At 42.8% G+C, this 144,179-nt stretch overlaps 5 protein-coding genes across 12 annotated transcripts in view; 3 read left to right on the top strand and 2 right to left on the bottom strand.

Annotated features, from left to right (window-relative positions):
- Positions 1 to 43,373, top strand: part of ralgapa2 (Ral GTPase activating protein catalytic subunit alpha 2) — a 252,180-nt gene extending 208,807 nt beyond the window's left edge. For 2 of the 4 annotated variants that reach the window (XM_084045660.1, XM_084045658.1), the window contains 2 exons: positions 5,777 to 5,901; positions 20,846 to 22,240. In XM_084045660.1, coding sequence (XP_083901786.1) covers positions 5,777 to 5,901; positions 20,846 to 21,006 — 286 coding nt within the window. In that variant the 3' untranslated portion in view covers positions 21,007 to 22,240. Of the gene's footprint in view, positions 1 to 5,776; positions 5,902 to 14,082; positions 14,128 to 20,845; positions 22,241 to 43,332 lie in introns of those variants that run through there. The other 2 variants (XR_014599889.1, XM_084045659.1) reach the window with 2 other exon arrangements.
- insm1b (insulinoma-associated 1b) lies at positions 33,995 to 35,849 on the bottom strand. The gene has a single exon (XM_084045682.1). It carries the CDS (start codon positions 35,681 to 35,683, stop codon positions 34,037 to 34,039), a length of 1,647 nt encoding a protein of 548 aa, XP_083901808.1. The 5' UTR covers positions 35,684 to 35,849; the 3' UTR covers positions 33,995 to 34,036.
- A 22,937-nt stretch (positions 43,374 to 66,310) lies between the features above and the next one.
- Positions 66,311 to 69,838, bottom strand: LOC311036121 (kazal-type serine protease inhibitor domain-containing protein 1-like; the record flags this gene model as incomplete). The annotated part of the gene is made up of 5 exons (XM_084044645.1): positions 66,311 to 66,411; positions 66,998 to 67,145; positions 67,740 to 67,900; positions 68,526 to 68,703; positions 69,527 to 69,838. 5 exons carry the CDS (start codon positions 69,836 to 69,838, stop codon positions 66,311 to 66,313), a joined length of 900 nt encoding a protein of 299 aa, XP_083900771.1.
- Positions 69,839 to 73,961: 4,123 nt separating this feature from the next.
- gale (UDP-galactose-4-epimerase) lies at positions 73,962 to 87,105 on the top strand. Of its 3 annotated transcripts, none has more exons than XM_084045690.1 (11): positions 73,962 to 74,153; positions 76,803 to 76,954; positions 77,876 to 77,988; positions 79,105 to 79,218; positions 80,236 to 80,412; positions 81,330 to 81,443; positions 82,304 to 82,370; positions 82,533 to 82,618; positions 83,391 to 83,468; positions 84,172 to 84,286; positions 86,689 to 87,105. In XM_084045690.1, the coding sequence occupies exons 2-11, from the start codon at positions 76,828 to 76,830 to the stop codon at positions 86,751 to 86,753; spliced, it is 1,056 nt and encodes a 351-aa protein (XP_083901816.1). In that variant the 5' UTR covers positions 73,962 to 74,153; positions 76,803 to 76,827; the 3' UTR covers positions 86,754 to 87,105. The 3 variants fall into 3 exon arrangements, with proteins under 3 accessions (XP_083901816.1, XP_083901815.1, XP_083901814.1); XM_084045689.1 differs by having other exon boundaries at positions 73,962 to 74,157; positions 77,873 to 77,988; XM_084045688.1 differs by having other exon boundaries at positions 73,963 to 74,153; positions 77,873 to 77,988.
- Positions 87,106 to 88,472: 1,367 nt separating this feature from the next.
- zbtb8a (zinc finger and BTB domain containing 8A) lies at positions 88,473 to 109,680 on the top strand. 3 transcript variants are annotated; one of them, XR_014599890.1, is made up of 7 exons: positions 88,473 to 88,623; positions 91,129 to 91,465; positions 94,070 to 94,320; positions 95,919 to 96,277; positions 99,190 to 99,356; positions 106,650 to 107,039; positions 108,050 to 109,680. XR_014599890.1 is itself a non-coding variant. In XM_084045684.1 (6 exons), exons 1-6 carry the CDS (start codon positions 88,568 to 88,570, stop codon positions 106,986 to 106,988), a joined length of 1,497 nt encoding a protein of 498 aa, XP_083901810.1. In that variant the 5' UTR covers positions 88,473 to 88,567; the 3' UTR covers positions 106,989 to 109,680. The 3 variants fall into 3 exon arrangements, 2 of the variants coding, with proteins under 2 accessions (XP_083901810.1, XP_083901809.1); XM_084045684.1 differs by having other exon boundaries at positions 95,931 to 96,277; positions 106,650 to 109,680; XM_084045683.1 differs by having other exon boundaries at positions 106,650 to 109,680.
- The last annotated feature ends 34,499 nt before the right edge of the window (positions 109,681 to 144,179 follow it).

The raw sequence follows: 144,179 nt of genomic DNA, 5'->3' as shown, positions 1-144,179 counted from the left end.
GTATATAATATTTATTTATTGTTGCGCCTCAAGTCTCTCTCTCTCTCTCTCTCTCTCTCTCTCTCTCTCTCTTGTTATTCTCCTAACGGTGGACACACTCCATAGACATTATATTGGCGCTCGTCTCGTCTCCTCTAATGGGAATGCAGCCGCGCGGAACGCTGGGGGGGGGGGGGGGGGGGGAGGGGGCTGATGTCTTTAGGAAATTCCCAAAGTGGTGCAACATGCTCTCTTTCCTCCCACACGCTGTCGTTCCGTTACTCGATCGCCCGTTCACTTTGAGCCATAAATGACAGTTATGACACGGATGACTTGGGTTGCGTCGCATCTCAGAGAACATCGATCCGCGCGCGTGCGTGTGTGCGTGCGTGCGTGCGTGCGTGCGTGCGTGCGTGCGTGTGTGTGCGTGTGTGTGTGTGCGCACAGCACACGTAGTTTCCTGTTTTGTGCCTTATCACGGCGAGTTAACTGGAGAATTGTTAATGATGATGACAGGCCGTCTCATTGGACAGACACACTGTGACAGTGCTGACAGTCATTATTAACACACATTGAATTCCACATACACAGCACATGAATGCTTCTCAGCCACTTAAAGGGATAGTTCACCCCCAAAATGACTATTTTCTTATCGATTAGTCACCCCATGGAGACTTGAATTCATGGATATTTTTTAGTTTTTGTCGCATTCCTAAGCCAATAATTTAATGACCAGGGTACCGGTTGGCAGCGGTTCCGGTATATAGGAGACACAAATGAGGCTCTTTGTGTCTCCTACCGGAACTGCTGCCGGTCATCAAATTATTGGCTCAGGAATGCAACAAAAACTAAAAAATATCCATGAAAAATAAGTCATATTGGGGGTGAGTTATCCCTTTAAGTCCTAGCTACTTTAGACTTTACCGTGTAACACAGAAATAGAAGATATACAACCACAACGTGTCACGTCTCAGGATTGCACATCTGCTATTTTTGCTATTTTTACACATTTGGGAAACCTTTTTTCTTTTTCAATTTTTAATGTTCTTTTTTTGTTTGAGCCTGTAATGTCATGCCCCAAAAACAGAGACTCCAGGTTGAAAGTGGTCAGACATAAAAACGTGTGGTTTTATCTTTTCAGAGATATTTTTGTGTGTGATTTTAGCTAGGGCAAAGGCAGCCAGCGTGGAGCATATATATGTATGTATGTATGTAATACATACATACATACATACATACACACCCGGTGACACTGGCCTGGTTTTGACCAGAGCATACATACACATACACATATGTACTGTATCTATGCTCTGGTCAAAACCAGGTGACCAGTGTCACCGGGTTCAATATATCCATGACATGGAGGTAGTCTCAGCGTTCATTGTTGTGGACGTACGTGTCCCCTGATTAGGTTACTGTGTGCAGGCCAGGCAGCATCCACTGTGTGCCTCCATATGCACAGGAACAAGCTGTGCCCATGCCTTAGTAATTAGACACAAACACAGAGAGAGAGAGAGAGAGAGAGAGACTAGATCGCCCCCCGCCATGCATTAGCTCTGATTTCTGTGCAGCAATTTTTTCCGACAGATAACATCGTGCTTTTACTTTCTAAGTGACCTTATTATGACTCCTCCTCTCACTTATCTACAAAATACCTTTTATTACTGTCCTCTCCTGTCCTCTCCTCCCCTGCCTTCTCTTCTCCTCTCCTCTCCTGTCTGTCTTCTCTCTGTTCTTGTCGTCTTTGTTAACAGCTTTTGCTTCCTCTTCCTGCCCCCCTCTCTCGTACGTTCCATCTCTCTCTCTCTCTCTCTCTCTCTCTCTCTCTCTCTCTCTCTGGGATACGGGTGGCAGGAGGAAGTGGTGGAGGAGAGACGTGTGGCAGAGAGAAAGAGAGAGAGAGAGAGAGAGAGAGAGCCACTGCTCCAGCTGGAGTCAATATTTGCTTTAGGAATCTCAATAACAGGCTGCAGTCATCTGCATCTCTGATAATGGACCACCATATGGCTCTGTTGACCCATGAGGTGGCCTCTCTCTCTCTCTCTCTCTCTGTCTCTCACTCTCCCTCTCTCTCTCTGTATGTCTCTCTCTCCCCCTCTCTCTGTCTGTGTCTCTCTCTTTCTCTCTGTCTGTCTCTCTCTCTCTCTCTGTATGTCTGTCAGTCTCTTTCTCTCCCTCCCCCTCTCTCCGACTCTCTATCACTCTCTCTGTTGCGCTCTTATTCCTCACTATTATTTTTTTCCCTCTCTGTTTCTGCATCCCTCGTTCAACCCGTCACACATTCCGCTGTGTCCTTCCTTTAACTTCTCTCGCCTCCCCTACTTTAATCCTCTCCCTTTATCTCTCATCTTGGCACTCTATCTCTTCATTCCAGTATACCCCCCCCCCCTGCTCAATCTCTGTGTGTGTCTCTCTCTCTCCTCTCTCTCTCTCTCTCTCTCTCTCTCTCTCTCTCTCTCTCTCTCTCTCTCTCTCTCTCTCTCTCTCTCTCTCTCTCTCTCTCTCTCACTCTTCCACTCTCCCTGCATGTCATCCATATAAACCCTGGGTATGACCCGCCACACAGAGCTTTGACCCTGGTTGCCATGGCAGCGGAGCGCGGGATGCCCCTGTCTAGTCATTGTGTGCCAGCCTTTTTTACAGTGGTGGAAAGTATCTAAGTGCATTTACTGTACCTGGGTACCATTTTGAGGTATTTTTGAGTGGTGCCAACCACTCCTACATTTGACTCTGTCCGTGTGTCCGTATGTCCGTCCGTCCGTATGTCCGTCCGTATGTTTGAGCACGGCTGATTGGTCAACAACATATTGTTGCTGATTGCAACACAAGGATGCAACCAGTTACACTTTCAAAGGCACCACTCTCTTCACACTAGGTGTGATTTTTTACTTTACTTATTACTTTCCCACCCGCGGAAAATAGCAGGTCAAATTTTACTACTTGACATATTCTGTTGATACGATATAGTAAAGTAATCGGCTGATAATGAAAGATTTTCACATCGGCTTGCTTTCTGTGAGCAACAGAACAGTGGCACACTTTTACTTCTGCTCGTCCTTGTTGCCGGGCATCAGACGAGCCTGTCGCCTCACTCCTCTCCTCCCCTCCTCCTACAGTGTTGATTTTGACAGCAAATTTTGATTTAGTTTTAGTCGTAGCCTTTTGAATAAAATTCCATTTAGTTTTAGTCATATTTTAGTCATCTGAAAAGTTTCCGTTTTTTGTCTAGTTTTAGTCGACTAAATTAACAGTTGATTTAGTCGACTAAAATGTATTTTGGCGGGTGCCTTGATGGCGGCGTAATAGCAGATTTTACGCTTGGTCGCGCTCTGAAAATAGCCGACCTACAAGCTCACAACGCGTCGCAGCGCGACGCGTTGTGAGCTTGTAGATCTGCTATTTTCAGAGCGCAACACCCGAGCGCAACCAAACATAAAATGACTTGTTTTTATTTGTTGACGAAATTGTCAATATATTTAGTCTTAGTTTTAGTCATCATAGCTTAGTTTTTATTTGTTTTTTATTTAGTTTTTCGTCCGTGAAAAAAGGTAGTTGACGAACATTTTTCGTCATCCTACGAGATCAACACTCCCGCCCTTCTTCCATCCCTCCCGTTGTCGTCCCCTGTCCATCTCTCTCTCTCTCTCTCTCTCTCTGTGTGTGTGATCAGCAGCTTGCCCATGGCACCCCCTGGCATGTCCGCCTGGGCCCCCACCCGCCCCCCCGCCCCCCCCCCAAAGGCTCAGGTGCCCGTCACCCCTGCTTCTCCACGGCTCCCTTTTATAGCCATTCGTCACGGCTTTTCCTTGGACCCCTGCTGTGGCGGCATGTGCCCAGATCAGCCCCCCCCCCCCCCCCCCCACCCCCTCACCCTCACCCCCCCCAGGCCCCCCCGTTCTGCCAGCGCTCCGGTCCTATCTGTCTAACCCAGACCCAGAGTGGCTTTGCACTCCCCAGTCCAGCCTATCTCAGGCCTCAGCCTGGTGTTCCACTCTTGGCCTTAGCAACAGCCCCGGCTAATGAGATGCATGGGGGGGGGACGGGGGGGGACGCTGTGTCTGCAGGGGACAGAGATGTGTGTGTGTGTGTGTGTGTGTGTGTGTGTGTGTGTGTGTGAGGTTGCATGTGTTTGTCAGGCTATTTGTCAGGTGTCGTCGTCCATCAATAAGTAAGGCAGGGCTGGGAATGGAATGGTGCTGATGCCCTGGGCATCGTTTGCCCCGGTGCATTCTGGGTGTCCAGTCCGTGTCCAAAGCACCCCCACGCGGCGAGCGGGGCCGCCACCATTACGCCGTCAAATCGATCCTTTTTGATTCAGCCTCATACCTCACCCAGCGTATACCGGCTCTGTTCCCATAAAGCAAACTTAGCATGGTAATAATATGAGAACAGCTGTGTTCTAACGCAGCCTGGCAGCCATTTCAAATGCGTGTGTGTGTGTGTGTGTGTGTGTGTTTGTGTGTGTGTGTGTGTGTGTGTTTGTGTGTGTGTGTGAGAGAGAGAGAGAGAGACAGACACGTTCCTTATTTCCGAATCCGTGTGATTCTCCATTTCAGATCTGTCTATCAGTCCGTCCTGCCATGTCGTCTCTCCGGGCGTCCCGGTCATTGCTTGTCACTCTGAATTTCAAATGGGCTCCAATTTCCCCCCTGATGGCATGGAGGAGAAGTGGCAGGCAGCGTGTGTGTGTGTGTGTGTGGGTGGGGGGGGGGGGGGGGGTTCTGTCAGAGAGGAGAGGGCGATAGATTCTGGCATCTGCTTTAACATTCAGGGTTGTGTGAGGCTGAGGATGATTGCTCCATCCTTGTTTCCACTGGCTGGCTGGGTTTGTTTATGATGCTGGGTTCATGGTGGCTCACTGTGAACTGGTCCACTGTGAACTGGTCCACTGTGAACCAGTGGCGTCCCCAAGAATTACATTTAGGGCAGGCGAGCCGTTTTCAAGATGTTTTGGCCATTATCTCTGCAACGGAAGGTCCAATCAGCTCAGTTCAAAGCTTGTTGGATGCGTGACTTTGAGGACATTAAGCACGCTATGACAAATTCGGGCTATTTGGGTTTTCTAGGGGAGGCGAGATCTTAGTTGGGCAGGCGACCGCCTGCCCTGCCTCTACAGTGGGTGCGCCACTGCTGTGAACTGGTCCACTGTGAACTGGTCCACTGTGTGAACTGGCCCACTGTGTTAACTGGTCCACTGTGAACTGGCCCACTGTGTGAACTGGTCACGCACATGTGTTAGCGTGAGCAGAAACCTCTCGTCACTAGTGGTGGGAGAAGTACTCGGCTGGTTTACTTTAGTAAGAGTAAGCGATACCACAATGTAGAAATACTCTGTTACCAGTTACCAGTTAAAGTCCCACGGGACTGGGGCTGATTTTAATTACTTTTGTGTGCGTAGCTTAACATATTATAATAGATCTGAATGTATCAGTTAATGTATGTTTTGGTCATCTAAATCTGCAAAGTGGCTAAATTCATCAGAGCCTGTGTGTGTGTGTGTGTGTGTGTGTGTGTGTGTGTGTGTGTGTGTGTGTGTGTGTGTGTGTGTGTGTGTGTGTGTGTGTGTGTGTGTGTGTGTGTGTGTCTGTGAATGGATTTGATCCTAATCTGATGATTATTTGATGCTAATCATGTTGTGTTAACACCGTCCATCTCTGCTCATTAGGATTATTCCTTTTTTGGTCATGTGATGTTATCTGTCTGTCATCGTATGTGTGTGTGTCTCTCTCGCTCTGTCTGTCTGCCCGCCCGCCCGCTCAATTGATTCCATTTATCTTCCTTAACCGTGACCAATCAGCTACGAGGAGCGGGCGCTCTACCTGGAGGCCATCGTTCAGAACCACCGGGAGGTGATGACGTTTGAGGACTTTGCGTCCCAGGTCTTCTCCCCGTCGCCCAGCTTCTACCCCATGAGTGGGACAGGTGAGATGTTCTCCTGCTCTCCGCCCGTCTCTTTGTATCAGCATCAGCACCATTCATTATGATGATTTCCTCCACCTCTCTGTCTCATCGTCATCCTCCTCTTCTCTTCTCCACCTCGCTCTCTTTCTCAGCCCAACTGTATGGCTCTCTTCCCAACCCGATCTCACACAACACGGCCAAATAGCACGGATTTACATTCCGTACATAGACGCCTAGAAAAGCCCGAAAAGCCGTGCATAGTAGCTGTGAATCCGAGCGAACTGGAGCCACGTAAGGCACCACCGAGCGAGCTAAAGCGAGCGAGTTACCGTGCCGATCGTTGCGACCAGGGGCGTCACGGCCATTCACTGTGCGTACGACGCGACACCCTCACTCTCACAGATCCGTGATTTCATACCCCCCACTTTTTTTTTTTATAATAAATCGGTAAAATCAGGCCAAAATAAGAATTAAATAACCTAACCCTAACCCTAAAACCGAAATAAAGTAACCAAAACACGAAAAAACTAAATCCGCCCAAAAAACGCAACATTTTGAAAATACAGAATTTGTTTACATTTGACAGTTACAAATGTTTTTCACGCTTTTTCAAAAATAGCAGATATACAAGCTCATAGCGCGGCACTCGGTGCCGCGCTATGAGCTTGTAGATCTGCTATTTTTGAATAGCCAAAGTGTAAAGTAAGGGGTATAGTCCACCGAAAGTCCACCCCCCCCCCCACCTTCTGAGAGCCTGTGACGTCCCTGGTTGCGACGTTCGCTTGAGCCTACTCAGCGCCGTCCGAGTTATGTACCGATGGGCACAGAATGGTAAATCATGTTGTGGGGACTGCTCTGCTTCCGGGTTGCAACCCATGTTATTTCACCGTGGGATTCACAGCTCCTATGCACAGCTTTTCTGGGGTTTTCTAGTCGTCTATTTAAGGAATCGTCAATCCGTGCTATTTCACCGTGTTGTGTGAGATCAGGCAGGAAGGGTATCTCAGAACCTTCCATAACTTGAAACTTTTCCAAGTTCTGAGATGTTTTTTGTTTTGTTTACTTCTCAATTATAACCAGAACTACCCCTGAAGGGGAGTACGTCATAAAACAAAAATGTCATAAATCTATAAGATCACATGCGTCGCATTCATCTGCTATTTTCTCTTCTCCTCCACCACTTATTTCTCTCTCTGTCTCTCTCTCTCTGTCTCTCTCTCTGTCTGTATGTCTCTCTCTCTGTCTTTCTCTCTCTCTCTCGTCCTGAGCACATGCTCACTGATGAATATCAAACGACAAGCCGAGCTTCAAAACCCTTCGCCCCTTCGCTCCTTGTTTCAAGCAACCTGCATCTTTTCCATGCAATTACTCTCCTATGAATATAAGCAGCCTTGTTAAATGAAGGTCACTGTGTGTGTGTGTGTGTGTGTGTGTGTGTGTGTGTGTGTGTGTGTGTGTGTGTGTGTGTGTGTGTGTGTGTGTGTGTGTGTGTGTGTGTGTGTGTGTGTGTGTGTGTGTGTGTGTGTGTGTGTGCGTGCGTGCGTGCGTGCGTGCGTGCGTGCGTGCGTGCGCGTGTGTGTGTGTGTGTGTGTGTGTGTGTGTGTGTGTGTGTGTGTGTGCGCGTGTGTGTGTGTGTGTGTGTGTGTGCGTGTGTGTGCGCGTGTGTGTGTGCGTGTGTGTGTGCGTGTGTTCATGATACTCGTCCACCCCACTCTTCAGAGATCCAGCGTCCGCTAACTAACAGCAGCATGTAGCTTCCCAGCGTGTCACTTTAACCAGAGGGGAGAGAGGACAACACGTCTTATCTCTTCGCTCCTACAAGCCCTGATCGATCTGCAGCCGTTGAGCTGCAGATCAATACAGGATTGCACTTTTCCACTCCGTTTGAACTGAAAACACATTCTATTGTGACAGAAGGAAGCCTTAGATATCTTGTCAACGTTCACGTCTTTCAAAGTGCGCGTGTGTGTGTGTGCAATATGTGTGTGTTTGTGTGTGTGTACCTGTATTACGATACCTGTGAGGGACAAATGTAACCACATGTATAGTAGAATTTGAGAAATAGATGTTGCGAGAACCGTTTTGCTCAGGGAATTGGTTGTTTTATGGTGAAAAAAATGTTTTTTTAGGCTTATGGTTATCAAAAGATTCAGGATATGGTTACAGTTAGAAATAGGATTAGACAATTAGAGGTTCAGTTTAAGGGTTAGGGGTTAGAGTTCTACTGTACTTAGTTGCGTGCCGGTATCATGCAACAAAAAATGCTAATCTACAACAAGCTCACAGCGCTTGGCCCTGCAACGTGTAAGCTTGTAAATCAGCTAATTTCGGCGTCAGGATTAGGGTTTAAAAGAATTGCAAAAATGTGAACCAATGGTTCACATTTTGTTACCTAATTTTACCTATTTTGTAAAGCGTGCTCTGAAATGTTTATAGACTTTTTGACAGTGCATGAGGGCATGTGATAATTAAGTGTGAATGATGACGCCGTGTGTACCCACCTGCACATTGTGTGTGCGTTGCTGTTAACGTGTGTGTTTGCTGAGCCTCCCATGCCTTCTCAGAAGGCAGGTGTGATATGGAGGCTGTTGCCTCGCCGACAGGAAGGCGTCCTGCAGAGCCGCAACGCCTGATTAGGGCTGTCACCACATTTTACATGACGATTAATTGTCACACAAATAGTTGCGATTTAACGATTTGATCGTGTTTTTGTCGTTGAACGCAACATATGAATAAAAATTACATTTCTGTTTGGCTTTTAGGCTTTGAAGTCGCACAGGGCAGATTATGAGAAATAACCTAAATATACAAAGAAATTACTGACATGTTTGATAACTGTACACTTTATAATAAAACATTAATAGTGGAAATAGCCGATTTACTAGCTCACAAGTTGTTAGCTTGTAGATCTGCTATTTCCACTATTTTTGATACTTCCTAGTATAACGGTGTCACTTGCCGAAAATAACTGATCTTAAAGATAGCATTGTTGTGTCGCAATCATAAATGGATCCCCTAAAAATGTGTCATTTGTTTTTTTTTGTGACAAAACACAGTAGTTTCTTGCGCCCTGCTATCTCCGAATTATTTAGAGTGTTTAGATATTTAAAAAAAGTTAAAGCCCTTACATTCAAAGTGTTTGTACAGTAATAGGGGTCTCTCCGCCTGTTTAGTAAACAGAAACTACATTTTCAGGTCAGGATACCAATTTTGTCCAATCTAGCGGACTCATTACATGAGTAATGTCATAGAGTAGACGGATGTAAAACAGAAAAATACCAAAAATCGCGATACTGCTCCTTCTTTAAAAAAAAGCTCTCAACAGATTGTCCACACACACAGTTCTCATCATCCACAGCAGTGGTTCTCAACCAGTGGTCCGCGGACCACCAGTGGTTCTTGAGGGGGTTCTCAGGTGGTCCCCAGCTAAATGATGGAGGGTTGGTAACCAAATGGACCCTTATATATCTTTAACTCTTGAGAGTGTAAAATGAGACTCAAATGGACCCGTAAGGGTCCATTTGAGTCTCATTTTACACTCTCAAGAGTTAAATTATTGTTAAACATCGGCATGACTTAATTTACAAGAAGTACACAATTAGAGAATGTAGAAGAATTGTTATTTTGATCAACGTTTGCCTGTTGTCTCTTAACCCATTAAGACCTGGAACGCATCGGTGTCACTTTAGATTTCTTTGGCTATTCAAAAATAGCAGATATACAAGCGGTGCCGCGCTATGAGCTTGTAGATCTGCTATTTTTGAAAAATCGTGAAAAAATATTTTTTAATTTTTTTTTTTGATTTTTTTTGGGGGGATTTAGAAAACTTTTTTAGAATCGGTCTCAGGTCTTAATGGGCTAATGGTACAATACATCAACACAGCATGCAATTGTGGGCAAAATCGTATCCAACGTTAACAAAACATTCCAAGTTTTGGGTTCTGAGAGGCTAAATCTCATCAAACGGTGGATCCGTGGCTCAAACGCCGAATAAATAATGGACCTAGATATGAAAAGTGTTGAAAACCACCGATCTATCTACAGCACTGAAACGGATGCGCGCGTGTAGGGGAGAACATAAAGGAGATGAGGGCAGGCGGGGGGAGGGGAGGGGAGGGGGCAAGGATAGAATCCATCCATAGGAGAGGGGTGGAGGGTTGAGAGAGAGTGAGGTATATAGGAAGAGAGAGTGTGAAGAAAGAGCTGGTAATTATCCGACCGCCCTGTCGTTCAAGTCTGTTAGCTGATGATGTGAGGCTTTTTTTCCCAGAGACGTCGGGGCTCTTTTGTAGCCGGGCAGAGAGAGGGGTGAGAGAGGTTAGACCGGCTTGAGAATAGAGTCATTTTTCTTTGCCACTAAATGAGGGATTTGTTTCGCGGGGGGGTGGGGGTGGAGGGGGGGGGGGTGGGGTGGAGAGACAGTAATGTAATGAAGTAATGTCGCACCTCTTCAACCCCTGCGGAAACTCACTCTGAATGGCAATTTGTACATCCACCGGAATATGCCTGCTTAAATAGATTAACAAATTAATGTGCGTACTGTGTGTGTGTGTGTGTGTGTGTGTGTGTGTGTGTGTGTGTGTAATGTGTCTGTGTTTCATTCTGAACATTATCTGTCTGTCAGCCACATTTGGGCCTGAACATTTCAGTAATGCAGTTCAGCAATTTCACATATATCACCTTCACCTGGCAATCTTCTACACCAGGGATAGGTTTTAACACACACATACAGGCATTCACACAAACACACGCGCACACACACACAGGCATGCACACACACACACGCATGCATTCACACAAACACACGCGCACACACACACAGGCATGCACACACACACACGCATGCATTCACACAAACACACGCACACACACACACACACATGCATTCACACAAACACACACACGCACTGTTACCGCTGCTAAAAAAAAATCTTTGTTGTTTTTCACACAGTCTTGTCCATTTTTGTCGTCTGTATTTACAGCGGTTCTGCAGGTATAATATAATATCATTTTGACATGTTCTTGTTCAACAGATGTAGCTGGTGGTGACCCAATTGAAGTCTTTGACTGTGTTTTCACAATTAGAGTATATATATACTGTAAACGCAGTAGATATGAAGGAATGTCATCCGTGTCACTCCTGTGTTTCATAACACTAGCTTTTTCCATCGTTTGCCAACAATGTGGCTGTCTGTGGTGTCTGGCTTTAAAACACTGTCCCTCATTCTCACCCCTGTGTGTGTGTGTGTGTGTGTGTGTGTGTGTGTGTGTGTGTGTGTGTGTGTGTGTGTGTGTGTGTGTGTGTGTGTGTCCTAATCTGATGATTATTTGATGCTAATCATATTGTGTTAACCCATTCAATCCGGGAACGCATCTGTGTCACTTTCACTATAAGCATTATTTTACACTTAAGCTATTAAAAAATAGCAGATCTACAAGCTCATAGCGCGGCACCGAGTGCCGCTCTATGAGCTTGTAGATCAGCTATTTTTTTTAAAGTTGTGTGTGTGTGTGTGTGTGTGTGTGTGTGTGTGTGTGTGTGTGTGTGTGTGTGTGTGTGTGTGTGTGTGTGTGTGTGTGTGTGTGTGTGTGTGTGTGTGTGTGTGTGTCGCGAGTGCGTATGCCAGTTTATCCACCCCGACCTTTCCATCTTGTATGTCTTGTTGAGTCGCTGCTTCTTGCCCACCATTGCAGTCACTAACATATCATCCATGCTCCATGCCACAGCCTGCAGGCGTTGGCCTGGGATGCAGTGTGACTTCCAGGGATTCCCCTGGGCCAAGCTGGACTGTAAGACTCTCTCTCTGCCTGCTTTCCTTCCACACGCTTTAGGCATGACGCCCGCCCCCCCCCGCCCCCCGCTACCATCCATCCATCCACCAGCTCCCTGTCAATGTACACCAGTGTTCATTTTGACAGCAGGTTTAGTTTTAGTCATAGACTTTTGAATACAATTATTAATATTATTATTTTTTTTCTCATCTGAAATGTTTTACTTTGAGTCTAGTTTTAGTCGACTAAAATGTATTTTGGCGGGCCTTGACGGCCTCGTAATGCCTGATTTATGCAGTACTTTGGCTGATCTACAAGCTTGTAGATCTGCCATTTTTGGGCCACCAAACATAAAATGACTTGTCTTAGTTCTACTGGATCATCTTTTCCACTAGTCCCTCCCTAACAATTTAGTTTAGTTTCTATTTGTCGACAAAATTGACAATATATTTAGTCATCCGAGCTTAGTTTTTAGTTTGTTTTTAATTGGTTTTCGTCAGTGAAAAAAGGTAGTCGACGAACCTTTTTCGTCATAGTTCTAGTCGACGAAATTAACACTGATGTACACTGATGTACTAATAGCTGCACTGGGGTGCGCTTGATTTTAGCTCTCCAGGTTTTTGTGGGGGGAAAGAAAAAAGTCTAAAGCGCACCTGCTGCTGTCTGTGTTGTGAAAGTGTTTAACCCAGCTTGTCAGCTCATCCCAATAATGACCTTTGAACCCTGACCTGGCTGCTCAGTGTCCTATCACAGCTTCATCCATTATGAATGCAACCTCACTCTAAGCTCTGCAACCTCACTCTGTAAGCTCTGCAACCTCACTCCATGCTGTGCAAGGCTCACTCCATGCTGGGCAACCTCACTCCATGCTAAGCAAGGCTCACTCCATAAGCAAGGTTCACTCCATGCTAAGCAAGGCTCACTCCACAGTCTGCAATGTCACATCTAAGCTCTGCAACCTCACTCTAAGCTCTGCAACCTCACTGTAAGCTCTGCAACCTCACTGTAAGCTCTGCAACCTCACTACATCCTCTGCAACCTCACTGTAAGCTGTGCAACCTCACTACATCCTCTGCAACCTCACTGTAAGCTCTGCAACCTCACTACACCCTCTGCAACCTCACTCTAAGCTCTGCAACCTCACTCTTTTTTTTTATTGGTCATTGTTCATAAACTAAACGTATGCTATCCAGGTACATCTGTGAACCTTCTGCCACCTCTGTGGGGGGGGTAATTTTAAACTATTATTTCTCAAAACGTATTATGTGAAACCAATTCCTGTTGGTCAGAGGTCTTCAGCAAGGTGACGGTCTCTGCAGAAGCAGCATTAAAACACTGAAGAGCTCCCCACACCCGCTAGAGACATATCCCCCAAAAGCTTGAAGTCTTATGCTGTGTTGTTTAGCCTACCGGTGACATGAAGCTACAAACAGACTTGTTGTTACGTGGCGCTTTAAGTTAAGATGACTATATGTTTATTTATTTTTTTCAGCACTCCAATTATGAGATGAAGTCCAATCATATGTTGTTGTTTTTCACCATTGCAATTCAATTTCAATTTCAATTCCATTCAAATGGCTTTATTGGCATGAGAAAACATACGTTTACATTGTCAAAGCAAAAATACAATCAAAATAATGTATGTACAATTAAAAGGGAATAGAAAGGATGTGTACACAGAGCTGTTACATTGCAACTGAGGGAAATATAACGTACAAAACCATACTGTACGAATTGTGCATTTGCTGTCGGAAATAGTTAGCATATATATCCACATATATATATTGCCCTCTCCCGAGTGAGGCTTATAACAAAGACCACGTCATGGGAGTGGCTGTTTTGTGGCTTCGTTACAGGTAGTCTGAACACAAGCATTACTTTGAGCCCATCCATCAGTGCTGTCTCAAACAAACCCCTTTCTGTTAAGTCATCCTCAACCATCTCCTCACTGTCTAAACCGGTGTCACCTGAAACTGTCCCGATTGACGTGAAATATACGTGAAACACGGGACAGATTGATCGGGTGCCACCGAGTCAGCAGGGACATTGCGGAAGTGTCTCATTTACCTACCTAATCATATGTGTGTGTGACTGTATTTTTAACCATTTGTGTCTTGCATCCCTTCCAGTGACCACCACTAACTACTTTGCCACACAAGCTGTCTGAAAAAAAAAAAACTCCCAGCTCACTGACGTTTACAGCAGTGTTGTGTCGTGTTGCGGAGCCGCTGCTGTGTGTGGTGTGTGTGTGTGTGTGTGTGTGTGTGTGTGTGTGTGTGTGTGTGTGTGTGTGTGTGTGTGTGTGTGTGTGTGTGTGTGTGTGTGTGTGTGTGTGTGTGTGTGTGTGTGTGTGTGTGTGTGTGTGTGTGTGTGTGTGTGTGTGACCCTTCTCTTACACGATGCTCTACTCTGTTTTTTTTCCTTTTTTAGATTAACAAAAATATCTTAAAGGTCCAATAAGGGTATTTGATGAAGGTAAGCCCCTCGATCAGTCGGTTCCGATCGGAAAGCTTGCCGTTTGCCGGCGGTCTCTCCTTTTCTACTGTTATACCTGTTACCTTTCTCACTCGTTCACACTCACCTTGGCTGGTTTCTTCCACACATGCCACCCCCCCTACCACCCTCCCCCCTACCCTCCCCCATCCCCCCCTTTCTGTTGGTTGGATACTAACCAAAGCTTTTATTTACCCAGAGCTGTGACAAAGGGAATGGAGGCTCTTGCTGGTTAACCCATTTAGACCGGGAACGCATCCGTGTGTCATTTTATAAGATTTATTTGGGCTATTCAAAAATAGCAGATCTACAAGCTCATAGCGCGGCACAGAGTGCCGCGCTATGAGCTTGTAGATCTGCTATTTTGAATATATATCTGCTATCTTTGAATATATATATATATATATCTATTGTTTTAAAGCAAACGTTTGTAACTCAAATCTTTGCTTCTGGGGGGGTCCCTGGAACAACATATTTTGAGATTGGGGTCCACGGGCAAATGCATATAATTTTGGGGGTCCTTGAAATGGATAAAGTTTGAGGACCACTGATATTATAGCAACATAAGTTTTTTTTTCAAAAAAAACTGTTGTTTAGAAGATATTTGTAGAATCCCCCAGAAGCAAAGATTAGAGTGACAAATGTTCGCTTTAAAAAATATATATATTCAAAGATTTGCACACATTTTCACGATTTTTCAGAAAAATAGCAGATATACAAGCTCATAGCGCGGCACTCGGTGCTGCGCTATGAGCTTGTAGATCTGCTATTTTTTGAAAGCTTGTAGATCTGTTATTATTGAATAGCCCGATTTATTTTTTAAATGACACACAGATGCGTTCCCGGTCTTAATGGGTTAATTGAGAGTGATGCACGGCGGTGGACAATTAACACCCGACTACGTAGCAGCATGAACAATACAGCTACACCCCCACCCTTACCCCACCCCCCCACCCCCTGCGCGCTCCTCGCTTCTGCATGTGGTTCGCCTTTATCTCCTCCCTCCTCCTCCTCCTCTCCCATCGTTTCCTCCTGTCTGTCTGTCTGTCAGAGAGGAGAGGAGAGGGAGAGAGGAGCGTGGCTGTTTGCCCGGGGCACAACTCTCTGAGACTCAACACCTGCCTCACTGCCTGGAAGACGCCTTTGTCGTTTAAAAAGCCTTGTTTGAACTGTGCTGCTGCTGCAGGGCACCAATGGGGGGGGGGGGGCGGGGGGGGGGCATTTAAAGAGACTCCCCCTTTGTTTACCATGCTCTCTGTCTGTCTGTCTCTGTGTGTGTGTGTGTGTGTGTGTGTGTGTGTGTGTGTGTGTCTCTGTCTGTGCGCCTGTCTGTCTGTCTGTCTGTCTGTCTGTCTGTCTGTCTGTCTGTCGGTCTCTCTCTCTATGTGTGTGTCTGTGTGTCTCTCTCTCTGTGTCTGTCTCTCTCTGTGTCGGTCTCTGTCTGTCTGTCTGTCTGTCTGTCTGTCTGTCTGTCTGTCTGTCTGTCTGTCTGTCTGTCTCTGTGTGTGTGTGTGTGAGTGAGTGAGTGAGTGTGTGTGTGTGTGTGTGTGTGTGTGTGTGTGTGTGTGTGTGTGTGTGTGTGTGTGTCTCTCTCTCTCTCTCTCTCTCTCTCTCTCTCTCTCTCTCTCTGTCTCTCTGTCTCTGTCTGTCTGTCTCTCTGTGTGTGTGTCTCTGTCTGTCTGTCTGTCTGTCTGTCTGTCTGTCTGTGTCTCTCTTTCTCGTCTGTCTCTCTCGCTTTGTCTGTCTGTCTGTCTGTCTGTCTGTCTGTCTGTCTGTCTGTCTGTCTGTCTCTCTCTCTCTGTCTGTGTCTGTCTCTGTCTCTCTTTGTGTACGTGTGTGTGTCTCTGTCTCTCTGTCTCTCTCTCGCTCTCTCTGACTCTTTCTGTGTGTGTGTGTGTGTGTGTGTGTGTGTGTGTGTGTGTGTGTGTGTGTGTGTGTGTGTGTCTGTCTGTCTCTCTCTCTCTCTCTCTCTCTCTCTCTCTCTCTCTGGAATGAGCCTGGCCACAATGCATTGTGGGCTGTGTGTGTGCAGAGCAGGAAACAACAGGTCGGTGATGAGGAGGATAATGATGATGCATTAGTCTCACCATTTATTTATTTATTTATTATTTTATCTGTCAAACCCACCAACTTCCTGTCAGAGTCCTTCTGAACACAGACACCAGACTAGAACTGTGGAACATGCTGCAAACCTCAGTACAGTACACTTAGTGTAGGAGAGGAGTCCTCTCTGTGTGTGTGTGTGTGTGTGTGTGTGTGTGTGTGTGTGTGTGTGTGTGTGTGTGTGTGTGTGTGTGTGTGTGTGTGTGTGTGTGTGTGTGTGTGTGTGTGTGTGTGTGTGTGTGTGTGTGTGTGTGTGTGTGTGTGTGTTACACTATACATGTGGGAACATACTATACTTGTAAGCCAAATGTTCCCACATGTGGCTTACAAGTAGGATACAGATCAGGTTAGACATTAAACACATTAAAACCTGAGGCCGATTCTACAAATGCCTTCCAAATCAGTAGTTCTCACAATTTCAAGATTTTTCTCTAAAAAAAATAAAAATAAAAGATGCACAAGCAGCGCAGCGCGTCATGAAGTGACGTACTGTAAGCTTGTAGATCTGTTTTTTTTTTAATAGCCAACGCTAATATCTAATTTGACAAAATTGCTGATTTACAATCATTGAGTGAGACACTGGTGCAAAACGCAATATACAGTCACTCAGGCTTTAGGTTTACGGTTAAAAATGGCCAAAAAGTTGTAATAATGGCATTTAAAAAATTGTCATTGCAAATGTTGATATCCTCGCAAGTATAGGTGTGTGTGTGTGTGTGTGTGTGTGTGTGTGTGTGTGTGTGTGTGTGTGTGTGTGTGTGTGTGTGTGTGTGTGTGTGTGTGTGTGTGTGTGTGTGTGTGTGTGTGTGTGTGTGTGTGTGTGTGTGTGTGGCAGGGGGAGGCCTGCATGCATCACACTACTGGCCGTGTAGACTAGAGAGGTCTTTATCTTTGAAAGGTAGACCCCCCCCCCCCCCCCCTCCATCACATGTCTACACTGCACAGGAGGCAGATGGAGCCTCTTTGTAGATGCAGAGGAGAAAGAGAGAGAGAGAGAGAGAGAGAGAGAGAGAGAGAGGATCTCGTTTATAGAGGCTGTGGGATTTTTTGTTTGTTTTATCCTTTAGTGCAGGAATGGACTGAGCCCTATGGGTGCCGGAATGCTGGGTTTTGCTCTATATGGCTTAAAACCCACCAAAAGCCCTGTTTTCGTAGTATGACAACTTTTTTGAAGATTTTTGAAGATATTTGTTTGTTGAACATTTCAGACCTCTTTAGATCTGATTTTAGACATTTTGGGAACATTTTTGAAAATGACATGCCCAAAATATGGACGGCAGGTTGAAAGTTGTTATTTGATTAAACAAGAATATTGAAGATTCCTTTAAAATAAATGTGTGTGCGCACATACATACTCACACACTTTTTTAAAGTTTTTTTACATTTCTGAAACGCTTTTTTTTCAGTTTGTGAACATTTATGAAAATCTCTTTGAAAAAACATCAGAATTTTTTTTTTGTAATAATTAAAACAAATGTGTAGGAACGGTAAAAAAAACAAAAGCAGAAATAAGCAGAGCTCCTTGATGTTCGCTGCTTGGCCGGTGGCGTCCCGCGCCGTGCAGAGTGTCTGTTACTGTGGCCATCTGCTGTCCCTCTTTTTAGACGCTGCAACTTGAGAAGCTACACGCACACACACACACACACACACACACACACACACACACACACACACACACACACACACACACACTCACGCACACGCACACGCACACAACAAGAACAGGAAAGAGAATATTCAGACAGATGCCAGGACTCCACAAAAGCTGCAGCTGAGTTGGTTAAAAACCGGAGACTTTTTTTCGTGGCTAAAATGGGCGGCAGACAAGGGGGGATTGTGGGTAGAGGGAGTTTTTTTGGGGGGAATTGATTAGGGGTGAATTTGCAAAACGGAAAACTTGTTTAACCACTTAAGCCCCATTTATTTTTTTATATAGTGAAAATAATGTGGTTGGGAATCTGTTATAATACATATTTTTTTTTATTCTTCTACATTTTTTTAAAATGTTTTTGCGCTATCATGACGAGGCCAAAATATAAACTCCAGGTTTAGAAATAGGTTAAAACCATAGACTGTATAAATGAGATGGACAAAGCCACTCCGCTACAGACCGAAAATGAAGCCGATTGTTCCAAGACTGTGGGTCCGCCATCTTTCAATATCGCGTAATATCGCGTCATATCCTGCAGAATGAGACCAGACCATTATTGGTTGGGTAGCTTGTCAATCAAGAGCGGGGGCGGGGAATGAATGCTATTGGTTGTGTAGCTTGTCAATCAAATCATCCCGCCCCTCCTAGAGAATAGCCTACATTATCATCAATTTTAAAATAAATAGGACCATAATTTAGCAAAACGCATATCCTGAAGATTGAAAGGAGACTTTAAACTAGCGACTGGAAGCATATAGAATTTATGACAATTTTTATTACAGTAAGAAAATCTAGTCTAAAGTTTGTCAAAAGAAAACATTCACTTGCGTTAAAATAAATTCTTTCTGACACCGCAGGTCGGCGCAGGGTAAAACAGCGCCACTCTGGCCATTTATAAGCTTCCGTGTCGGCCTCATCGTAAATATCTAAGACTTGCCCCTTGGTTAAAACTGGAGAATTCCGTGGCTAAAAACGAGTCGGCAGAGGGAGGATTTTGCAGTACTGGCTGGGTAGGCGGCAGGGGGAAGTTTTTGAGAATTGATGAGGGGCTGAATCTGCAACGGGGGGAATAGTAGAGACGACCGCAATGTTTTGATTGTGTCCCCGGCACCTTTTCAACCAGCCCCCACTTATCCCCGTTTGTCATCCCGCGGTAATCGTTGACACAAAGGTCTCTGAGTGCAGCAGAGGACGAGCGACAAAAGAAAAGACTCCACATGGAGACATAATGTGTCCTTTTTTATTTCATAGCAGGCTTTTTTTTTTTTTTGTTACTCTCGCTAACCCTTAATATTTTTTTTTATTTGTATTTTTTTTACAGCATGTGGCTTTAACCTATTAATACCTGGAACGCATCTGTGTCACTTTAGATTTCTTTGGCTATTCAAAAATAGCAGATCTACAAGCTCATAGCGCGGCACCGAGTGCCGCACTATGAGCTTGTAGATCTGCAATTTTATTTTGCTAAATTTAATTAAGCCAACATTTGTAACTCAAATCTTTGCTTCTGGGGGTCCCTGGAACAAAACATTTTGAGATGGGGGGTCCGTGGCCAAATACATATCAGTTTGGGGGTCCTTAACATGAAAAGGTTTGCGAACCTCTGATATTATAGCAACATAAGTTTTTTTTTTTAAACTGCACACTTTGTGCGCTATGAGCTTGTATATCTGCTATTTTTCAAAAGTCAAAGAAATCTTAAAACGACACACACGCGTTCACGGTTTTAATGGGTTAACCACTTTTAACGTTTACGTTTTGGGTATCTCAATTTTGGGCATGTCATTATATCTATATATATATATATATATGTACTTTTTTCAACTAGCTCACAACGGTGCTTATACTGTAGGTCAGCTATTGTTTGAATAATTTAGATTTTTTTTGTGGTTACGTGGCTCAGTGGTTAAATGGTTAAATAGGTTGCAATGGTTTTTTGTTTGTGTTTGTTATTTTTTGTTTTTTTTGTCACAAATCATACAAGCATCTGGAAAAATATGCTTGTTGGAAAGACCTGTCTCTCTCTGTTAACGGCCTTGAAATGAGCGAGCATGTTGCACAAGGCATGAGATTCGCTTCCTTGCACAAAAATATCCTTGATCTGCTCTCTCACTGAAAATGAATGTGTTCTGGTATCAACACTGCTGCTCACTTTGCACTGTTTCACTTTTAATCTGTAATCATTGGTGTGGGTGTTCACTGGGTTTTGCTTCCATGGAGGCTTGTGGTTGTGTGTGGCACGTGCACAACAATGCACGTTCCAATGTGACATGTTCACGTCTCCATATATCTGACCTCTCTCTCTCTCTCTCTCTCTCTCTCTCTCTCTCTCTACCTCTCTCTTTCTCTCTCTCACTCTATCCCTCTCTTTTTCTCTCTCACTCCCTTCCTCTCCTCTCTCTCTCTGACTATCCCTCTTTCTTTCTCTCTCTGTCCCTCTTTCTCTCCCTCTATCCCTCTCTTTCTCTCTCTCCCACTCTCTCACTCACTCTCTCTCTCTCTCTCTCTCGCTCTCTCTCTCTCTCTCTGTGTCTCGCTCTCTCTCTCTCTCTGTCTCTCTCTCTATGTCTGTCTGTCTGTCTGTCTCACTCACTCACTCACTCACTCACTCACTCACTCACTCACTCACTCACTCACTCACTCACTCACTCACTCACTCACTCACTCTCTCTCACTCTAACCCTCTTTCTCTCTCTATCTCTCTGTCCTTCCCTACCTCTCTCTCTCTCCTCTCTCTATCTCTCTATCTCTCTCTCTCTCTCTCTCTCTCTCCTCTCTGTGTGTCTCGCTCTCTCTCTCTCTCTCTCTCTCTCTCTCTCTCTCTCTCTCTCGCTCTCTCTGTCTCTCTCTCTCTCTCTCTCTCTCTCTCTCTCTCTCTCTCTCTCTCTCTCTCTCTCTCTCTCTCTGTCTCTCTCTCTCTCTCTCTCTCTCTCCCTCCCTCCCCAGGATCCCTCAGTGGCAGCACCAGTGCAGAGCTGTGTGTGACGGTGGTCGCTCCATCAGACGGCGTGGACCAGGTCTCTCCCACCATGCCTCGTGCCACAAAGAACCGCGTCTCCGGGAAGCTCCGCCGCTCGGCCAGCGCCATCAGCAAATCCTCCAACTGAACTCTTCATCCCTCCTCCTCCTCACCCTCCTCACTCTTGATTGGCTACTACGCCCCCTCGCGACTGCAGAGTTTTTATGTGTGATATCGTTTGTCTGTCTGTCTGTCCGTCTGTCTGTCTGTATGTGTCATGTAGACACATAACTGGAGCACATTGCAATTTAGTGTTTTTTTAATTTAAGTGGCATTTATCGATGACTCTGGAAACATTTCCGTTTTAGTTTTCGCCCGTTCAGCTGCTTAACTACATGAACCCTAGCGTCCCTATTCTGGGGGGGGGGGGGGGGGGGGGGGGGCATATGGCGGCAAAAAGTAGCCGATCTACAAGCTCACAACATATGTTGCGGCATGCTTGTGAGCTTCGTAGAGCGGCTATTGTTGTTTAGTTTTTTTGCCGAATAGTTTTGGTTGCCGAGGGAAATACTAGCGGACCTAGTACGGAGCCCTGTGGCACCCCGGGTCAACAACTACGTACACATTAGGGTTGAAGTGGTTTTATAATTGAGGCGGGAAACGTGAAGACTTTAAGCTATTTATGTTCCTTCAATGCAAAGTTTCAGCTGAAGAATCGGAGCGATGTAGGAACCCCCCATGATGACTGATGCAAGTCGTTAAGTCAAACCCTGTGATGATAAAAATGTTCCCTTGTTGTTGTTGTACACAATAATGTCTTAAAGAGCCTATACGGTAGCGCACTCAGGCTTTCATTTATACTCTGCGGTATGACGTTAGTCATAGCGACACGTTGTTAGCGGCGATGTTATGCGTTGGAGTATAAATCAAGCTCAAAAAGCTACAATCCAGAACTTATTTGAATGAATAAAACGTTTTATTTTAACCAATCTGCATGGTAGAGAGTGTTAATACAATATCACTATACCGCCCTACAAAGCCAACGTGCAGTAACTACGTTTTTTTGTTGGACACACTGACTTAATAATGTATCCCACAAAGGTCAAATTAGCTTGTTGTGATTTTGGGGCGATAAACAGATACTTCAAGAACAGACGTACAAATAGTGTAATATCACTTATATGCCGATTAAAACCCATTTGGCCGGCCAATTGAAACACTTTTAACCCATTAAGGCCTGAGGTTCCGATTCTACAAATGTCTTCTAAATCCTATAACAGTTTTCTGAAAAACATATGTTGTCATGTCAGTGGTTCTCAAACTGTATTTTGGCCACGGACCCCCAACTCAAAATATTTTGTTCCAGGGACCCCTAGAAGCAAAGATTTGAGTTACAAATCGCTTTAAAAATGTATATTTTCAAAGATTTGCAAGAATTTTCACGATTTTGAAAAAAAAAAAAAAAATAGCCAAAACTATAAAATAATGGTTTAAGTGGTTACACAGATGGGCTAAACCCTTTTATCGGTTAAATTATTTGCTTAGTTACTGCACTCTGGCTTTGTAGGGCAGTATAGTACATCTGCAGTGGCTGGAGGTTTGGTCTCCCTATATATACTCTTCCATTGAGACATTCAGGCTTCGTCCACACGTACACGGGTATTTTCATAAACGCAGATATTTCGTTTTCGTTTTTGAAAACCTCCGCGTCTACACGGCCCTGTTTAAAAAAATCTCTCTGTCCACACGACAACGGCTAAACGTTACACGACCCATGCAAAAACTCCGTTTACCGTGTCCACACGGGAACACATAGCCGGAGTTTTTAAAAATCTACACTGTGGCAGGAGTTTTCCAAAAGATGCGTTTACATGGAGCAAAAACGCGTTTGCGTGTGGACGAACCCCCCAAAACGCATATAAAAAGCTACGTTTATGAAAATACCCGTGTACGTGTGGACGAAGCCTTAGACCCTGGTCTCAGGTCGGGGGACACCTATACTGGTTGACAAGTAGTACTGCCCGAAGCTCATACTGTACATACGCCCCCAACATCTCCCCCCTGGTCAACAATTGGGGGATTCCCTCTTCCTCCTCCTGGATGAGCGGAAGATGTTTTGGTTTCCTATACATGGGGTTTGAATCCCTGGTGTTAATAGTTAGCAATTATACCTCTCTTCTGCGTCAGGATTTGTAAAAAAAAAATAAGGATTGTAGCTTTACAGGAACGGGTGCTTCTTGCATGCTGTCCTTTGCGTGACGCAAAAAAAAAAAAAAAAAAAAACATTAAGCACTGAACAGGACAGCTGTACATTTCACCAGGCTAACACTGGGGCTCAATGAGAAAAAGGCATTTCTCATCTTTCTGTACCGAGTTTGACCTCCTGCTGAGGTGTGTCCTGCTGATGAACCCACATCTCTGCTCTGTCTTATCACTGTAGTTCTCACACTTTTTTTGTGCCAAGGACCCCCAAATGTATATATATTTGCCCACGGACCCCTATCTGAAAAGGTCCCCCCCCCACCACCAGAAGAGAAGATTTATGTTAAAAATACAAAATGATTCAAAGTTTTCCAAATACTTCCAAGATTCTTCAACAAATGTTCACAAATACCAGATGTACAAGCTCGCAGCATGTGGGTTTGTATATCTGCTACTTTTGAATAGTGGCGCATTTGGTTCCATTTGTACACTGTCAATAGGTCCGTGGGCCTAATCAATGCATGTACCAAAACTCGGGCATCCTTTGAAATGAGAAAGTTTGAGAACCACTGATGTATTGATGTATATGTACGGTGGATGTCTTTCTTGTGGGGGCTTGGTGCCCCGTGCGCGCGATCCCAAAACCTATACCGCTTGTGCAAGGACGCGCTGTGATTGGCCAGTACGCTTGTGCAAGGATGTGCCGTGATTGGCCAGTTGGGGGCAAACACTCTCGCCAAAACATTCTGTGCCTATGGGTACATAACTCGAACGGCGCTGAGTCGGCTCAAGCGAACGGCGCAAGGTTCGGCACGGCAACTTGCGCGCTTTAGCTCGCTCGGTGATGCCTCTCGTGGCTCAAGATCGCTTGAGACGGCGCGCCTCCGTCGCGGTCAAAAACTATACTTTATCGGCCCAAAGAAAAGGCCCGCAGATGTTGTAGGCGAGAGGCACTTCCACCTTGGTCACAGAAGCATGCCGTGGTTTCTAGCACAAGCGGTATAGGCTTTAGTATGTCGCGCCCCAGAGCCGTTGTTCGTTGCTGTGGACAATTCTCCTCCACCCCCAGTGGAGAGGAAGAGGACTGCAGCCTGATGTATATCTGGCTGTGCGGCGGGGGGGGGGGGGGGGGGGGGGGGCGTGTCTCACTCACGCAGCCACGTATATAAATCAAGTCAGACTCTCAGTAGGAAGAGGTCCTTTCTTTATGCCCACGTTCAGACTGGCAGCCCAAAATCCAGCCCAGATCTGATTTGTTGGCCTATATATATACAGATTTGGAATCGCGTTGTTTGTTATGCAGTCTTGGAACAGCTAATGGAAATTTAACAGTTTCCATGGACTTGTTGTTCAGACTGCATGAAAACAATCCAACTCCAATCTGGATTGAAAAAAACAGATTTTGGGCTTCCAGTCTGAACAGGGTTTTAACCCCTTGAGACCTGGAACGCATCTGTGTCACTTTAGATTTCTTTGGCTATTCAAAAATAGCAGATGTACAAGCTCATAGCGCGGCACCGAGTGCCGCGCTATGAGCTTGTAGATCTGCTATTTTTGAAAAATCTTGAAAGAAAAATGTCTTCGATTTTTTTCAAAAAAGTTTTAGGATTTAGATTTTTGTAAGAATCGCCTCAGGTCTTAATGGGGTTAAGACACACTTCCTGCTAACGGAGAGCGGAAGAGTGGACATAACGTACATATAGCAGGAGGCTGGCTTTTAATCTCGTTGAACCCGGAAGCGGACAATCAAGCGATGTCTTTTCCAGCCTGAGCATTATAATTAAAATTAGCTTGTTGTGATTGTTTAGTTTTTTTTTTGTTGACTTATTTTTATTTAAATTGATTATTTTGTCTTTTTTTGTTTCTTGTTGTTTTTCTCGTTTTTAAACGAATTCCGATGGATTCTTGTGACACTTTGATTCATGCTACTCTGCTGGAATGAGGAAACACTGCGCAACGTAATCGTTTTCTGATGTCGTTAACTTGGTCTCATATCCCGTAATCGAATAAGCCTCAAACCACCCCCCCTGCCCCCCCCCCCCGCCCCCCCCGGTCTCTTCCTCCGTCCATCGTTCGTCTCGGTCTCTCCGTGACGCTCGACGACCACATTCCAACGTCACACACACTGATGATGACACGTTTTTGCACTCACTTGTCATTGATATAAAAACTACCATTGAATGTTTTCAGTCTTTATATTCTTGGATGTATAAGTTGCTTTAAGAAAGAAGAAGAGGAGAAAAAAAAGTCGTTTTCAGATGTTTTTTTCGATGTACATACAGAGTCGTATTTGATGATTGATTTATTTTGCTGTCGTGTCGTATTGATGTATCCATGTTGCTGTTAAGATGAAAAGAAAGAGAAAACACACAAAAATTTCCGCCGGAGCCTCAGGTGACTCTTTAAATCCATGCACTGGTGTGTGTGTGTGTACGTGTGTGTGTGTGTGTGTGTGTGTGTGTGTGTGTGTGTGTGTGCGGCGTGTGTGTAATGTTGCCCTCGCGCCCACTTCCTCCTCTTCATCCCTTAATCGGATTTCTTTCGTCTCTCGTCTTCATTTGGTGAGACGGTGAACGGACGGCCCCCTTCCGCTGCCACATCTCTTCATTTAGCAAAAACAACTGTTGTGCTTCCTTGCTCTGTGTGTGTGTGTGTGTGTGTGTGTGTGTGTGTGTGTGTGTGTGTGTGTGTGTGTGTGTGTGTGTGTGTGTGTGTGTGTGTGTGTGTGTGTGTGTGTGTGTGTGTGTGTGTGTGTGTGTGTGTACTTGTAATACTATACTTGTGGGTAAAGTATTGTAGAACATTTTTCCTGGCCCTCTAACTAACGAGAAATGGTTGTTTTTTATTCCTGGTTAAAAAAGATTTGGGGGAGTTTTAGACTTGCAATTAGGAAAGGGTTCAGGTTAGGGCTTAGAAATGTTGGAGTTTTGCCTGATTTATGCTTGACAATGGCGCACAATATCAAAATAATAATTTCCTTATATCGTCTCTGTCGTATGGAAACCTCATATTGTCCAAAACTGTTACTTTTCAGGATTCAAATTCAAAAATAGCAAAAGTAGCAGATCTACAAGCTCGAAACGCGGCGCGAAGCGACTTTTGATGCTTTTGTGTGACGCTGTGGTATGATCAAGTAGGGCGTTAATTTACAGGGAAAAAACTATGGAGATAGGAGGTTTCTGCCTGACAACAACGATATGTTGATGTCGTCACAAGTATAGTAATACAAGTGTGTGTGTGTGTGTGGGTGTGGGTGGGTGTCTAATTTTTGTTCATAAACCTTCTGCTCGTTCTCTCTCTCTCTCTCTCTCTGTGTGTGAATGGAATCAAATGTAACATCAGCTCCTCTTTCCCATGACACGCCCCTCGAGGAGGTGGGGGTGGGGGTGGGGGGGTTAGGCTAGGTTAGGTGGCATGCCAGAGCTGAAACTCTTCCTAGCAACAACAGAGCCAAGCTGGCGTCTCCCTCTCTACCTCATCTGCTCCCAAACCCCCCCCCCCCCCCCCTCTTCCCACTGTATACCTGCCCATTTGGGTCGTCATGGTAGCCAGGTGTTACCCACCCCCCCCCCACACACACACACACACACACACACAAACACACACATTGTTAGGGCTCCGCCCCATGCTGAAACACTATCCCCATCTGTTGCACTACTCCACTGTTTCCCAAACAGCGGGTCGGGACCCATATGTGTGTCGCGGACCAATTTTTATGGGTCGCGAGGAAATACCCCTTTATTAAAAAAAAAAAAAAAAGTCAATAGATTCCCAAAAATATCACAATTTTTCATGTTAAAAACAAATTCAAACGTTTTATTTTTTCAAAAGAATTCCATTTAAAAAAAATCCATTTCCAATTAGAGAGGACAAAAGTATTTTTAAGAAGTAGTGAAAATCAGCAGATCTACACGTGTAGATCGGCTGTTTTCACTAGTTTCGGTCCCGGAGAGACATCAAATTTCTCTGTTGGGTCTCGAGCTTTTTGGGAACCACTGCACTACTCTGTCTTACCTTTCACCTCCTCCTCCTCCTCCTCCTCCTCGCATTCTGCTCCGTTAACTCACATTTTGTCCGTCCATTCCCACCATACCTTTATAACGTCCATAATACGGGATACGTTACCATACCGTTTGTTTGTCTTAACGGTATACGGATCGAGTACTTTAATCGTGCAAGTATATGCGATCTGTGCCGTGTGTAAAATGTATGGGATCTGTGCCATGTGTTTATCGTACGGTATACACCGTACCGTACATTAAAGGAGGATTCCAGACTAGCCTTTTTCTTACCTTTTTATATGATGTTATTATATACTAGAACGAGTGTTACAGTAGAAACGTTTAACCCATTAAGACCTGAGGCGATTCTTTAAAAAAATCTAAATCCTAACAGTTTTTGGGGAAAAAAAAAGAATTTCCCCCCAAGATTAAAACAAAAATAGCAGATATACAAGCTCATAGCGCGGCACTCGGTGCCGCGCTATGAGCTTGTATATCTGCTATTTTTGAATAGCCAAAGAAATCTAAAGTGACACAGATGCGTTCCCGGTCTTAATGGGTTCATAATTCCATCCCGAGTCCACCGCAGCTAAAAACATGAAAGATGGTCCTTGCGCTAAATCGCATATTTTTTTGTAGATATCTGACGTTCATATTGACAGAAAACTCTCCACAGTGTTTTTGTTAGACGCGCCCCTCCGGAAGTCTCGCGAGATGAGATTTCACCCGTGATTTCATCCAAGTCCACTTGTAAACACTACGGCGCCCCCTTTGGGACAAAAACACTGTGGCAAGGTTTCTGTCATTATGAACGTCAGATATCAAAAACTTTCCGCTCACGTTTTTAGCTGCGGTGGACTCGGGATGGAGTTATGAAAATGTTCTACCGTCCCATCAGATAAAGCTAAGAAAAAGGCTAGTCCGGAATCCTCCTTTAACGTACAGTATACAGGTTCCGTACCCGTGCATTATAACAAGGATTTGTAACACTGTGCGTTAAAAACGCATTGGGACTCGTAACCATGGGAGATTTGCCGTGTAGCTGTGTGTGTGTGTGTGTGTGTGTGTGTGTGTGTGTGTGTGTGTGTGTTTCCTACGCATTTTTCTGAAGAATGTAAAGTCATATTGACCTGAATCAGATCAATGCTTGTTGTTCACCTTTTTTCCAAAAGCCACTTTTAAAAAAAATAATCCGTCCCAGAATGAATTTAACAGGAGTTAAAGATTTTAGATTGTATAGATAGATGATGGTGTTTTGGTTAGGTTTTTGTTTTCTTTTTTCGATGAGGTCCATGTTCTTCTGTGGGAGAGTTTGAATCGTTTGCTGTGGACCTAGAACATGTATGGTGTCTTAAAGGGATAGTTCACCCAAATAATTACTTTTTTCTTATCGATTTGTCACCCCATGGAGACTTGAATTCATGCATATTTTTGTTGTTTTTGTCGCATTCCTAAGGCAATAATTTGATGACCAGCGGACCGCTGCCGTTCATCAAATGATTGGCTTAGGAATGCGACAAAAACAAAAAAAATATCCATGAATTCAAGTCTCCATGGGGTGACTAATCGATAGAGAAAAAGTAATTTTGGGGGTGAACTATCCCTTTAAACCACTTGAACCCCAACGCCCACCCCTCCTATTCTCGGGGGGCGGGTGGGGGGGGGGGGACATTCACCCCAAAACAGCAGATCTACAAGATCACAACACGTCACGTTGTGATGCCCTTGTCAGCGTGTAGATCGGCTATTTTTTGGGGCGAAGAGATTTGGTGTAGACGGGGGTGGAAAAAAGCGGTCCAAGTACACTTGTAACTCAGGTCCGTTTTACTAAGAATAGAGGGTTTTTAACCACTTAAACCCCATAATGGTAGAGCGGAGACCCTCAGAGCTCTACGCTAGTGTCTCTTCTGTTTTCTTCTGTTATTGTGGGGAAAGCTTTTGCTGAAAAAACGCGACTCGTTTGTAAAGCTTGTCGATCGGCTGTTTTCCTGCGAAAGCTTTCCTCGCGATACGGATGGCTGGGGGTTTAAGTGGTTTAAAGGAATAGCTCACCCCCAAAATTACTAATCGATATATAAAAAAAGTAATTATTTTGGGTGAACTATCCCTTTATGTGTCTTAATAATATCTAGTGGATTCTACTGGTGAAGCAGCGAAGATGTTTGTAGTTTGTAGATACTTTTCAACTCTTTCGGTTTTAGGAAAAAATCCTTGTACATTGTGTCAAATCGAGGGTCGAACCCGGTATACCCTCTCTCTCTCTCTCTCTCTCTCTCTCTGAAATATAAATATACGAATGCCTGTGTAATATAATCTTTGTAATAAGAGAGGGATGAGAAAAGAGTAAAAAAAAAAAAATGCTTGAAGATTTCATCATTTACTTGTCGACATATCAAACTGTTTTTAAAAATGACCGAACTCCTGCTATCTTTATTAGAAATGTGAAAAAAGAAAAAGAAAATCGAAACATTTCATTAAATCAATTTGAAATTCTACATGATCTTTTGTGCTTTTTTTTTGTTACTGGTTATGCAACTGAAGAGGCTTTGTAGAGAGTAGAGGGGGGGGGGCTGTGTGTGTGTGTGTGTGTGTGTGTGTGTGTGTGTGGGGGGGGGGGTCCTGACTGACATGATGCTGCAGTCGTGGGTTGGCTGACCCTGGACCAGCATCAGGGGGTAACCTGACCCTCCACCCATCTGTCTCCCTGCTGCTCTGCACCCTCTGGGGAGGTGGGGGGGGGGGGGGGCGGGTGGGGGGCTGTACAGGTGCAGTGTCTGCTGCACCTCTAGGACCACCCTACAAAAAGGATGGGACTCCATAGACCCTAATTGGACTGTATTATAAATCCCCATGTGTGTGTGAGAGAACCTTAGTGTTGCCTTATTTCAGTGGTTTTCAACCTTTTTTGCGTCAAGGACCCCCAAATTGACACATATTAGCCCACGGACCCCCATTTGAAAAGATATGCCAGGGACTCAACCATTTTGATTTCTTGGGGGTCCCAATCTACACAGTAGTATCATCATCAGTGTTCATTTAACTCTGAGAGTGTAGAAATATACGGGTCCATTTGGTTCCATTTGTACACACTCAGAGTTACAGACACACAAGGTTTAATTTAATTTGGTTCCTAACTATTAATTTGTGTGGGGGAGCCCCTGGAACCCCCTCATGGACCACTGGTGGTCCCCGGACCACTGGTTGAGAACCACTGCCTTATTTTAACGGGCTGCCACTGTTTGCTTTGCTGAAGCAGCCAACCGCTACTACTGTAAAAAAAATAAAAGATAAAACGTGAAGTGTTAATTTAACTCTGAGAGTGTACAAAATGCATGGTTGTATTTGTACCCCCACAGAGCTACAATGTTTCAAGTTACAGTTGGTTCATCATATAACAATGTTATGTTAATATGATGTATAGGCTGTTCTGAACAGAATATTTTTAATTGGGCCACAGGACTAACAATCTGTGAACATGACTCTACAACTGCTGAACTGAATGATGTCAGCAAATTATGTGACTTACTTTGCTTTTTGGACTTGTATTAATTAGAGCCTGAACTTATGATAATGATAATCATAATTTTAATAATAACAGTAATTGATAATGAATACAAATAATAATATTCTAAACCTATCCTGGATGCTTAAAGGGATAGCTCACCCCCAAAGTGACTTTTTTCCTATCGATTAGTCACCCCATGGAGACTTGAATTCATGGATATGTTTTGTTTTTGTCGCATTCCTAAGTCAATAATTTGATGACCAGCAGCGGTTCCGGTAGGAGACACAAAAAGTCTCCTTTGTGTCTCCTACCGGAACCTACCAGTCTGCTGGTCATCAATAGAAAAAAGGTTATTTTTTGGGTGAACTGTTCCTTGTGAACTATTCCTTTAAGAATTGAGTGGCATTCCAGTTTGAGTCATAAAATGTTTATGTTGCATAATATGTTTATACATTTGAATGGTGGTGTGAGGAATTGCAGTCTCATTAATTTGAGTTTAAGCTACTTCATAATTGTAAGCCTACATGTTTTTGCAGGTCAGAATCATATCAGGTGGTCAGCTGGTGAGTCCTCTCTCTCACACACGCACGGACAGGCACGCACGCACACACTCACACTCACACTCTCACTCACTCACTCATGTGGTGGAAGAATGTGGTGGAGGAAGTATACTCAAATGTTTTACTTAAGTAAAAGTATCAATACCCTATTGTAGAAATAGTCTGTTACAAGTACAAGTTCGCTATTGAAAATTTCCTTGAGTAAAAGTACAAAAGTATTGGCATAAAAATATACCTTGAGTACCAAAAGTAAAAGTACTCATTATGCAGAAGGTCCCATTTCACAAGTTTTAAAATGAATAAAATAGCAGATCTACAAGCTCACTTGCGAGGCATTGTGAGCTTGTAGATCAACCATTTTCAAATAGTCAAAGTATAGGGCTGAGGTGTTTTGTAATAATAATCTAAATCTTCAAAGTAACTAGTAATTACTATTTCAAATAATTATAGTGCAGTAAAAGTACAATATTTGCCTCTGAGATGTAGTGGAGTAGAAATAAAAGTACTGACAATTAGAAATACTCCAGTAAAGTAAAAAAAAAATCGAATAAACATCAAACATGGTACTTAAGACAGTACAGTACTTGAGTAAATGTACTTAGTTACTCTCCACCACTGGACAACGAGACTTGGGCCCATCCTCCCTGATGGATGAGGAGGTGGTGAGATGGATGTCTCAGTGATGTTGAGGAGAGAGGAGGAGGTGATAGCCTCCTCTTTGTCCTGCTGTCATGCTGCTCTGTCATGGTATTGGGGGAGAATTTATGATTGGCCTCTAAGTGCTTCTGTGTGTCTAATATCCAGCTATGATTTACTATCTGGCCTTAAATATACGGCTGATCAATCGAGAATCGATTACGCCATAACTCAGACCTGATCGTCTGTTTCCTCCTGACTCCTTAGGAGTTTATATACCTATAGCCATTATTATTAGTAGTATTATTATTATTATTATTATGCCATGTGAAACTTTGAATCATTCACGTCTTTCAGACACATTTCTAGCCACATTCTGACCTGGAAATATTAATATGGCTTTAAATAAGTTTGGTAGGCTATGGTTACCAAGGCTCCTCGAAAATTACGTTTTTTCTTCAAAATGAAATGCAAAATATAAAGATGAGGCCAATGTAATCAATTCCTCCCAAAAATGTCGCGTTAACTTTTGTTTATTTATTTGGTTAAATTAACTCAAATGGGCCCATAAATAGTATAGGCTACTAAGGAATTCACTGTGATGTAATTCTGACCCTCGTGTTTTACCACACTGATAAAGTTATTGTGGCTCAGGAAGCAATGTGTCATTTTGAAAATATTTTTTTTTATTATTTCGATAGACAACAACGATATACACATACAATCAAAGCGCTATAAAAGCCAACATTTAAGAAAATAACTTGTCCTTAAAAAAGATTGCATCTAAGTTAAGAGCTTTACGTTTTACAAGAGCTGTGTGGAGATTGAAAGATTATTAAAAACCGAACCCACGTACAATTTTTATCACAACTCATAAATTTGACAAAAATAACAAAAACAAAAAACAAACCATTTGGCTACGACATGTAAACTGCCCGAACGATTATTTCACAGGATAAATCACACAACACAATAATAAGTTACATAAAATAATTAGAATAAATAAATAAATAAAATTATGATGAAAATATTGCAACAATCTTCAATAATAAAATATGTGCCAGGCATTCAAAATTAAAACAATCTAAGTTGACTTTTTAAGGCAGGTGTACAGCGGGTTTTGGATGTGTATTTCTGCTATTCTTCTGACTAGGTCGTATTTCTAAAGGCATTTGAGGCGACTAAAAAGGGAATTCTGATATCTAGACAAAAGTTGATGAGTTTCTGTCATTCACGAACTAGCATAAAGCTATACAGTGATATACAGCAATCACAGTCGGTGAATTCAAAAAGGCTTTTTTGATGGAAGTTTAAAAAATAATTTAAAAACAAAAACAAGATTCATGGGAATTGAAACATTTCTTAGGTCTAGAAGCTATAATTGAGCACATGTGCTGTTCTAGAAAAATACCCTTTAACAGTCTATTGAATTATTTTTTTTGTTGATAAAACTAGTTTTGAGGACGAAAGAAATCCCAAAATATAGGCCTATATAATAATGTAATTCAAGATATAGATAAGCATTCGACAATCACTGATTGGCATGATGAAAAAAGACACCCCATGAATTGAAACACCATTTAAATATCGAGTTACCGCATCAGGCCTTCACCCGGCCGACCTTATGGCAATGGAACAAGCGTCACACAGAACGGGGTTTTTCTTTCTTTTCTTGTCAAAGCCACGTTTTCCCCGTAAAAGGCACGAGTTTTAGCCTATAATTTATACTGCCAGTATACCACAGTGATTCTCAACCTTTTGTTACATTTCGAGGATCCCCATTTTGAAAGATTATCTATTTATTTTTGAATCTCTGGGAGCCCAATCTAAGACCATTTTGTTGATAGATAATGATTTGGTCCATAATTATTTTCGGTATAGGTATTTGTAGGCTATAGTAGTGAGTGATAACAGTGAAGCTCTGATCAAAACAGACATTCTTGTATACATTCTCTAGTGGTATTTACTTGTTGTTCGTGTAGTAGCCTAATAAAGGTGAAGATTAACTATCAATCATTTAGCATGGGGGACCCCCCTGTCTGGAACCCCAGGGGGGTTCCAGACAGGGGGGTCCCCCATGCTAAATGATTGAGAACCCCACGGACCCCCTCACGTTGAGAACCACTGCCGTAGTAGCCTACAACGGTGTCACTTCTTGCCTAAAAAAAACAAGTGGAACAGATCTGTTCTCTTTTTTTTACGCATGAAGCGGCGCGCCGTGCATGGTGCGTGACGGAGTACAAATGAAGGGTTTCTCTCTCTCTCTTCATGTGTTCAGCAGGCGGGTCGCACGGGCATCTGGAGCAGGATCACCTGGCGGTTCTCCGACGGGTGGCACTTGTTGATGTGCCGGGTGAGCCCCGGCGAGCTGTACAGCGTGGCGGGGCAGTACTTGCACGGGTACACCTGGGCTGAGTGCATGAGACGCAGGTGTCTCTCCTGGCCGGCCCGGGTGGTGAAGCTCTCCCCGCACACGGGGCACAGCAGGCGGTCCACGGGACTCAGGTTCAGCGGGCTTTGGTTTGAGTTGGTCTCCTCTGAAGAGGAGGAGGATGAGGAGGATGATGATGATAATAATGAGGATGATGGAGCCTGGTGCTCTTCCTCCACGCGCTCCATCACGTTGTTTTGAAAAGCGTGCTCCTCCAGGATCTTCTTCTGCAAGGCTTGGTGTCCCAGGACGTGTTTTCTTAGGTACGCCTGACGCTTAAACCTCTTCCCACAGTACTGACAGTCGTACAGACCGTCCTCGGAGCCGGACTCGGACAGGCCGGGACTCGGGGTGTCCCTGTCGCTCAGCAGCTCCACTCTCATGTCTTTGGCTTCCTCGGAGGACGAGGCGGACTTCATCGCGCCGCCCGGGGGCATTATTTTGGCCATTTCGGATTTGACGCCCTGCTGCTGTGCGCCCGGCGGCATCCCCACCCCGCCCCCCGCTGCGCCCCCCACCGCGGTGGTCCTGGGCTTGTGCCAGCGGCGGTGGGAGGCGAGGTTCGCCGGACAGCTGAACATCTTATCGCACTCCGGGCAGCGGTACTCGACCCGCACGATGCGAGAACACTTGTGCTGGGCCAGGGAGAAGGGGTCCGCGTAGGCCTCCTTGCACAGCTGGCACACGAACTCCCCGAGAGGCTGGCCTCCGACGGACGCCGGCTTCACCTCCAACGGTCCCTCTTTGATCTTGAGACCGAGGACGGGCGACGTCGTCATCTCGTCCTCGAAGTTGAGTTTCCTAATGGCTTTGGGTTTCTTCGAGGCGGGTTTGGTCTTGCGCTCCGCCGTGCCGTCCGCCCCGGCGGGCCTCTTGGTCCCTCCGGTCCTGGCGGCCGTGCTGGCCGGGACGGCGGCGGGGACGATGATGGAGCTGCTGCTGGTGGTCCCGCTGCGGGAGCTGTTGCTGGTGCCGATCTTCAGGTCCACGGGGGCAAACAGGAGGTGGTCGAGGCTGGAGGAGGAGGAGGAGAGGGAGGCGGGGGTGGGGAATGACTCGGCGGAAACGGGCGAGCCCAGGTTTAAACTTCGCTCGAAATATCCTCCCCTGTGGTCGTGGTGCTCCTTGCTGACGGGCCGGGTGGGGCTGTAGAGGGCCTGGTACACCGCCTCGGGGTCCGCGCCGAACTGCGCCGGTTTCTCCAGCCTGGGAACGGCCGAGGAGTGATGCGGCGCGTCAGCGGCGATGTCCGGCGACGCTGCGGCCGCGCGGCGGCGGTGGTCCGCCGGGCTGCAGGACCCCTCCTCTGACACCGGCGGGGAGATGGATGAGGGCTGGTGGTAGTGAGGGGGGAAGGCGGCTGGGGTGAGGTGGTGATGGAGGAGGTGGTGGTGGTGGTGCTCCTGATGGGGGTCATCTTCGTCTGACCGCGTCCTGTAGGAAACATGTGCGGATTTCTTGTTTCTTTTCACCAGGAATCCTTTGGGCATCTTAACGGCAGAAAGGCACTGAGGAGGAGGAGGAGGAAGAGGAGAGGAGGAGGAGGAGGAGAAGCGGCCGACGTGTCGATGGATCCAGGTTTAGTTTTTAAAAAATGATGGAAACCCAAATAGGAGGCTTGTGTGTGTGACTTTTATCTCTCTCTCCTCTCAATCGATCCTTTTCTGTTGCTGCTGAAATGTTTTCGTCTCCCAGGCATCATAGCTGCACTCTTTTTATGCCGGAATGATGCTATTGTTCTCGCCCCCCTGTTGCAGCATCCACCTCCGCCGGCCAATCACAGGAGAGCCCTGCATCCCGGCGGATTGGGCTGGTGGGCGGGGTTCCAGAGAGGCCGGTGGTTCTGGGTTGGATGTCGTTGGATGTTGTGCAGAGATAGCTCAGCAGATGTACTACACCGAGGTTTATTACATTAGTGTGTGTGTGTGTGTGTGTGTGTGTGTGTGTGTGTGTGTGTGTGTGTGTGTGTGTGTGTGTGTGTGTGTGTGTGTGTGTGTGTGTGTGTGTGTGTGTGTGTGTGTGTGTGTGTGTGTGTGTGACCCCTCCCTCCTCCTGCCCTCCCCTCTCCCTTCTCCTTCCCGACGGAGGCACACGCCGGGCCCTCCTCTTTTTACGGTCTGATGGCTCCCTATACAAATGCACACGTGCCATGGCTTTGTGGCTCCCCTCTGGGGGGTGTGGAGTGGGGGGGCTCTTGGGGTGGGGTGGGGGGGCCCTCTGGGGGGCCACAGAGCTGCCAAAAGGAAATGTCCGTCAGTGCCACGACGATCATCAGAATTCAGAATTAATTTAAGACGGGGAAAGAAAAACATCATTAAATGTTTCGATGAATTGAATACACATGCAGGACCCCAATGGAAAGTGAAGTGAGTGCTTTCTTGGGCTTTGATCCTTTTAGCATGCTTTTTGTATTTAAGTGTAGGCCTACTTTTTGTGCTTTTTTGTTGTTGCAAACTGTTAATAAAGTATTCAATCAATCAATCAATCAATCAATCAAATAGGAGCTTGTTTGTCTCAACACTAATCTTAAAGTTACGGTCGGTTTTAATATTATTAAACTGAGACATAGCCTACTCCTATCGATATCTATACTGCATATATACAGCAATAATAATGTGTGCGTGTTGTGCAGTTTTAAGTTAGGATAAGCTGATCTTTTGTGTGTATCTATATATATATGATTTCAATAGTTTACTTTATTCGCCTGTGCGCATTTTGGACTCTTGTTTTTGGTGCATGTTTTTACGCACAGAGAGCGATGCTTATAAACGCAGTATAGCTACTCAAAACTATAACCTCTTCAGCCATTTAGCTCTCTGTTTTATTACACGTTTCATAACGGCTGCTTTCAGAGGCAGGAATAGATCTTTGTTTGGGGCACGTGTCTGTCTCGGTAGTTTAACTGGACATATAAATCAGACATCATCTCTCTGCATACATAAGTAATCAGAAAGAGAGCCTCTAGGTCTCTTTGTGGCCCGTCTGCCCACGCTGTGTGAAAGGCACATTGACCCCTTCAGTGTGAAACGGGACTCACGGCCAATCTGGCCCACAGCGAGGCGCGTGCTGCGCCACGCGTGCGTGCGCGAGACAAAAGGAGCCCAAGGGCCCCCACTGTGTTGTTGCGCCGCGCGCCGCCGCTTGTGTTGTAAAATGCTGCTGCATAGATAATTCCACAGCGAAATGTAAAGAGCTTTAATGTCTGCTGTCTGTCTGAGTGCTGATGGCTTTGGCTTGGTAAGACATTCTTACTAAGAATGTAGTGCAGTCCATGCAATACCGGGTGGGTTTAATACATATATAAGCTGTGTATAAGCTTAATTCCACTTAATTCTAACTGGGTTTAACTTAAATAATTGTTTTGTTTTGAGTAAATCATTTTCAGAATATTCTATTTTATTAGGACTAGATATGTATTGGCCTACAACGATGAATAAGTCCTATACATCCTTTAACGGTTAAATAAATATAAATCACAAATGGGCTATAATATATCTTAGTTTTTTTGTGCTGTTGTTATGTTCGTACTGAAATAAAACCAGGAAAGCATCTGTGTCATTTTAGATTTCTTTGGCTATTCAAAATAGCAGATATATAAGCTCATAATGGACACCAAGTGCCACATATGAGCTTGTAGATCTGCTATTTTTTTAAAACCGTGACATTTTTAATATCTTTTAAGATTATATATATTTAAAGCGAACATTTGTAACTCAAATCTTTGCTTCTGGGGGTCCCTGGAACAAAATATGTTGAGATGGGGGTCCGCGGCCAAATACATATCATTTTGGGAGGTCCTTGACATGAAAAAGTTTGAGAACCACTGATTATAGGAACATTTAAAAGTTTTTTTCAAAACACTGTTAGGATTTAGAAGACATTTGTAGAATCGGCCTCAGGTCTTTAATGGGTTAAAAAATAAAGGCTTTGGCAGAGGGAGCGCGTGCGCGTGCATTCTTTTCATTCACAGAAGAATTAATCTCCATCGTCGCGCATTGTTCCCCTCATTTGCATAAAGCTGCAGTGTATGAGCAAGTCAAATAAAGACACAATCGTCGAGTAGAGACTCACCTGCTTCAATGCACACCGTTAGCTTTCAGCGGTGGACGAAGTACTCAACCACAGTACTTGAGTTAAAGTATATATAGATAGGCCTATACTCCAGCGGTGTAAAGTAAATACTGGAGTACTGTACTTATAAGTAAAATGTTGAGGTATTCTTTTTTTTTTTTTACTTCAGTATTTAAAAAATATTGTACTTTTAGTCCACTACAATTATATGAAAACTTTAGTTACTAGTTACCTTGTAGATTTTTATTATTATTACAAAACACACAACCACTTCAACCTATATATATTTCGGCCATTTGAAAATAGCAGATCTACAGATTGGCTACTTTAAAAATACTTGTTTTATTCATTTTGAGCTTGTGAAATGCACAATGAGTACTTTTACTCTTGGTACTTAAAGTAGCCTATATTTTGATGCCAACACTTTTGTGCTTTTACTCAAGTATATTTTGACTTCTACTTGTAACAGAGTATAGGGATATATTTGAAAAGGGGTTAATTCATAATGTAGGCCTACCTTTTCAAAGTACATTCAGTCAAAGTCAAAAGTGCAATATCTGTCATATAGTTGGGTGCAAATTATACTATCCAAAAAAATCAAATAATACAAAAAAAGCACTTGAGTACAGACTTCATGCTGTACTCGAGTAAATGCATATGCTACTGTACCTACTGACTATCTGGTTATTTTAATACTAGATTTGTGATGATAGCACTAGCCTGGCTCTTATATCTGACACATGTTATGCTCAAAACTGTGTTAAGAGGTTTGTTGTGCTTGTTGAATAAGCTAAATACAAATTTCTGTATGACAAGCCATTAATAAAAGGTATATAATATATAGCCATATGGAAAGCACAAAATCCTGAATTAGGCCATTTGTAACTCTGAGAGTGTACAAAATACAACTGTGAGACTGTACAAATGTATAATCTACCATTAAAGTAACACTCAGGATGTTACTGTGCACAAGGTGACATAAAAAAAAAGTGTCATATTTGTCAAAGAAAATAGACCTGGTATAGGGCCTACACTTTGGAATTGTGTGGTCAGATGTATTAAATGTCTATTTTCATATAGACTTAAAAGGCTATATGCTTCAATTCAGTTTTGTTTGTTGTCGGGGAGGGTTCCTACACTGTAAAAACGGGAAACCTCAGTGTTCATTTAACTCTGATCCGTTAGGACAGTGGTTCTCATCCAGTGGTCCTTGTAGGGGTTCCAGGGGGTCCCCAGCCAAACTAATAGTTAGGAACCAAATTGACCCTTATGTGTCTGTAACTCTGAGAGTGTACAAATGGGACCAAATGGACCCGTTAGGGTCCATTTGGTTCCATTTGTACACTCTCAGAGTACACTCTCAGAGTTAAATGAACATTAATGATGATACTACAGTGTAGATTGGGACCCCCAAGAAATCAAAATGGTGAGTCCCTGGCATATCTTTTCAGGTGGGGGTCCGTGCGCTAATATGTGTCAATTTGGGGGTCCTTGACGTGAAAAAGGTTGAAAACCACTGTTAGTAGGCTACTCTGTCAGGGTCCTATGAACACTCAGGACTGTGACAGTGTGATCTGTTCTGATCTGTGTGATCAGTGTAATCTGTTCTGGTTCTATGAACACTCAGGACTGTGACAGTGTGATCTGTTCTGGTTCTATATGAACACTCAGGACTGTGACAGTGTGGGTGCATGATTGTGTTTGTTTGCCTGCCTGCTGCAGGTCCATTAGTTGTGGCATTTGATGGCATTTTAAAAAGTTCCTCTTTTTCCACCATCCAAACGTCATCTGTCTGCAAAGCGCGTGTGTGCCGTGCGTGCAGTGTAGTGGTGGGAGGAGTACTGGGCCGGAGTGGGTAATGTATGTTTTGTTGTAACAATAAAAATCTACAAAGTAAGTTGTGGTGGAGTAAAAGTGCAATACTCAATACTTTTACTAGTAAAAGTACTGAAAATTGGAAATACTCCAGTAAAGCAGAAAATACCTCAAAAGTTGACTTATAGTACAGTACTTGAGTAAATGTACTTTATTACATTATTACACCACTGAAAAAGTCCTGTGTTCAAAATCTTTTACAAAGGCATTATTAGCATCAACATATAGCTAGGCTACTTAACGAAGCTAATAAAAGTAGTCATTATGCAGATTAATGGCCACTATTAATCCCTTTTAAACACTATTTTCTATTTCGGCTATTTGAAAACAGTCAAAGTAGCCCCAACTAAAGCGTCAAATAAATGGCTATTTTCAAATGGCCCACATGTATATAGGGGCTGAAGTGGTTAATGTATGTTTTGTAATAATAATCTAAATCTATAAAGTACAAGAAACTAAAGTTGTCAATTAATGGAGTAAAAATTATATTTTCCTCTTGAGATGTAGTGGAGTAGAAGTAAAAGTACTGCAAACTGGAAATCCTCCTGTAAAGTAAAACAAATAAAAAAGCAAAAAAATGTACTTAACTACATACTTGAGTAAATGTACTTAGTTACTAGTGCGTGCGTGCTCGCAGCCGAGCCTTGGGCTCCATGCATCCTGTTTGCTCAGTGGCGCGTGCTGCCATGCGAGGGGAAGCACTGAAGGATCGGCGCCTCATTAGCATACAGCTGCTCCCCCCCGCCCCTCCCCGCCCCCTCCTCCTCCAGTCTCTCTACACTGCAGTGGTTCTCCAACGTTTTAATTTCAAGGACCTCCATAACTCTGAGAGTGTACTAAATGGAACCAAATGGACCCTTATGGGTCTCAGAGTTACGGACCTGTATATAGGGTCCATTAATTAGAAGAACTCCCTCAAGGCTGGACCCCAGTTTGAGAACCACTGCTCTATACTATATATTGATACAGTATGTATTTGGCCACAGACTTATGAGCATATCTTGTTTCAGGAACCTGCAGAAGATGAAGATTTATATTGTTATTTTTTTCTAAATTAGTCTGAATTGTTCAGCAATATTTTCTAGATAATAATAATCTATACAGTTTGTAACTCAGCTTGAGCCAAAGCATTAAATAGGGTTAAAGTGGTTAAACTGTTTTTTTAATGCTATATTAACTAATTTAGCTGGGGACCCCATGGAACCCCCTAAAAGGGATCCCTGGGGGTCCCCAGACTCCACATTGAAAGAAGAACATTGAGAATATTAAAGCCTGCTATGTTTCAAAGGGACAATGAACAAACATTATTGTTGTTGTTTCACAAATATTTTGACCACAGGGGGAACCATTGGATCACAGCCCAGGTCTGATTTCATTGCTCCACCTACAGGTTGAAAGATTCATGCCAAGGATGATCAGACAGCATCATTAAAAACTTAAACCTTCATAGACTTGTTTGACAGAACTGTCATCAGTGTATGTTGGATTCATGTGTATTTTCAGACATGTAACCACTTAAACCGTCAATACTTAGTCTGCTTCTTTTTCCCTCTACACCAAACCTCTTTGCCGAAAATAGCAGATCTAAAAGCTCACAACGCCTCGCGCTGCGAGGTATTGTGAGCTTGTAGATCGGCTATTTTTGGTAAAAGTTCTCCTCAGAATAGGGATGCTATTTTCAAATAGCCTGAGTTTGATTAGGGCTGAAGTGGTTAATGTATGATTTGTAACAATAATCTAAAACTACAAATGAACTATTAACTAAAATTGTCAAATAATTCTAGTGGAGTAAAAGTGAAGTATTTGCCTCTGAGATGTAGTGGAGTAGAATTAAAAGTATTGAAAATTGGGAATACTCCAGTAAAGTAAAACAAATACCTCAAAATTATACTTGAGTACGTGTACTTAGTTACTTTCCACCACTGCCCCTAGCCAATTAGCTTGTGCAATAGGAGGTGACTGTAATTGTTGTTGCTCACAACAGGGCCACGTATTGTCAATCAATTATTTGTAATTGATTAGGCTGAGTTCTTCATTCTGTGGCCTGGGAGCTTTTCAGCACCAAGGACAGAGACACAGTCCACATAGAAGCTATATAGGCCTCAGTGTGGAGTCACACAACACAAACCTTTGTGTGTCCTCATGCTGAAAACAAGCTGGCACCGTGAACAATGGAACAATTAGACACGTTTAGAACAAAAGGTGTCAGAGTGTTACAGAGGGATTAGTTTTCAAATAGTTCTTAAATGAGTTTGAGCAGAAAGCAGATGTCGACCACTGATGCAAAGTACAAGCTTATCCTAACTGCCTAAACAAAGCTATTCTATTCTGTTTAGTCTTTTTAGCCTATTCCCATTTTTGACCGAACAGCATTGGTCAGAGGTCTCAATATAGCTCCTTTCTCATCTGATAAACCAGTGGTTCTCAATCTGTGGATCGGGACCCCCAGGGGGGTCGCCACATGATATTTGGAGGGTCCCCAGATGACAGTGAAGAAACAATTTAAGTAATTTTAAGACCTTTTTAATACCAAAAGGTTTAATACCAATAACCAAACTATACTATAAAACTGGTCAAACATTGGCCAAACTGTCAAATAATATAAGAAAGAGGTTAAATTTGTGAAAATAGCCGATCCACAAGCTCACAGCACCTTGCATTGCGAGGCGTTGTGAGCTTGTAGATCTGCTATTTTCCACAATATTTATCTGTGGAACCGAGTCGAACCAAATTGAATGCCCCAACTCCTACATTCCAAGTGCTTGTCAGGGTGGGGGGTCCCCAGTTCAAATATGATTATTTTGGACGGGTCACGACCTGAAAAGGTTGAGAACCACTGTGATAAACAACTGGTGAAAGAAGGAGATGTTGGAATGTTTATTAGGCCTTTGTCTTTCTGGGGTCAGCAGCATTCCCTGGTTTGGAGTGACAAACAGTGTTGTAGTGATTTGGTCTCTGACAGCGCGTCTCTGAAGTCTCTGAAGCTGTTCAAACACCTGCTGTCCTCCGGACATGTGACGTTCCTGTCATCTCTAAAAGCAGACGGACTGGAACAGAGAGCTCAGCCAGCGGCAACATAAATCATCTACTGTTCTCTTTCCACATGTATCCATTTGTACTTAGAAATGTATAAATCAATGCTGAGGATGAGACTGTGCACTCAGAATGGCCTCCTCCCCCTCTGTTTCTACAGGTTGCAGAAAGAATGTGGTGAATCCATCATGGGTACAACCCATGAAGTGGCTGCATGTGCACTTTGATGCAGGTGAGTGTCAGTCTATATTAGCAGTCTTTACAGTCTGCAATACTTAGCCCCTTATATCTGCTACCGCCTGAAGCACTCTTGCATCAGAACCATCTGAGCAGGGCAGCCATCAGCTGTGTGAAGCTGAAAACAGAATTTCTCCCCGCAGGATTAACCAGGTCTCCCCTTTCCCCTCTGTGGATTGCACCCTAACCTCCCAGTCTCGGGGCAGGCACCCTAACCCAGTGGTTCTCAACCTGTGGGTCGGGACCCCCACATGACAGTGAAGTGACTTTTAAGACCTTTTTAATACCTAACAGAAATTAAGAAAAAAAGAGAAAAAGAACATTTGGTATTGACGGAAAAAAACAGTCAAAGTATGGTTGTAACTTAAGTCTAGTTCTCTATTGGGGTTTAAGCATTTTGGGGGGTCCCCAGTTAGAATATGATTATTTTGGGTGGGTCCCCAGTTAAAATATGATTATTTTGGGGGGTTGTGACCTGAAAAGGTTGAGAACCACTGCTCTAACCACAAGGCCACGGAGTGAACCCTGGTTGCTGTTTTTATTTCTATTTTATGATTCCAGGTTGAACCATAACACAACAAGAAACGCCACAAAGAGCACAGAAATCCATAAATGCTAAACTGTGCTCGTTGTCGTGTTTTTTTTCTGTGTAGAGAGAGTAGGTTATTATTAATCGCATCACAACAAAATGAAATTTTGTCTGCTGCGTATCAGCTGTGTTAAAGTCCCAGAGGAGGCGTGTTTATCTCTAATTCACTCATCAGAACCATCCCAGCGTCTCTGGATCATCTCTGCAGTCCATCGGTCGGCTCTGTCGCGGTGAACATGCCCTGGAATGTTAAACGTTAATTCACCTCCGAGCCACAGAGGTAAGATAAAGTGATTGTTCTATCTGGGAGTTGATTAGAGTCCCTCTTCCCCTCTGTGTTCACCTCTGACGTGCGTCACATTCATTTCTGTATTCATGAGCCGAGGATGACAGCATGCTGCTGGATTACAGATAATAAGGCCAGCGGGCTGCAGGTTTCCTCTGCATCATTCAATTACTGCACAAGAGTCCTCCCATGCTGCAGCTGCTCTGTGGGGGTGAAGAGGACTGAATTGAGGTACGCTCGCACACACACACACACACACACACACACACACACACACACACACACACACACACACACACACACACACACACACACACACACACACACACACACACACACGCACACACACAGACACGCGCGCACGCACACAAGCACAGACACACGGACACAGAGAGACAGACACGCACATACACACACACACATTTTTCTTTATTATTATTTTTCTATATCCTTTTGTGGCTGTCAAAAGCTGTTTAAAAACACTATTATCATCATTTGAAACCGTAAACCTTGACCGTACCCCTAACCCTTAATACTAACCCTAAACCTTACCCTAAACATAATCTCCAAATGCCTAATACTAACCCTAAACCTTACCCTAGACATAATCCCCTAACCCTGACACCAACCTGAATATTTTACTAATTGTAACCTTAGCTCTAAATATGTTTTTTTTTGGGCCATGAAAATGACCCTTTCCCTAATGGGGAAACTGATAAAATGTCCCCACAGGGTCAATTGTGACAAATCTTTAGTATTGTTGAGGGTCATGTTTCACAGATACAGGGGGAGGAGACACACATAACCATAGACAAACCCAACCAGCATATCGTTGTTGTCGAGCAGAATCTCCATATTTTAACTTTTTGTGTTTTTTAGTAAATGAATGCCCTACTTGATCATACTACAGTGTCACACAAAAGTATCCTAAATAGCAGATCTACAAGCTCGAAACGCGAGGCGAAGCGACACGTTTTGAGCTTGTAGATCTGCTACTTTTGCTATTTTTGAATTTGAATCCTGAAAAGTAACAGTTTTGGACATGAGGTTTCCACCCGACAGAGACGATATGAGCCATAATATCATATCGACAGTGATTTAACCATTTAACCACTTAAACCCTCTAGTCATAGAGAACCGGACTTGATTTACAACTGTACTTTAACCGCTGTTTTCCGTCTACTCCAAATCTCTTTGCGACGCGTTGTGAGCTTGTAGATCGGTTATTTTTGTTGAATGTTCCCCCAGAATATGAATGCTGGGGTTCAACTGGCTTAGCCACTTTAACCCTGGCATCCCAATGTTGGGCATCTCATTATTGGCAAACATCCATCAAAAACAGCAAATCTATACAAGCTGCTATAGATCGACTATTTTTGCCATGCATGTGACATGTCATAATATGATGAAGTATTAAAATATCATCAGATAACCGGGGTTACGAAAGTAACCTTAGGGCTTTAAGTGGTTAATAGTCCGTGCATTTCACACAGGGAGTGGGCCTATACGCAACAAAAGAACAACACAGGAAGGGAAAGTCCATCTTCTGTTTGGCCGCGGGTTCACGGAAGATCATAATGATATTGATAATCACTCCAATGACTCCACGAGAGAAAAATGAAATCAGAGCCATCGCTCAGCGACTCCATCGCATGAGGTCACCATTATCTTGATGTAAGATGTGTCACCGTGAGGGATGAACTCTCACAGAACTTAATGGGCCACATCCTTTATCTATTGACACAGGGATCCACACAATGGCCATTGTTCTTCTTACATGTCCTCAGACCTATTAGCGGATATTATCATTCATCTAGAGATGCCAGCCAGTCCTGACACTACAGTCACTTATAGTTCTCTAGATGCAGAGATAGTTTCATGTGTACGCCTCACGGTGGTACCTTTTGTACTCTGGAAATAATGGGCCAATATACTGTAATTGGCCCTCCTTCTTGTCACCCTTTTTTCATAGATGCTAGCAGATATGTTGTTTACTTGTTCACATATTCTTTATTATGTAGATTGTTTTTTCATAAGCTCTCAAGCAGTGTATTTTCTTTTACTTTACTGGAGTATTTCCAATTTTCAATACTTTTATTTCTACTCCACTACATCTCAGAGGCAAATATTGTACTTTTACTCCGCTACAATTATTTGACAACTTTAGTTACTGATTACTTTGCCGATATAAATTATTACATTATAAAACACACAGTAACCACTTTAGCCCTATTTTATACAAAGGCTGTTTGAAAATAGCCGATCTACAAGCTCACAACGCGTCGCATCGCGGCAACTCCCAATGGGAGTTGTCGCATCGCGGCAACTCCCATTACTACATGTAGAATTGCTAGACATGTAGAATTGTTGTTATTAGGATGGAAACAAAGGAGCACCACTGGAAGTGAAGCGCTTAAGGAGAGTAAACGGGCCGACATCCGGTCTCTTCTTTTTTCTGCCGATGGGTTTCCAGATAGTTTTTTTGTTGCACTATACTAATGTGACTATTTACCTTGTTTTTGTTGACTAGGGTCCATGCTTGGTCTGATCTCGCACTCATAAATCGCTCTGGACAAGAGTGTCTGCCAAATGCCTAAATTGTAAATTGTAACTGCATAGGAAGAAGCAGACTATAGCCTAGTAGTTTATACTCTGTAGGACAATGGTGTCGCTTGCCGAAAAGAACTGATTGTCAGGCTAACGACGAGTCGCTCTGCTTATGTCTGGTGGAAATCGTGTCGATCTCAGCCAGTCCAGAATGTTCATGTTCTCAAACAATGTTTTCTCTGCTGAGTTTCATTGGCATCAGTGTTATCACGGTGGCTGTCCGTGGTCCTGAACTGCTGCCTTGGGCTTAACACTACAGCTTCAGCTCCGGATCCTAAAGATCCATTTGGTGTCTCCCTGGGACTCCAACTTACACAAATACATTCTGAGCCTTATTTCAAAAATAGTGAAAATAGCCGATCTACAAGCTCACGATTCGACATGTTGTGAGCTTGTAGATCGGTAGATTATTATTTTATTTTTTTTGTAGGAAATGTAACACAAAAAGAAAATTACTCGTGACCCATAAAAATGTGTCTGCGAACCAAAAATGGGTTCCGACCTGTTCTTTGGGAATCACGGCTGTAGATGAATGCTTCATAGTGTTTTTACAGTACATCTATAGATAACTGCTTCATTTAGTTTTAACAGTACATCTTATAGATGAATGCTTCATAGTGTTTTTACAGTACATCTATAGATAACTGCTTCATTTAGTTTTAACAGTACATCTTATAGATGAATGCTTCATTTTGTTTTTACAGTACAGCTTACACTGTAGAAGATGAATGCTTCAGCCTCAGGCCACATAAAAGCGACAGACTGTCTTGCTCTGCCATCGGTGTCCCAGAGAGCCTGAGGAGATGCTGAGCTCAGACAGACCTCATGAATAGTCAGACTTCATCATCAGTCTGATTTGCTGATGGGAGAAAAACCCAAGAAATAGATGGCTCTGATTTAAATTTGTGTCCTTTTAGCAACAGTCTTCATACTGTTGTTGTTTTGCATCACTGTGGCTCATATGTTTAACTTTGGATTCAATTCGTGACCACTTGAACTCTATACGCTGTTGATTGATTGATTGATTGAATACTTTATTAGAAGTTTGCAGAAAAAAGCACATGAAAGTACAGTTCAATACAAGGTCAGCTAATAGGAATAAAAAAAAACAAGAAAGCCATTCGCTTGTTTCCATTGGGGTCTTTTGTACTCAATTCATAGTGCCATTAAATGATAGACAGATATACACTACTATGCAGAACATCAAAAAACAGTTTAGGAAAAAGAAAAACAAGAAATATCTACAGTAAACAGTTCGAGGCTATAGGTTTGACTTTTACAGGGGCCAGTTTCGAATTGCAGCCACCTGTAGGTACTCTTTTAGGGCAGTTTTGAAGGAGAGTAGGGTTTTACACTCCTTCGCGGCTTTTGGTAGGGCATTCCACATTTTTGTGTCATAGCAGGAGAATGAATTTAACCTCCTTGTTTGTGCCAAATCTGGGTTGGACGTGATCAGCGGATCTGCCTCTGGTGTTGTGATTGTGGGCTTCATTTACGTTTTTGTAGTACTTTGACAGGTATATGGGTATCTTAACGTTGTGTTATAGATAACCAAGTTGTTGACCCTAAGACCCCCTCCTTTTCCCTCTACACCAAATCTCTTCACCAAAAAGAACCAAGCTCACAAGGCATCGCCCTGCGACACGTGAGCTTGTAGATCTGCTATTTTCCTCTGAATGTTTGCCTATTATGGCATGCCCAGAATAGGAATGCTATGGAGTTCAATGCGTTCTGCATGCGTTTGTGTGAGAAATGTTAACGGGTCCTTGAATAATATGGGGTGCACAACAAGCCAACAAGCCAAATGAGATATATAATTTGGAATGCCACAATTTCCAAACAAAGAATCCCCAAAGTTGACACACTCTTCATTAGGCGGCATAATTTGCATTCTCTTATAATCGAGCTGCTTCCGTGATTGTTAAATCATCCCCGTAATTAGGCAATATAATAGGGTTAATCAGACTCTGCTCATCGCACTTATTATTATTATTCCCTCAAAAAAGAGAGAGAGAGAGAAAAGATACTTGATTAATTAGATCAGTCTTTCATCAGCCAGGCTACCATTTCCCCTCCTGAAATTAATATCAGGTTGTAAATGGAAGGACAGAGACAGATGAAAGATTTCATTCAAATTAATTAAGGACTAATTATGTGGCAGGAGTTGGGAGCAGTTTGCATAATGAGCTCTATCAAACAAGATCAGTCACGCAGAAGGACATGGAGTTTCTGCTGCACACACACACACACACACACACACACACACACACACACACACACACACACACACACACACACACACACACACACACACACACACACACACACACACACACACACACACACGCCTGTGGGCTTGAGTCGTGAGGCGGAAGCTAGACTACCTAGTTTGGCTTTTCGGGAAGTGATGTAAAGGAGACGTCATCGGATACGTTGAGAATTTCCCATTAATTTATTCCATAGACGTTTAGAGAAAATACTTCTATAAAAGAGTTTTAAGCCCGGAATCAAGCCAATCAAATGTCATGACATTTGATTCCATTCATAAAAGTAATTGGAAAACCAAGTGTACAAGCCTTTGTACAATATTTTAAGACTGAGGAACTACTCAACCCATAAACCATTGCACATGCATTTTCCAATCCTTCCAATCAAATGGTTGTTTAGCTTGCTTCTTCTTTTTTTTTTTTAAGATATTTTTTGGGGCTTTTCTGCCTTTATTGGATAGTACAGTGAAGAATGACAGGAAACAGGGAGAGAGGGAGAGAGACAGGGAGTGACACGCAGCAAAGGCCGTCGGGCTGGGAATCTAACCCCTGACTCGCTGTCAGGCTGCATTAGAGCCTATATGTGGTATGCGCCTTAACCACTAGGCCATTGGCGCCCCTACACTTCTTTAATGTAACTATTATTTTAGTATTTGTAATAGTTTTGCTAAATATCGTAGTTTACATGTAATGATTTTTGACGAGAATGTATGATCGTGTCTCCAGGCTATGGGATCTAGTGTAACAGAAACTCACATGACATTCGTGGTGGCGGTTACATTTCCAATAGCAACGCGAGCCCCACCAATCAGAGATGTCGCTGCTCCACTTTAGCATTGTGGGTATAGTGAAATATCTCTCCATGACATCGCGAAGAAAACATGTTTTTCTTCAAACTAGATTGATTGCATTCAGACGCGTGGCTCCTACAGCACAGCAGTATCATTGTTTTGCAACCACGTTGCTCATGGCAAGGCGCCGTATCCACCAACACGTTTGGGGGCGCCGTGTATGTATGTACAGTATACGCAATGCTGGAAACGCCAGCAGCGTGATGAGACGTGTCTGACAGTTGAGATATTTTCAACTCGGGGCGTTTGGAAGCCCTTTTTAGGAGAGCACCGATTGAGTTTTCAGCTGGGAAAAGAATGCTTTGTAGGACACACAGTAGGCCTACCGTACATTGTCGCTGATAATACAATTCTCTGCAGAAAATGAATGTGTTTTCTACTTCCGGCACCACGCTGTTGACCTCTATTGTAGTCTTCTCTTTCTTCACCTCCTGCACTGGCGTCGGCAAATGTTTTTCATTTGCGTCCCGACCACCACGTGAAGCCGCAATAAACAGCTCTGGACCGAGGCTTTCCTGTACAGAATGTACTTTTTTACATCCGAGCTAATCACAAACGAGCTGCAGCCGCTCCGCACTCAGGGGAGGTTTTAAAGACCCCATCATCACCTTCCACTCCAACTCTCTTGGCGTCCAGGGTCCTTGCTGATCATCAGGGCCGAGAGCGAGGGGGATTAAACGGACATAAACTCACTACACGGCTTAATTGTCTGCTTAATCACTGTCGTGGGCTATACTGTATGGAGTTGAGTTCCTTGAATTGATTCGTGTGCCATAGCTTCAGCAATCATACATAGGGTAATCAGACCGCCTGACCCGGCCCGGCCCGGCCCTCCAAAGACCTCCGAGTAGAAGTACAAAGACTATGATTAGTTAATCAAATGAAGAACCCAGTAGCTCATTCGCCGTCCTTTTCTTTTGTTTGTGTAAACACCTTATCTTGAATGGAAATTCAGAAGGACACACATCTACATGTGAATGATCCTCCTTGAGGCAGAGGCAGTGGACACACAATAATGCCTGATTTATACAGAAATGAGCAGATCCGCAAGCTCACAACACGACGCATTGCAACGCCTTTGTGAGTTTGTAGATCTGCTATTTTCGGCGTGCATGACACTGGTGTGCATGTACAAGTATAAATCAGGCTTCGGATCTTTCACTCTCAATCATGGTGTTATGACATGTGGGCCAATGACACGTGTTTGTCAGCTCACATGTGGAAGGTGCAATCGGACCGTTGGAGGTAAATCACAAAGCACTAGACAGCTAATCCTCCAACATACGCACGATGACCTCAAGGCACAATGCCAAGACTTATTTTTCGAAAGTGACGCATGAAAGCAGAATTTATGTCCATCTTTTCTAAGTCCTGCACAAAGCTGTAGTAAACGATTCACCCACAAGCAGAATTTATGTTTTTTTTGCCTGATAATAACTTCAACTTCAAAATCAATACTTTATTGCCATGTCGATGAGACATCAACAGGAATTTAGATACAGTACGTTCAAGCTCAGACAAAAACGGCAAAAACAGAGGAGAGGAGAAAAAACAACTCAATAAATAAAACAGGTGACTGTTGGCATAGAATTAAAGCCCTAATCAGAGAAACAAGTTCAGGTTATGTTCTTACCAGATGATGAGGACTTAAGGGCCCTCACAGCCTCAGGATATGTGCTGTAAACAGAAACGATTAGGTCTGATCTTAATGCTTTGTATTTTTTTTTTTTTATAAAGACTGTGGGACAAAAAGTCCATTGGCTGGGTGGTGATAATACCTTTTGGTACTTTAATGCCCAACATAGTGCTCTGTGGTGCATTAAGTGTTATATTATTTTAAATGATGGCATGGTGGTTACTTTTCATATGCTATAAACCATTGGTTCTCAAAGTGGAGTGCCGCGCTATGAGCTTGTAGATCTGCTATTCTTTTTTAATCGTGAAAAATGTGTGGAAATCTTTGAATATGTATATATTTTTTCAACTCAAACCTTTGCTTCTGGGGGTGCCTGGAAAAAAATATTTTGAGATGGGGGGGTCTGCGCCAAATACATATCATTTTGGGGGTCCTTGACATGAAAAAGTTTGAGAACCACTGCTATAAACTTTATTATCATAGGAACAAAGAGATATCGAAATGGTCAAACCATTGATCTGACTGATGCCGTTCTTATTAAACTCAATGGCGCTCTGAATAGGATTTAGAATAAAAAACGATCGTCGGTCATTATAACAGCATTAAAAGGAGAACCAGGCGTCCCCCGTCCCCCCTCCGTCCCATACATGCTGTTGGACGGTTTTGTCCCCAAAAGAGGACGGATAACTTCTTGATGGGACCCCGTTGAATCCTCTCTATTATCCATCAGTGACAGCAGCCCCGTCGGAGGGACAGAGGCCCGCGGTAAAAGGTAACAGGGTCGAGAACGCCCCAATCCATCTCTGTCTGCCAAACGATTGATTGTGATTTAGTGGGGGGTGGGTGGTGGCGGCAGTGGAGGGGGGTGGGGGTGGGTGGGGTGCCACTCTCTGATGACTGATAGAGGGGGACCCCTTTGACTCCCAGCACATGGCGAGCAGAGGCAACGGGGTCAGGGGCAGCTGGTGGGGGTAACGGGGTTGGATCCGGGGGGTTGGCCGGTGGGGGTGGGGGGCAGTGTGCGTGTGTGTGTGTGTGTGTGTGTGTGTGTGTGTGTGTGTGTGTGTGTGTGTGTGTGTGTGTGTGTGTGTGTGTGTGTGTGTGTGTGTGTGTGTGTGTGTGTGTGTGTGTGTGTGTGTGTGTGTGTGTGCGTGCGTGCGTGCGCGCTCGCGTGTTCTTGCATTATATAGTTTTGAGGGCCAAATATCCCCACAAATTTGAGAAATAGTGCTAAATTGTGAGGACAATTTTCCTGGTCCTCACCAGAGTTTCTGTATGGTTAAAAATACTTTTTGAGATGAGGAAAAGATCAGGCTTGGGTTAGAGTTTTAGGATCAGGCATTTACAGGTTAGGTTTAGGGTTTATAGGGTTAAAGTTATACCTGAGTTATACATGGTTGTGAGCTGATGTCGTGCACCGAAACAAGTCCCCAGGACCTTTTTTGTGTTATCCTTTTAGCCTTAATGTCTGACTGTACCATGAGCTGTTTATATTTCTGACTAACAAAGTATTCAATCAATCAATCAAAAAACTGAATATAGTCGATCTGCAAGCTTTAAGATCTGCTATTGTTCGGCTATTCTTCAGCTATTTTCGATGCTGTCCTAAAATGTTCATGTTCTCATAAGTATAGTAATTCAAACGTGTGTGTGTGTGTGTGTTGGGGGGGGGATGTTCCCTGGATGGATCACAAGATAGAAGGTGTCAGAGATGCGGGACAAAGCCCCCCAACCAACCGCCCAAGTCTATCACTTAGCCCATCCATCACCCTGCTGGCTTTGTGGTTAGCCTAACGGTTGCTAGCTAATCGTTTCATCATCGGGGGATAATAGAGATGACAGCAAAATACAGACTAGCCTGTGAGGCCTCGCTATACGAGCCACGAGGCGACCCATGCCCACAGTGTTCCAGAATGATTATAGGCTATACCAGCTGGAGAAAATAAGTGGGTATGTCCCACAACCTGACATTCAGTGGCGGGTTGTGAGCTTGTAGATGTTGGCTATTTTGGTGTGGGGGGGGGAGGAGCAGACCATAAGTATAGTGCCATGGGGGGACCCCGGTCAACTAAGCATGCGGGCAGGGGTCTTCAACGTTTTTCAGGCCAAGGACCCCTTAGCTGAGAGAGAGAGGAAGCAGGGACCCTACAGGGATCTACAAGCTCACAACAAGCCCCTGAGAACCCCTGATCTTGGACACATTCTAATGATTAAAACTTAAATTTAACCTATCTGTATGGTAGAATATGTTAATACATCCAACACGTCTGCAGTGGTTGGAGGTGCTCCCTACTCTTCCATTGACATGCTCAATGCATCAAACCCTTCTGAGTAGCAGAACATTTTGAGTAAAAAAAAGAAAATGGAATAAAGATTATGTTTAAATCTCATCATCACCAGGAGCAAACCTCGGGGAAACTCGTTTCTTTGCCGTCCTTGACTGACTGAGCTCTGTCTCCCAGTTTGGGTGTGGTGCTGTGGTCTAGATCAGAGGTTCTTAAACATTTTTAATTTCAAGGACCTCCCCAGTTTGCAATGCATTGGCCGGTGAGCAGCCATAACGCCGAGCGTAATGGTTAATTTGGATTCATTTGTACACATTGTCTCAGAATTACATTATCGTCTCTGTCTTGTGTTACTTTTCAGGATTCAAATTCAAAAGTTATAATAAGTAGCAGATCTACAAGCTCAAAACGCGTCGCTTCATGCCCGCACTTTGAGCTTGCAGATCTGCTACTTTTGATGCTTGCGTGTGACGCTGTAGTATGATTACAAGTAGGGCGTTAAATTCACGAAAAAACAAACAAAAGGCTATAATATGGAGTTATGAGATTTCTGCCCAGCAGCAGTGATATCCTTAACCCTTTGAGGCCGGGAAGGGAACACATGTGTGTCATTTTAAGATTTCTTTGGCTATTTTTTAGAAAAATCGTGAAAATGAGTGCAAATCTTTTATATACATTTTTAACTCAAATCTTTGCTTCTGGTGGTCCCATTATATATTATATATTATTAGACAAATACATATTATTTTGGGGGTCCTTGACAAGAAAAAAGTTAGAAAACCATTGATAAACATAGCAACATAAGAAAAAAAAGAAGAAAAAGATTTGAGTTAACAACCTTCGCTTTAAAAAAGCATATATATATTCAAACTAAAGATTTGCACACATTTTCACGATTTTTCCAAAAAATAGCAGATCTACAAGCTCATAGCGCGGCACTCGGTGCCGCGCTATGAGCTTGTAGATCTGCTATTTTTATATAGCCAAATAAATCTTAAAATGACACAGATGCATTCCCGGTCTCAAAGGGCTAAGGGATTGCATTTGGATCCTAAGTATCAATAATCTTGCTGGGGAACCTTCTGAATCCCCCTCAACGACGACCCCTGGCCCTGGGGGGGTCCCCGGACCCCACTTTGACACCCAGCTTTGGGTGTGGTATTGGATGCAAGCTGTCCTTGATAAAGGTTGTTGATAGCAGCCTCAGCACCGCTCGGCTGCTCTGCTCCACCAGCTTAGCCTCCTAATCACCTCCAGAGGCCTCGTTAGTGCCTTATTTGGTCTTGAAAACAACGGACTGTGTTCAGGCCGGAATATTGTTGCAAACACAATGCAGGATCCTTTTAACGTTTGTTTATGTGTGTCTCACACACAGTGGTGGGGGGAAAGTACTCAAATGTTTTACTTAAGTAAAAGTATCAATACTGCACTCTGTTACAAGTAAAAGTACAGAATTCTAAATTTACTTGAGTAAAAGTACAATAGTGTTGGTATCAAAATGTACCTAAAGTACCAAAAGTAAAAGTACTAAATGTTTGAAAATAGCAGATCTACAAGCTCACAACGCGTCGCGATGCGACGCGTTGTGAGCTTGTCCATCGGCTATTTTCAAATAGCCTATGTATAAAATAGGGCTAAAGTGATAGGGATGTTAAGGTTCAATGGTTAAATGTATTTTATAGCTTATATCCCAGGTGAATCAGAAGAAATGCCAATATAGCGCAGAAAGCCTGATTATAGACAAATAATACCATGGCCTACACTAGTTATGCACAGAGAGCAGCAGCATGATAGGACCCAGCAGCATATTGTCTAGTCACAGGAAGTGGTCAAAGCCAGGTGAGCGTGTTGCCGGCGGTAACCCGATCCGCATGTTGACAGAGCGGAACAGGTGTTCCCACCCAGCTAATCCATACGTCCACGCAGGACACAGGTGATCCATTAGAGCAGATTGATTCAAAAGCTTTAACCCACTGAGACCTGCATGAGGCCCATTCTACAGATGTCTTCTAAATCCTTACGGTTTTCTGAAAAAAATGTTTTTGTGTTTCTATATGTTTCTACTGTTGGGGTGGCAGTGGCTCAGGGGGTAGAGTGGCCGGTAGAGCGGCCCGATGCCAACCGCAAGGTTATCGGTTTGATCCCGGGCTCCCCTAGAGGTTATAGTGTCGAAGTGTCCTTGAGCAAGACGCTGAACCCCTAATTTCTCTCGATTAGCAGGTTGGTGCCTTGCATGGTTTCCATGCGAGTGGGTGAAAGCGCTTTGGATAAAAGCGCTATATAAATGCACCATTTAAATCAGTGGTTCTTAAACTTCTTCATGTGAGGGACCCCCAAAATGATATATATTTGGCCACGGACACCCATCTCAAAATATTTAGTTCCAGGGACCCCCAGAAGCAAATTTGAATTTGAAAAATACATTCAAAGATTTGCACACATTTTCAAGATTCTTCTAAAATAGCAGATCTACAAGCTCGCAGCGCGGCACGAAGTGACGCGATGTGAGCTTGTAGATCTGCTATTTTTTAAATAAAATCTGAAAATGACACGTATGCTTTCCCGGTTTTAATGGGTTAAAAGGCTCTCCCCGTCCCCCGCCCGCCCGCCCGCATCATGGGCCAGCTTTAAGCACGCCGCCGGTTGCCACGATACCTCATCTGGCTGGTGATTCAGGGATGGCCTTGCCTTGAAAAACAGGGAAAGGAATGTTCAGTGTGTTTGCTCTGCTGCTGCTAATGCTGGAAACATTTTGTCACATGAAGATCTGCTAGTACGAGGTCGAGGACGTTCCGGGAAATCCTTTCCAAATCTTTGTTGTGCCGTGCATGAAATGGCTAGACAGCTTGACCTCCTCCTACCGCAATACAGGTCGTTGTGTACTTTGATTTAATTGAGGTTTCCTCTTTTAAAATCTTAATAGTGCATCTGGGACTCGGGAAGCAATTGTGTGGGGGATGCCGTATACCTAGAGTGACCGGCTGTAATAATAATCAGTGGTGTAAAGTACATTTACTCAAGTACTGTACTTAAGTATAATTTTGAGGTATTTTTTTACTTTAGTGGAGTATTGCCAATTTCCAGTACTTTTACTTCTACTCCACTACATCTCTGAGGAAAATATTGTACTTTTACTCCACTACAATTATTTGACAACTTTAGTTACTAGTTACTTTGCAGATATACACTATTACATTATAAAACATACATTTACCACTTTAGCCCTGTTTTATACCTAGGCTGTTTGAAAATAGCCGATCTACAAGCTCACAACGCGTCGCATCGCGACGCGTTGTGTGCTTGTAGATCTGCTATTTTCACCGTGACGCGTTGTGAGCTTGTAGATCGGCTATTTTCAAACATTTTAGTACTTAATTGTGGTACTTGAAGTATATTTTGACGCCAGTACTTTTGAACTTATACTCAAGTAACATTTTGAACACATGTAGGCCTTTTACTTGTAACAGAGTATTTCTACATTGAGGTATTGATAGTTTTACTCAAGTAAAACAATGTGAGTACTTTTCCCACCACTGGTAGTAATAATCCCATAAGTAACAATGAAGCAACTAGAAATAAAACAGCCAACGGTGATTTAGGTTGACACGTTGTCATTATCAAACCCACACTCCCTCTCTCTCCTCTCCTCTTCTATTTCGGCGTGCCATCCGGTTTCCCCAAATGCCAAATAAAGGTTTACAGGGCCAGGGCCCAGACATCTGCTGCTCTCTGATTGGCTGGCCGGCCGGCCGGCGGCCTGGCGGCGCCCATCAGGCTCACCTGTTATCCACAGCCCAGTGCATGATGGTAAACACCCTGGGCTCGGACCTGTGGGAGATAGAACCCCATCTGGTCAGCAGCATTAACCCTTTTAGACCGGGGGAAAGAATCTGTGTCTTTGGCTATTCAAAAAATAGCAGATATACAAGCTCCTAGCGCGGCACTAGCTTGTAGATCTGCTTTTTTTTTTATCGTGAAAATGTGTGCATATCTTTCAATATATATATATATATATATATATATATATATATATATATATATATATATATATATATATATATATATATATTATTTCTTAAAGCAAACATTTTGTAACTCAAATCTTTGCTTCTGGGGTATTCTACAAATGTCTTCTAAATCCTAACAGTTTTCTGAGCTTGTAGATCTGCTTTTTTTTTTTATCATGAAAATGTGTGCATATCTTTCAATATATATATATATATATATATATATATATATTATTTCTTAAAGCAAACATTTTGTAACTCAAATCTTTGCTTCTGGGGTATTCTACAAATGTCTTCTAAATCCTAACAGTTTTCTGAAAAAAACAAGCTCATAGCGCGGCACTCTGTGCCGCACTATGAGCTTGTAGATCTGCTATTTTTGAATGGCCCAAAGGATAAAATAATGGACAAAGTGGTTACACACAGATGCGTTCCCGGTTTGAATGGCTTAACAACCAGCTCCTTAACAATGGCTTCCAGGGACAGCAGAAGGGCAGACCGGGGACCGTATCAGCCAATAAAAACGGGCTGTGCATGACATTTAACGCCTGATGTTGTGGTGGTGGGGGGCTTAGCTGGCGTACAGGTCGTCCCATGCACTGTTCGTCCGCGCTCTCGCCCCGTACGAGCAATAAAACAAAAAGGCAATCTCCAAAAAAGCGGAAGATGACGCCTCATGTAAAACCTGGTGGGGGCCGCTGTGACTGTGGCTGACTGTCATGTTTGCGTTTGAAGTGTACAGTTAGACACAATAAAGTAGGAGTCATTTTCACATAAATGTCAAGTACAAATAGGCAATATTTTTGGCTATATGACGCCTTCATAATGTCATATTGAAGATGTCATTGGAGGAAAGGCTCACAGTAAACCGTGGCAGAAATATTTAAATAAAGAAAAAGCAGTTTGATGAAGTGTAAATATGACATTTGGAATAAATGAGATGGGGGGGGGGGGGGGGTCAAGTGAGAGGAGAAAGTAAGGAGCTGTCCAATCAATTGGTACTGAAGACAAAACACTGCCATCTTGTGTCACAAGAAACTGCACTTATGCTCTTCACTTACAGCATCTTTAAAGGGATAGTTTTTTTTCTTCTATCGATTAGTCCCCATGGAATTCATGGATATTTGTTTGCCAATAATTTGATGACCAGCGGACCGGTAGGCAGTGGTTCCGGTAGAAGAGACAAAGGAGACTCTTTGTGTCTCCTACCGCCGGAACCGCTGCCGGTCATCAAATTATTGGCTTGGGAATGCGACAAAAACTAAAACGCGGGGGCACGGTGGCGCAGTCGGTAGCGCTGTCGCCTCACAGCTAGAAGGTCCTGGGTTCGATTCCCGCCGGGGACGCTGTGGGCGCTGGGGGCGTGTTCTCTCCTCCACGTCATCGGCGCCCATACCCTAGGTGGGGTTGGTGAAAGGGCCTCTCTGTGTGGAGTTTGCATGTTCTCCCCGTGTCTCCTAGGGTAGTTAATACCCTCACAAAAACATGTAGTAATCCTGGTCACTATACTGCCTCCCCCTGGTCAGCCGGGGCGCCTGATGGAGGAGAAGGGAACTGGTTGGAATAACGTGTTCCTTCCACGCGCTATGTCCAACCAGGGAAACTCCCCCCTGTCGGGTGATAAGAAGCGGCCTGCTTGCTCCTCATGCATTGAAGGAGGCATGAGCTTCAGCTTGGGCTCTCCCTAGGCTGGCAGAGGGTAGGTAGTGCCCAGGATTACATAGGCAATTGGCACTGGGTGAAAAAATGTGGGTTACAAAATCGTGGGATAAAAATTAAATAAAAAAAATAAAAAAACTAAAACGTATCCATGAATTCAAGTCTCCATGGGGTGACTAATCGATAGAAAAAAGTAATTTGGCGTTTGAGCTGTCCCTTTAACACTGAGGATTGTAGCCTACTGTGTATTCAAGGCACAGAGGAGATTGTGTACACATCTTGCATCTATAGGCCAGGTGCTGGACATCAAGGCAAGAATCAAGAAGGTAAAGCATCTGCACACTGGTTTAAAGCTCCCAAAACGTAGTTTATTTAATGGTGCAACGTTTCGACGTTAAAGGTCTTCATCAGACATCATATTTAACCTAAAGTTGTGGGAGCTTTAAACCAGAGTGCGGATGTTTTACCTTCTTCTCACTGTGTATTCAAAGGGCCATGGCTGCACTCAGTAGTCGAAAAAGTATTCAAATTGTTTACATAAGTAAAAGTATCAATACTGAAATGTAGAAGTACTCTGTTACAATTAAAAGTCCTGAATTCTAAGTTTACATGAGTAAAAGTACAGAAGTATTGGTATCAAAATGTACTTGAAGTACCAAAAGTACTAAAATGTTTGAAAATAGCAGATCTACAAGCTCACAACGTGTCGCGATGCGACACGTTGTGAGCTTGTAGATCGTCTATTTCCAAATAGCCTAGGTATAAAATAAGGCTAAAGTGGTTAATGTATGTTTTATAATCTAATAAGTAAAAGTACAATATTTGCCTCTGAGATGTATAGTGGAGTAGAAGTAAAACACGTAAAGACAATTGGAAACACTCCAGTAAAGTAAAATTGTACTTGAAAATAGTACTTGAGTAAATGTACTTAGTTACTTTACACCACCACCATAGAGCTAAACAACCAGGCCTCATCTGCAGAGTGCACGCAGCAGCAGCAGCAACGGGTCAAAACCCCCAGAGGAAATTAGATATGTGATGGGCTCTGTCTGTTTTTCCAACGTGAAACATGCAGTTTGTCTATACATAGCATACACAAAGATGAGCACAATAATGTCTCTAAATGAGATGTGTGTGTGTGTGTGTGTGTGTGTGTGTGTGTGGGTGTGTGTGTGTGTGTGTGTGTGGGGTGGGGGGATATAAAGAGAGATGCTGAGTGAAGGAGAGAGGCTCGGTTGGGGTGGAGTTTGAACAACAAGCGCTGGGGCTCTCTACAGCTGCTGGCTCTAATGAGCATAATTACCACAGTAATAACATTAGCCTATCTGAGGGAATGGAGGGGCAGGACAAGTGGTTGTGCGTGCGTGCGTGTGTGTGTGTGTGTGTGTGTGTGTGTGTGTGTGTGTGTGTGTGTGTGCGTGTGCGCGTTTTCGCGTGCTCGTGCTCTACATGCAAGGCTTTTGTGTGTTTGTGTGTATCCATTCGCGCACACATGCATGGAAGTGTGTGTGTGTGTGTGTGTGTGTGTGTGTGTGTGTTGGCGCGTGCACGTTGGTTCATTCTATCTCACTTGCAGTCCCTGCCTCATTCCCCGAATCTCAATATCTCTTTGTTAGCCCACAATAATTCTATTTGGGCCTCATATCCGCCCTATCAGATTGTAGTTTGTACAAGGTAATTAGCAGAGGAAAGGAAGCCTCCACACCAGCAGGCAGGATAACAAAAAAAACGCCCCCGGTGACATCATCCTGGCTCCACAGCCGCCGCCCCCCACCCTCCTCACTATTTTTCCTTTCCTTCGCCTGCCCTGTCAGAATCACAAAATAAACCTTAAAGCGGCACTATGAAACTTTTTTTAACGAATAAAATGTAATGTTGTCCAATCTGTATGTTAATACAATATAACTTATACCAGGGGTCTTCAACACAGGGTCCGGGACCCCTAGGGGGTCCTCAGAGTTACTACAGGGGGTCCGCCAAATCTTTGCGTGATAGGATTTTTTCCTTTTACATTAACCACTTGAACCCTAGCATCCCTTTTCTGAGGAAAACTTTAGCCAAAAATAGCCGATCTACAAGCTCACAACGCCTCGCAGCGCGAGGCGTTGTGAGCTTGTAGATCGGCTATTTTTGGCAAAGAGTTATAGGTGTATAGGGAAAAAAGAGCAGCAAAAGTTTATCTGAAACACAATTTTATACAATACAGAGGGGGTCTGCTTCATTTCTCTCTCAGCTAGGGGGTCCTTGGCCTGAAAACGTTGAAGACCCCTGACTTATACAATCTGTATGGTAGAGTATGTTAATACAATATAACGTATATAACGGGTGGTTGTATTAAGTCTCCCTGCTCTTCTATTGAGACATTTAGATCGTGTCAAAGGTCATGTATCACCTAGCCACTGGGTCTGACACAAGGTTTGACCCGATGGTCAAGATTCATTTTATCCCCTGAGCAAGCAGGCCGGCTCTATTAGCTCAATGGTAAAAATGTCAGCACTTGCGCCGGAAACCGGGTTCAAATCCGGGGTTAGAGGTAAAGTTACATAGTGCAGCTTTAACTAACATGAACCCCAGTGTCCCTATTCTGGGGGGCGAACGTTTGGCGAAAATATTTAGTGTAGATGGAAAAGAAGTAGGAGGCCTAATAGACCCGAAAGATATAACGTAATCCTTTAGTTTTATGTTCATTGTCTTCCTCTCCCGACAGAGATTGGTATTTGCCACAATGTCAGAATTACAACATAGATGTCGGCACATCTACTGTAGTATCCAATCCGGTGCACCGTCTGCCTCAAATAACTTTATTGACATTGTTAACCAGTAGGGTCTAAATACTTTTATTATCCTACTCTTACAGATTGGTTAAAATAACGTTTTATTTATTGAAATAAGGTACGGATTGTAGCCTTAAAGGCATTTTAGGGAACATTAAGCCTAAATTTAAAAAATATGTATATATATATTTTTTGCATTTTCTCCCCTCTATCAGCCACTATATAATGATGCTGGGGTGTTTTCCTTCATTGAAACACAGTCCTCTGTCTGAAATCCGTATTTTCCCTTCTGTTTATGTTCATGTTGTTTATGTCCGGGTCGTAAATTAACGCACGCATGTGCGTGTCCGTGCGCGTCCGTGCCCGTATCAACTTTTTACTTTCGGTTTTAAAACGCTCTCAAACTTCTTTTTTGAGGCACATAATTTACTTTTAAAAAATCGTTTGGATAGAATTTAGTTGTTTAGCTTCATATATGTGGTCAATTTATCATGAAAGAGCCTATTTAAAAATATAAATTCAGAGAACCGTAGGGTCGGGCATTTCCGCGAATTGTATCCGCATAAGGCAACCTATTTTGGGCATGACTCATTTAAAAAGTCCCCCCTGCGTCACCCCCTGGTGGTCGGGGAAAAGAACTGCTGGAGGGGCGGTGTTTGACAACAGTTTTTTTCTTTGATTATGTCTGAACTCCCTACAATGCCTTTAAAGGGATAGTTCACCCCCAAAATGTTTTTCTTTCCCGGTAGGAGACTCAAAGAGTCTCTCTTGACCTCTATCTGCCAGTCATCAAATTATGAATTCAAGGCTTCATGGGGTTTGTAATTGCTTGAAAATAAGTACTTTTTTGGGTGAACTATCCCTTTAACCCCAGCATCCCTATTCTGTGTCATACAGGCTGCGACACGTCGACTCGTGATCTTGTAGATCGGCTATTTTTGGAGAAGAGATTTGGTGTATAGTGAAAAAAAAAGGGCGTACCAAGTACAATTGTCATTCAGGTCCGGGTTACAAAGTATAGAAGGTTATAAGCGGTCAAGATCGAAGAAGGAAAGAAAAAGGTTCCAAGAGAAAAACTGATGATGACATTGAAAAGGAAAAGCGAGGTAGAGTTTGGCCTTCAGAGGATTTGGGGACATAAAGGAGACAGAGAGGTGGTTTAAGACGACATGTCAGGCTGTCTCTAATCTCCAATCAGCAGAGACTTAAGACCTGGGAGGAAAGTTTCCAGCCAATCGGGAGGAGCCGTTGTATCCAGCAGGGAATCGGGGGGGGGGGGGGATGAGGGGGATTAAATGGCACTCAGCTAGAGAGATGAAGAGGAACCACACGTACACGCGTGTGTGTGCGTGTGTGTGCGTGCGTGGGTGCGTGCGCGCGTGCGCGCGTGTTGTACCACAGCCTGCAGTGGCGTGCACAGACATTTTGAGGGGCAGGTGCTCAAGTAAATTATACTTTTTTTTGTTTACTTGGTCTGCTCTTTTTTCCCTCTACACCTATACCTCTTTGCCAAAAAATAGCAGATCTACAAGCCCACAACGCCTCGCAGCGCGAGGCGTTGTGGGCTTGTAGATCGGCTATTTTTGGCTAAAGTTCTCCTCAGAAAAGGGATGCTAGGTTTCGAGTGGTTATGGTAAAAAAAAAATCATATCACATAAAGATTTGGCGGAACCCCCTGTAGTAACTCTGAGGACCCCCTAGGGGTCCCGGACCCCCTGTTGAAGACCCCTGCTGTAAACTGCTGTAAACCTTTTTTTCAAAAGGGCACTTCTGGTCAAGAGGGCAAAGGGCAGGTGCTCTAGCACCACCTAGAGTCTATCTGTCCCTGACACGTCCCTGACAGCCTGTGATTGGGGTGTGGACCATAGATATGACATAATCACATAAAAGTAATCTGATTTAAGATGGTTATGAGTAATAGTCATAGGTAACAGCAGTGGTGTTACAAAGTACTCAACCGCAGTACTTGAGTAAGAAGTATAGATACTCATGGTAAAATAAAATATTACTCGACTACAAATGAAAGTGGCTCTGTCAAATGCAAATGCATTTGACTCTACTAAAATGTAGACATAAAACAAAATGCAAAGATGTTCCAGAAATCACTATATTTGAATGAGGGCTTAAGTGATTCATTCATAATATACCTTTTCTCGGTTGTCTTTGAAATGTAGTGGAGTGAAAGTAATACAAAAAACTATCAACTACTCAGGTAAAGTACAGATACTCAAAAGATGTACTTAACTACAGTACTCATAGTAAAGTAAATGTACTGAAACAACAGTGGAACAGGATTGTGGCTGGGGGAGCAGTGGACTTGGATTTCTGGTGACATGTTCACCTCAATGAACTGGGATGTGGCGCCCACTTGTGTCATACATGTGAAACTACATCCAACATGTATACCTTCACTCAAGGAGGGTAATGGACGATGTAGTTGTTATTGGCTGTTTAGTGTTCATTATTTGAATGCATTACCGGTATTTAGATTCTAAAACATACCAACATATTTAAAAAACACTAAAAACACTATCCCATGCAAAGGATTGGCCTAGAGTGCTTTATTTTCATAATTACAAAATGTAAGCTGGCATGAATAAGTACGGTATATTTTCATTCATCAACATATAGCATACAAAATGAACACAATAATACATGTCATGAACAAAATACAAACACTATAATGTACAAAAGAGATGGGAAAATGACATTTGCCTCCTCTTTTGGTCTCCTGATAGATGTTCTTTTCAGGACAATTTTGAAAGAAACCTTTAACGCAGTGGTTCTCAACCAGTGGTCCGGGGACCACCAGTGGTCCTTGAGGGGGTTCCAGGGGGTCCCCAGCCAAACTAATAGTTAGGAACCAAATTGACCCTTCTGTGTCTGTAACTCTGAGAGTGTACAAGTGGGACCAAATGGACCCGTTAGGGTCCATTTGGTTAAATGAACATTAATGATGATACTACAGTGTAGATTGGGACCCCCAAGAAATCAAAATCGTTGAGTCCCTGGCATATCTTTTCAGATGGGGGTCCGTGGGCTAATGTGTGTCAATTTGGGGGTCCTTGACGCGAAAAAGGTTGAAAACCACTGCTTTAATGGATGGTGTCAGGGCATTCCACATTTTGGTGACAGAGCAGTAGAATGAGAATTTTCCCATGTCTGTTCTAAATTTGGGTGATATACCAGATCAGTGTTTAGGCTGTGGGTGTCATTCACTTTGGAGAAGTAGTTCGACAGGTATGAGGGAATTCATATAATAATAATAATAGGTACTACTACTACTACTACTACTACTACTACTACTACTACTACTACTACTACTACTACTACTACTACTACTACTACTACTACTACTACTACTACTACTACTACTACTACTACTACTACTACTACTACTACTCATCATCATCATCATTATTTGTGTAGCACCTTTATTTTTAAGTTATTTTGTGGCTTTTCTGAGCCTTTATTTTGATAGATATACTGTATAGTGGAAAGACGAGAGAGACAGGAATCACAGACAGAGGGTATAGCCTAGTGGTTCGGCCAACCAAGTATCGAACCTAGGACTCACTGTCAGGCATTAGAGCCCATATACTGTATGTGGTACCACTCATCCGTCTGGTCGCCCTATCAGTATAGAAATAAAATGGATATAATTAAAAGAAACATTACACATCATATCGTCTCTGTCGGGTAGAAACCTCATATGTCCAAAACGGTTACTTTTCAGGATTCAAATTCAAATATAGAGAAAGTTGCAGATCTACAAGCTCAAAATGAGTTTGCTTCGTGCAACGTTTCGAGCTTGCAGATCTGCTACTTTAGATGCTTTTGTGTGACGCTATAGTATATGATCAAGTACGGCGTTGATTTATGAAAAAACACTGAACATTAAATCTGATATTGCATAACTTCACTGTGTCTGAGGTGTCTCTTATTGCAGGTAGTCTCCAGAGCCATCATCACCACCATCATCATCCTCCCAGACGTCAAAGTTGTTCTCTTCATCCACCTTCATCAGCACCACGGTGCTCGCTGGTAACGAAGATGGGGAGGTTTGTGTTGTTGAGTTGAGTTGAGACTGTCTATTTATAGCTGTGTTAATGTAGTGGGAAAGACATTGTATTGCTAAATACCATAATTTGTATTAATAATGTAAATCTGCAAAGTGACGATAGAAATAAAGCTGGCAAATACTTTTAGTGCACTAAAACAGGGGTCTTCAACGTTTTCAGGCCAAGGACCCCCTAGCTGAGAGAAAGATGAAGCAGGGACCCCCTCTATATCGTATAACATTGTGTTTCAGATTCAACATTTTTTGTTTACGTGGTCTGCTCTTTTTTCCCTCTACACCTATGCCTCTTTGCCAAAAATAGCCGATCTACAAGCTCACAACGCCTCGCAGCGCGAGGCGTTGTGAGCTTGTAGATCTGCTATTTTTGGCCAAAGTTCTCCCCAGAAAAGAGATACTAGGGTTCAAGTGGTTAAGGTAAAATAAAAAATCCTATCACACAAAGATTTGGCGGACCCCCTGTAGTAACTCTGAGGACCCCCTAGGGGTCCCGGACCCCCTGTTGAAGACCCCTGCACTAAAAAGTACAGGTGGTTCAGGGCCACTCACCCCGTCTCATGACTGTGAGCCGTGCAGATGCGGATGTCCCTCCCAAGGCATTGTGGGAAATGCAGGAGTAGATGCCAGCATGAGACAGCTGGAGGTTCTGGATCTGGAGCCAGCTGGACATGGTGTAGCGCTCCGGACCGCCACGGAGCTGACAGGGACATACAGAGTTATAAAGCCTCACTATGTCACTATGTTTTTTTGTATGTCAATACAATTTAACTTATACAATTGGGATGGTTGTATTTTGTCTCCCTGCTCTTCTATTGAGACGTTTAGATTGTGTTAAAGGTCATGTCTCACCTAGACACAGGATCTGACACGAATTTCATTCAAGATTCATTTTATCCCCTGAGCAAGCGGGCCGGCTCTATTAGCCCAATGGTAAAAATGTCAGCACTTGAGCAGGAAACCGGGTTCAAATGCGAGATAGAAGAGGAAAGTTACATAGTGATGCTTTAATTTAACCACATGACATGAACCAGCGTCCCAATTCGTGTTTCAAAAATAGCTGTTATCAAAGTTAACAACTCACATTGTGAGCTTGTAATGTAATTCACGTTTTTTTCGAATAGCCAAAATATATATTTTAACTTAACTTCAGTGTTTAAACTGTTCCTAATTTTGCAGGTGACCTCCTGGAAACCCCCTCAAGGACCCCTGGGGGTCCCCGAACCCCACTCTGAGAACCATTGGTTCAGCCACATCCGAGTTTCACTGACACTGACTGATGACATCATCAAACCTGGACAGAGATGTGAGGATCGTCCCCTGGCAGGAAGTGGTCACTGCCCTTCTTCTTCCAGCTGAGGGTTGGCAGCGGGTAGGCTGAGACTTCACACCCAAACACCACGTCGTTGCCCGTGAAGTTGGACACGTCCCTGGGCACTCTGAGGATGCGGGGAGCTGATGGTAAGAGAAAGGAAAACAACTGAGTGAGGATAAGTACGAAAGAACACTGACAATACGTTGAAACAACTGGAAACTATAACACACACAAAGTGGGCAGGGATTCGCTAACTTTCCTCCCAAAAATTCACAGCCCTTGGCTGTGGCCCCTCTATTGTGAAATGGCAAAGAAAATGTATTTTCTTTTTTTTTGCATTTGAAGACAGTTTGCAGCCTGATTCTTTCTTTCAGTGTGTTGGTGCCCTCGTTTGGTCTTCTCCTACACACCGGTCACCTTTGCAGGTGTCCAAAAGATTTGCTTTTTAAAGAAAAATGAAGGAAAATGGCAGAAATAGCCGACCTACAAGCTTGTAAATCCGTTTTTCCCTTCATATTCCTCCCCCATCCAATTGCCCCAATTCCAATTAGTTTTTATTGGCAACATAATGAATATACGTATGGTTCATGCTGGTACGGTATGCACATAATTACAAATAACGTCCCTGGTTCAATCCCGGGCCACAGATGTGTGTTACATGTCGTTCTCGACCCTCAGCCTCCTGTCTCTCTACACACTCCTATCTAATGAAAACAATGCCTATAGAAATAAATATAACATGAATATAAAAATGAGCTGATGCACCTGAGTAGCATGGTCCTTGTCCAGTCATTCTGAGGATGCTCTTACTCCGGCTGGAAGCCTCTCTCAGTTGACACACGTTGGGGTAGGTCCACCCGTCAGAACCACACACCGGGGCTTCGTCCCGACACACACACGTGGGCTCCGGCTCGGCCCTGTTCTTCTTGCCCCTCTGACCTCTCTGTGAGAAGTGTTATGGAAAATGTATATTTCCACAGTCAATGAAAAGTATAGACAGTTTTATTGAGGAATATCAGCGTATAAAACAACTAGCATAGCAGGAGTGGGCACCTAGATGTAAAATTGTCTATTTGGTCCAAAAAGAAAATAATATTTGGAGTCTTAAGTAATGTATGTGTATGTGATTAGAACATGATTTAACATTTGACAATTATGGTCTAATATTTCTAAATTTCCCACAAATTGCTCCAAAACCAGTATATCCAATCATTTTGGGCATAAACAAGAAATTGAAGTCTGATAATGATGTACCATGCATGTTCAAATCATGTATACTTTAAATTATTTAAGACCATTTTTCAAATATGACATTTTTTAACATGTTGGACAAAATAGCCAATTTTGCATCAAGGTGCCCACTCTTCCTTAGTGCCCACTCTTCTTGTATCCGTATAGCCTATAGCAAGGCCTCGGCCTCCACCTCCCCCCTGGGTCATCTCTTCCTCTCTGTGCTCCTCTCTCCTCAGTTGTCCTCAAAACTATCTTTTTATACAATCTCACAAGTAAGGAAAGGTCGTATTAACACAAAGGAGGAGTAATTAAAGAAACCCCACCCCGGGCTGGGCAACAGTTGGAATGCAAGCAAGTTTGTAGCGGACCAACACCTTTGAATATTAGGGTGGTAAAGGTCTGGACAAAGGCATCGACACCTTGGCCTCAGGCTATTTTTTACATACCAGAGCGAACAAATGAGCAACAGATAGCAGTTGTTGGAAGGCTTAGAATAAATGAAATAATGTACGTACTAACACTTTGATATTTACCATCGCAGATGTTTTCCTCTGGCAGACGAGACCCACCCCACAGCGCCCGTAGAACTTCTGCGCGCCGTCGGGGTCACACTGCTGCCCCTCCACGTTGGCACACTGCTCGCAGCATCCGCAGTCATCCCGCACCCGCCCCGCGGGGCAGCCGCCGGGCGCCCGGGGGCAGAGCCTGGGGTTGCACTTGCCGCAGCCCGCCCCTTCCTCCCACAGGCGCAGCCAGCCGCGGTGCTGGGGCGGGACCCCCAGGGAGGCGCGGATGCACGCGCTCAGGTAGATGCAGGCACATAGCCACGTCAGAGCCGATGGCATCGCCTCGACCTCTCACACTGAAGCCAGACTCTTTGTCTTAAAAAATAATGACAGATAATGTTCAAAGTAATTAAGCTCAGGACAAAAAAAAAAGCAGGATGGAAGCGCGAGACGTTTTCCGCTGTGAGTCCAGAGCGCAGACTGGCTCATAACATTTGGAACGATATCCCTTTTTCTGCTGGTCTCTGAAAGTGGAGTGGCCCCGTGCCGGCGTTCCCCCTCTGAGGTTTAAACGAATCCTTCTGTCTTCTGAGCCTCACGGTCTTCTTCTGAATAGATGTTTTTTCTGTTATTATTACCACATAAGCGGTCACATTGTCTTCCTGCATCACATTTCTTCATCAGCTCAGGGTCCCTGGTAAACAAAGTGACGTAAAAGTAAAGGTGGTTCGCAAACTTCACCTCTTTAAATGTCCACCTCTCATCTTCTTCCGCTTCTCATAATACTGTTGCCTTTCTTCGCGTGCCAGTGTCTCTCTGGGCAGTGCCAGTGTCTCTCTGGGTAGTGCCAGTGTCTCTGGGGGAGGGCAGAACTGGCGAAAGGGCTTCAGAAATGACACGGCATCTAAAAGAATCTTACTCAATATGTCACTCGTATAGGTGTTAACCACATGAACCCAAGCATCCCTATTCTGTTGGCGAACGTTCCATGAAAATAGCAGATCTACAAGTTCACAACGCGTCGCAGCGCTATACGGTGTGAGCTTATAGATCACAGTTTTTTTTGGTGAAGAGATTTGGTCTAAGGAGAAATACTAGCGACCCTAGTTAGGGGACTCCGGTCAACTAAGTGTATAGGGTATGAGTGTTAATGAACAGCCTTGCTCCAGCTGTCCACATGACTGTGAAAAGCTCTTCATATACTGTAAGTATCATACACTAAAATACATACTGGGAAGTATGATAGAGGATATGAGGATAGGAGTCAGGATATTGCAAATACTGTTTACTAGACTATGGAGTACAAGACTATGCTTGTGGAGTAGTGTGACATTCCTGGCTCTGTAAACAGTATAAATCTGTCTCGAGGTTTGGACAATGGACATGGTTAAAGAAACCTTGAGAAAACAATGATGACCTTGGCATTAGATATTTTTCTGCACAACAGAATTTAACAATTTGCGAGGATGTGTGTGTTGTTTTCTTGCAAGACACACAATGTCTGGACATGTTTTTGCAATTTTCTCTAGCTTTCTGATCCATGAGGAATCATGACCCTATACTAATTCACTTCCACAAAGTATTCATTTATTATGCACTTAGTATACACATAGAATTCACTTATTATCCACATAGTATCCACTTAGTATTCACATAGTATCCACTTAGTATCCACATACAGTATTATGCACATACATAGTATCCACTTAGTATCCACATACAGTATTATGCACATATAGTATCCACTTAGTATCATCCACTAGTATCGACTTAGTATCCACATATTATCCACTTAGTATCCACATGCCATGGCATGGCATGGCATCGTATGGCATAACTTGGCATGAGTTACTGTAAGACAGGCAAGTTTACTTGTTTCATAGGGTGAATTCAAAGTGCTTGACATAATAAGGCATGAAAAGACATTACAAGGATAATAGAAGGAATCAAACAACATAAAATTAGGTCAGGGTTCATTTGTTTCACTCTTCTAACACTGTGAAAAAATATGTTATATTTGTACAATATGTAAGACTTTAATGTACCAAAGTTAAATCTATTGGTATCAACCACTTTTATGTAAGATAACACTTTTATGTTGGGTGTCCTTTTGCCTACAACAACACAGTACTCTATCAGAAGCAACAATACACCCCTTAGATTCTAGGCCAGGGTTGAATTACAGTAGTTTCACACACCCAGAACCTAACAGACATCCATAGAATTGCACATTCCTATCATTCAGTACCATCTTAGGGAGTTGTTTTTGACTGAAAAGAATAGATCAAAATGTTTGTGCTCTGTGCTCCTGGTTATCTCTCAGTTAAAGCTTCATTTCATAGAATCAAATGTTCAAATTGCTCAACTGCGTGATACACTGGTTGATCCTTTACTATAAAGATTGAGCAAACCTTTATCCATAAATATACTTTATAGTACCAATAACCAAATGCACATGACTGAATGTACTGTGTGTGTGTGTGTGTGTGTGTGTGTGTGTGTGTGTGTGTGTGTGTGTGTGTGTGTGTGTGTGTGTGTGTGTGTGTGTGTGTGTGTGTGTGTGTGTGTGTGTGCGTGTGCATACACACATTTACAGTAGGCCAAGGGTTCCCAAACTTATCAGGCTGCGACCCTCCCAAAATAATCGTATTTGAACAGGGGACCCCCCCTGACACAAGCACTTGGACCCCCCACCCTAACAAGCACTTGGAATTGTAGGCATTACATTTAGTTTGACTCGGTCCCACAGATAAACACTGTGGAAAAAAGCCAAACTATAAGCTCACAACGCCTCGCATGGCAAGGCGTTGTGAGCTTGTAGATCGGCTATTTCACGTTTGCCTCTTTCTTACATGATATTTGACAATTTGGTATTAAAAAGCTCTTAAAAGTAATTCAATTGTACATCTAGAAATGTGCAGATACCCTGTATACACTTATTACCCCCCCCCCCCCCCCCCCCCACACACACACACACACACACACACACACACACACACACACACACACACACACACACACACACACACACACACACACACACACACACACACACACTACAGTGTATATACATAATGTTCTTTTCATGAAATAATAATTTCATGACAAATTCCAGATGCCATTTAATAGTAACGTGGCACACAGTGGTAAAAGTGTACATGTGGCTTCAGTCAACAGAGTGGCACTCCTTACAATAACTGTACTGTTAGCAATGAGAGGCGTGGTTGTTAGGCGAGTGACTTGTGACGTCAGAGCCTGTGAGGTGTTCCTGGTTTGACGTCAGCAGCACGTATACTAGTGTTGCCATGTCCGCTTATTATAAGCACATTCGGGCTTGTTTTTCTGTGTAGTTGTTTGTAAATATTGTTAGTTGCGGGTTGCAGTTTTTTGGGCTTCTTTCTAAATGTTCTAGTTTCCGAATTAATATGCATTTGTCCACTGACCCCCCCCTTCTGAAAATATTTTGTGCCAGAGAGAGAGACCCCCATTATACAAGGTTTGTGTGGATTTGAAAATATTCCACAATTTTCACTAAAAAAAAAATATATATATATTTGAAAATAGCTGACGCGTATAGGTTTAAAAGTTCACATGTGGCCTATAAAGTTGCTTCTTTTGGGCTTGTTTTCATGACCTGGTTGCTTATTTCTTTTGCAAAACCTGGCAACACTGACACACAGCCGAAGGAACCGTCACGTCGTCGATCATGTGCAGTTTCTGTATCCGGTATCACTTGGCAATAAAAGCTTCATAATCGTGTAATTCCGATTCAACCAGAGAAAACACGGCCCGTTTTGTATTCCGTCGCTCGCCCACAAGAACTGATGTACAACACCATCGTGATAGACCAGTTCTTGTCGGTGAGCGACGCCGCAGTGCAGGCAGAATATAACGAATACTTTTTATTTTGAAAGCAACTGTTCAGGACGTTATGCATGATTCAGTCTCTTTCCAACCCCATTCAGTGTTGCCATGTCCGCTTATTATAAGCGACTTTGGGCTTGTTTTTCTGTAAAGTTGCTTGTAAATATACTGGTAGTTGTGGGTTGCTTACATTTTTTTTTAATTGAAACCATTGGCTCTCACATATTTTCATGTCATGGTTTGGACCCCCAAATTAATATGTATTTGTCCCTATAACCTCCATCTGAATATGTTTTGTGCCAGGGGAGCCCAGTGCCAGATTTGTGTTGTTAAAATGTTTCAAAAATCTTCCAAACATTTTATTTCAATTCGGTTTTTTTCACTATTGCAGATCTACAAGCTAACAACGCGTCGCATCGTGACGCGTTGTTAGCTTGTAGATCTGCTATTTTCAAATTTTCAAAGCCGATGCAAGCGCTTATGTTATGTGGCCTGCTCCTTTTGGGCTTGTTTTCTTAGACCTGGTTGGTTGCTTGTTTCTTTCACAGTATCTGGCAACACTGGTTCCACGTCTCTCTCCAGGAACTGCAGGAAGCAATAATAATGTTCAACCAGCCTCCAAACAGCACTGTGCTGCTGGCCAGCAGATCAATCATTGATGTGATCTGATCGATAGACTGACACTTTTTATTCTGATCTTCACATTCTCTGAGGCTGCTCGTCATTCAGCTTCATCTCTGCTGTGGAAGAAAGAACTACAGCTGTAACTTGTTGTGACGAAGGGTTTTGAGTGAGTAAACTTTACTTATCTGGACCGTTATATTATACCTCTATGATCTGGACATTTAAAAACATACGTATTGTTTGCTGGTGTGGAGTTTTGTTCTCCTGTTGTCTTTAATGATCAGATGATAGATGTTTAGGTGTGTGTTTGACTTTTTAGGCCAGTTTGTTGTCATGTGATGTTTTCTGTTCAGTTTGATGTGAGCAGAGAGTTCTTCTTACTTATCTTGACATTTTAAAACAATACAGTTTGCTGATGTGGATTTTGTTTCTTCTGTGACAATTGTGTCTGTCTTTATAGGAATCAGATTATAGATGTTAGAGGTGTGTGTGTGTGTGTGTGTGTGTGTGTGTGTGTGTGTGTGTGTGTGTGTGTGTGTGTGTGTGTTTTAGGCCATATTATTGTGTATTCCAGACCAGTTGGTTGTCATGTGATGTTTTATGTTCAGTTTGATATGACTATATGAGCAGTTCTCTGAAGCTTTCAGTGATTACCTTTGAGCTGCAAATCACAACAGAAGTATACCTAAAGCAAAGGCATTTTTCTAATAGAACAGGTCTAGACCTAGCTCTCTCTCATAAAAGAAACAAACATATTGTTATTTATTATCCCCTCAAATGTATATGCTCTTTCAGAACACTGACCAGTGTTTTATTCAGTATTTGGGGAATCTCCCAAGACAGGCAAAAACAAGGTTGCACATTTTGTAGCCTAACAATTCTGGATTTAACTATAACTAATTAAGCACAATTTATAGCATTGCTTGTATTGTTATATGGGAACAGTATCATTTTGTGATGTACACATAGATGACATGGGTTTAGGGTTTAAGGATGTAGGATAGGCCTACTTGGGGGGGCGGGGGGGGGGGCGGTGATAGCACAGTTTGTAGAAGTGAAATATTGTATACACATCAGGATTAGAAAGTTAGCCAGATAATTGTGAAAAAGATGATGTATCCTGACAATACTAACATGCATCTTGAATATTAGGTTTGTATGAATATGATTGAATCATGTATGTTGATGATTGATGAATATTTTTCTAAACACTTTTTAAAGTATCAAAAAAGTAAATTTGCCATTTAGGATTCTTCGTTGACCCTCATGTAATTTTTCCCCCCTTAACAATATTATTAAGAACAGAAATGTGACATTAAATGTAATGTTTGCAGTAGTTATATAATGTATTCAGCTACAGTAATTATAGAGTGCCCCAGATGCAACCACATTCCTCTGTAAGGTAAAACATTGTAGCCCACCTGCGTTCAGCCCGGTATCACCCCTCCAAAAAACAAGAAAATCAAGAAAGACAAAGCAGTAGGGAAATCACTGGCTTTGATGTACAGCAGTGCTTCTCAAACTTTTTCATGCCAGGGACCCCCAGATTGATATATATTTGGCTGGGGACCCCCATCTGAAAATATGTTGTGCCAGGGACCCCCCAGAAGCAAATATTTGTGTTAAAATGTTCGCTTTAAAAGAAATGTATTCAAAGAGTTGCACAAATCTTCAAGATTTTTCAAAAATAGCAGATCTACAAGCTCATAGCGCGGCACTCGGTGCCGCGCTATGAGCTTGTATATCTGCTATTTTTGAATAGCCCAAAGTATAAAAGGTTAAAACTATTGTGATGCTATTTTCACACATTTTGCTGGGGACCCCCTGGAACCTCCTCAAGGACCCCTGGGGGTCCCCGTACCCCACTTTGAGAACCAATGATGTACAGTCAATCATTTTACCCCATACTGATTTTAACCACTTAGTTGTAGCCGGTAGTTAGGAATAACAAGTTGACTGTTTATAGCTATTAAGAACTGGACTGGATTGTGCTTCTTGGTGTAGGCCTACTATTGTAACCCAAGGTGTCAGAAAAGGTAAAGAAGTGCAACAAGAAGTATTTGTATTTCCTTCTAGTCTAGATTATCTACCAGTACAATAGGCAGTAAAGTTTCTTTGTTTATTCTGGTTTGTCAGGTAGAGTTTACTGAAGGTGTTTATGTATTGATGTGAATTCTTGTGGCCTTATCAGCTAGTGTTATCTAGGATTTAGTCAAACAATGCAGCATATCCTGTTCCACTGCATCACCATTACATGATGGTGGCGGCAGTGGCTCAGGGGTAGAGTGGCCGGGTAGAGTGGACTGGAAAACCGCAAGGTTCCCGGTTCGATCCCGGGCTGGGGCGCTCCCCTAGAGTTAGTGTCGAAGTGTCCTTGAGCAAGACGCTGAACCCCTAATTGCTCCCGATGAGCAGGTTGGTGCCTTGCATGATTTCCTCCGCCATCGGTGTATGAATGTGTGTGTGAATGGGTTAATGGCACAATCAATGTAAAGCCCTTCGGATAGAAGCGCTATATAAATGCACCATTTACCATTTACCATGATGGCTTACTGAGTCCACAGTCTATTACAGGTGTCCGCACACTTTTTCAGTTTGAGACCCAAAAGAGAAAGTTGGTGTCTTCCCGGGCTTTGTAAGCTTACAAAAATACATGATGAATGAATCACTCAAAAATTATGAAAATACCCGATCTACAATCTGCTATTTTCGCTACTTTGGAAATGTTTAGAAAACTTCTGAACATTTTTTGACTATTTGTAAATATCTGAAAATAAAACAAAATAATTTGTGTCTCTTTTTTTTTGTCGGAAAGGTTAAAAACCAGGAAAATTACTCTCATGAGAATGGCTGAGAAGGTCCTGGTCACCGGTGGAGGTGGCTTCATCGGCAGTCATTGTGTGGTGGAGCTCATTGAAGCAGGCTATTGTCCAGTTGTCATGGATAACTTCAGCAACGCCATACGAGGTAACTTCCCTTTAAGTGTCATTTATACTCTGTGTAGAACCATGGTGGCTGTTGCCTAAAAGATCAACATATCTTCAAGCTTGCCAAAAAGAACAGTCTTGCCTTAAAGAACAGATCTTCAAGCTCATGTAAGCTTGAAGATCTGTTCATTTAGGCAAGCGACACAATCGTGCGATTGAGTAACCAGAGAGTGTGTATTGTATACAACTACCTAGTGATCCATTATCCATGCCAGTGGTTTTCCAGGTGTAGCGTGCCTTTGGATATTGTGACAACCACACATTTTAATTATTGCAATATGTACAGCTATACAACATGTTATGAATTATATTTTTTTATTTACTTTATCAGCACAAATCTTCCAGTACAGAGACAAAATATATACCTTAGAAAATAAAAAATAAATACAAATATATATAATATATATATTTGTATTTTTATTTATATTTTAGGGTGCATATATATATATATATATATATATATATTATATATAGCCACTTTCAACCTCTGGTGTCCCTATTTTCAGCGTGTCCTAGGCAATCATTAAAAGAAGCAAAAACAGAAAAAACACATTTTCAAAAATTGCTTACAAGCTCACAATGCGTCGCAATACGGCATGTTGTGGTCTTGTAGATCGGCTATTTTGGCTGTGAATAGATGTGTGCCTTGAGATTCTGACTTGCTCACTGGTGTGAAAGCTGCTGATCGATGCAAACTGCGATTGTGTTTACTTTGCGCTTACTCTCTGTGTGTGTGTGTGTGTGTGTGTGTGTGTGTGTGTGTGTGTGTGTGTGTGTGTGTGTGTGTGTGTGTGTGTGTGTGTGTGTGTGTGTGTGTGTGTGTGTGTGTGTGTGTGTGTGTGTGTGTGTGTGTGTGTGTGTGTGTGTGTGCATATTCTACATCCTGTTCCACCTGGAGGAGAGGGGGATGTACCTGAAAGCATTCGCAGGATAGAGAAGATCCTGGACACCAGCATTGAGTTCCATGAACTAGACATGTTGGACCGGCCTGGATTAGAAAAGCTCTTTAAGAAGGTCAGAAAAGGCAATATTTGATTATATACTAGGCGTTATGCTATTATACATTATGATGTTTTATGTTCTAATTCAAATACATCAAATGACAACAGTCACTCCTTACCAAAATGGCTGACAAGACTCAATAAGGTATATAATTTCAGTGTATTATCCAGGACTTATTCGAATGAATATGTCTGTCTATCATAGATACTATAGTATAGATAGACTAGATCAGGGGTCTTCAACAGGGGGTCCGGGACCCCTAGGGGGTCCTCAGAGTTACTACAGGGGGTCCGCCAAATCTTTGTGTGATATGATTAATTTTATTAATCGTATTTAATTTTATTAATTTATTTTTGGCAAAGAGGTATAGATGTAGAGGGAATAAAGAACAGTAAACTTAAACAAAACAAGTTGAATGTAAAACACAATTGTATACAATATAGAGGGGGTCCCTGCTTCAACTCTTTCTCAGCTAGGGGGTCCTTGGGCTGAAAACGTTGAAGACCCCTGGACTAGATAGATAGATAGAAACCTAGATACCTCATTGGCTGGCACAGCGATGTGTCAACGCGGCCGCCATATTGGGGAGGGGGAGCCGTGCACCCAACTGTCAATCACAACTACTGACCAATCACAGCACGTCCTCGCCGGGCCTTCGCTGAATGGAGTTTCATAAAAATATAACGCAAGACAAGTTCCAAGCTCCGTTACGATTACCTCTCTCCGTCAAAGAGAGGGAGACGGTTCAACTAAAACCCAGGGTTTAGCTTTGAGTAATTGGCTGCTTAAAAAAGATGATGAGTGTGTACTGCATATCGTTGCCGTCGGGCAAAAACCTCCTATCTCCATATTCTAACTTTTTTGTGTTTCTTCGTAACTGAATTCCCTACGTGATCATACTGCAGCGTCACACAAAAGTATCAAAAGCGTTTTGAACTTGTAGATCTGCTACTTTTGCTATTTTTCATTTTGAATCCTGAAAAGTAACAGTTTTTGGACACATGAGGTTTCCACCCGACAGAGACGATATATAAAATATTGTGTATAAAATGTACTGTAAATGGTGCTGTTTTGAATTACTGAAACTCTCCATTGTGTTCATTATGTGTGCGTCTCACTGCTTCACAGCATTCGTTCAGCGCTGTGATGCACTTTGCTGGTCTGAAGGCCGTCGGGGAGTCTGTGGAGAAGCCGCTGCGCTATTATCACGTCAACCTGGCCGGAACAATCAACCTGCTGCAGGTCAGTGTCTCTGCCTGTTGGTGTTGTGTGATCTAACATAATATCCCCCCCACCACCACCCCACTAGGCCTGTCACAATTATTACATAATCGCTAAGAGCAAATATTTGAGATAATCGCAATTATTTAGCATAGTCGTCATAATCAATCATACAATAGTGGAATTAAAGATTGGCTATTTACACTATTAATGTTTTTTTTTAAGTATAAAGTTATTAAATATGTAATTTCTTTGTATATTTAGTTAGTTAGTTTGTTTATTTATTTCAGTCATGATTTAAAAAAAAACCCCAGAACATACAGAATATCGTCAACAAGATAACTTTTGGTCGAAAAGGTTTGGGCCGAAGCTTATGCCCACCTTAATAATATTTAAATTAATTGTCACAAAAGAAAAAGGAAACAAAAGGTAAAAAAAAGAAAGAAAAGAGAACCAAGTGTCAATGATGCTACAAGTCTTACATATCAAAACAAACGAAACGGAACAAATTCTGTCTGAATTCGAATTTCTTTGTATATTTAGGTTATTTTTCATATCTGCCCCTGTGCAACTTCAAAGCCTAAAAGAAAAATGTATTCATAATGTCCCAGTGTTCAACGACACAATGACATCGTCAATCGCAATTATTTGCGTGACAATTAATTGTCTTGTAAAATGTCATAATCTTGACAGCCCTACTACACCCGCCAGATTGAAGTGGTCGTCCTTCACACTGATGCTTTTTTTTGTCAGAGTATGGCAACTTGTGTATTGTGCGTGTGTGTGTGTGTGTGTGTGTGTGTGATGACTTGTTTTCATGCTAATTAATTAAAGTACAGCAAAATTGGTAATCCACTAATGTGTGAGTGGGGCTTGCATTTACCCGGAAACTCACCAAGGCTGTATGTTACTGCCAAAGTGTGTGTGTGTGTGTGTCTGCTTTTTAGACTACTTACTGTATGTCAGCGGCTGCTGATTGTGTTGTGCATTTGTGGTGTTGTGTGTGTTGTGTGTGGCATGTGCACGTGTCTGTCCCAGGTCATGCAGGCTCATGGCGTGCACAATCTGGTCTTCAGCAGCTCGGCCACGGTGTACGGAGACCCGCAGCACCTCCCCATCGACGAGCAGCATCCGGTGGGCGGCTGCACCAACGCCTACGGCAAGACCAAGTACTTCATCGAGGAGATGGTCGTGGACCAGTGCAAGGCTGAGAAGGTGTGTGTGTGCTGCTCTTCTGCGAACACACACAGAGAGTTTACATCAGTGTTGATTTTGACATCAAATGTTTATTTAGTTTTAGTCATAGTCTTTTGAATAAAATTCCATTTTAGTTTTAGTCACATTTTAGTCATCTGAAATATTTTAGTTTTGGTCCAGTTTTAAGACTAAAATGTATTTTGGCGGTGCCTTGATGGCGTCATAATGGCTGATTTTACACTTGGTTGCATGCTGGAAATAGCCGATCTACAAGCTCACAACGCGTCGCAGCGCGAGCTTGTAAATCTGCTATTTTCAGAGCGTAACACCCAAGCGCAACCCAACATAAAATGTCTTAGTTCTACTGAATCTCTTCTCCGCTCGTCCCTCACTAACATTTTAGTCTAGTTTTAATTTGTTGACAAAATTGTCAATATATTTAGTCTAGTTTTAGTCATCATAGCTTAGTTTTTATTTAGTTTTCGTCAGTGAAAAAAGGTCGTCGACGAACATTTTTCGTCATAGTTTTAGTCGACGAAATCAACACTGGTTTACATGCACACTAATAATACCCTGATAACCGTATAATAGTAAGGTTTATAGCCATCGTTTGATTGAAGTGTTTTACATGCGTGGCATTAGCGCGATTGCATTAACCCATTAAGACCTGAGGCTGACGTTATATTTGAAAAGGGAGCATTGTAAAATTTCATATCAATCTGAACATACAGTTAAATCCTCCGTGTTTCTTTAACCAAGAGTAATGTAACCAAGCGTGTGCAAATTGGAACCAGATGCAGGTTCCATTTGTAAGCTCTTGGAGTAAAACGAACACTGAGGATTTGGCTGTGTATTGATGCCATTGTTGATAATGACACAGTTGTATAGTATTACTGGCAGACATCCATGACTTGATTTTCTCTGTGTGGAACCAGGACTGGAATGCAGTGCTGCTGCGCTATTTCAACCCCATTGGAGCTCACGCCTCGGGCCAAATAGGAGAAGATCCACAGGGAATCCCCAACAACCTCATGCCATATGTAGCCCAGGTACATGTTCGTTTGTGGTGTCCCTCTTGATTTAGTACGTTCTAATCCTTGCCATTCTGTTACAAAAACGCTTAAAGGGATAGTTCACCCCAAAAAATACTTTTTTCTATCGATACGTCACCCCATGGAGACTCAATTTTTAGTTTTTGTCGCATTCCTAAACCAATAATTTGATGACCAGCGGACCGGTAGGCAGCGGTTCCGGTAGGAGACGCAATGAAGAGTTATGAATGTTATGAATGATTCTTTCACTGCCAGATGACGTCAGACCCGGAAGTAAAAAGAAACTTTTATATATAGAAATGTTTATTTCCCGGGAAAATGCCTGTATCTCCCTTCCTCTTGCTTTACGGCAAAAACAAGGCACATTGAACTGGCCACAGCTGTACAATGGATTATCGCATGCAGATACAAAAAAATCCCGAGATGCGCATGCGTGTATTTAGGCGTTCTCCGTGCGGACAGCGTTCACTGAAATACCATGATTTTTCAAAGGTAGGTAAAAACACTCGTTTTCACTGGCACTGGGGTGACACTATTACACTTTTGCTCTGGCAGTTAAAGAGTTAAAGTCAGTGTGTGGCATAGGCCTTTATGTGTATTTCTTAATTGAAAATGTCCTTATGGGTTAAGGTCGCCACGACTGATTTCAGTCATTTGGATTCCATTCCATAGAAGCCAGCAAGTCTTCTATGGAAGCATGTTGCGCAGCGAAAATAGACGATCTACAGGTCTATCTAACTAGCATATCTACTTGGAAGTATATCTGTAGGGTTAGGGTATGTTTCATCGAGTATGTTGACTGCAGACTGTAAATGACAAGTGAATCAAAACACTGAATGTCTGAATTCTTTACTCAGGTCGCCGTCGGGAGAAGAAAGCACCTCAACGTATTTGGGAACGACTACGACACAATTGACGGAACAGGTAATACTGTTTCTAACTTATCATCTGTTCACCAGCTGTTTTGATATTATGCTCAGCCCAAGTGTTTTGGCAGAGTGATCAGAATTACATCATCACAAGGTTGTTGTTGTTTTTATATGTACCACCACTCAGTATTAATAGCATTTTGTTCTCTTTGACTAGGTGTGAGAGATTATATACATGTTGTAGATCTGGCCAAAGGACACATAGCTGCTCTCAAGAAGCTGAAGGACAACTGTGGCTGCAAAGTATGTATTAATATATTCACTCAAGTACTTTAACCCATTAAGACCGGCGGGAACACATACAGTACTGTGTCATTTTAGGTGTTTTATTTTATACTTTGGCTATTAAAAAATAGCAGATATACAAGCTCATAGACTAGTGTGGCACCGAGTGCCGCGCTATGAGCTTGCATATCTGCTATTATTTTAATCGTGAACATGTGTGCTAATCTTTGAATATATATTTTCTAAAGCGAACATTTTTAACTCGAATCTTTGCTTCTGGGGATTCTACAAATGTCTTCTAAATCCTAAACAGTTTTTTTGAAAAACCTTATGTTGCTATATTATCAGTGGTTCTCAAACTTCTTTCATGTCAAAGGACCCTCAAAATGATACGTATTTGGCCGCGGACCCCATCTCAAAATATTTTGTTCCAGGGACCTCCCCAGAAGCCAAGATTTGAGTTAAAAATCTTGATTTGAGTTAAAAATCTTGAAAGATTTGCAAAAATATTCACGATTTTTCAGAAATAGCAGATCTACAAGCTCATGGTGCGGCACGAAGTGACGCCCTATGAGCTTGTATATCTGCTATTTTTGAATAGCCAAAGTATAAAATAATGGTTAAAGTGGTTACAACACAGATGTGTTCCCGGTCCTAATGGGGTAAACTTAAACCTCCTTCAATGTTTACTTCCCCATTTGACTTCTCTCACAGACCATTCTCTCATTCATTGCCTGCATGTGTGTGTGTCCACGCAGCATGTTATGACGTGTGTTTGTGTGTATTTTAGGTGTACAACTTGGGAACAGGGACAGGCTATTCCGTACTGCAGATGGTCAAAGCTATGGAGAAGGCCTCGGGGAGGGAGGTGAGTGACAGTTGGGCCGTGTGACAGTAATGCCCGATTTATACTTGGTCTCGTGCCGTAGCTCGTGACGAAAATAACAGCAGCTTGTAGATTTTTCAGGCCGTGACTCCCCAAAATAATCATGTTTGAACTGGGGGACCCCCCCCCACCCCGTCAAGCACTTGGAATTGTAGGCATTACATTTAGTTTGACTTGGTTCCACAGATAAATATCGTGAAAATAGCCAAACTACAAATAGCCTCACAACGCCTCGCACTGCGAAGCGTTGTGAGCTTGTAGATCGGCTTTTTTTTTTACAATATTTGCCTCTTTCTTAAGTAATATTTGACAATTTGGTATTAAACATGTCAAGTCCTTAAATTGTCACTTTAGAAATGTGCTGATGCCCTGTATACACCTATACTGTTGAGTGAGAAAACAATGTTGCACATTAAGCTAATCGTCTGGGGACCCCCCGAAATAATTTGGGGACCTCCCTGGGGGCCCCGACCCACAGTTTGGGAACCGCTGCTTTAAGAGATAAATCATTACTGAGGAGCTTACTGTGTATCCTATGACTTCTTGTGAGGCTAAATAAACTACACTAATTGGTTCTGATCCAAAAACATTCTCTAGAATAGTATTTTTAGCTACATAAGTACATAAGTGAGCTGCGTCAGTCTTGTCACATTTACTTTGGTCCCGCTGAACGTGTGTTCATTAGATCAACTACCAGATCGCCCCCCGAAGAGAAGGGGACGTCGCCTCCTGCTATGCAGACCCCCGCCTGGCTGAGAAGGAACTGGGATGGAAGGCCGACTTTGACCTAGAGAGAATGTGTAAGGATAGACGCACACTCATAGTACCGCGCTATGAGATTGTAGATCTGCAATGTTTCTGAAAAATCGTGAACATTTTGTGCAAATCTTTGAATATATATATTTTTAAAAACAAACATTTATAACTCAAATCTTTGCTTCTGGGGGTCCCTGGAACAAAATATTTTACAAATGTTTGCTTTGAAAAAATATATACCGTATTCAAAGATTTGCACAAATTATCACGATTTTTCAAAAATAGCAGATCTACAAGCTCATAGCGCGGCACTCGGTGCCACGAAATGAACTTGTAGATCTGCCATTTTTGAATAGCCAAAGTATAAAATAATCTAAAACGACAAGGTAGCCTTTTCGTTCTCGGATTGAATGGGTTAAGAATGTTTTGTTAGAAAACGAGACATGGAGGCTAATTACTAATCATGGGCTCCCTGTCCAATCAAAAGTAGGTGTGCAGTTTGTGAACAAAGCTCTCAAGATGATCAATTCAGACACCATTCAAATAGTAATGGTATAAATGTAGCCTTTAGTTTTCTTATTCCCTTCTGCTGTTGTTCGGAAAGGTAACCAATACAGTAGAAATTCCATTGTAGTTCCTCGTGACGTCATGCAGGTAGCGGTGGTTTACTTTTGAAGGGAGGGACAGAGAGACTCTTCTAGATGCTGTTGCGTAAAAAACATTCCTGTAATACCACACAGAGGGTGTCAATAGTCTCGCACAGTAATTGTGTGAGCGAGTGATTTCCCCAAAACATCAAAATGACAGATATGCTCCAGAATTTGCAGCATTCAGTGGCGGCACCAACGGATTTCTATTGGGGGTGCTGAGGGGGAAGTTGACTATGAATTGGGGGTGCAGACCTGTGGATATAAATATACCCACACACGGTGCACCCATAACCAAATGCAATGGGGCGTGACACCAAAAAGTGTGTGTGCATGGCGTGTGTGCTGCCAGAGAAAATATTTGCGTGCGTAAACATTTGATCTGCTACACTCAGTGGTGGAAAAAGTGCTCACATTTTAAGTAAAAGTATCAATACTGCAATGTAAAAACATTTTTTAAATTATTATTATGGATGAATTATTCCAAATTTACTTTAAAAGTACAAAAGTATTGGTATCAAAATATACTTAAAGTACCAAAAGTAGAAAGTACTCATTGTGCAGAATGTCCCATTTCACAAGATTTCAAATGTATAAAAATCACTTGAAAATAGCAGATCTACAAGCTCACAACGTTGTGAGCTTGTAGATCGGCTATTTTCAAATGGCCAAAATATATATAGGGCTGAAGTGAGTAATGTATGTTTTGTAATAATAATCAAAATCTAGAAAGTAACTAGTAACTAAAGTTTTCAAATAATTGTAGTGGAGTAAAAGTACAATATTTGCCTCTGAGATGTAGTGGAGTAGAAGTAAAAGTACTGAAAATTGGAAATACTCCAGTAAAGTAAAAATACCTCAACATTTTACTTGAGTAAATGTTACTTTACACCACTGGCTGCGCCATGCAGGTACGTCAATTGCGCAGGTGAGTTCATGTTCAGCGACAGTTCCATGAATAGAGCACCGAAGTCTGACGTCACTGACGCTAGAGGGCGCTATCCCCTTGGCATAAACAACACAGTCACATACCTGACAAAATCGCCCCGGGTGGTTTGTTTATTTCTCGAACACGGTTCTTATAAGACACGATCTAAGATTTCCCTATGGCATTTTCAAGAGGAAAAATAACGCAGTGACCCAGGGGTAGTGGGAGTGACGTAAGGACTTCGGTACTCTATATGAGCTGGTAGCTATATTGAGGGCGGCTATAGTTGCGTCATAGCATCATAGATCTACCAGATGTGTTAATATGTAGGCTATGCTGCAATGTCTGTACTGCAGGAGATCTGTCACTTTGTCCAAGAAGCAGGTTTGAATGAATCCAAAGTTAAAGCGAATTTGTTTTAAGTAGCTTTTATCAAACTTTTATGTCATCACATAATCACATCTCTGTTAAACACCCCCATATACCGTAGCTCCATGTCTTTTCATAATTGAAAGCAATCCCAAAACAATTATTATCATCGGATGAATAGCTATGGCCTCTGGAGCACCTGAGAGTTAACTGTTTGTAACCGCCCCTTGGAAATGAATCTTCCACACTGAAGTTCAAGACTAATATCTACGCAGTGATATTAGTCTGGCCATGCCAGGCTACTATGGCAGCATTGCTTCCAAAAGTGGCAGTAACGTTTTGATCAGCGTTCATGTGTTACCGTTGATTGATGTCTAACTTATCCTTACTTAATCTTATTTTAATTTCAGCATTTATATGATTCAACTCCGAAATGAAACTGTAATATCTCATTTGACATGGTGAAATATTTTCTTGTATGTACTTGTGCGTGTCATCGTAGGTGAGGACCTGTGGCGATGGCAATCCAAAAACCCCAATGGATTTAACACCGGCATCATCTCTTGATGAAACGCCAGCTTCATCAAGTCGAATTACGTCTTCCATCAAGTTGAATCACATCTCTTTCCAAGTCAGCAGACCAAAACAAACGATCCTCCTTTTTTTCTCTTTTTCTTTTCCATTTTCACATGGAACCTCAAGACAAACTGAATGCTTTATACTATTTTAATGTCTTAATAATATGTTGATTCCAGACTGATTATTATTACCGGTAGCTACCTTAACGTACTGTTTAGATAAACAGGAAAAATACATGTCTAATGTCTCTGTCGTGTCTCTCCAGTGTTGGTCATAAACATTTGTTATTTAAATGTGTTAGGAACTCAGAAGGGAACAAAATAAATATTTTCCAATGTTATTAATGCAGTGTCTTTTTTGTCACAACCATTATTAAACGTAGTAGTTTTTGACTATAGTAGGTGTCCAGAAATGAATGACATGATGATGAAATAACTTTGGATCAAGATTTAAAAATGACAGATCTAGACATGCCATTTGAAACATTTAGATAGATAGGCCGACAGATCCGTGTGAAGAAATGCAGGTGTAGTGGCAACTGCAGCATGAAACTCAGAGGATGGGTCCAGGTAAGAGTCGATTTTTTATTGATTGAATTTATTAACAACAGTTTGCAAAAAAGTAGGCTACAGCGGTACGATTATAGAATGATGCTAAAAGGATAACAAAGCCCTGAGGGCATGTTTCCATTGTGGTCCTATGCCCTATTGAAATCGTCAAGACTAAGGTACTAAGTAGACAGATAATATATAAAATACTTTTTAAAATACATTAATAAATAGACATTACAGTTTGATCCTAGAAATCTGCACAGGGACAGACTGAGTGAATGTACATTCTGTATATTCTATCAGTAGACAAGTAATTAATGTACAATCTAGCAGAGCAGTAAATGTATGCATGGAATTGTCTATATTGGAGGCACACTAGGGCATTGTTTCTCAAAGTGGTTGCCGTGATGCAAGTCCAGGGGTGGCGCAGGATACTTTGATAATATTTGGAATTTATCGATATCACTAAACTCAGTTTAACCATCTAGACCCTTATTAATTGCACTGTACTTGGTTAGTGCGTTCTTTTTCAATCCTCAACAAATCTCTTTGCCAAAAATATCATGATCTACAATGTGTTGTGTGAGCTTGTATATCGGCTATTTATTTTTTTGGCTAATGTCCCCCCCCCCCCCCAGAATGGGGATACTGGGGTTCAAGTGGTAAATGTCAAGTATAAAGTTATTTTCAATCTGTCATAATGGAAACAGATATTCTCTCAAGTTTTCCTCCTGACATGCTGTATTTTAGGGGTAAATATTTACATACCGTTAATGACATAAACGTTAAGTAACAATGTCATTCAGTGGTGCCATGGATATAAACGTTATTAACAAGGGGTGCCCCTGAGCCAAAAAGGGGCTTTAAGTGTCTCTTTGGCCCCGGGGCACCCAGTTCAACACCCACGTCAGCTCAGACTTGCGTGAATAGTATATCCTGTATATATTCTGTATATTCTATCAGTAGACATAAGAATAGTCTAATGTACAATCTACCAGAGCAGTAAATATATGCATGACTAGGGCTTTAAGTGTCTCCTTGGCCCCGGGGCACCCAGTGGGTGCACCCATGCAGTTCAACACCCACGTCAGCACAGAGTCGTATTTTTTCGCTCTAAACGGGTTTCGGTCTTTAGGGCTGAAAGCAGGAAGTGACTGCGAACCCTGGACGGGAGGAGAGAAAAAAGGGGGGGGGGAGAGAGAGAGAGAATAAGATTATTATATGAAAAATACTAAGAAATAATAATAAAAGATGGATTTGGGGACGAGGGGACGACTGTACCGGGCACCGGGTGAAGCAGGTCACCAGTGAGTATTGATAACGTTTGTCACACGGCGGTGGATCGGCTGTATTGTATGGAAGGAAGGAGGGAGAGCGAGAGAGAGGCAGAGAGCTGGAGCTGCTTTAGGGCGTAAGCGGGTCCTCGGCGGACAGCGTGCCCGGCTGAGGAGGCTCTGGGTCCCGCAGCGGGCAGGAGGGGAGGTCCGCCGGTTCCTTTGTGTGCTCTGGAGCTCCGCTAGTTTCAAGAGAGAGTGAGAGACGGACGGACGGGTGGGTGGGGTTGTTTTTGGGAACGGGCGTGAATTCGTGCAAAACGCACGTATTGTCTGTGTGTGTGTGTGTGTGTATTTGTGGATGTGTTACGATGCGTTGGTTGGGTTTCATTGTGTCTTGTTCATGGTTCTATTGTGTGGAGAGCTGCTGTTAGTGGGTCTTTAAAGTGGGCGTTCTCTTTAGGATCCATCTGACTGCTGCTGCTTGCTGCTGCAGTGATCCACTGTGATCCAGTGATCCAGTGATCCCTTAGAACAGAGGTCTTCAACGTTTTCAGGCCAAGGAGGACCCCCTAGCTGAGAGAGAGAGATGAAGCAGGGACCCCCATACATTGCGTACAATTGTGTTGCAGATTAAACTTTTTCATAGATTTCATAGATAGCTTCATTGACTATCATCAGTGCTGTGTAAATTAATATTTTTGGTTCATTTCAGACATTTAACCACTTAAACATTAAATACTTGGTACTTGATTTGCTCCTTTTGCCCTCGACACCAAACCTCTTTGCCGAAAATAGCCGATCTACAAGCTCATAACAAGGAGTTGTGAGCTTGTAGATATGCTATTTTCGGCTAATGTTCATAAGAATAGAGATGCTAGGGTTCAAGTGATTAATGTAAAAAAAGAAAAAGATCCTATCACAAAGATTTGGCGGACCCCCTTTAGTAACTCCGAGGACCCCCTAGGGGTCCCGGACCCCCTGTTGAAGACCCCTGCCTTAGAAGGTCTGGAGTGGAGTGGAGAGGAGATTATTGTGTACTGAATGTATGACCCAAAACACACCAGGAATGAATAGATCTAGAGATCTGAGTCCTGCTGCGTCCTCTTGCGGGTGTTCAGGCTGAATGATGAGATGATCAGATGATGCACCACGTCGGGCGTTTTTGTTTTTTGGGGCATTGGTTTATTCAAAGGAAAAAAATATAGATGACTAAATGCTGAATACTATTTTGAAAAAACTATTCCGTGTCACGCCTGATTTATACTTATTTATACTATGAAAAGTGCCAATCTACAAGCTCCACAAGCATGACAACCCCCTATGTGTTGTGAACTTGTAGATCGATTTCTTTTTTTTGGTACGAGACACAATGTGCAACCAAGTGAAATCAGTTTTACTCTGTTAGGGTGCGGCAGAAATGTTCACATTTAGGAGGATAGCACGGATCATTTGATCACATTTCTTCGTCTGTCTTTTAGATGAATGTAACGGGTTCATATTCTCCATCTCCACTGGGGGGGACAGAGGAGGGGGGGTTGTCAGGTTGTCACCCCCCATGTTGTCTTTACAGAGTCACTTTGTCACCCGATGTTCTCTTTTGAGTCGGGTGTTGCCTAGTTTGGGGGAAAAGGGTTAGAGATTGATTGAAGGCTTGGCCAGCCAGTCACAACGCGGGAATGCGTTTAGGTGGGCGGGGTCTCTGTGTTGTAGTTCTACTGTAGAAACAAAGACAGCAGAGGTGTCACTATGTTACCTGGCTGCAGTCAGTGATGGAAAGTAACTGAGTACATTTACTCAAGTACTGTACTTAAGTACAATTTTGAGATATTTTTTTACTTTACTGGAGTATGTTAAATTTTCTATACTTTTACTTCTACTCCACTACATCTCAGAGGCAAATATTGTACTTTTACTCCACTACAATTATTTGACAACTTTAGTTACTAGTTACTTTGTAGATTTGGATTATTATTACAAAACATACATTGACCACTTCAGCTCTATCTAAACTTTGGCTATTTTCAAAATATTTGTAAACATTTTGTAAACATTTGAAACTAAAGTTTGAGAACCAGTGATATAAAAGGATCCCTGGCTAATGAGCCGTATATGCTTTAATACATTATAATTGCCCTCTATAACAAAAATTGAAAATGAAAAACACCTTGAATATTTTATGTATTTTATAAATAGTTAATCTTTCACTCAATAGGGACAACTCCCGTTGCAAGTTGACAATTTGTCTATGTGTGCTCCAGCCCTATGGAATAGTATGGAATGCATGTGCTAATATTTAAAATATTGTTTTGATGCTCATATAAACCATAGGAAGTTGTTTTTTATTAGATTAACTATTTATAAAATGAATAAAATGTTAAAGGTGTTTTTGTTTTTCAATTTTAGTTATAGAGGGCAATTATTATGTTTTAAGGCATATTTGGCTTATTAGCCAGGGAGCCTTTTAAATGAAAGCGTTATGAACGTTTTCATCCAGCTTACATGTCGTTGTTGTTGTTGTTTTGGTTGTGTTGCCAGGCAGGCTCAGAGGTGGTTCAACACGTCTGACATCACGGCGGCGCATCAGAACAGCCTGCTCAAGCAGCTGAACCAGCAGCGGCACCAGGAGCGCTTCTGCGACTGCAGCGTGCTGGTGGAGGGCCAGCTGTTCCGCGCCCACCGCAACATCCTGTTCGCCAGCAGCGGCTACTTCCGCATGCTGCTGTCCCAGCAGGGGTCCGCCGCCGAGGGGGAGGGGCTCCCCGACGCCACCGCCAGCGCCACCTTCGACGCCTTCAGCCCCGAGACGTTCGCCGTCATCCTGGACTTCATCTACTCGGGCCAGCTGGAGCTCTCGGGCCACAACGTGATCGAGGTTCGGTTTGGTTTATTATAGCATCAATGTATACAAAGAGAAGCATGCATACATATCGTTGCTGTTGGGCAGAAACCCCACAATTTTGTAATCCATTTTTTTTTCACCCAGTTCCAATTGAGCACCGAAGTCCTGACGTCATTGCCAGTAGAGGGCACTTTCCGCAGGTTCATGGCTTTACTTTTTGTATTGATATCCTCATTGGGCAATCTTAGATCGCTTCATATAAGAACTGTGTTCCAAAAATAAACACACCACCCTGGCGTTTTTACTCATATGGATATGAAGCATCGACTGAAGGTGTAAATGTACACATTTACCCAAAGAGTAACACAATATAAACACTAGAAACGAGTCAAACAACCCAAAGACTACATTTCCCATGAACGCGGCCGCTGTGGGGACAGTGATTTCAGACCCGGAAGTAGTAGTTCTTAAGACTTTTAAGGCAGAATTAATTCCATTTTCGCCAGAAACAGGCTGTATCAAATATGAATGAATATCATAAACGATGCAGAGCCACCCCCCTGACAAAAACGCCAGGGTGGTGTGTTTATGTTTATGTTTGGAACACAGTTTTTATATGACGTGATCTAAGATTCCCAAATGGGGATTTCAACACAAAAAATAAACCTGTGGAACAGTGCCCTCTAGTGGCAGTGACGTTTGACTTCGGTGCTCTATTGCCTGAGCTGTAATCCTGGGCGCTACTCTCCCTCTGCCAGCCTGGGGAGAGCCCCGAACTGAGCTCATGCTTCCTTCAATGCATGAGGAGTGAGCAGGCCGCTTCTTATCACCTGACAGGGGGAGTTTCCCCGGTTGAACATAGAGCGTGGAAGGAACACGTTACCAGTTCCTTTCCCCTCCATCAGGCGCCCCGGCTGACCAGGGGGAGGCAGTATAGAGACCAGGATTACTACATGTTTTTTGCGAGGGTACCTACCCTAGGGGACATGGGGAGAACATGCAAACTCCACACAGAAAGGTCCTTTCGACAACCCCACCTGGGGTTTGGGCACTGATGCTATCTTCATATTTTAACTTTTTTCGTACATTAATGCCCTACTTGATCGTACTACAGCGTCACTCAAAAGTAGGCTTCGCGCTGCGTTTCGAGCTTGCAGATCTGCTATTATTGCTTTTTGTGAATTTGAATCCTGAAAAGTAAAAGTTTTGGACCTATAAGCATGATATCACAATTAAGAAATGAGTTTACCGTGCAAGAAAAGGAAGAAAGCACATAGGCCTATTTGGAATCCTTTCCTTAACCATTTCCAATCCTATATAGTATATACTTGGTTGACTGGAGTACCCCAGGGCTCTGTACTAGGTCAGTTAGTGTTTCCCTCTACACACCATACAGTATCTCTTCACCAATAATAGCCTAATATCTACAAGCTCACTACGCAAGTGGTTAATGGAAGAGTTTGTTAAAAAAAAAACAGGCATACAAAGATTAATAAGGACAAAACAACAACAAGTCAGAGCACATAAAGAAGTAAAAACACAAACCTTTTTTGAGTCATGGAGACCTTTCATTGAATATTTAATAACCAGACTCCTCCAGAATAGAATACTCTGTGGGCTTCAAGTGTATCGGACAGTGGATTTCAGTGTCTCTCCCACTGGTGTATGACACAATGACCCATGATGTGACCCGTGACCGTGCTTGTACCTTTAAAAAAAAAATGTATTAGTATTTATTTTCTGTTACGTTGTTGTTGCCTTGCTTTGTTGTTCTGTTTATTTGTTGTCTTTTGTTTGGGGGGGACTGCATGTTGTCTTTTGGTTTGTCTTGTGATGTGAAAAAGAAAAAAATGGGGGTGACTTTACATGCAATGACTATTGCCATATGCTATTTAATTGTCCCCAATAAAAAAGTATAAAAAATAAAATAAAATACAACTCAAAACCTGCATAGATTAGAAACACAGGAAAAGAAATGACAGAAAAATGGAAGAAATTAGTCAGAATTACATATCGGTACTTAATCACAAGCAATCGCAAGCTTCTACATCTGCTATTATTGAACATTTTTGAAAAATCTTGAAAGTGTTGAACATCTTCTCTTCTGGGGGTTCCTGGCACAAAACCCTTTCAGATGGGGGGGTCCGCGGCCAAATGTATATCATTTTGGGGGTCCTTGGTACGAAACAGTTTGAGAACTACTGATTCAGAAGGTATTTGTAGAATCGGCCTCAGGTCTTGATGGGTTAATGATTATGTCTAGAGCAGTGGTTCTCAAACTTTTTCATGTCAAGGACCCCCAAAATTATATGTATTTGGCCGTGGACCCCCATCTAAAAATATTTTGTTCCAGGGACCCCCCAGAAGCAAAGATTTGAGTTACAAATGTTTGCTTTAAAAAACAAATATTCAAAGATTTGCACACATTTTCAAGATTTTTGAATAGCCAAAGTATAAAAGGTTAAAATTATTCTGATGCTATATTTACACATTTTGCTGGGTACCCCCTGGAACCCCCTCAAGTACCCCTGGGGGTCCCCGGAACCCACTTTGAGAACCAAGGGTCTAGAGAATTCCACAACTGGGGGTAGTATGACGGTCAAAGTTAAAGTCATTTATTTTTGCCTTGCTGAGCAGGTGATGTCGGCGGCCAGCTACCTGCAGATGAACAACGTCATCAGCTACTGTAAGAACTTCATCAAGTCCTCGCTGGACATCAGCATCAAGGAGGAAGAGGAGGAGTGCTGCGTGGCCCTGCCCGAGGTCTGCGGCTTCACCACGCCCCCCGGTGGCGGCGTTGGGGACGACGCGTCGGACCAGCAGCAACAGCGGGCTCCGTGTTCCTCCGTCAGCCCCCCGCCCGCGCTCTGGACGCACGACAACAGCAGGTACAGGGCTGTCACTATAGGACTGTCACGATTATGACATTTTACGTGACGATTAATTGTCACAGAAATAATTGCAGATCAACGATTTAATTGTGTTTGTTTTGTAGTTGGACCCTGGAATATTATGAATAACAGTTACATTTCTGTTTGGCTTTTAGGCTTTGAAGTAGCACAGGGCAGATATTATGACAAATTACCTAAATATACAATTATTATATACAAAATAATAATTTTATATTAGTTTATATAGTTGGGTGGGAATAGTAGGAAGATAATCTGAGTTCCCAGAAGTTTTCGCCAGGCAGCTCTGGCGAGGAACTTCTGGGCCAGAGCCCTGGTATTTGTGGGCGGGATGTAATTTACGCTCTGAATCTGAGCGGAAACGCCTCTTACCGGTCTGAGGCTGTGCAACTCGTCTAAAAAGTCCGACGAGAGGCAAACAGCATTACACAACAATGGCGGGCGCAATTTCTCAAGGGGAAATTGCTTCCCGTCGATTCTATTTAGATGCAACACCCACTGCATGTGGATCCCGCCCCCTTTTCTTCATTGGCTGTTGATTTGAATCACAACGCAGTGGCCGCGCCCCTGCTGTCCAAGCTCCGACGCCCAGACTCCCAGACTAGTAGGAAGAAGGCTACAGTACATTACAGTAGGATACAACAGCAGTGACTGACAACACAGAAATGTGTGTAGGGAGGAATTAATTGGCATAACGACTAAATTGGGGAGAAAAATGTGGTAAAGAATTATTGGCTACTCTAAATAAATGAATAAAACAAAGTGCAAAGCCTACAGTATTATTGAAAAGTACTGTACAAAGACATTTATTTGATTGATTTATTTGGACGTCATGTTAAGAAAGAGAAGTACATGAAAAAATATGTTTTCCACTGGGATAACGCGTCAAGGATAAAAACACAATAAAGTCATAGACTTATTTCCATTGTGGTCCTTAACTCAGTGGTTCTCAAACTTTTTCATGTCAAGGACCCCCTAATTGACACTTATTACCCCGCGGACCCCCATTTGAAAAGATAAGCCAGGGACCCCAATAAGAGAAGGTTTTTACGGCTCTCTAGCAGTGATTCTCAACCATTTTAATTTCAAGGACCCCCAGTTTGACATGCATTAGGCTACGGACCCCCATTTAATGGCATTTATACCTCTGGGACCCCAATTCACATTGTAAAACCAATGTTAATTTAACTCTGAGAGTGTACAAATGGAACCAAATGGACCCGTTAGGGTCCATTTGGTTCCATTTGTACACTCTCAGAGTTACAGACCCATAAGGGTCCATTTGGTTCCTGTCCACCATCTAGCTGGGGACCCCCTGGAACCCCCTCAAGTACCCCTGGGGGTCCCCGGACCCCACTTTGAGAACCAATGCCTTAACTGACCATTACCATTACTGTATAATCAAAATAAATAATATACAATGGAAAAACAGGCCATACACTCGATAACTTTGGAAAACGACATGGTGGAAAATCTGACATTCCTGTTAATTTCAACCAGCTGTTTTTATACAGACAACGGATTATGCTAAAAAATAATTGGCAACTGGTCCGATTATCATATAATAACTGTGACAGGCCTAACACCAGGTCCCAGCCGGGCTTCCGGGTGAAGGATCCGGACGGGGACGGAGCGCCGTCGCTGGAGATGAAGGTGGAGTCCAACAGCCCCGCGCACGACCTCCTCGGCCGGGACGAAGACGACATGCACGACCCCCACGACCCCTTGTTCACGCTGCCCGGCCCGGAGCGCCGGCGGCGGAGCCGAGCCAAGAGGAGAGCGACGGCCCCTTACTCCTCTCGCTCCTCCCCCGCCGCCGCCCAGAGCCAGGAGTCCCGGGAGATCCAGGAGGCCCGGGCGCTGAAGGTGGAGAAGGCAGAGGAGCTGTACGCCACCCTGCCCACCATCCTGGGGTTCATCGGAAACTTCAACAAAGGTTAGTAGCGGGGACAGGATGTCGTTGCTGTCAGGGCGGAAACCGCCTTATCTCCATATTTTAACTTTTTGTGTTAATTGACCCATTGAGACCTGAAGCCGATTCTACATGTCTCCTAAATCTCAACAGTATTCTGAAAAACGTATGTTTCTATATCAGTGGTGTTCAATCTTTTTCATGTCAAGGACCCCCAAAATGATATGTATTTGGCCACGGACCCCCATCAAAATGTTTTCTTCCAGGGACCCCCAGAAGCAAAGATTTGAGTTAAAAACGGTTCGCTTTAAAAATATATATATTCAAAGATTTGCACGCATTTTCACGATTTTTCAAAAATAGCAGATCTGCAAGCTCGTAGCGCGGCACTCGGTGCCGCGCTATGAGCTTGTAGATCTGCTATTTTTGAATAGCCAAAGTGTAAAATAATGCTTTTTAGCTCAAATCTAAAAATGACACAGTTCCAGGTCTTAATGGGTTAATTAGCGCCCCTACTTGATTATACTACAGTACATCAGTGGTGGAAAAAGTACTCAAATGTTTTACTTAAACTTTAAGTAAAACATTTGAGTACTTTTTCCACCACTGTTGAAAAGTGGTGAAGTCGTCCTTTAAGTCTTAAAGGACGACTTCACCACTTTTCAACATATCTTCATATAATAGGTCCTCACTAATGCTCATGATAAAATGATACCATTTTTTTCTAATCAGTCTGTGTCTCAGAGGAGGGCTGTAGACAGTTCAGAAACCTGTCTACCAGTGACATCATTGATGGGGAATCCAAGCTAATAGAAACTGCAGGCTTTGTATTCCTGGAAAGTTGCAATGCAATAATAGATCCCATTGTTCTTGCCTTATTAAAAATCTGAATTTAAAAAATTGTAATCTTTTTGGAAAAATAAATCCTGCCTAACGATGATGTCACTGGTAGACGGGATTCTGGACTGTCCACAGCCCTCCTATGAGACACAGACCAAGTAGAAAAATTTGGATCGTTTTATCATGAGCATTAGTGAGGACCTATTATATGAAGACATGTTGAAAAGTGGTGAAGTCGTCCTTTAAGTGAAAGTATCAATACTGCAATGTAGAAGTACTCCATTACAAGCAAAAGTCCAGAATTCAAAATTTACTTGAGTAAAAGTACAAAAGTATTGGTAACAAAATGTCCTTAAAGTACCAAAAGTAAAAGACTAAAATGTTTGAAAATAGCAGATCTACAAGCTCTAAACGCGTCGCACCGCGACGCGTTGAGAGCTTGTAGATCTGCTATTTTCAAATAGCCTAGGTATTAAATAGGCCTAAAGTGGTTAATGTATGTTTTATAATGTAATAATTTATATCTGCAAAGTAACTAGTAACTAAAGTTTTCAAATAATTGTAGTGGAGTAAGAGTACAATATTTGCCTCTGAGATGTAGTCGAGTAGAAGTAAAAGTATAGACAATTGGAAATACTCCAGTAGAGTAACAGTACCTCAAAATTGTACTTAAGTACAGTACTTGAGTAAATGTACTTACTTAGTTACTTTACACCACTGCAGTACATCGTCACAAGTAGCAGATCCGCAAGCTCGAACGCGACGCGTTTTGAGCTTGTAGATCTGCTACTTTTGCTGTTTTTGAATTTGAACCCTGGAAAGTAACAGTTTTGGACATATGAGGTTTGTTTCCACCCGACAGAGACGATAATATGAGAAAGCAAACCCTCTGGGCTCTAAAGTGAGCAAAGCACAGAGCAAGGGCATTGCTAGTTATAAAGTTGATATGTTGAGAAAGATAGATATCAGAGATGTCTCCTTGGACATCTGTGATATCTTAGCAAACTTCTAGCTGTCTTGTGGTCCTCACCTGGCGCAATCATGTACAGCAGTCGTTCCCAAATACTGGGTCGGGACCCATTTGTGGGTCGCAGAACATTTGTTATGGGCCGCGAGTAAATATCCCTTTTATTTTGTTTGCTACAATTAAAAAAAGCGAACTTTCTTTTTCAGAAAGAAAAGTCAAGTCCTTTTCAAATAAATTCATAAAATCAAAGGAATTCCATGTTTTTTTTCCTCTGACAATTGCTATCAGGAGCTGCAATGTGGAAATTGATGTGAAGAGTTCACACTGTAGTTAAAAGAATGGCCACTAGACGGCAGTAGGGTACCGTACTTTGCTTACAACAGCTTGTGTTTCCTCACCTGCAAACAGCCACATTGTGTTCTTTTTTCAAACAGTGTGATTTGAACATTTTAAATCGAATCGGGACCTTAACATTTTTTGTCAAATCAAATTTGAGAACCGTGACACCGACTTTGACAAGACAAAGTTATGAGACGCAACAGTAGGTTTACTTTAAGGTAGTTTGAAAAAGCTGTCAGTATTTTGCAGTGCAAAGTCATATTTTTGCAGCTCAAGCAGTTTTCATCAAGCTTTTCTTTGGTAGAATGACTGTGACCCGTCATTCAGTTTCACTGAAACATAATAGAAATCTGGTTTAACCCATTGAGACCTGAAGCCGATTCTACATGTCTCCTAAATCCCAACAGTTTTCTGAAAAACGTATGTTTCTATATCAGTGGTGTTCAATCTTTTTCATGTCAAGGACCCCCAAAATTATATGTATTTGGCCGCGGACCCCCATCAAAATATTTTGTTCCAGGGACCCCCCAGAAGCAAAGATTTGAGTTAAAAATGTTCGCTTTAAAAATATATATATTCAAAGATTTGCACACATTTTCACGATTTTTCAAAAATAGCAGATCTACAAGCTCATAGCGCGGCACTCGGTGCCGCGCTATGAGCTTGTATATCTGCTATTTTTGAATAGCCAAAGAGTAAAATAATGCTTTTTAGCTCAACTCTAAAAATGACACAGTTCCAGGTCTTAATGGTTTAAAATGTGGGTGAAAAATAATTTCTCTCTCCACAGATAACCCATCCATGCGCTTTAAGTGCCCCTTTTGTACGCACACCGTGAAGAGGAAGGCGGACCTCAAGCGCCACCTGCGCTGTCACACGGGGGAAAGGCCGTACCCCTGTCAGGCCTGCAACAAACGCTTCACCCGCCTGGAGCACCTCCGTAGCCACGTTGAAACGGTACGCTCACCTACATACACACCTCCGTAGCCACGTGGAAACGGTACGCTCACCTACATACACGCCTCCGTAGCCACGTGGAAACGGTACGGTCACCTACATACACGCCTCCGTAGCCACGTGGAAACGGTACGGTCACCTACATACACGCCTCCGTAGCCACGTGGAAACGGTACGGTCACCTACATACACGCCTCCGTAGCCACGTGGAAACGGTACGGTCACCTACATACACGCCTCCGTAGCCACGTGGAAACGGTACGCTCACCTACATACACGCCTCCGTAGCCACGTGGAAGCGGTACGCTCACCTACATACACGCCTCCGTAGCCACGTAGAAACGGTACGCTCACCTACATACACGCCTCCGTAGCCACGTGGAAATGGTACGCTCACCTACATACACGCCTCCGTAGCCACGTAGAAACGGTACGCTCACCTACATACACGCCTCCGTAGCCACGTGGAAATGGTACGCTCACCTACATACACGCCTCCGTAGCCACGTGGAAATGGTACGCTCACCTAGACACATGCCTTCATAGCCACGTGGAAACATAGCCGCCTGACATACACACATCCCTAGCCGTGTTTTTTTTTTCTCCATCACTTCCATTTTCACTTATTTATCCTGTGTCCTGTATGATAAATCTCTCTCCTGATTGGATGTATCCCAACCTGAAAAGGTATTTTCTGTTTACTAAAGAGCTGGGTAGACACACACACACACACACACACACACACACACACACACACACACACACACACACACACACACACACACACTTAAAGGAGAATTCCGGACTAGCCTTTTCCTTATCCATATGATGTTGTTTTATCCTAGGACAGTAGTTATATAGTGGTCAGTGGTGGAAAGTAACTAAGTACATTTACTTAAGTACTGTACTTAACGCATTGGGTGCCAGCATTTTTTCATAACAACTTACGTTGGGTGCCAGCATTCTCCCCATTGACTGCGCTCCACGACGAGCAAATCCACGTAAAAAAAAAGCATCCATTCATGTAGCGCGAGGACCCTGGCTACAGCCTGGAACGAAAACATTTCACTGCGCATGACCGGTTTTCCCCACCGGAAACAGATTCGGAGATATAGGCGTTTTAAAGAAGGAAATAGACAGGAAGCGGATGGGAGCCATGTTTTTGTTTCCGGTGATCCATTTGGCCTATTAGTCCTTGGGCCAAACCCCAAAATCTCACATATCGCTACCACCTGGGATGGCAAATTCTAGTTGGGATTTTTTTATTCCTATACATCCCTAGATATTATTTTTGTATGATAGACCTTCCTGAGGCCCAGCTAAATTGGGGTTATCAGCTGCTAAAGTTACCACCCCCCATTGAAAAATGGCATTTTAGACACATGTGCATATCTTGGTATTGGCTCACGTTCAGGGCATATTACAATGTTTTATATTTTATGTTTGGTATCATTTTTAAGGGGACACTTTGAGCTTTCATTCGAGCCCTTTGGTGACTATGTATGATAAGTACAGTGGTCACTGGAGCTCTTCAAACCTTTAATAACCTTTTTTTTCTCACAATTTCCGCCTAAACCATATATTTTCTTTTAGTTCTGTGGCATCAAGAAACATCAGAGACACAAAACACAACAACTGGAATACTGACATGACCCTAAGGATTCAGGAAATGTATAATTTACCCATAGTATTTCATTCTGGGGTGGTCATTTTCAGCCTTATCTTAAACAAGCACTTTTTATGAGAAATAGACCGGTCAATAGGCATATAAGAAAGAGTACCACTAAACCTCCCTAAACATTGATAGAAAAGGGTTTTCAATAGATTCTGGTACCTTTAGGCATGCTTGAGAACATCCCAAATATCCAGGAAAATATACTTAGCAGAAAGGCATAATTTTCAAGATGCCATCCAAGATGGTCATGCAGTTCTGGGCAAGAACCATGCAGTGTTTTGCATTCAGTACAAATATGTAATTTCTGCCTATTGTAAAAAGGAGACCACTTCTAGGAGAGGAGACTGCATCTATAGCTGTATGAGACCACTGTACTGTATCTAGAAACCACTGTACTGTACTGAATATATTGGAAGTGGTCTGTAGACCACTCTACTGCATCTGTAGACCACTGTAGTGCATCTGTAGACCACTCTACTGCATCTGTAGACCACTCTAGTGCATCTGTAGACCACTGTAGTGCATCTGTAGACCACTCTACTGCATCTGTAGACCACTCTAGTGCATCTGTAGACCACTCTACTGCATCTGTAGACCCCTCTACTGCATCTGTAGACCACTCTAGTGCATCTGTAGACCACTCTACTGCATCTGTAGACCCCTCTACTGCATCTGTAGACCATTCTACTGCATCTGTAGACCACTGTAGTGCATCTGTAGACCCCTCTACTGCATCTGTAGACCACTCTACTGCATCTGTAGACCACTGTAGTGCATCTGTAGACCCCTCTACTGCATCTGTAGATCACTCTAGTGCAGACCACCACACTGTATCTATTGCTATCTGAGACCACTTTACTGTATCTAGAGACCACTGTATTGTGTATATATACCACTGTACTGCATCTATAGCTATATGAGACCACTGTATTGCATCTAGACCACTGTGCTGCATCTATATCCCACTGTACTGAATCTATAAACCACTGTACTGCATATATAGACCATTGTACTGCATCTAAAGACCACTGTACTGCATCTATAGACTAGCTACTGTATCTATAGACTGCTGTACTGTATCGATAGACCACTGTAGTGCATCTGTGTAGACCATGTAGTGCATCTGTAGACCCCTGTCGTGATCTGTAGACCCCTCTAGTGTGTCAAAAGACAAGTTGTCTGATTATTTTAAGTAGGCCTACTTATGTGTGGGTGAGTCTATGTAAAGGGCTTTTATATAAAATTAAAAGGAAAATAAAATAATTAATTTGAAACAAAAATAAAAACAACAAATTAACAATGCAACAATACAACAACATAATAATACATATGATTACATTAATAATCACATGTTGAATACAGTATTTCAACTAGCACTGAGCTGAGTGGCTATGTGCGCGCACGTGCGCGCGCGCGCAACGTCATAAAATACAGTACCCTTAGTTAAAAAATCCACAGCTCACCACTGCCTATACTGCATCTGTAGACCCCTATACTGCATCTGTAGACCACTGTAGTGCATCTGTAGACCACTCTACTGCATCTGTAGACCCCTCTACTGCATCTGTAGACCACTCTAGTGCATCTGTAGACCCCTCTACTGCATCTGTAGACCACTCTACTGCATCTGTAGACCACTGTAGTGCATCTGTAGACCACTCTACTGCATCTGTAGACCCCTCTACTGCATCTGTAGACCACTCTACTGCATCTGTAGACCACTGTAGTGCATCTGTAGACCCCTCTACTGCATCTGTAGACCACTCTAGTGCATCTGTAGACCCCTCTACTGCATCTGTAGACCACTCTACTGCATCTGTAGACCACTGTAGTGCATCTGTAGACCACTCTACTGCATCTGTAGACCCCTCTACTGCATCTGTAGACCACTCTACTGCATCTGTAGACCACTGTAGTGCATCTGTAGACCCCTCTACTGCATCTGTAGACCACTCTAGTGCATCTGTAGACCCCTCTACTGCATCTGTAGACCACTCTACTGCATCTGTAGACCACTGTAGTGCATCTGTAGACCCCTCTCCCCTCTACTGCATCTGTAGACCACTCTACTGCATCTGTAGACCACTGTAGTGCATCTGTAGACCACTCTACTGCATCTGTAGACCCCTCTACTGCATCTGTAGACCACTCTAGTGCATCTGTAGACCCCTCTACTGCATCTGTAGACCACTCTACTGCATCTGTAGACCACTGTAGTGCATCTGTAGACCACTCTACTGCATCTGTAGACCCCTCTACTGCATCTGTAGACCACTCTACTGCATCTGTAGACCACTGTAGTGCATCTGTAGACCCCTCTACTGCATCTGTAGACCACTCTAGTGCATCTGTAGACCCCTCTACTGCATCTGTAGACCACTCTACTGCATCTGTAGACCACTGTAGTGCATCTGTAGACCACTCTACTGCATCTGTAGACCCCTCTACTGCATCTGTAGACCACTCTACTGCATCTGTAGACCACTGTAGTGCATCTGTAGACCCCTCTACTGCATCTGTAGACCACTCTAGTGCATCTGTAGACCCCTCTACTGCATCTGTAGACCACTCTACTGCATCTGTAGACCACTGTAGTGCATCTGTAGACCCCTCTCCCCTCTACTGCATCTGTAGACCACTCTACTGCATCTGTAGACCACTGTAGTGCATCTGTAGACCACTCTACTGCATCTGTAGACCCCTCTACTGCATCTGTAGACCACTCTACTGCATCTGTAGACCACTGTAGTGCATCTGTAGACCTCTCTACTGCATCTGTAGACCACTCTAGTGCATCTGTAGACCACTCTAGTGCATCTGTAGACCCCTCTACTGCATCTGTAGACCCCTCTACTGCATCTGTAGACCACTGTAGTGCATCTTTAGACCACTCTACTGCATCTGTAGATCACTCTAGTGCATCTGTAGATCACTGTACTGCATCTACCGAGCCTTTGTGGCGACATAGTCATGTTAAATGTGCTTTATATATACATGTTTAAAGCTGTGTTGAGTTGAGATGCAGTATAGTGGTCTATAGATACAGTACAGTGGTCAATGTATGTGGTCTATAAATGCAGTACAATGGTCTATACATGCAGTACAGTAGTTTATAGATTCAGTACAGTGGGATTGGATGCAGCACAGTGGTTTATAGATTCAGTACAGTGGGATATAGATGCAGCACAGTGGTCTAGATGCAATACAGTGGTCTCATATATGCAGTACAGTGGTCTCATGTAGCAATAGATGCAGTACAGTGGTATATATACAATACAGTGGTCTCTAGATACAGTAAAGTGGTCTCATATAGCAATAGATACGGTGCGGTGGTATATATACAATACAGTGGTCTCTAGATACATTAAAGTGGTCTCATATAGCAATAGATACAGTGGGGTGGTCTAGATACAGTACAGTGGTTTCTAGATACAGTACAGTGGTCTCATACAGCTATAGATGCAGTCTCCTCTCCTAGAAGTGGTCTCCTTTTTACAATAGGCAGAAATTACATATTTGTACTGCATGCAAAACACTGCATGGTTCTTGCCCAGAACTGCATGAGATAGGCATACATTTGGCATGTCTGTACAGGAGAGGCTTGTAGGTATCCATGTAACCCATTTTCATTCACATATATTGAGGTGACAGCTCAAGGGACCATTTGGAAAATGGTGATGGTCGTTTTTCCCTCGCCAAAATGTTGTCTTAACTTTGAATCATTAGGTATTTAGCCCCCTTCCCGACAAGGTAGCATGACAAGGTTGGTCCCATTGGAAACCTGAGGTTGTCTGGAATCAAATGGTATCTCTATCTTTGGGCTACGTCTACATTTGAGTGTTCCACAGTCTCCGAAAGACAGTCTCGCCGGCGTTCCAGCCAGCCATCCCGCAGGTCTCATAGGGTTAATAAAACATTGAAAAAAACACACTTGGGACCACTTTTTTTCTTGGGATCATCAAAATCCCAATATTAGAGGTCCTATGGATGCCAAAAATCAAAACTAGAAAAAAAAATAAGCATTCGCGCGTGGACCCCTCCTAGGGCCTCTACTACTTCAGCTTTGATTCCTGAAAAAACTGCTCCACCACCAAATAGGCCACACCCACTTCATCAACTACTTTAATTGGACACAGGTTTGTTTAATTTATAAAAAAAAAGGAGCAGTGTGATGTCCAAAAAGTGTGTTATATAACTTTTAATATGTTGTTGGCTATGAATGAAAATCCGCCTATAGAGAAAAATAACAACATGTCAAAAAATATAAAAAGCTGCTCCTATGGAAAGTCTATCATATTTTTATTTACTTATATTGGCCCAAAAAACAATTTAGTATAGGTAAGGTTTTGCCAACTTTGTGGTAGCGATATCTCGTCTGGCCCAAGGACTATATCCTTCTCAGGATCACAATGGGTACTCCCAGAGCTGTTCCAGCCCCATGATCGTTTTTCCCCTTCAGCCAATCAGCAGTTCACCAGACTAATGTGACGCAACGGGACTTTTGAGACGGCCATGCCCAAAATAGGTTGCCTTATTCGGATACATGTGTGTCACTGCCCGCCCCGGCCGGTTCTCTGAATTTTTATTTTTAAATAGGCTCTGTCATGATTAATTGACCACATATATGAAGTTAAACAACTAAATTCTATCCAAACGATATCTTATAAGTAAATTCCATACCTCAAAATAGAAGTTTGAGAGCTTTTTGAAGTAAAAAAACAGCGGAGAAAATAGCGGACAGAAAAGATGGCTGCCGTTCGTGTTTTGTCGGCTGCATTCAGGCTGCACTCGGTGCCATTCGGGCTCACTCGAACTCGCCACCTGATTGGCCAACTGTCGCTGTCAATCGCAGAACGATGTGCGACGACGCTGATAGGCTCGTCCGTTTGGTGTACACAGCCAATATTGCAGAATGGGCGATCAGGCCAGACTCACTCCTGAAATCAAATGGAAATGAGATTTCCGGAGGGAGGGTTTACCAGGCTTAACTCATCCTAGGATATAACAACATCATATAAAGGTAAGGAAAAGGCTAGTCCGGAATTCTCCTTTAACCCATTAAAGTCGGGAACGCATCTGCGTAACCACTTTAACCATTATTTTATACTTTTTTTTTAATCGTGAACATTTTTAACTCAAATCTTTGCTTCTGGGGGGTCCCTGGAACAACATTTTGGGGGGTCCTTGACATGAAAAATGTTTGAGAACCACTGATATTATAGTAGCAACATAATAAAAAAAATAAAAAAACCTGTTGGGATTTAAAAGACATTTGTAGAATCCCCCAGAAGCAAAGATTTGAGTTCAAAATGTTCGCTTCAAAAAATATAGATATTCAAAGACAAGCTCGTAGCGCGGCACTCGGTGCCGCGCTATGAGCTTGTATATCTGCTATTTTTGAAAAACCAAATAAATCTTAAAATGACACACAGATGCCATCCCGGTCTTAATGGGTTGTTAACACACATAGACAAGCGCATACACCAGAACTGATACCAAAAACCCATAGTAAAACAAAATCATAGATTCTTCTATTTGTCTTAACATTTCTGTCCAATCTCATTCCTTTGTTCCCGTTCCTGCTTCCTTCCTTCCCTCCCACTCCCACTCCCCTACAGATCCACCAGGCCAGGAAGCTGGTGTGCAGGAAGTGTAAGTGTCAGGTGACCGAGGAGACGGGACACGTGGTGTGCGAGGGCACGCGGCGCTACCGCATGTGCACGGCGTGCATCCAGGAGGTGGGCTGCGACAACAACATGCCCGGCGGCCTGGACAGTCTGAAGGAGGAGAACGGCGAGGACGGCGGGGGGCCCGCGCTGCTACTGGGAGTGGACGGCGAGGAGGAGGGCGACAGGTCCTGGCTGGGGACCGACGGGGACGACGACGACCTGGCGGAGGACTCGGGGGCCGACCTCATCATCCAGGAAGTGGATGACAGTGACGTGGAACTGCAGTGAACGTCCCGTAGAGAGCACCGAAGTCTGACGTAATTTACACATCTTACCTGGGTCGCGTTTTTTTTCTCCCCCACGTTCTGAATTCCCATAGACGTGTTTAACCCATTAAGACCTGGAACTGTGTCTTTTTTTAGATTTGAGCTAAAAAGCATTATTTTACACTTTGGGCTATTCAAAAATAGCAGATATACAAGCTCGTAGCATGGCACCGAGTGCCGTGCTACGAGCTTGTAGATCTGCTATTTTTGGAAAAAACGTGAAAATGTGTGCAAATCTTTGAATATATATATTTTTTAAGCGAACATTTTTAACACATTGGGTGCCAAAACCGGGAATACAACCGTGGAGTGCCAAAACCGTATATATACGTTTTTTGAAAAAAAATATTTTTTTCTTTTTTTTTCAAAAATATATATATATTTTTTTTCCTTCACAGCACCAGGAGATATCATTTTCCGAAGATTTAGACTCCAATCCACTTCCTGGTTAACTTATGACTTCAAAAGCCTGTATCTCGGCTCCTAAAAATGGTTAAAAATCCTGGCACTCAACGTAATTTTTTTTACTGAACCTCTGTCACCCCAAGTGTTAACTCAAATGTTTGCTTATGGGGGGTTCCTGAAACAAAATATTTTGATGGGGGTCCGCGGCCAAATACATATCATTTTGGGGGTCCTTGACATGAAAAAGATTGAGCACCACTGATATAGAAACATACGTTTTTCAGAATACTGTTGAGATTTAGGAGACATGTAGAATCGGCTTCAGGTCTCAATGGGTTAATATCGCGTCAAATAAGAACCGTGTTCCAAAAATACATAAATGATCCTGGCGGGTTTACTCTTATGGATATGATGAAGCATCAACTGACTGGTGAGAAAAAAAGAGGTACATTTTTTTTTACTTCTGCCGAATTAGTAACATTTTCATCAGAAACAGATACAGAGCCACCTCCCTGACAATATCGCCGAGACAGTTTGTTTATTTTTGGACCACGATTCTTATATGAGACGATTCTAAGGTGACCCCATGTTATTCTCTATAGAGAAATTACTTCCCAGGGGATGAACGAGTGACGTCGGGACTTCTGTGCTCTATTGTTGGACGGGCAACCAAAGAGCTGGGGCGTGCTGGGAGGTGTCTGCAGACATGCATGCGTTGGCCTGGGTGGAAGCCATGATTTATATGCAAATAAATGTATGCACAAAATTGCTTGTTCAATATTGATGATGTAAATTAGCAGATTAATAGAACCGTTTAAATGCAGCCAGTTAGTCGTTATTACAACCAGAGGAAACTGTCGACATTGCCAGCTAAATAGAAGGCTTCGTTCCTTTTTTGCAGTATCCAAAGCGTACTGTACGTCTTGCATGCGTTTTCATTTGTTTGGATAGATGATTACGTAATGACTCAAAGTTATGTTTCACATGCATGTAAAAAAAAAAGCTTCTTAAGAGACTCGTCTGATAAAGGTGACGTTGAGGGCGTTTATCAGACGCCCTCAACAAATCGTCACTGTCAGGTAAAAACCTTGTGTCACCGTTACTGTCAGGTAAAAACCTTGCGTCACCGAAGAAATCCGTTACTTGTCAGGAGATGGAAAAAAGCTTGCAAGCTCTTGTTTGTACTTTCATTGGTTTAATATGTATAAAAACCCCAGACACACTTAACCACTTTGCCTTTAAAGGAGTAGTTCACCCCAAAAAATGTAAGCCTTGAATTCGTGGAGATTGTTTTGTTTTTGTCGCATTCCTAAGCCAATGATTTGATGACCGGCGGAGTCTCCCGTAGTAGTAGGCAAAGTCTCCTACAGGTGATTATCACATTATTGGCTTAGGAATGCGATTATTGGCTTAGGAATGCGACAAAAACAAACAAAAATCATCATGAATTCAAGGCTACATGGGGTGTGTAATTGATCGAAAGTAAGTACCTTTTTTGGGTGAACTACTCCTTTAACCACTTAAACCCCAGCATCCTTATGAATATGAAAGCTTGCCGATCGTCTTTTTTCACGAAAGCCTTCCACACAATAACAGCAAACTGAAAAGATACTAGTATAGAGCCCTGAGGGACTCCGGTCAATCATAATGGGGTTTAAGTGGTTAAAATGTTTTCAAAAATAGGCAATTATTTCGATACTCTTGTACGACAATGTAGGACATTCATTTATGGAAAAAGGTTGAACATTTCAGAAATTCAAGGTTTCTGCCCGACAGCAACAAAATATACATATAGTATTCCGTGCCAATACTTTTTGCTAATGTCTTGTGCTTGCCTCACAGCTGTTTTGATATGTGCTACAGTATGAATTAAATGAATGGCATTTATTATTTATTTTCTTTTGTACTTTTTCACAAGATATATATTTTTATAGATTGATTTATTATGGTCTTCCACTTGCAGTGTCATATTTTCAGAGGGCAAGCTTAAATATGCTGTAATTGAAGTCTCTGAATGGTGATGTTGGGTGAGCCCAAATCAGACGGAAATGTTGTGGCTTGTCATAATAAATTAAATAACAATTCCTTTTTTTTATGTGTCCTTGGAACTTGCAATAGTAAAGTTTCTCTTTCAGGCCAGGCTGTGTGTGTGTGTGCGTGCGTGCGTGCGTGCGTGTGTGTGTGTGTGAGAATTATGTAAGTTGGGTTTGTTGCCTAACAGATGAAAATTAAATATATTCACAAATGTCTTTGCTGTTCTTTTTTTTTTTTTTTTACATTTTGTGAATTAAAATCAATACAAACAGTTGGTTGTTTAGACAAGAAAAGTATACTTGTGTGTGCATTGCTGCTGGCCCCCCCACCCACTGACCATCACGTTAGTAGCAACGCACGCACGCACGCACGCACGCACGCACGCACGCACGCACGCACGCACGCACGCACGCACGCACGCACGCACGCACGCACGCACGCACACACACACACACACACACACACACACACACACACACACACACACACACACACACACACACACACACACACACACACACACACACACACACACACACACACACACACACACACACACACACACACACACACACACACACACACACACACACACACACACACACACACACCCCCCCCCCCCCCCCCCCCCCCCAGTGAAATTCCACATTCTGTGAAGTTATCCTTGATTCTACTGTTGGAATAAAGCTCTAAGCTAAGTAATGGTATTAATACATTCTCTGCTAGGTATTAATTAAATAATTCATCCTTTATTTCCAGCGTTTTTACCTTATTTTGACCATCCACTGAGAGCCACGGAGGCCACAATGTGCACACGGACGACAAAAGCTGTCTGGGGGGAGGGGGAGGGTCTCTTGTCTCTTCTAGCCTGGCATTGGCCAGACTGATGACGTGGATTCACTCTCACGTTCCTCCCCGGTATCAGTCTGGACTTCGGCCGATAGGGAGCGAGTATGAGAAATCAGATTTTTATTTAAAGTGCTTTTCGCTGTTACGGACAGCAGTTGAAAAGCAGTCACTGGTTGGCCCGATCATTTTCTGAATTCTCATACTCGCTCCCTATGGGCCCTATTAGTATTTCCATTTTTCTATTCTTTTACTTCTACTCCACTGCATCTCAGATACAAATATTGAACTTTTACTCCACTACAATTATTTGAAAACTTTAGTTACTAGTTACTTTGTAGATTTAGATTATTATTACAAAACAAACATTAACCACTTCAGCCCCAAATAAACTTTGGCTATTTGAAAATAGCAGATCTACAAGCTCACAACGCGTCACATGGCGATGCGTTGTGAGCTTGTAGATTTGCTATTTTCAAAAGCCTTTTACACACACTTTTTTTCTCCTACAGATTTCCTCAAGTCTCACCAAAACCTGCACACATGATCTCTGGAGCCATGTGATGAAACACATCACACACAACATTTGGCCGGATGTTTTTTTTGTTGAGGGATGGGGTTAAACTATTCCAAACCTGGGTGGCAGTGCTGTAGAAGGAGAATGTCTGTTTTATGGGTGGGTGGTACCAGATCGTTGTTAACGCTCCCTCTAGTTTTGTGACTGTGGGTGTCGCTAACTTTTTGGAGGTTTTAAGTCAGATATACGGGTATAGGGGAAATTTCGGGCAAATTTTAATTTACAATTTTGAAGACCAATCCCATTTTTAGTTGTTTAACCCGGTCTTCTACCGGTCTTCTTGGAGAAAGGTGGGTCATGGGCCCCAGGCCGAGAAGCGGTCGAATCAGTTTGTTTTGGGAGGTTTGAAGCTTAGTCTTCAGTGACATTGAAATGTTGGAGTACCAATGTGACACTGCCACATAAATGTGTGAAATAATGTATTTCCTGTCCAGGTATGATGAGTATTGAAAGAAAAAGATACACAAGAAACCTAACATACTTGGTGATAACAGGGGAATATGTTGGTTAAGATACGGTTGAATATTTAACACCTAAATATAGTGTACAGTTTTTGTTTTTGTTTTGTGTAAGGTGATTATGGCCATTATGATTCAGTTTCTGTTGACATGGTTCACTCATAGGGGAGCTGTTGGGGAAAAAGCAGCAAAAGTTCCACAGGAAGTGAGGTATCAGGAACAGCTATAAAAGTACAGGAAATGAGGCGGCCAGGGGTTCCATTTTAGGTATTGAAAAAGAGTGTTTGTTGGTGTTTGAGAAAGAGACTCTTGTAAGACTATACTAAACCAAAATCAGGAATTGATAAACCACTGAGTAGTGTGGCCAGAGAACTTATGGATCTGGAAGGAGAGAAGTTTGGTTGAGGAACATTTCTAAGGGTTTAGCTCTGAATAAATTCAAAGCTTTTGGACAAAGGAACCCATGTGGCCTCCTGACTTGAAGGTTGGGTGATATTTTTTCCTTTTTATGTAATGCATTGCCTTTTTATTTCCTGACTTTGCGGGTTATTGGATTCTCGGAAAATAGAAGATCTACAATACTTTTGGGAAACTTTACTCTTTGGAGACATTTAAAAGAACTTTGCGTTGCGGACTAAAGATCAGAGTTGGATCATTCTTCATTAGTATTTTGAAGTGTACTGATCGTTTAATTGAATTATTTTTTTTGTTTGATTAATATTGGGTCAGATCAAATACTGCATTTAATTTCAAAAGCTACAGTTTTGTGAATTATTTTTGGTCTACAATACAGTTTGTTTAAGAATTACTGTCGCAGGTACAGCACCTCTTATTTTAATATAACTCAGACATACAATTTTATAGTTCTGATTGTTATAAGTTGAATGCTAAAAATCACTATTCGTGAATGCCTTACAACACACGATGCCTGTCCCTGACTAAGGATTTCTGTAGTCGAATCTGATTGGCCAAATATTGCCTATAGTCGACTAATAGTCGACTAATGCAACGCCACAACAAAAAAAAATACATATATATATGTATTTATTTTTTGTTGAAATAGCTGAGATTGGCAAACAAAAGATGTTTTGATGCCAAATTGCCAATACTTTTGTACTTTTACTCAAGTAAATTTTGAATTATGGACTCGCACCCATACACTGCCTTCACACTGATGCTCATTCATATTTACTGACATGTTATGTTTGCTGTTGTTTATTTAGTTTATCTTTAAATAAAGACATTTTATATACTTTTAACTGTGCCTGTGTCTCCCTTTTGTTGCAACCCTGATTCAGGTTGTAACAAATGGTAAAACGCTTTAAAACTGGTCATTAGCTCTTTGGTCATCTTCATTTAATGGAATTTGGGTCCTTCAGGGGCAGTGTTCTCCAGTGCTGAGTACTAGTGCTACCTGTGTGCTAAAATGATGGGAGATACGGGTGCAGGTTAGACATTTTCAGTATGTAACTTTGGTAAAGTTAAACATTGTCTGATTTTGGTTGAGTTTGTTCTACTTTTGAGAAAATTAGTTTTTCTAGTTTGGTGAGGAGAGAGGAGCTTAGTGATTGATTGATGCTTGTCTCCCTGGTGGTACAAGGAAGTGTGGTGCTATTCCCCTGATAGGGTGAAGAAATGTGTCCTCGATAGGGGGACTCATTTGTTTATTATTTTGGTAAACTGTTTGTTATTTTTGTGTCTTCTGTGCGGCCCTGGGGGCACATCCATGGCTTTGAGAGGGTCGCCATTTCATGGTTGTCCAATCTACCCATTGGGCTCAAGTGCGTAAATACCTCCCGCCAGTAGGGCACATGAAGACTAGGGTGAGTTAGCCAGGTGGGGGAAAGCTCTGTCTCTGTCATTGAGTCTGGATCCTTGTATGTACCGGGGAGGGAGCAAGCGTGGTACTCCTAGTAACCTTTGCCGTGGTTGCTACAGTAGCATTGTGGGGGGACTTATGGTGAAATAAGAAGTTTTTAATTGAGCTAATGGTACATTTTGGTTTCATCAAGATGGTTTCAGTGACCCTAGGGTCCCTGTTTTATGGAGAGCTAGTTGCACACTGGGTTATGTGCACTACTGTGTTCTCTTGGTTGTGTGTAAAATGAATCATGGTAGTGTCAATAATTGTCTGTATACATCAGAGGCAGTGTATAAAAGTTTCATCTGTGTTAAAGCTGGCCCGGTGAGCCTAGGTGCGGAATTCTGGTTTGGGAACGTGTGACAAATGGCCCAAACGGTGCTTTTCTGTTTGCATGCATTGTGGGTTTATGTCACTTGGCCATTGTGTGTTGCCTTGGTTTAAAAGGAGCTCACTCGTTGGTAATGTGCCTCCTTTGGTTTTGTCCTGTTGAGGGCAAGGAGGACTTATGCATCCCCTGACTAAAAGTCTAAAATAATGGCTTGGATGAGGGGATGAGTTCATGTTGTTGTTCCATAGTTTGTTTAGGTCATGTTTGGTCAGAAATTAATTTGTGTTCCTGTAGACCGTCGTAATTCCGCACAAATAATGGCTGGTATGTTAAAAAATAAAATGTGTTTGGAATTGTAACAGCTGAAATCAATAATATATCAGTATTCTGATATTAACCTGTGGTCTGCATTAAAGGGGAATACCACTCATTTTCAACATTGAACTATGTCTTTAATACACCTTAGAGCTGTTGTGTGTAAATAAGAAAAAGGGTGTATTACAGACATAGTTCAATGTTGCAAATGAGTGGTATTCCCCTTTAAGTGAAGGTGGGGGCCGCATGTGGCCCCCAGGCCGACAGTTGCCCATGTATATACTACATCCAGCATCTTAGCCTTGTAACGACCGAAGGATGGCCATAACTGTGTCAAAAACAAGCTTAGTACCACAGGGTGTGTGGTACTAAGCTAATAATGGAGCTTTCAGGGTGTGTGGTACTAAGCTAATAATGGAGCTTTCAGGGTGTGTGGTACTAGGCTAATAATGGAGCTTTCAGTGTTTGTGCTACTAGGCTAATAATGAAAGCCTGGAGAACTGGGAATGGATCGCCACAGGGGGATTTGGATTTGTTTATAGTGCCGAACACAAGGACTGGGGCAAAGTGGCCATCAGGCCATCATATAGGATGCTGCCTTCTGGCCGTCGTCTGGGTGCCCCCGGTGTCAAAAATAACAGATTCAAGTTTTCTTTTATTCCTGCCTCAATTCGAGCAATCAATGCTGCTAATAACAGGTAAAGGGTAATGTTTTGTGATATTGATGACGATAATGATAATGATGAAACAAGCACTTGTTGACCGGCACTTTATATTCTGAATGTAGCCTTTTGTTGTATCTCTTGCACTTTATCTCTTGCACTTTGATGATGTTGAGATGATGATGAAACATGCACTTTACGACCGGCACTTTATATCTCGGAATATACCTGTTGTTTTATCTCTTGCACTTTATCTCGTGCATTATGCTATAGATGATGATGACGAAAACAAGCACTTTATGTCCGGCACTTTATTCTCTGAATAGAGCCCTTCGTTCTATCTCTTGCACTTTATCTTTATCTCTTGCACTTTGATAATGATGATGTTGACGAGGATGAAACAAGCACTTTATGCCCGGCACTTTATATCTCTGATGTATACCTCTGAACGTGGCCCTTTGTCTCAGATCTTGCACTAGTTGCGCCCAGACTTCTGTTTTATGCTATGGCGTTTGTTTGTTGTCCTGTATTCTGTGTATGTTTTAAACCACTACTCCGGCTGTAAAACTATTTGCCCTTTTGGGACACTAATAAAGACCTTGACCTTGACCTTGACCTAAAGATGATGGGTATGATGACAATGATCAAAAAGCTAAATTATTATGATGGGATTATTATGAGGTTGATTTACAATAATGACTTATTTCATAATCTAAGTCCGCTCCATATAACTGTATTCTAACTGCTGTCCTTCTCCTCCTAAAATGTCCACACTGCAGCTCTGGCCAATCATATGCTGCCCTGTGTCGAGAGGCTGATTACATCGAAGCTGCTGACCAGCAGCATGTGCCCTTGGTCCATGGGATGTACCAGGGCCGTCCCCCTGGCCTGGGCTCCAAAGAGGGAATTAACCACTGATTCAAATCCAGGATGGCATCCCAAGGTGATGTCCCATTCTACTGAATAAAAAAAAAACATAAAAAACAACAATTTTATTGTTTTATATTTTAATTGTTTTCATTGAAAATGAGCACTATTACTGTCACACTTAATGTAGTCAAGTATTAGCAGGCCGTGTTGCATATTGCCACATCTTTGACCTGACTGAGTCTCTTCACTGTCCTGCTGAAATAAAAACATAAATGCTTAAAATTACTGTTCTAGACACTTCATTTCATTACAGATTTCGACTTTTCTACGGTGTCTGTAATGGAATATTTTCCTTATTTTACTTTACTGCCTCCAAGGGGCATAGTTGTTCCTTCTTCTTTGGTGGTTAGTGCCTCCCTGTCTCCAGCGGGTGCTGTTTATGTTGTTGAGCTGCAACTGTTATCTGCTTCTGGATATATGTTACAGGAAGTGACCAGAATTCCCTTTTCACCTGTAAACAACAAGAAAAGATCATTTTGGAATGTTGTTAGTAATCTAAAGCCATCAGTTTGTTCTACCCCTTTGAGTGGCAAAATAAGTAAGTAGGCTTCTCATCCAACATTGTGACAATGGATATTGAGGCATGTTGTGACATATGTTCAACTTTTTTGTGTTCTTTGTACTTTGAATGTACCTGTATATTCAACATTTATACTTACCTTATACATAGTACATTCTAACTGCTTATGGTACATATGACTTACTTCATACTTACCTTCCAGTATTGCCTGTTATTTCATACTTTACTGAAAATACTGTTTGTATTTTTATGTTAATATGTGCTTTCTGTATTTCATGTGTTTCAGTTTTACACTTTCTTGGCCCAATATAGGACACAGAGTCACAGCGTTTTGGAAACTGCTTGCAAGAGGGGACAAAGGAGGCACTCTCTAGCCTTCATCCCCCCTGAGGCTTTTGATGATGACTATCATCGTGTTCGCTCCTATGATGTTTACAGGTGAACTATTGAAGGAATGCTGTTGATACAGAGTTATCTAATGTTATTTTGTTAACTGTTTTTTCCAACTTGTTTTCCTCTCCTTTGAATTAGCTACGCTATACTTCTCTGGACCATCCTGAATGGAGACGAGCCATACGTATGGCGGCCACCATACGAAACAGGTCGCTCCAACGAACTGCAGAGGCCAATGAGGTATCTAGGTTTCTATATCTATGGCACTACTCCTCCCACAGTTTGGGCCTGACAGACTGCACAGTATGCTTATGCAGACTGCCGATCACATAATCACCTCTGTGTCCTGTACAGACCACCATCGGAGGCCGGTGTCTTTGATGTGGGACCTGAGACGAGGGCGTGGCTGCACGTCATTGAGCTGGACATCTGACGATGACACACGAAAGAAGAAGACGCCTGAGTATCACTTCTGTTTGTAATATGTTGTAATATATGTAATATCTGTTTGTTTATGTTTGTAATATATGTTTCATTTTGTCTCGCTGTTGATCTGTAGTGAACTTTGGAGTTACATCATGTCAAGGTAACTACACAATCCAAACCGCACACAAGCACACCGGAAAAACACACAGGCTGACCGGAAAAAGTGGATTCCTGGAGCCACCCCCCCCCCCCCCCCCCCCTCTCTCACACAAACACGGTATACCACTGGTTGCCTCATTCATTCCACCACGGTAAAGGTCGTGGGGCATTTTTATTTTGTCTTTTTATTTTATTTATTTATTTTTGGTTAACCAAGGTTTCAATACATTTGTGAATAACCTGTTTTGAAGGAACAGTGGGTTGTGAGCGACTCTCTGTGAACTGACGCTAAACTGTGTGGTATTGGACAAACTGTGGACTGGATTGGTGATTATTTTACAATACAAAGTCAACTGAGGTTTTTTGTGTCTGTGTATTTCATTCATTCTGTTGTTTATTGAGTTGAAGGTATTCTTTTGTGGGTAATCAATCCCTGGTTTCAGGTTTTAAGGTTCATTTGGTTCTACTAATTGTGCATTTAAATCCTGTGTAAGGTTGGCTTTTAAAAAAGCGTTTTTTTGTCCAAACTGGACTAAATTGGTGTTAGGCTTTGGCCTAACTGGCACCCCAAACAGTAAATCCAAAGCTAAACCGTTACACCGTTGCAAAAAGTGGCACCCCAGATGTTTAAAAGGACCTCAATCTCAAGCAGAGAGGTGCAAAACCGGATGCAAAACCGGATCATTTTCAACAACAAAGGAACAAACAAGCAAAACTGTGCAAACGAGCTCAGTGGGAAATAACAATTTTGTTTATTCAAACGCAATCGAAAAGGGAACATTTGCAATTTCAAAATGGCAAATTATGATGGAAACTTGCGGGACTTTGATGAAATGGAAACTCAACACCCGTGTTGGTATCAAACCCACCACCCTCAAACAAATCAGCCTCAAACAATGTCAACTCAAGCTAACCAGCCTCAAATACATGAATCGGATGGAAATTCACCTGCAATAAGTGAAATAAATCAGATCAATGAACCGGATGGACATTCTGCTGCAATGAGTGAAATAATTCAAATCAATGAACCGGAGAAAATCCACGAGCCAGATGGACAATCAATCAATTACAGTCTAATTGATACGGACATTTGCGGCAATGTCGCGGCCAACCTCTTCTATAGCACCGGGACCCACATTGGTGGAACTGGCTGATGCTATGGAAGGAATGCGTATTGCCCATCACCACCTGGAAACAATGGTCAAAATCAATTTCCAGCAAATAAAGAGAGAGCAAGAACGTAATACAGAGTCACTGAGAGATGTCAAAGACAGCCTCACTCACACATTACAATCACTGAGTGCTCGAAATCACACCAAAATGCAGGATGAAATGAGAGCATTTAAGGACACCATGGTACACACAATAACCACAACAGTGGAACGAGGTCACACCAGACTACATAAAGAAATGACTGATGTAGAGTTCATCCGTTTCTCAAGTAATTGTGTTAACAGAAACTGTGAAATGTGTTAACAGAAACTGGGCCTCACATTGTAGACCATGTTTTATATCATGTTTTGTACTTCAACAGAATCTGATGTTGATCTGTAACTTTTTTCAATAACCAATTTATAAATCCAATGTCAAAAATGTCAATCAAATGCTTTAAGGCTGTCTATTTTTAATATGGATATGTTTATTTTTACTTTATAGTGCATCCGTATAGGCGACCACCTTTACTATCACACGAAGGAAGTTGCAGTCCAGCCAGGACATCAATGTGTTACTCAACGCTTGTTGAGTATTGATGTCAATTTATGAAATATGATACTGATGTATTGGGTACACACAACAATGAAATCAGTTATAAGCTGATTGTTTTGTTTCAGACTCTGAAAATCCAGCCCTGGATGGCCTGGTGGATGTCGTGGTGGACACCATGTCTGTCGAGTTGGATCATGCTGAGGGGTCTCGGCACAGGGATGTCTACACACTGTGAGTATCACTTTTAAGCAGTCACCTTTTGTTTACAAATCAATATTTGGTATCTAAGAAAATTCTTTATCTTTTCCAGGCTCCCGACATGCAAGTGTAGCACCTCGGAGCAGAGAAATGTCCACGACCCTTTCTCCATTGCACCAACAAATTTAAAGTACATTCAGGTGTTACATGTTGTGTATACTAAAAAAAAAGCATTACCATACCTAATTCACAAGCAGTGAGTAAGTAGTTACAGGCTCAATCACGTGTTTCAGGCTTGCCTCGCCCGGTGGAGCGTGCTGAGGGATCGCGGTGCATGGAAATGTCTACACACAGTGAGTATGCATCACATTTAAAGGAGACACACCATGAATTTCACTTTCTTTTATTTTTTTGGTATTTTTTGGGCTCCCCAGTGTCTCTTGTACCCCAAAACATTTTTTTTTTTTTAACATTCAGTCATTCATTCTCATTTCAGAGATTTTCAGAATGGGCGTGTCTAAACAGGCCATCTCAGAATGGCAAGTTTGCTTACATCACCAAACTTTCTGCCCATGTATTTTGACAGACAGAATTGCTCAGTACCGCAGTACAGCACCCCTCTGCCCAACAGGACGTTTTGGTATTGGAGCTGAAAGTGCTTTATAAGCCTGAGAGAATTGACTTGGGATGAGTATATCTGAGTGTTGATTTAGGCTCAAACCTTTTGAAAATGGTTTGAGGGACATACACCATATGATATTAAATATCAAATATTTTTTTTAAATTCATGGTGTGTCTCCTTAAAACATTTACCTTTTTGTTTACAAATTGATATTTGGAATCTAAGCACATTCTTTGTCTTTTCCTGGGTCTCGACATGCAAGCTTAGCACCTAGGAGCAGAGAAACGTTCACACCTAGTGAGTATAAATATCATTTAAACAGTCACCTTTTTCTTTACAAATCAATATTTGGAATCTAAGCACATTCTTTGTCTTTTCCAGGCTCTGGACATGCAAGCCTAGCACCTCGGAGCAGAGAAACGTCCTCCACACGCAGTGAGTATTCGTCACATTTTAAAAGGTCACCTTTTTGCTTACTAACGGAGCCATGTTAAATCTAAGAACATGTGTGTTCTTCAAGAGCTCAACAAGCAAACCAAAAAGCAGCTAGAGGTCCTCCAAGGCTTGGCTATCGCTCCAGGTAAGTTTAGGGCACAGCATCAGTAGCGACTGACTTCTACTGGTTGGTCTCCAGCCCTTATCGCTGCCCTAGTGATTTCCTACAGCTTGGTCAAGGCCACCTGTCAGAAGAGCAGATGTGTGATTGTCAACATCTAAGACCAACCAGTAGGGGTGAGTCTCTTTCAGTGTAACATGGTATTGTAGTGGTATTATGTCCAGAAATGAAATGGCCACAAATGTTCTAGGTCCAGACAGTGATAGATCCAGCATCAGGTCCAGGCACGGTGATGGCTCCAGACACAGTGTCAGATACCGGCACAGCATCAGGTCCAGGACCAGCCACGACTCCAGGTACAGCAACAGCAGTGGCTCGAGGCACTCTGTCAGGTCCAGACATGATGACCGGTCCCACCGCAGTGATGGGTCGAGGGACACGGTCAGGTCCAGACATGACAGATCCAGGTACACCATCAGGCATGGTGAGTTGTCCAAAGGCCCCAAGTAATGAAAACCTTTATAAATTCAACAAGTAGTATCGTGCACCCCTAATTGTTACTGATAGAGTTAATCTTGATTATCATAATGTGTCTAGGGTCATAAACCTGCTTAAAATGTCAAATTAATATAAATGGTGTCATATTGGCCTAAATTCAGTCATGTACTCTATTCTGCTATTTCTCTGTCTATGCAAGGTCAAACTAGCTACAGGCTTTCTGTGGCTATCTCTTGGCTCCTCAAGTTATGTCAATATGGAATGTTTTGAGAACACTTCATCTCAGCGTATCTTTTCTACGCTAACCCTTCTTTCAGTATCACAAAGTCACCACTGACCAGTGACTGGTCAGAGCCGAGGTCAACGTGTTGTTTGAGACATGTGGACGCTGTTTGTCCAAAGATAAACGGTCACACCATCATCATCATCTTCATCATCTAACATCATCATCCTCATCTGACGACGACGTAATCATCACTCTCATCCAATCCAAGAAGTCCACCTTCGCCCGGAAACTCATCTATGTCACATCCTATGATGTCATATGTTTATGTTAACGGATGCTGTTAAAATCCAGTGCTTTCTCTGTTTAAGGAGAGAGAGACACGACCGATGATGCCTTCAATACCTGTGATACTGTAACCTTCCCAGTCTCTCTGTCTGAATTGTCTGAATATATTTCACTACATCCAATGGCTGCCTGTGTTCTGAGTCTAGTTTTTCTTTGTCGCCTTTTATGAAAGTGTCTGGTACTTTGTGTGGGTGATAAGGAAAAAACAGCTCCATCAGTTACAATATGACAGGTTTATTATTTCTCCTGGGTACGATTTATAGTCATCTGTCTTGGAAAGTTTTAATGCAAAAATCTCACTTTGTAATTTCTAAAACATACTTTTTGTTCTTATTACAGGTGCTATGCGATGACTGAGAGGCCAACATGGGCATTGCCAACACAAGGTAAGTTCTGAGCTATTTCTATGAAGACAGGACACTGGCCAAGAAAACTGGGGGACACTTTTAATTTGCAACTTTCTTCCTTTACTGTTCTCTCTGTCCTTGTCTCCTCTCCTATTGGGACACAAAAACTGCTCTTCAATTTTAGACATGTCATGTCAATGACATAATGGTTGAACATTAAGTGAAAAATAGTAGTATAAAGGGTTTATACCATGTTTTACAATACATCCTAGTCCTACTACATTATTAACATAAATGTCATTTTTTTTTCTTCAGTAGTTGAACACAGTTGAACATGAAGGGGAAGGGGAAAAAAAGAGAAGACTGATTTGGAGAAGTCTAATACTTTTTAAAGCAATACAAGGTAAGCCCATATTTCATGTTGACCAATGACAGACAATTGGCACCTGCCAATCTCTAAATTGAATAGGTTAAAACATGTCCTTCCCTGTTGACATAAAACAAATACAATGCCAACTGTCTACCGTTGGCTATCATAACATTTTAAATAACTGTGGTGGTTAGGTGTAGAAGGGAGATGGCTTTGTATTAAACTAGTTGTGGATGTACAAGCAACACATTTTTGCATGTCAATATGGAGACTCACACTCGTTTTATTGCCACTTCCACAATACACACTAGGCATACAGGGGAGCAAAATACCGTTCTCCAAACTCATGGTGAATATTAAAAAGTAGAGAGCAGACAACATTGGTAAAAAGTGCTGATGCATTCAAAGTGCAATCCATCTTTCAAGATGTTGGTTTTGGGGGCAATATATGGCGGGCATGGGTTCAGGGTTCTGATGGTTTGGGGCAGCTGTTGGATGACCTGCTGGTGCTTCCCCTTGAGCTCTTGAACCTCCTACCAGATGGCAGGAGTTCAAAGATGGTGGGAAGGGTGGGACGAGTCAGTCGTTATGCTCATGGCCTTCCTGACACATCGATCTGTGTATTATATCAGATAGGGACTAGGACAGCATGTTGCCGTTGCACATGTTTTATTGTCTGTTTCTACTATGCAGATGCAGTCATGAAATTCAACCCAGAAGCCACAGAGGACCTCATAAGGCAGCATGCCGCAGACCACCTCAAGCATGCTCCAGCGAGAAGGGGAGGCGGAGGACACACAGCAGGCACCACCATCAGAGGCCGGTCTCTTTGATGTGGGACCTGAGACGAGGGCGTGGCTGCACGTCATTGAGCTGGACATCTGATGATGACACACGAAAGAAGGAAGACGCCAGAGTATCACTTCTGTTTTTAATACATTGCAATATATGTATGATCTGTTTGTTAATGTTTTTAATATAAGTTTCATTTTGTCTCGCTGTTGATTTTCAGTGACCTTTGGAGTTACATCATGACAAGGTAACAACACAATCCACACACGCACACGAACGCACACACACATGCGCGCGCACACACACACACACACACACACACGCACGCACACGCACACGCACACACAAACATACAGATTTACACACTATATGTGTGTAAATCAAATCATGATGTGTACGTAAAGACTTTCTTAGACTGCCTATCACATAATCACCTCTGTGTCCTGTACAGACCACCGGTCTCTTTGATGTGGGACTTGAGACGAGGGCGTGGCTGCACGTCATTGAGCTGGACATCTGATGATGACACACGAAAGAAGGAAGACGCCAGAGTATCACTTCTGTTTTTAATATATTGTAATATATGTATGATCTGTTTGTTAATGTTTTTAATATATGTTTCATTTTGTCTCGCTGTTGATTTTCAGTGACCTTTGGAGTTACATCATGGCAAGGTAACAACACAATCCACACACACACACACACACACACACACACACACACACACACACACACACACACACACACACACACACACACACACACACACACACACACACACACACACAAACATACAGATTTACACACTATATGTGTGTAAATCAAATCATGATGTGTACGTAAAGGCCACCATCGGAGGCCGGTCTCTTTGATGTGGGACCTGAGACGAGGGCGTGGCTGCACGTCATTGGAGCTGGACATCTGATGATGACACATGAAAGAAGAAGACGCCTGAGTATCACTTCTGTTTGTAATGTATTGTAATATCTGTTTGTTTGTTTATGTTTGTAATATGTTTAATTTTGTCTCGCTGTTGATTTGCAGTGATCTTCAGATTAATTAAACTGTGTGATGAAGCAAGGGAAAGTCATTCATCATTGGTGGTTTTGCCATTACCAGAGGAGGAAATTGCAAGGCAAAATGCATGGTTTCAACCAAAAATGTATATTCTGGAAGGTTTTGTACAGGATGTACACCTGTGGCTATCAGAGGTGAAACAGCAAATGCATGTCATTGTTCAGAAGGAACTACCAATACATGTCACTGTTGAAAAGGAGCCACAAACACCGGTCACTGCTGAAAGTGAAATGTTGATTACTGTACATTCTGATGACATTGGACCCCATGATAGTATATCAAATGTATCAAAATCCACACACAAATCCACTCCATCAAAAGCATCTTCAACTTCATCTGCTCATCATAGCTCAGGCTGAAAAGGCTGCTCTCATGGAACAGGTGGCTGCCTTACACAAAAAAACAGGAAATTGAAGCATAACAGGAACAACTCGGAATGCAAAAGGAGCAACTGGAAATGGAGACTCAGCTGGCAGCAGCAAATGCAAAGGCCCATGTACTGGAAACCATGGGCCAAGGAACTCATCAAGAGTGTCAAGTGGGACAAACTCAAAGGAAACAACCCCATTCAACCCAAATGCAAATACATACCTACCTGATCAAACTCCACAAAAAGGAAACGATGGAAACCACAAAGCCTCCCTCCCAGCCACAGGTTGTGAGACCAAAACAACCACTTCATGAAAAATCTGCCAAAGCTCATTACCTGACAACTCTAATGCAATACTCTCTCCCCAGGCAAAATGTTCAAACCGAAAATATAATAAATCAAAATGTGCAAACTGAAAATGTACAGCTTCATGGGAAAAAGAATGTTCAAGGTCATGTCACTCACACTACACCCCCTGCAGGTGATATTTGTAGAGACACAAGAGACATTCCAAGAAGCAGTTTTGCCACAACAGTAACACCCATAGAAACAGTCAAATGGAGTGGAAAGAAGTGTCTTCATCAGCTATCATAATTATTGTCTTTTCTGCAATAAAAGTGGTCACACATTGGAGCGGTGTCCACAGATGAAAGAGAGAAGACACAGAGAGAAGTTTGAAATGAGGACACTTAAGCAGAGACTGCACAAGTTGTTTAACCTGTGATACGTGTGAACAAAACCATCCTGATATACTCCACATTGAAGAAACAGAAAAGAAATCAATAGGAAACAATGCTGTCGTCTCACCTCACACATGTGGTCATATTGGGGCCGGTGATGAAACCTCCATCTTTTCCATAGTACCCGTTCAAGTGAAGAGCCACAGGGAGACAGTGTTGCAAACATATGCATTTTTGGACCATGCAAGCACATCCACATTCTGCACTGAAAACTTAATGAGAAGGCTAAACATTACCGGACAAAAAAAAAATATTCTTCTCCGCACAATGAACCAAGTGAAGCCTGAGACCAGTCACCATATCTCAGGTTTGGAAATAGCCAAGTTGGACAAAAATGATTTCATACAACTCCCTAATGTGTTCACTCATAAAACCATGCCTGTCTCACAACACAATATTCCAAAAACAACAGGGCTTGTCACCATGGCCTTATTTGAAACACATCAAACTGCAAGAAACTGACTCTGGTGTTGACCTACTGATCGGCAGAAATGCTTCAAAGTTATTGGAACCTTTTGGAGGTGGTTAACAGCCAGGCAGATGGACCATATGCTGTGAGGACCCTGGGTCATCTAGGGGTGGGTCATCTATGGTCCCTTGATAGGAGACAGCAATGTCAGGGATGAGACTGGCTGCACTGCTGCGGCTGTCAATCATATCATATATCCAGAAAAACAATCAGGACTTCAGTGAAAGAACAAGCAAGGAAATGGAAGCCAAGTCAGGGTAGGATGAAAGATGGACTACTGCGTGAAACGGATCTGTTCCGCAAGGTGGCTTGCCTCCCACAAGAAACGTTGGTGGTTATGTCCTCATACCCTTTCGCCATGGTCTGGAACAGCAATATTAAAGGTTACATTTTCTTTTTCTTTCAGCTAGTTCCCATCACGGCTGCACCTTCCTCGATCATCAACTGCTTGTTTCTCTCAGTACACCCTAAATCTGCTATTTGTCTTGCGTTTCAGCATCCTTCTCCCTCCGCCGCAGATAAACCATCTCTACCTCACCTCTCGCTTTATCCACCTCTCTTGCTTTATCGTCTAACCTTCTAACCTGGGCTTATACTCAAATGTAGTCATTTCTGTTCTCATCCCTCCATGTTGCTTCTAATGAGAATCGTAGCATTTTCAATCCGGCCGCCTCTAGTTCTTTGCCCTCTACTAACATGACCACTTGCCCGGTGATTTATTGACTATGGTTCACATAATTTATTTTCTGATATTGCACTAACATGTTTGTGCTGTCTTTTTCAGGTCATGTATGCCAGGGATGTGTGGTTGGAGGATGGAAAGGAGACAGAGGGTACAATTCCTAATAATTGGATCGACAGGGGTAAGGGAACCATTAGATGGCCAAATGCCAAACAAACACAACTTACAAGATGAGAAAGGACCCCCAGGAGGACTGGCTGACTTCCCAGTTAGTCAAGATAATGATGACTTCAGGCAGGTTTGGATCATTTACTCAATAATTCAAGTACAAATAGTTGAATCAATGTTTACAGTTGAATTGTATAACTTCTAGTTAAAGCTTGTGAATGTGACAACTACAACCTGACCAGCCAAGCAGAGGAGGAAGAGGAGGATGTGGATGTGGTGATAAGAGGGAAGAGGAAACCTATTAAAAGACAAGATGATGACTGATGTAGAGTTCATAGGTTTCTCAAGTAACTTCTAAATATGAAATGTGTTAACAGAAACTGGGCCTCACGTTGTAGACCATTCATGTTTTATATGACATTTTGGAGCATTATGGGTAACTTTCTTCTATAATCAATTTATAAGTCCAATGTCAAAAATGACAATCAAATGCTTTAATAAGGCTGTCTATTTTAGATATGGATATGTTTATTTTTTACTTTATATTGCAGCCGTATAGGTGCCCTTTTTCCTATCGCACCAAGGAAGTTGCAGTCCAGCCAGGACAACAATGTGTTACTCAATGCTTGTTGAGTATTGATGTCAATTTATGAAATATGATAATGATGTATTGGGTACACACAACATGAAATCAGTTACAAGCTGATTGTTATGTTTCAGACTCTGAAAATCAAGCCCTGGATGGCCTGGTGGATGTCGTGGTGGACACCATGTCTGTCGAGTTGGAGCATGCTGAGGGGTCTTGGCACAGGGAAATGTCTACACACAGTGAGTATGAAGCACATTTAAGCAGTCACCTTTTGTTTACAAATCAATATTTGGTATCTAAGAACATTCTTTGTCTTTTCCAGGCTCCCGACATGCAAGTGTAGCACCTCGGAGCGGAGAAATGTCCACACCCCGTGAGTATTCACTTTCTCCATTGCACCAACACATTTTAAGTACAGTCAGTACAAGGTGTTACATGTTGTGCATACTAAAGAAATCATTACCATACCTAATTCACAAGCAATGAGTAAGTAGTTACAGGCTCAATGTGTTGAACTATGTGTATCAGAGGAGATGTGTGATTGTCAACATCTAAGACCAACCAGTAGGGGTAGTCTTTTTCAGTGTGACATGGTATTGTAGTAGTATTATGTCCAAGTATTAAGTCTTTAGTGATGGCTCCAGCCATCAGGCACAGTGATGGCTCCAGACACAGTGTCAGATACCGGCACAGCATCAGGTCCAGGACCAGCCACGACTCCAGGTACAGCAACAGCTCGGAGGCACTCTGTCAGCTCCAGACATGATGACAGGTCCCACCGCAGTGATGGGTCGAGGAACACGGTCAGGTCCAGACATGACAGATCCAGGGACACGGTCAGGCATGGTGAGTTGTCCAAAGGCCCCAAGTAATCAAAACCTTTACAATTCAGCAAGTAGTATCGTGCACCCCTAATTGTTACAATATGACATATTTATTATTTCTCATCTAATGTATAGTCATCTGTCTTGGAAAGTTTTAATGCAAAAATATCACTTTGTAATTACTAAAATGTACTTTTGTTCTTATTACAGGTGCTATGCAGCGACTGAGAGGCCAACATGGGCATTCCCATTGCCAACACAAGGTAAGTTCTGAGCTATTTCAATGAAGACCCCCAAAAAACTGGGGGACACTTAATTTGCAACCCTTCTCTCTTCTGCCCATTCTCTCCTTTCTTCCTTTACTGTTCTCTCTGTCTCCTCTCCTATCGGGACACAAAAACTGCTCTTCAATTATATCAGTGTTTTGTATCATTGTAGGGTGGTGTCTATAACATTTCACTGTGTTAATGTACACTTACTTATTTTTCAGTATACCAGAAGAAAGTCCTGACCATATCAATATTCATTAAAGAACCTGCCTCTTCAGCGGCCAGTCATGTTGAGAGAATGGAGGACTTCCAGAGAGAGGAGCAACTCCTCAGTGATGTCCAAGCTTTTAATACCCTGGTAGGCTTTTCAAGAGTCTGGAAGTAATGAACAGCATAAGATGCACTCGCACACTTTTTACGTTCCTCTGGGATATGTCAGTGAAAGTTTTCATGAACTTATTCCAACAGGTGCTGCAACATTCCCGTTATAGAGGGAAGGACGTTAAGGACGGTGTCCACAAAGTTCTTGACAGGTATGTTTCAACATACACTATGAATTAACCCCTGTGTGATGTTTGGGTGCGCTGTGATTTTCAATGTCTGAACACTTATTTGGTTAATTCTTCTAGACGAGCGCCTGACTGCATGTTTCCATTAATTTGCCTTTTTTTTTTTAGCTTAACACCTGAATCCTCTGTTATGTCATGTCAATGACATAATGGTTGAACATTAAGTGAAAATTAGTAGTATAAAGGGTTTATACCATGTTTTACAATAAATCCTAATCCTACTACATTATTAAATGTAATTTGTTTTTCTTAAGGCTCTTCAGTAACAGTCTGATGGCACAGTTGGACATGAAGGGGGAAAAAGAGAAGACTGCGACTTTCAGCGCAATACAAGGTAAGCCCATATTTCACGTTGACCAAGGACAAATCTAAATGTAATTGGGTAAAACATGTCCTTCCCTGTTGACATAAAAAAATACAATGCCAACTGTCTACCGTTACCGTTGCTATAACATTTTAAATAACTGGTGGTTAGGTGTAGACGGGAGATGGCTTTGTATTAAACTAGTTGTGGATGTACAAGCATTTTTGCATGTCAATATGGAGACTCACAATCAGTTTTATTGTCACTTCCACAATACACACTAGGCAAACAGGGGAGCAAAATACCATTCTCCACAACTCATGGTGCACATTAAAAAGAGGCAAACATTAAAAAGTAAAGAGCAGACAACATTGGTAAAAAGTGCTGATGCATTCAAAGTGCAATCCATCTTTCAAGGTGTTGGTTTTGGGGGCAATACATGGCGAGCATGGGTTCAGGGTTCTGATGCTTTGGGGCAGCTGTTGGATGACCTGCTGGTGCTTCCCCCTGAGCTCTTGAACCTCCTACCAGATGGCAGGAGTTCAATCGAGCTGTGTATTATGTCAGATAGGGACTAGAACAGCATGTTGCCGTTGCACATTTTTTATTGTCTTTTTCTACCATGCAGATGCAGTCATGAAATTCGACCCAGAAGCCACAGAGGACCTCATAAGGCAGCATGCCGCAGACCACCTCAAGCATGCTCCAGCGAGAAGGGGAGGCGGAGGACACACAGCAGGCACTCAGGACTGATTTAACTTGAACTTTCACTGTCCATTGTGGGGGATCTTAGTGTCACAGTATTGTACAGTATTGTGTAATTTGAACTTGTGTTCTGTTCAACGAAGTAGCTCTGGTTGGACCTTACCCTGGTAGCTCACTGGCTATTCAGTACAGCACTTGTTTAATATTTTTCAGTTGTTGTGGAACCGGCCCAAGCAAAAAGGGTGTCCCTGCAAAGTAGGCTGTGCTATTATGTTTTATTATTATTTTATTTTCATTCGACTAGTGACGTGGACTTGGACTTGACTTGGACTTAGCCCCCCTCGGACATACCTGTGGACTACACCAGGTACAAATGACTTTTTTGTTGCTCTCCCTCATGGAGCTACTTGCGGATTATACCAGGGTCAGTCCACCCTAGGTGGACACGCACTGACCTTTTGCACCTTAATCCCATGTATAACGCACTGACTTTTTTGTCTTTTTTTAAATTGTGCTCTTTTTCTCTAAGCACCTTAACGTCCATAAGTATATCATGCACAGTATACATACATTGCTGCTATGCTCAGGCACCTTAGTTTTTATTATCTCTGGTACTTTGTAAATATATAGATAACTTGTTTGGCCTTCTGTTGTTCTCTTGTTTGATCTCCTTCCCACTTGCCCCCACCCCTCTTCTCCCCCCCCCCCCCCCTCTTCTTTCTATGGAAATTAACGTTGCGATGGGAACGATGTACAAAAACGAATTTCACCCACTTTTGTACCTTGTAAACCTGTGATGTGACAATAAACCTGATTCTGATTCTGACGTGTACAAAAAAAAAGAGAAGTTAACTGTTATGGATCAAGTTTAATCAGCCCTATTGACTGCTGTGTGTGTGTGTGTGTGTGTGTGTGTGTGTGTGTGTGTGTGTGTGTGTGTGTGTGTGTGTGTGTGTGTGTGTGTGTGTGTGTGTGTGTGTGTGTGTGTGTGTGTGTGTGTGTGTGTGTGTGTGTGTGTGTGTGTGTGTGTGTGTGTGTGTGTGTGTGTGTGTGTGTCCTTCTGTATGACCTTCTGTATTCAGTCTTGAGCTAGACTGCATGGAACAACATTGTGGGAGTTAAGTGGCTGTCCCGCTTCTGTTCTGTCAAAAATAATTCAAAGCTGGCTTGATCTGCTGTTTGTTTGAATACTTAATTAGTCAGAAAGGTAAACGTCATGAGGTACGTTAAGGCTAAAAGGATAACACAAGTCCTGGGGACTTGTTTCCATTGTGGTCCTATGAACTAGATTCCATTTCAGGGGGTCTAGTACCAGTCCACAAATATTCCACAATCATATGGAATATTTGTGGAATACTGTAATTGTGGAACATTTGTTTGCGCAGCTGTGTATTCACAAGAAGAATAAAGAGATAATAAGGAAATAAGTGTGTATTGAATTGTGATTTATTTGTAAACCTCTGTGTACTGTATTCCCAGTTTTCAGAAGGTGGCATAACCATTTGATCCTGTTCATTTTCCTGTAGCTTTGTTTGATTAGCTTAGCAGCATGTTAACTACTATGTTAAAGCTACAGGAAAATGAACAGGAAATGGGGATTACAGTTATGCACCGAGCCTAGAAGAAGTGTACAAAAGATGTCTATAATTAGTCTAAATTTGACGTAGAAAAGATGAGCACATTTGGACTAGAATAAGCCCCTATGTAGAGGTTTGGACGTTCAGAAGACGTCAGACAAAGACGCAATTAAAACTTTCATTCTGCACCCTCCAGGGACCAAAATGGGACGTTCAAAAATGACCTCTCATTGCACAGTGTGAATAAAGTAATATACTGTATATGTGAAAACATCTGTTCCATTCCTGTTGTCCCCTGAAGATGAAAAGGTCAAGCTCGTTTCCCTAACCCCCAATTGTTATAATCGATCGTTCCTTCCGACCGACCGAGAGGCATACCGGACCGAGGTGGAAGGGCAACACTGCCCTCTAGTGGATACATCCAGTTTGTACATGCACATGTTAACCCAGAGTACAGAAGTCCTGACGTCACTCGTCCATCCCCTGGGTCGTAAAGTAATTTCCCTATGGAGAATAACATTGGTCATCATAGAATCGTCTCATAAGAATTGTGGTCCAAAAATAAACAAACTGCCTCGGCGATATTGTCAGGGAGGAGCCTCTGCATCGTTTATGATAGTCAGTCACTCATATTTGAAACAGTCCGTTTCTGGCAAATTTAACTAATTCGACAGAAGTAACATTAGCGTTTCCTCACCGTCAGTTGATGCTTCATATCCATAAGAGTACAACTGCCGGGGTCATTTGTTTATGTTTGGAACACAGTTCTTATATGACGCGATATTAAACACGTCTATGGGAATTCAGAACAGGGGGGAAAAGGTTTTAAAGGTTTACGGTTCTAGAGGTTTTAAATCTTCTAAAGCTCTACGGTATTCTCTTAAATTCAAATGGTAGCCGATATGTCCTAAGTAGGCCGAACGTTGTAGAGTTGGAACGGAGTTTGTAGCTAAAAGTATGAAGGACTAGTTAGGGGTCAAAAAACGGGCCGAATACGTAGTGACAATAACATCAGTGTGCTCGCTAAGTATATACTGTTAGGCACATACGTGAAATGTGTCCTCTGCACTTTAACAACCAACAGCCTCAAATCACTCTAAGATTGCCACATTGTTGACCTGACCTGGAATCGTACCCAGGACATCCAGGACCTCTGGTTCACCAGGCAGGCCCACTAACCACTCAGCTATGGCACTCTGATTAACATCATGTCAGAAAATGAAAGGAAACAAAAGTCTGACTATACTGAGTCAGAGTCAAGCTTTACAAAATGTAAGTTGTGTAAAAAAAAGTCTGACTATACTAAGTTGTTATTTGTTTGTTTAAGTCAGGCTATACTCCACTCAGAGTCATAAGTTTACAAAATGTACTAAAGTACAGTGAACGTCTGTGCGGTTTGTCTTCATCACTGAAAATAACGTACATGTAAACATATATAAAACTGCTGTCATGTAAAGTTGGGGTGAAGAAACACAACCATTTCACTCCTAATAGTACCTATTTGATTTGACATCCTGACTTGCTGCTGTGGCTGAGGCTTGAACCTGTTACCTGCAGCTTACTAGTCAGTGACTCTTATCAATTCACCTACAGCTGTTTCCTTGTAATCTGTGGTTCTAAAACGTTTTGTTGTCAACCCCCCAAATTGACATGTATTTGGGCAGTGGACCCCAATGTGAAAAGATGTAGTGTCAGGGCCCCCCATGAAAAAGATTTATATTTATGCTGTAACACATTTTAAAGTTATTTGTCTTGTTTGTTGTTCAAGTCAAAGCACCAGGAAGGCTGTACTTGACAGCCATCTGTTAGCTCAATGGGTTGAGACGCAGTATTCATGATCCAGAAGCCATGAGTTCAAATCCCATTGATGTCTTTCCTATGAGTCTTTCCTTTGCAGACTGGCTTCCAGAAGATCAAGTGAAAACCACCAGGAAGGCTGTATTTGTCATCCAACTGTTAGCTCAATGGGTTGAGACGCAGTATACATGATCCAGAGGCCATGAGTTCAAATCCCACTGGTGTCTTTACTGTGATGCTTTCCTTTGCAGACTAACTTCTAGAAAAACAAGTTAAAAGCACCAGGAAACCTGTAACTCTCAGCCAACAGCATAGCTCAACTGGTAGAGCGTCTGTCCAATAACATGACTTGACTTCACTTGAGTGGGTTCGATTCCCACTCGAGTGAAGTTTCCCCGGTATCTTGGGGCAACGGATAAATTGACTGATATCCTTAGTGATGCTTCCCTTTGCAGACTAACTTCTAGAAAACAAGTTATAAGCACCAGGAAACCTGTAACTCTCAGCCGACAGCATAGCTCAACTGGTAGAGCGTCTGTCCAATAACATGGCTTGACTTCACTTGAGTGAGTTCGATTCCCACTCGAGTGAAGTTTCCCCGGTATCTTGGGGCAACGGATAAATTGACTGATATCCTTAGTGATGCTTCCCTTTGCAGACTAACTTCTAGAAAACAAGTTATAACCACCAGGAAACCTGTAACTCTCAGCCGACAGCATAGCTCAACTGGTAGAGCGTCTGTCCAATAATATGGCTTCACTTCACTTGAGTGGGTTCGATTCCCACTCGAGTGAAGTTTCCCCGGTATCTTGGGGCAACGGATAAATTGACTGATATCCTTAGTGATGCTTCCCTTTGCAGACTAACTTCTAGAAAACAAGTTATAAGCACCAGGAAACCTGTAACTCTCAGCCGACAGCATAGCTCAACTGGTAGAGCGTCTGTCCAATAACATGGCTTGACTTCACTTGAGTGAGTTCGATTCCCACTCGAGTGAAGTTTCCCCGGTATCTTGGGGCAACGGATAAATTGACTGATATCCTTAGTGATGCTTCCCTTTGCAGACTAACTTCTAGAAAACAAGTTATAAGCACCAGGAAACCTGTAACTCTCAGCCGACAGCATAGCTCAACTGGTAGAGCGTCTGTCCAATAACATGGCTTCACTTCACTTGAGTGGGTTCGATTCCCACTCGAGTGAAGTTTCCCCGGTATCTTGGGGCAACGGATAGATTGACTGATATCCTTAGTGATGCTTCCCTTTGCAGACTAACTTCTAGAAAACAAGTTATAAGCACCAGGAAACCTGTAACTCTCAGCCGACAGCATAGCTCAACTGGTAGAGCGTCTGTCCAATAACATGGCTTGACTTCACTTGAGTGGGTTCGATTCCCACTTGAGTGAAGTTTCCCCGGATAAATTGACTGATATCCGTAGAATAACTTGTAGGAGTGTGCTGGTTCAAATCCAGTTCAACCCACTGGGTTCGATTCCCACTAACGTCTAGTCCCCGGTAAATTGGGGCAGTGGATAAATTGACTGATATCTGTAGAATAACTTGTAGGAGTGTCCTGGTTCAAATCCAGTCACCACCTTAGTAACTGAAACCGAATCTGGCCAATTCGGTCTCAGTTACTGAGATAGATAGAGGGTGTGTAGAGTAGGGGTAGAGTAAAGAGGGAATATAGTCGGGGAGGAGTAGGAATAGGGGGAGGAGTAGGGTGAGGACTAGGAGTAGGGGGAGGAGTAGGAATAGGGGGAGGAGTAGGAATAGAGGCCAGAGTAGGCGGAGGAGTAGTGCCCAGAATAGGAGGAGGAGTAGGGCCCAGAATAGGGGTCGGGGGAGGAGTAGGGCCAGAGTAGGAGAAGGGCCCAGAGTAGGGGGAGCGCCCAGAATAGGGGGGGAGGAGTAGGGCCTAGAGTAGGGGGAGGAGTAGGGCCAGAGTAGGGGGAGGGCCCAGAATAGGAGGAGGAGTAGGGCCCAGAATAGGGGTCGGGGGAGGAGTAGGGCCAGAGTAGGAGAAGGGGGAGGAGTTGGGGGAGGGCCCAGAATAGGGGGAGGAGTAGGGCCAGAGTAGGAGAAGGGCCCAGAGTAGGGGGAGCGCCCAGAATAGGGGGGAGGAGTAGGGCCCAGAGTAGGGGGAGGAGTAGGGCCAGAGTAGGGGGAGGGCCCAGAATAGGAGGAGGAGTAGGGCCCAGAATAGGGGTCGGGGGAGGAGTAGGGCCAGAGTAGGAGAAGGGGGAGGAGTTGGGGGAGGGCCCAGAATAGGGGGAGGAGTAGGGCCAGAGTAGGAGAAGGGCCCAGAGTAGGGGGAGCGCCCAGAATAGGGGGGAGGAGTAGGGCCCAGAGTAGGGGGAGGAGTAGGGCCAGAGTAGGGGGAGGGCCCAGAATAGGAGGAGGAGTAGGGCCCAGAATAGGGGTCGGGGGAGGAGTAGGGCCAGAGTAGGAGAAGGGGGAGGAGTTGGGGGAGGGCCCAGAATAGGAGGAGTAGGGCCAGAGTAGGAGAAGGGGGAGGAGTTGGGGGAGGGCCCAGAATAGGAGGAGTAGGGCCAGAGTAGGAGAAGGGGGAGGGCCCAGAATAGGGGGAGGAGTTGCGGGAGGGCCCAGAATAGGAGGAGGAGTAGGGCCCAGAATAGGGGGAGGAGTAGGAAGTATTTCCCTCTAGTTGTCCTCTTATTGCAAATCTCCACACACGCGATATTGCAAATCTCTAATAAAATTTCACCTCCATACATAAACCAAAACCATATCCCTCTCCTGGCTCCCTACTCTGGCCTCTACTCCTCCCACCTACTCCTCCCCCTTCTCGGGCCCTACTCCTCCCCCTTCTCCTACTCTGGCCCTACTCCTCCCCCTATTCTGGGCCCTCCCCCTACTCTGGCCCTACTCCTCCCCCTACTCTGGGCCCTACTCCTCCCCCTACTCTGGGCCCTACTCCTCCTCCCCCTATTCTGGGCCCTCCCCCTACTCCTCCCCCTTCTCCTACTCTGGCCCTACTCCTCCCCCGACCCCTATTCTGGGCCCTACTCCTCCTCCTATTCTGGGCCCTCCCCCTACTCTGGCCCTACTCCTCCCCCTACTCTGGGCCCTACTCCTCCCCCCCTATTCTGGGCGCTCCCCCTACTCTGGGCCTTTCTCCTACTCTGGCCCTACTCCTCCCCCTATTCTGGGCCCTCCCCCAACTCCTCCCCCTTCTCCTACTCTGGCCCTACTCCTCCCCCGACCCCTATTCTGGGCCCTACTCCTCCTCCTATTCTGGGCCCTCCCCCTACTCTGGCCCTACTCCTCCCCCTACTCTAGGCCCTACTCCTCCCCCCCTATTCTGGGCGCTCCCCCTACTCTGGGCCCTTCTCCTACTCTGGCCCTACTCCTCCCCCTATTCTGGGCCCTCCCCCTACTCTGGCCCTACTCCTCCCCCGACCCCTATTCTGGGCCCTACTCCTCCTCCTATTCTGGGCACTACTCCTCCGCCTACTCTGGCCTCTATTCCTACTCCTCCCCCTATTCCTACTCCTCCCCCTACTCCTCCCCCTATTCCTACTCCTCCCCGACTATATTCCCTCTTTACTCTACCCCTACTCTACACACCCTCTATCTATCTCAGTAACTGAGACCGAATTGGCCAGATTCGGTTTCAGTTACTAAGGTGGTGACTGGATTTGAACCAGGACACTCCTACAAGTTATTCTACAGATATCAGTCAATTTATCCGCTGCCCCAATTTACCGGGGACTTGACGTTAGTGGGAATCGAACCCAGTGGGTTGAACTGGATTTGAACCAGCACACTCCTACAAGTTATTCTACGGATATCAGTCAATTTATCCGGGGAAACTTCACTCAAGTGGGAATCGAACCCACTCAAGTGAAGTCAAGCCATGTTATTGGACAGACGCTCTACCAGTTGAGCTATGCTGTCGGCTGAGAGTTACAGGTTTCCTGGTGCTTATAACTTGTTTTCTAGAAGTTAGTCTGCAAAGGGAAGCATCACTAAGGATATCAGTCAATTTATCCGTTGCCCCAAGATACCGGGGAAACTTCACTCGAGTGGGAATCGAACCCACTCAAGTGAAGTGAAGCCATGTTATTGGACAGACGCTCTACCAGTTGAGCTATGCTGTCGGCTGAGAGTTACAGGTTTCCTGGTGCTTATAACTTGTTTTCTAGAAGTTAGTCTGCAAAGGGAAGCATCACTAAGGATATCAGTCAATTTATCCGTTGCCCCAAGATACCGGGGAAACTTCACTCGAGTGGGAATCGAACTCACTCAAGTGAAGTCAAGCCATGTTATTGGACAGACGCTCTACCAGTTGAGCTATGCTGTCGGCTGAGAGTTACAGGTTTCCTGGTGCTTATAACTTGTTTTCTAGAAGTTAGTCTGCAAAGGGAAGCATCACTAAGGATATCAGTCAATTTATCCGTTGCCCCAAGATACCGGGGAAACTTCACTCGAGTGGGAATCGAACCCACTCAAGTGAAGTCAAGTCATGTTATTGGACAGACGCTCTACCAGTTGAGCTATGCTGTTGGCTGAGAGTTACAGGTTTCCTGGTGCTTTTAACTTGTTTTTCTAGAAGTTAGTCTGCAAAGGAAAGCATCACAGTAAAGACACCAGTGGGATTTGAACTCATGGCCTCTGGATCATGTATACTGCGTCTCAACCCATTGAGCTAACAGTTGGATGACAAATACAGCCTTCCTGGTGGTTTTCACTTGATCTTCTGGAAGCCAGTCTGCAAAGGAAAGACTCATAGGAAAGACATCAATGGGATTTGAACTCATGGCTTCTGGATCATGAATACTGCGTCTCAACCCATTGAGCTAACAGATGGCTGTCAAGTACAGCCTTCCTGGTGCTTTGACTTGAACAACAAACAAGACAAATAACTTTAAAATGTGTTACAGCATAAATATAAATCTTTTTCATGGGGGGCCCTGACACTACATCTTTTCACATTGGGGTCCACTGCCCAAATACATGTCAATTTGGGGGGTTGACAACAAAACGTTTTAGAACCACAGATTACAAGGAAACAGCTGTAGGTGAATTGATAAGAGTCACTGACTAGTAAGCTGCAGGTAACAGGTTCAAGCCTCAGCCACAGCAGCAAGTCAGGATGTCAAATCAAATAGGTACTATTAGGAGTGAAATGGTTGTGTTTCTTCACCCCAACTTTACATGACAGCAGTTTTATATATGTTTACATGTACGTTATTTTCAGTGATGAAGACAAACCGCACAGACGTTCACTGTACTTTAGTACATTTTGTAAACTTATGACTCTGAGTGGAGTATAGCCTGACTTAAACAAACAAATAACAACTTAGTATAGTCAGACTTTTTTTTACACAACTTACATTTTGTAAAGCTTGACTCTGACTCAGTATAGTCAGACTTTTGTTTCCTTTCATTTTCTGACATGATGTTAATCAGAGTGCCATAGCTGAGTGGTTAGTGGGCCTGCCTGGTGAACCAGAGGTCCTGGATGTCCTGGGTACGATTCCAGGTCAGGTCAACAATGTGGCAATCTTAGAGTGATTTGAGGCTGTTGGTTGTTAAAGTGCAGAGGACACATTTCACGTATGTGCCTAACAGTATATACTTAGCAAGCACACTGATGTTATTGTCACTACGTATTCGGCCCGTTTTTTGACCCCTAACTAGTCCTTCATACTTTTAGCTACAAACTCCGTTCCAACTCTACAACGTTCGGCCTACTTAGGACATATCGGCTACCATTTGAATTTAAGAGAATACCGTAGAGCTTTAGAAGATTTAAAACCTCTAGAACCGTAAACCTTTAAAACCTTTTCCCCCCTGTTCTGAATTCCCATAGACGTGTTTAATATCGCGTCATATAAGAACTGTGTTCCAAACATAAACAAATGACCCCGGCAGTTGTACTCTTATGGATATGAAGCATCAACTGACGGTGAGGAAACGCTAATGTTACTTCTGTCGAATTAGTTAAATTTGCCAGAAACGGACTGTTTCAAATATGAGTGACTGACTATCATAAACGATGCAGAGGCTCCTCCCTGACAATATCGCCGAGGCAGTTTGTTTATTTTTGGACCACAATTCTTATGAGACGATTCTATGATGACCAATGTTATTCTCCATAGGGAAATTACTTTACGACCCAGGGGATGGACGAGTGACGTCAGGACTTCTGTACTCTGGGTTAACATGTGCATGTACAAACTGGATGTATCCACTAGAGGGCAGTGTTGCCCTTCCACCTCGGTCCGGTATGCCTCTCGGTCGGTCGGAAGGAACGATCGATTATAACAATTGGGGGTCAGGGAAACGAGCTTGACCTTTTCATCTTCAGGGGACAACAGGAATGGAACAGATGTTTTCACATATACAGTATATTACTTTATTCACACTGTGCAATGAGAGGTCATTTTTGAACGTCCCATTTTGGTCCCTGGAGGGTGCAGAATGAAAGTTTTAATTGCGTCTTTGTCTGACGTCTTCTGAACGTCCAAACCTCTACATAGGGGCTTATTCTAGTCCAAATGTGCTCATCTTTTCTACGTCAAATTTAGACTAATTATAGACATCTTTTGTACACTTCTTCTAGGCTCGGTGCATAACTGTAATCCCCATTTCCTGTTCATTTTCCTGTAGCTTTAACATAGTAGTTAACATGCTGCTAAGCTAATCAAACAAAGCTACAGGAAAATGAACAGGATCAAATGGTTATGCCACCTTCTGAAAACTGGGAATACAGTACACAGAGGTTTACAAATAAATCACAATTCAATACACACTTATTTCCTTATTATCTCTTTATTCTTCTTGTGAATACACAGCTGCGCAAACAAATGTTCCACAATTACAGTATTCCACAAATATTCCATATGATTGTGGAATATTTGTGGACTGGTACTAGACCCCCTGAAATGGAATCTAGTTCATAGGACCACAATGGAAACAAGTCCCCAGGACTTGTGTTATCCTTTTAGCCTTAACGTACCTCATGACGTTTACCTTTCTGACTAATTAAGTATTCAAACAAACAGCAGATCAAGCCAGCTTTGAATTATTTTTGACAGAACAGAAGCGGGACAGCCACTTAACTCCCACAATGTTGTTCCATGCAGTCTAGCTCAAGACTGAATACAGAAGGTCATACAGAAGGACACACACACACACACACACACACACACACACACACACACACACACACACACACACACACACACACACACACACACACACACAGCAGTCAATAGGGCTGATTAAACTTGATCCATAACAGTTAACTTCTCTTTTTTTTTGTACACGTCAGAATCAGAATCAGGTTTATTGTCACATCACAGGTTTACAAGGTACAAAAGTGGGTGAAATTCGTTTTTGTACATCGTTCCCATCGCAACGTTAATTTCCATAGAAAGAAGAGGGGGGGGGGGGGGAGAAGAGGGGTGGGGGCAAGTGGGAAGGAGATCAAACAAGAGAACAACAGAAGGCCAAACAAGTTATCTATATATTTACAAAGTACCAGAGATAATAAAAACTAAGGTGCCTGAGCATAGCAGCAATGTATGTATACTGTGCATGATATACTTATGGACGTTAAGGTGCTTAGAGAAAAAGAGCACAATTTAAAAAAAGACAAAAAAGTCAGTGCGTTATACATGGGATTAAGGTGCAAAAGGTCAGTGCGTGTCCACCTAGGGTGGACTGACCCTGGTATAATCCGCAAGTAGCTCCATGAGGGAGAGCAACAAAAAAGTCATTTGTACCTGGTGTAGTCCACAGGTATGTCCGAGGGGGGCTAAGTCCAAGTCAAGTCCAAGTCCACGTCACTAGTCGAATGAAAATAAAATAATAATAAAACATAATAGCACAGCCTACTTTGCAGGGACACCCTTTTTGCTTGGGCCGGTTCCACAACAACTGAAAAATATTAAACAAGTGCTGTACTGAATAGCCAGTGAGCTACCAGGGTAAGGTCCAACCAGAGCTACTTCGTTGAACAGAACACAAGTTCAAATTACACAATACTGTACAATACTGTGACACTAAGATCCCCCACAATGGACAGTGAAAGTTCAAGTTAAATCAGTCCTGAGTGCCTGCTGTGTGTCCTCCGCCTCCCCTTCTCGCTGGAGCATGCTTGAGGTGGTCTGCGGCATGCTGCCTTATGAGGTCCTCTGTGGCTTCTGGGTCGAATTTCATGACTGCATCTGCATGGTAGAAAAAGACAATAAAAAATGTGCAACGGCAACATGCTGTTCTAGTCCCTATCTGACATAATACACAGCTCGATTGAACTCCTGCCATCTGGTAGGAGGTTCAAGAGCTCAGGGGGAAGCACCAGCAGGTCATCCAACAGCTGCCCCAAAGCATCAGAACCCTGAACCCATGCTCGCCATGTATTGCCCCCAAAACCAACACCTTGAAAGATGGATTGCACTTTGAATGCATCAGCACTTTTTACCAATGTTGTCTGCTCTTTACTTTTTAATGTTTGCCTCTTTTTAATGTGCACCATGAGTTGTGGAGAATGGTATTTTGCTCCCCTGTTTGCCTAGTGTGTATTGTGGAAGTGACAATAAAACTGATTGTGAGTCTCCATATTGACATGCAAAAATGCTTGTACATCCACAACTAGTTTAATACAAAGCCATCTCCCGTCTACACCTAACCACCAGTTATTTAAAATGTTATAGCAACGGTAACGGTAGACAGTTGGCATTGTATTTTTTTATGTCAACAGGGAAGGACATGTTTTACCCAATTACATTTAGATTTGTCCTTGGTCAACGTGAAATATGGGCTTACCTTGTATTGCGCTGAAAGTCGCAGTCTTCTCTTTTTCCCCCTTCATGTCCAACTGTGCCATCAGACTGTTACTGAAGAGCCTTAAGAAAAACAAATTACATTTAATAATGTAGTAGGATTAGGATTTATTGTAAAACATGGTATAAACCCTTTATACTACTAATTTTCACTTAATGTTCAACCATTATGTCATTGACATGACATAACAGAGGATTCAGGTGTTAAGCTAAAAAAAAAAAGGCAAATTAATGGAAACATGCAGTCAGGCGCTCGTCTAGAAGAATTAACCAAATAAGTGTTCAGACATTGAAAATCACAGCGCACCCAAACATCACACAGGGGTTAATTCATAGTGTATGTTGAAACATACCTGTCAAGAACTTTGTGGACACCGTCCTTAACGTCCTTCCCTCTATAACGGGAATGTTGCAGCACCTGTTGGAATAAGTTCATGAAAACTTTCACTGACATATCCCAGAGGAACGTAAAAAGTGTGCGAGTGCATCTTATGCTGTTCATTACTTCCAGACTCTTGAAAAGCCTACCAGGGTATTAAAAGCTTGGACATCACTGAGGAGTTGCTCCTCTCTCTGGAAGTCCTCCATTCTCTCAACATGACTGGCCGCTGAAGAGGCAGGTTCTTTAATGAATATTGATATGGTCAGGACTTTCTTCTGGTATACTGAAAAATAAGTAAGTGTACATTAACACAGTGAAATGTTATAGACACCACCCTACAATGATACAAAACACTGATATAATTGAAGAGCAGTTTTTGTGTCCCGATAGGAGAGGAGACAGAGAGAACAGTAAAGGAAGAAAGGAGAGAATGGGCAGAAGAGAGAAGGGTTGCAAATTAAGTGTCCCCCAGTTTTTTGGGGGTCTTCATTGAAATAGCTCAGAACTTACCTTGTGTTGGCAATGGGAATGCCCATGTTGGCCTCTCAGTCGCTGCATAGCACCTGTAATAAGAACAAAAGTACATTTTAGTAATTACAAAGTGATATTTTTGCATTAAAACTTTCCAAGACAGATGACTATACATTAGATGAGAAATAATAAATATGTCATATTGTAACAATTAGGGGTGCACGATACTACTTGCTGAATTGTAAAGGTTTTGATTACTTGGGGCCTTTGGACAACTCACCATGCCTGACCGTGTCCCTGGATCTGTCATGTCTGGACCTGACCGTGTTCCTCGACCCATCACTGCGGTGGGACCTGTCATCATGTCTGGAGCTGACAGAGTGCCTCCGAGCTGTTGCTGTACCTGGAGTCGTGGCTGGTCCTGGACCTGATGCTGTGCCGGTATCTGACACTGTGTCTGGAGCCATCACTGTGCCTGATGGCTGGAGCCATCACTAAAGACTTAATACTTGGACATAATACTACTACAATACCATGTCACACTGAAAAAGACTACCCCTACTGGTTGGTCTTAGATGTTGACAATCACACATCTCCTCTGATACACATAGTTCAACACATTGAGCCTGTAACTACTTACTCATTGCTTGTGAATTAGGTATGGTAATGATTTCTTTAGTATGCACAACATGTAACACCTTGTACTGACTGTACTTAAAATGTGTTGGTGCAATGGAGAAAGTGAATACTCACGGGGTGTGGACATTTCTCCGCTCCGAGGTGCTACACTTGCATGTCGGGAGCCTGGAAAAGACAAAGAATGTTCTTAGATACCAAATATTGATTTGTAAACAAAAGGTGACTGCTTAAATGTGCTTCATACTCACTGTGTGTAGACATTTCCCTGTGCCAAGACCCCTCAGCATGCTCCAACTCGACAGACATGGTGTCCACCACGACATCCACCAGGCCATCCAGGGCTTGATTTTCAGAGTCTGAAACATAACAATCAGCTTGTAACTGATTTCATGTTGTGTGTACCCAATACATCATTATCATATTTCATAAATTGACATCAATACTCAACAAGCATTGAGTAACACATTGTTGTCCTGGCTGGACTGCAACTTCCTTGGTGCGATAGGAAAAAGGGCACCTATACGGCTGCAATATAAAGTAAAAAATAAACATATCCATATCTAAAATAGACAGCCTTATTAAAGCATTTGATTGTCATTTTTGACATTGGACTTATAAATTGATTATAGAAGAAAGTTACCCATAATGCTCCAAAATGTCATATAAAACATGAATGGTCTACAACGTGAGGCCCAGTTTCTGTTAACACATTTCATATTTAGAAGTTACTTGAGAAACCTATGAACTCTACATCAGTCATCATCTTGTCTTTTAATAGGTTTCCTCTTCCCTCTTATCACCACATCCACATCCTCCTCTTCCTCCTCTGCTTGGCTGGTCAGGTTGTAGTTGTCACATTCACAAGCTTTAACTAGAAGTTATACAATTCAACTGTAAACATTGATTCAACTATTTGTACTTGAATTATTGAGTAAATGATCCAAACCTGCCTGAAGTCATCATTATCTTGACTAACTGGGAAGTCAGCCAGTCCTCCTGGGGGTCCTTTCTCATCTTGTAAGTTGTGTTTGTTTGGCATTTGGCCATCTAATGGTTCCCTTACCCCTGTCGATCCAATTATTAGGAATTGTACCCTCTGTCTCCTTTCCATCCTCCAACCACACATCCCT

This window comes from Gymnoscopelus microlampas, assembly GCF_963454915.1.
Source record: "Gymnoscopelus microlampas genome assembly, chromosome: 20".
Lineage (NCBI taxonomy): Eukaryota > Metazoa > Chordata > Actinopteri > Myctophiformes > Myctophidae > Gymnoscopelus > Gymnoscopelus microlampas.
This window is presented reverse-complemented; position numbering and strand designations above follow the sequence as displayed.

Coding starts and splice junctions, on each gene's coding strand:
- insm1b (XM_084045682.1), bottom strand. CDS start 35,683: ATGCCCAAAGGATTCCTGGTGAAAAGAAACAAGAAATCCGCACATGTT.
- gale (XM_084045689.1), top strand. CDS start 76,828: ATGAGAATGGCTGAGAAGGTCCTGGTCACCGGTGGAGGTGGCTTCATC. Junction 76,955..77,872: donor CTTCAGCAACGCCATACGAG/GTAACTTCCCTT, acceptor TTCCACCTGGAG/GAGAGGGGGATGTACCTGAA. Junction 82,371..82,532: donor CGACACAATTGACGGAACAG/GTAATACTGTTT, acceptor CTCTTTGACTAG/GTGTGAGAGATTATATACAT.
- zbtb8a (XM_084045683.1), top strand. CDS start 88,568: ATGGATTTGGGGACGAGGGGACGACTGTACCGGGCACCGGGTGAAGCA. Junction 94,321..95,918: donor TGGACGCACGACAACAGCAG/GTACAGGGCTGT, acceptor TAACTGTGACAG/GCCTAACACCAGGTCCCAGC. Junction 99,357..106,649: donor TCCGTAGCCACGTTGAAACG/GTACGCTCACCT, acceptor ACTCCCCTACAG/ATCCACCAGGCCAGGAAGCT.